The sequence below is a fragment of the Lacerta agilis genome, chromosome 8 (genome assembly GCF_009819535.1).
Source record: "Lacerta agilis isolate rLacAgi1 chromosome 8, rLacAgi1.pri, whole genome shotgun sequence".
Classification (NCBI taxonomy): Eukaryota; Metazoa; Chordata; class Lepidosauria; order Squamata; family Lacertidae; genus Lacerta; species Lacerta agilis.
Window position 1 is genome coordinate 51,589,638 of NC_046319.1, and position 132,630 is coordinate 51,722,267.

A 132,630-nucleotide genomic window follows, 5' to 3' on the forward strand; every position below is an offset into this window, starting at 1 on the left:
AAACTGCGAGAGGCAGTGAAGGATAGGCGTGCCTGGCGTGCTCTGGTCCATGGGGTCACGAAGAGTCGGACACGACTGAACAACTGAACAACAACAACAAGGATCAAGGTTGTGAGAATGGATTTGGACTCTCTCCAAGCAGCCAGTCTTTGCTTTGTCGTCTTGTTTGGCCTATATAAGGTCCCCTGCCAATGGATGAAGAACGACACACCCGACAATAAAGTTTTAACACTTTATTCAAAGGAACAAAGGGATGCCGACTTTCCTCACATGCATGCTGCTGTTCCTCCAATGTTCGTGCAGAGCATGACAGAGGACTTGCTTTAAAAAATAATAATAATCCTGGTGAAAGGGTTTATGAAAAAACGAGAGTGGAGATCCCACAGGGAGAAGAGGAAGTCTCTTCAGAAAGTGGGTCAATGGGCCTAATGCAGACACAATGCATGACTGCAGTGTGTCCTTGGGAAGAAAAGCCCTCCAGCTGCACAGAGGCGCTCTGTGAGTCGGCAGCCCTTGGGAGACCCATGGAGATGATGCCCCAGGGAAGTGGTGCCCAGGCAGCGGGCATGAGCAGGCTACTGCCACAGCATAAAGCTTGCTTCGTCCCTCCTAACCCCCAGGAGCAGGGAGATCTGGAAAACCTCCACCGCAGCCGCTGACAAGCACCCAGCAGAACCACACTGGTGTCTCCTGCACACATCAGCCGTTTGGCAGGCAAATCACCTGCCACAGTGACCTCCATTCACCTATTCACTATTGTGGTGAAAAAGAAAATCCATATAGGTCATAACTCTATGAGTTGCTGCCTTCTGAGGCTAGCCAGATCAGAGGCATGATTCGGACTGGGCTCTGCAGCAGTCTCAAGGTTTCATGTTGCTCATGCGTATGTCCCGCTCATGCTCAAACTGCCGGTGGTCAACCCTCTCCAGAAACGCTTTCCTCTCCAAGTACCTGCAGGGAAGGAGGCAGAGGGTTAGCTCCAGAGACACCAAAACACAAGCCAGTCTGGCCTCCAGTTTGACGCCAGGAAATAAACTACGGAAAGACCCTGTTGCTGCTGCCCTTGCAGGGGCTTCACTGCCTCAAGTGCCACCTCGCTTTTTCAGCCCCAGAGAGTCACTGTTGCACAAGGCTCCCCTGCTCCCCTGGCAGATGGTGGGCACTGGTGCTCCCATGTCGCCAGTAAGTTATTGCGGCCAGTCCCATGTGCAACATGTCTTGGGCAACAACTTTGCATATGGATTTAAGAGAGTGGGAAAGATTAAGAATCAGGCAGAGCTAAACTCCTTCACTTGACTTTCCTTCCCCAACAAAATAACCCAAATTGTCCAACTAATTGCAAGCTATAAATAATTTCCAATAATGACACTGGAGACAAGCACAAATGAAATCAAGTGCATTTTTGTGCAACCTTCAGTTGTCCCTCATCAACCCCTTGCCATAACTCAGTAGGGCAGCACAAGGCCACCTATCTCTCCTCCCGCAAACACCCCAGGGCTCTCACATGGCCTGTCCCACATACTGCCAGGCACAGAAATAAAAAAACCAAAGGGGCATTTCCTGTGGGGCCTGCCCTACATAACACCATAATGAGAAGCAGCTGAAGAACTCTCTCTCTCTCTCTCTCTCTCTCTCTCTCTCTCTCTCTCTCTGTGTGTGTGTGTGTGTGTGTGTGTAGGTCCTCCTCATCTCTTACAAAACCAGGCCAGCCCAGAACAAGAGAGTTCTGGTTTCACAAACTTGGAGCTCACTGCAGATACATTGGTGGTGAATGGGGGTGAGACGTGTGTGGAATACACCGGGGTGCCCAAAGTTTTTATTGGGATCTATTATTGGTACATTCCTGGGCGATCTGCATTAGCTCAGCAAGGGTTTCTAATTCCCAATTTAACTGCATATTGGTCTCTCTGTTCCAGTCCTATAAAATATAACTATTTGTTGATGCTGTCCTGGTCTTTGCGCTGTTCCACTGGCCAGTTTCCAGGCTCTGCCTGGTGGACCTTGGACTTCTAGCAAAAACACACAGTTGATACAAACTTTAAAAATGCCCACCCCTGATGTCACAGGGGCAGGCAGTGCCAGACCAAAGGGACAGCTGGGAATCTGCTCCTCAATGGAAGCGTTTATCTGAGGCCTCAAGATTCGTGGAAAGAACTACAAATGTCAAACCCCTGGAAAAGATATACTGATGCCGCTATGCCTGCTGGAGGATGCTGCCCTCTTACCCATCTTTCCCTCGGTTGTGGATGGCCAGCTCCTCCCCGATGCCCTCCTCTTCTTTGAAGGTCTCCCAGTCTAGCTTGGATTTCTCCAGGGTGCTGAGCTTCTGCTTTTTGGTGCCTATCTTCCCCAGGAGGCTGTTCATGCCACTCGGCCGCTTCACTCTGGCAGAGACAAGAAGGCAGGTTACAAGGGAGGTTCAAGGAAGTCCCAGCAAAACAAGGCAGATGAGCCCAGGTGGGGGATGCAGTGCTTCTCCAGAGTCCAGCAACCTGGCAGCTCTCCCCCTTGCAGGTGAAAATTCCTACAGGTGGGCCTAAGCCGTCATTGCCTGAAGCAGCTCAGCAGTTTTGGGAATGAGCTGTGGTTCAACTCTCTTCTCTGCCACCAATGCACACTCTACCAGTCTTCACAACCTGGTGTCCTCCAAATGTTTTGAACCACACCTCCCATCAGAGCTGTTGGCAGGGGGTGATGGGAGTCATAGCCTAAGACATGAGTGTCAATCAATATGGGGATATAATACCAGTCTACTTAAAGGGCTGTTGTTAAGGATTATGGGAGAATATATGCAAAACAATCTGAACATGCTAAAGTACACTGCTAAAGTCTTAAGTATTATGGTCACTACTTCTAAGTCCCATGGAGAAGAGGAAGATGGATGAAGGCATCGGCACAGCATCTCTTGAGAACCTAACACTTGATGAAGGCATTCAGACAATTATACACTGGACTTGTTCAGGTCATGGAGCCTGGAGTCCTCCTCTCAGTTACCCCAGTGTATGTCAGAGTACATGTCAGGTCACTGGTCTCTCTAGCCCAGTGCTACCTACAGCTCTGCCCAACCGCAGCTCCCCAGGGTCTTGTCTATTCAGGTTTCTAGCCCCCAAGTGTATGGGGATGTATGATAGGTGACAGCACCCTTTAATCCTTGAGCTTGGGAAGGCCTTCCCCTGGCCCTCCTAGGTTGCTGCTCTGGTGTCTTATATCGATTGTTTGTGGATTTCTTTAAAGCGTTTTACTGTACTCTACTGTATAGTCTGTTGTTTTCAATATGCTGCTTATAGCTTGGGGGGCCTTTGGGCCAAAAAACAGTACATAAATAAAATGTAGCCACAACAACCACCCCACAAACAAGGCTCCCATTTGCCTCCTTTTACAAATGGAGCACAGAGAGAAGAATAATCCATAGCACAAAGAGGCTTCACCATCCAAAAGTCCATCTAGCTCTTGAACCAAAGTGCCTCCCATGGTCCATTCTGATAAAACTATTGCCACATATATGCACTTATGATAACAATGTAACAATGTCAAAAGTCTGCCTGCAGCTAACAAACCTTTTTACTTTTTCCTCTCCAACTTTCCACAAGGAAGTGAGTCATGAGGTTGTTAAGTGCCCACAGGTGCACAGTTGGCTTGCCTTGGCAACACACAACTTTGGAGTGCCATGGGAAGGCTTTACAAAAAATGCAGAACATCTGAACACTGATTATTGGGCCTCCCTTTCCTTTGCTCTGAGCCCCACCAAAGCAGAATCCTCCACTGCTTCTCAAATGTCACTGGAGTTTCTGAAGCCAGTTCTTTGGACAGCAGAAGTCTCCTAATGAATGAGGCCCAGTCCTGAAAAAGAGTCTAAATCACAGCCATCTGCCCAGTGGGAAATTCTAGCCCTTAAGTAACGAAACAGCATGGCCCTCCAACTCCCAGGGTGTGCAGGAAACGCCACGCGGCCTTAATGGGGCCTCTGCAGATCCGTCACTGCAGACGTGGAAACAGCAATGCAAACTCCCATGAACCCCGTCAGCAGAGTCTCCAGCTTGCCGTTTATTTGCATTCCTGGGATAACTTCCTTTCTGCCAATCAGTGGCCATTCTGAAAATTCAGAGCGGAAACGACTTGCATTCTAAGGCTGAGGGGAAAGAACCATGGATGGGCAAGGAACAGCATTCAGGATATTTTACTGGAAAACAATGAGTCAGAGGAAAACATTTTCCAGCCCTTTTGTTTTCAAGATTCTGTCCAAGTTCAGGGCCTCAAGGTGTACAACAACACACTCTCCCTCTCTCTGCACTACTTGCCGCCAGCGAAGCTACTGCAAAATTTGAAACACAATCCAGGCCCATGTCTCTGTTCAGTTCAACAGCCAGGCTAAATGCTTGCTTGTAACATGGGTGGCTAACCTGTGGCCTTTCAGGTGTGGGCAGAGTCAGCCCTAGTCAGATGGCAGGGATGGTGATGGGAGAAGGAGTCCAGAAATATATGAAAGGCCATAGGTTAGCCACCCCTAGTTTGTAACGTTTTTAATTTCACCACTTCTCCCAGCTCCTCAGATCAGCACCCCTGGCTCTCCCCATTCTCTTTATTATCCTCCGCACAATCCTGTGTGATTAGGAAGTGCTGCGAAAAGGTATGAGAAGCCCAAGGACAGCCAGTCTCCCAGAAAGAGGTCTCTGGCACTTGCGAGATGGAAGACATGCCCTGCCTGGAAAACAAGCCCAATGAGTGACCTGCCCAAGGTAACACGAGAAGCCCTTTCTCATGAGCAGCACAGTGACTATCATCAGGATCTCACTCTCATCCTCTGCCAAACAGCTGCTGTTTAAGACCATGGCTAGTCATTGGACTTTCACAGCTGAGATAATAAGTTTAGAACTCAACATCTGAAGGGCCTGGTTGCTGAAAGAGGACACTTTTCTGGTCTAGCGTACAGCACAGGGCTCCAACTTTTACTGAGACTGGCTGGTTCCTGAATCCAAGTCCCTTGTCGCTCTCCCTGCAACCCCCCCCCCCCAAAAAAAGTTCTCAACCAAGCCAGCGTTGCTCTTTTCAAAGTGCACCGCTGTGCTTCAGGGCAAAACGCCTGCCGTTACAGGAGCCATATTTTGTTCCAAGGCACATTTTTCAGAGCCGCTCCAAGCTCCCCTTTTGGCTGGTGCCTGCAGAATTGGTGCTCTGCAGCTGTGCTCCCTCCCAGCCTCCACAAAGCACAGAGCAGCTAAATGAAGGACAGATGCTCCCTCCCTGGCCCCTCCCCCTCCAGGCCTGGCCCAATCAGCTCCCTCCTAACGGCTACGCCTTGCCCGGGTCTGGAGTGGAATCGACACGCAGCATCACAGCAGAAGGGTCTAAATCCCTGGGATTGCAGGGAGAGTGGGGGAGCGCTAATCCAGAGAAAGAGCACCGCTTCCACCAACAACAGCAGAAAGAAGCATCCGTGTCTCAAACCACAGGAAATGGCTTCCACAGCTGGCCATTGGCCTGTGCAGCCAAAATAAGATTTGCTCAGGAACAGGGGTGTGCTTCCAGCCATATCCCTCACAGAACTCTCCATTCCTTTCCAAAGAAGGCGAGGAAAGGGGACCAAGCAGCGCCACGCACACAGGAGCAAAGTGCTGGCCCAGAAGCCGAGCATTCAGGCTTTTTGGTGGAGATTCCAGGTCTCCACTCCATTTAATGGCATTTCTAGCTGCTAGCAGACAGTGTTTTGAAAGGGCTGCAGTCTTCTCAGCAAGAGGCCTCCTCTTGATGTGAGCTCTCAGGGTGATGCAGCCGGCTAATGAGAAATACAACATAGCACACAGAGAGCAAAGAAGAAGGTGATTTGTCTGGAAAGCAGCCTACTCAAACTGGCTGTGGGACTTTTGGAGCAGCTGGCCTCTGAAAAGCTGTTAGAGCTCTTGGAGGGACATGCACAGGAATGAGGCCCCTTCTAGCCTGACAAAGAGTTTTCCAATGGCTATTAAATCTGTAGACGAAATGACATCACCTGGACAGGAACTGATTTCATGGCTCGGAGGGGTTCTGCGCCCCCTGGTGGCTGTGATCCATTTAAAAAGTCTTGGGGAAGTCACCCCCAGGAATGATGGAAGCTGCAGCCCAGCAACATTGCTGGGCCACAGATTCTGCACCTCTTTTCTACTGCCACCAGGAAAGAAAGCAGCAGTTCAGCAGAATTAACACAGGCACTGAAAGTGGATGTTGACAGCAGGAAATGTGGCCATCTTTTCATGGAGCCAGACGCAGCCCAGCCCCTGAAGGATACAGTCCCAGCCCAGCCTGTTTCCTGGAGAGCTTTCTGCTCTGAGACAGACGGCAGCATCAGCATATATACAGGGGAAAACAAGAGGCTCTTCCAGCTACAGCAGAAGGGCTACGATTACCCCGTGACCTCTTTAGTTGCTTCAATATAACTCTTGGAGTGGTTCCTGTATTCTCGGCACAAAGCAGGGTGAAGACCAAAAGAGATACATAAATCAAAGCTTCGGGGAGCTGGCGGGTAGGGGTGCTCACGGAAGCAAAGATGCATTTCTGTCTTCACCTCTCAAAGGAATGCATCTTGTTACAGGCCACTGATCTGATGCACTGATTCAACTTAATTTAAGACTGTGACCCTTCAATCCAGTCCATGCTTAAGGAAAAGGGAGCTGCCCAACTTGCTATAAAGTTGAATTTCACCTGCTGCTAATTCACAGCAACCTGGGAGTTGACAAGGGGCCACAGAGGTCACAAACTCAGGGCTGTCATTTTGGAAAACACCAAGATGAGAGCGAGAGACCAAGGCTGCTATTAACAGCAAGCAACTCTATAATAAGCCCAAACAGAAAGGCCAGGCTCTAACAATATTGCTACCGGAGCTATTTTCTCATAGCCTCTGCTGTGATTAGCACACTGAATTTGGGTTACAAAAGCAGGGAAATCTAGACTGAAAATGGAACCTTTGTTCCCAAAGTGGAGTCACTGTGCGTTGGCTAATGCAGCTTGAATGGTGGAAACGATCAGACCTGCCCGGATTACAGCATGGCGGGGAGAGGGGGCAGGTGGAACTTTCCCAACCCACAACCAAACTCCTTCATCTTAAGCCCAACATCTGAGAACATTTAGCAAGGAATCCTTCACATTGTGTAGCAACAGGTCCACAGTGCAGGTGTGATTCAACTATTACGTAGTAAAAGCAAAGGAATAGGTGCAAGACCTCCACCCTGTGCCTCTGCTTCTGGGATAGCAATGGAACGGAGGAGCTATCAGCTCCATCAAGACCCCTGCCTGAGTTATGTGCAGGCTTTAGCCGGGCAAGAATTCGGCATCCAGATGCCTGCATCCATAAACCAAACATTACAGTGGTACCCCATGTTACACACGCGATCCGTTCCGGATCGTGCTACGTAACATGGGCATGCTTAACATGAATGCCCGGAAAAAAAGAAAAAACTCGGGTGTTTCCGTGTTTTTGCACTTCTGCGCATGCGCAAAGTGCGCAGAACGCTTCTGCGCACCCGCACGCTCCAGGGAGGACTTCTGGGTTGCAGAGGTTCGTAAGTCAAACGTACGCAACACGGAGCGTACGAAACTCGAGGTATGACTGTACATGGCTTTCAGTTGTTATATATGTATTGTTAATATTTGTGTTGCAAAAACCACCCTGAGATCTTAAGTGATGGAAGGGTGGTTTACAAATGGGGTAAATGCTCACTGATATGGGATTAAGATAGGATATAAGAAGTAGATAGAAATAAATTATGTTTATTTTTATTAGGATTAAGATTAAATTAAAATGATGATTATTGTTTATAAAGATTAGGATTAGATGAGAATGATGATTTTATATGTTATAAAATTACTAAAGAAGATTAGAAATGAACGCAGAAGAGAGGATGCGAGGAGGTCTCAAAACAATGTTAGGACTATTATAAGGATAGTTAAATAAGTGTTTGTTATTTTTTGTAGTTTTGTAGTACTTTGTAGTGTTTTGTATTTTGTATTTTGTGTGCTTTATTGTTAAAATTTAATAAATTCTTATTTTAAAAAAAAGATATGGGAGTCCAGTGGCATGCAATTCTCAAATCTGCTCTTTACAGGTTGTTCTGAGTTAAGTTGATTGTTTGAAGTCAACTGGCCTTATTACAGCACAAGCTTCAGCTTCTCTACTCAGAAGTAGAGTTGTGCTTGGAATAAAGCCGAAGGCCAGTGATCCCAGAGGGTCTGCTCAGAATAAAGCTTATAACCTTAGGTGTCAAACACTGTCTTCAGTCTTGGGGCCAATGCATAACTTTATAACACTTATTTTACAACTGTTTTATGGTTGAGAATGTTTATACTGATTGGCATATCATGTTATTAAATAAACTATTACATTTCTCCTTCAACCTGCAAACGACATTGCTTTAATGTCATGCCCACTTTTTTGTTTATCACCCATCCCTGCAGCTATCATAGTTGATATACAGAGGGCATGACCAACTAATCATACCAAAACAAAATACAGCAACACACACAAACCTAGAACAATGAGAGTATATTTCAAAATAATTAAACAATAGAGAACTTGAAGACATTTTGAGTGATTTGTGTTGGTCCTAATAAAATCGTCCTACTGTGGATTTTATACTCCCCCCACACCACAATGGAATAATATGGCTATTTATGCTTTTTGTATGTCTAGTTCTACCATCACAACTTCTTGCCAAGTACCGTATTTTCCGGCGTATAAGACTGGGCGTATAAGACAACCCCCAACTTTTCCAGTTAAAATATAGAGTTTGAGATATACACGGCGTATAAGTCGACCCCCGACTTTTGAGAAGATTTTCCTGGATTAAAAAGTAGTCTTATACGCCAGAATATACAGTACTCTCACACCATTTGCAAGGTTACTGTTCATTAAGACCAAGAAGCACTTTCTGCAATGGCCTCAAATTGTCAAGCTTGCAACTTCAGCTGGAAAGACAGAATACAAGAGAGAAGGGCAGAAACAATGTACTTCAGCTCAAGAGGGAAGTAGCTAGAATATTGTGTGCAGTCATAGAACCTCTTCAGGGGCCACTTGTCCTCTCAAGGAGAACGGCAGCAGACCTCAGGTTCCTTCATGAATGAGAGCTCACTGTGACTTGCGTGTGAAACCTCCTTCCTCCCTGGCAAGAATGCTCTAGTTCAAGGCTTCCCAAACTTGGGTCTCCAGCTGTTTCTAGACTCTCTTTACGCCTAGCTAGCAGGACCAGTAGTCAGGGATGATGAGAATTGTAGTCCCAAAACAGCTATAGACCCAACTTTGGGAAACTCTTCCGATTCATTCATTCACTTCCCCCGAGGGTGACGGGAGCAAGGGAAAGTCTCACACGTAGAATCCAAGCAACTCATTGATGAGGTCCCAAGATCCTGCCAACGCCAAAGATGCAAGCATTACAATCTCCCAGCAGAATTCTAATGTTCACAGAAGCTTTGAACCTGCAGGACCAGGCGGCTAGGGCTTACCCAGAAACAGTAGGCGAGGATGCTGGGACGACAGTCTTCTGCTCTTGCTGCTTCAGAAAGAACTGGGCTTCTTCAGATGTAGCATCAACTTCCTTTGTGACCCTGCCACAAGGAAAGGGAAGAATACCAAAGCCATCTGTTAAAGCTGGAACACGTGTGCAGAGCAGAAACTATAGAGGCAGCGGTTGGCCATAAAGTTGTGAGAGGCGGTGTGGTGTTGCAGACAATGACTACAGAGACCTGGGTTCAAGTTCTTGGTATGCCATGAAGTTCACTGGGTGACTCTTTTCAACAGCTCTGCTTTGAAGATGCATAGCCGTCTTAAAACATTTCTTCTCAGCTAAGCAACAGACAACCACCAAGCATCAAACTTCTAGAGGCATAGTGCAAAAAGACCCTAAGAATGAAAGAATTATCCTGCTGAATGAGACAAAAGGCCTAGCACTTCCTTTTCAATAGTGGCAAGTCAGATGCCTCGAGAAGCTCATCTTTCCCACAAGCAGGGCATGATTGTGGTACGCACCCAGTTCCTCCACAGCATCTGGTTACTGGCCAGTGAACATACCAACCTTAGCTGTCACAGCTAACAGACTAATGCATATACAGCTTTTTCATATTAATTCCAAAAGTCGCTCATAAATTTAATTCCTACCAATAAAATGTCCAGGGAAAAATACAAGCCAAATAATCCATCCTCAGATATGCTTTCTAACCCATTTTTATGCAGTAATTTTTTTTTCCTTCATCCATGACAGTGTAGCTTCTTCAGTTTAAAATCTATTGCTTTGGCATCCTTAACAGACACCACCTTCAAAAAGTTCGGAGGAGAATCTACAACATCCCTAGAACGATGGATTTTGTGGCGTTGCTGAAGTGATCTTCCACTTAGGAAGTTCTGTTCAACATTTAACCCAAATCTACCTTCCTGTTATTTAAGCCTGTTACTTCCTGGAGTATCCTCAGTGGATCTGGTGAACAATGATTCCCTTCCTTCATAAACATATTCCCTCCCTGTGGCCTCTTCATTAGGGTAAACATGAACAGTTCCTTCAAGTTTCTTCCAAATATAATGTGCTTTCAAGGTATCTAATCTTCTTTAGAATATTCCTCAGTCTGTCAATATCTTTCTTGAATTACAGGCTCAGGTAATCTATGCGTAATGCAAGTCTCATCAGTAACAGTACTACTTGCCAAGCCCTGGAACAATGTATCTTAAGAAAACCGAGATGCTATTTGCCTTTTAAACCATACCATCAGGCTACTGATTCATCCTGAACTGGCTATTTACTGACGCTTCCCCCAAGTACTCTCCATCTAGCCAACTCCTCCACAGGTAACCAATATGCAATGAGGATCCCAACAAAACACTACAAACAATACCAAGTCCTGACTGCTCATTTATAAGGTCACCGACAATTAAATGGCATCTGTTTCCAATTCTAATTTATTGCATTTACTGTGTCTAGGGGAGTAATTGTTACAGCAAATACAAATTAAGATCAGTCTGGGACTGACGATAGAGGTCTTGGAGAATGGCCAAGGTTTGGATAAAAATCCAATCAGCACTTGTCCGGTAAGAATTACAGGTTGCAGTTCGTTTTTGATTGTACATAACTGGAATATGTAGTAGCTATAGGGTATGTTTGCAGAGTTCTAGTTTGCAACAGGAGGAACACTGTTATTTATAAACTGCAACTTGGCAGCGTCCCTGATACTGTAGGAGTCCAAACCGGAAAGATTCTTTCCCATGGAATCAGGAAAGAACATACTGTATAAACTAGATAAAGACTAGTCAAAATGGACAATTACCAGTACATGCAGGTCCTGCTATTGGAACACATGTTATTCAAAATATCAGTTAACCAAACACAAAGAATTATACCCTAATGGCTGGTTCAGATATCCAGACAGCGGGAGTTTGCTCACTTCCATACTTGTTTGTGTTTTGCTGGGCATGGGCAGCCATTTTGGGCAGAAAACACCGAGGGAGGGAGAGATCAGACTAATCAGTTTTTCCTTTGTTTGGCTTTTGCAAATTGGCAGCAGCCACATCAGGCACAAACCATGGGGGGACGGGGACGGCAAGAGAGAACAGATAAATCACACATTACAAATGTTTCCATAGGAAGTAATGGAAATCATCAGCTTCTTATGCAAATGCTCACTTAAGGAACCATTTCCTACGAACCTATTGTGTTCATAAAGCGGGACCTGTGTGTACTCTGTCATGTCTGTATGGTGCAATGCCTCTGAATATCACATGCTGAGGAGAAACATCAGAGGAGACCTACTGCCTTTAAAACCTGCTTCTTCCCTTCCACAAGGCATTTGGCTGGCCACTGAAGGAAGCAGAATGCTGGACTGGGTGTGCCCTTGGTTTGATCCAGCAAGACTCTTCTGGTCACCTCCTTTCTCTAATGAGATAGGAAAGTCTCTGGCATTTTCCAGTCAGGCTTAAGCAAAGGGTGAGGCACTTTGGAACCTCCATAATTTCTCATGTCAGAGCAGACATCTATAATATTGGCTGTTGATGACTGTCCCATTGCTTTCAGTTTTTCTTTCTGGTCCTTAGTTACAGTCGAGGATCTGATAGATCAATTCCTAAGCAAAATAACTGGTTCAATTACTGCACACTCTTTCAATTTACATCAGTGCAGGGGCTCATAGCACATTTAGTGCTATCTGTGTCAGGATGAGAAATTATTGTTCACTTTTGCTGAGAAGAGAGTTCTCTCTACATCTTTCAGAGGTTAATGTAGGGAAAAGTCCAGACAAGCAATGGGAATTTTGAAGCTATACACAGCATGAAACAGAAGCAAGGTTCTGTTGTTGTGCAGCAGTTCCTGTTGACAAGGCAGAGTTAATTTTTATCCAGTTCCTGGCCCTGGGTCAATGTTATATCACTAGGTAATTGTTGTGGGCCTGAATATATGAAGATTTGTCTCCTCTTATATGAACCTGCCAACATACTCTAGTCATTAGATGGTTTAGAAATGCAACCCAGGGCCACTTTCTAACACACAGTATCTGCATACAGGGGTCAAGAGCTTTTTGCCAGTGGTGTTCCTACTGTGAAATTCTATGCCCCCTCAGCATTTCACAACCCACTGGAGACAGCACTATTCAGCCTTGTGTTTGGAGGACATATAGTGGTCCTGTCTTATCTACCCGTTATGTTGCTGTTTTGATGCCATTTAAAAATTTTTTTAAAGTTTTTCAGTTCTATTGAAACCTAAAACTTCTTCACATTAATGTTGCTAAGATGCTTTGGGGACCCTATAATAGGACAGAAGGTAAGGATATGCATATTTTAGTAAAATACTGTTAATATTTTTAGACACAGTTGAGGCAAAGAGTTAAATGCAATGGCTCAAAAAGGACCAGGGATATGGCTCATTGTGGCTAGAAAGGCAAGAGGCCAAACTCACCTCACCTCTTCACCCGCAAAGTCAAAGACTTTGGTGATGGCAACTTTGCTCTTCTCAGGTTCCTTCACCACCTCCTGAGGTTTGCATGAATTCTTCTCTTCGGCTGGCTAACCAAAACATTATGAGAAACCACATTTGTCAAATGTCAGAGTCAGCCCAAATTCTCTTTCAAGTTCATTAAATTTCAGGTGCAATGCCATGCTCAATACCAGCAGTAGCTTCTCCGCCATCAGTTTCCACTTCCTTTCAAACTTCACTCCCATCTAATCTGGATTTTCGAATGACAATTCACTTCTCTGGTAATTCAAGCATGAAAACAAGTGTGATCTGGAACCCCACGTTTTGCAACTCAACTGTCAGGTGTGGAGAGTCCTCCTCTCCCTTTGGTAGCTTCACAGATAAGAATTAACAAGCAGTTGATAGATTTATAGTCCTTTTATTATAGCATCATGTTGTAAGCACAAATACACAGCTCTCTGCAAGAAGGGCAGTTGGCTAGTCTAATCCTCCTTCTGACTTCTGCAGCATTTTAGGCACCAACGGAAAGTTCCTCCTTCCCTCTGATTCCTTTGCTCTCTGATACATGTGGACCTCCGAGTCTGTGGTGAGGGCCCCCCCCCACACTCTCAAGTGACGTCTCAACTAGCTTCCCCCTCCCTTCTGGTTCTGTTGTCATTATCTCGTAACCGGGTAACTCCTCCTTAAGCTGCTCAGCTGTCTCTCTCTCTTTCTGCTTATGAACATGTTGTGGACAAGGGGGGGCGACTCTTCCCCCTCCAGCTCTCCATCAGAGAGAAGCTGGTCTGCCATAGAATGCATTCCCCAGTCCTCATCTTCAGACCATTCCCTGACATCAACAAATCTCATGCCTAGATGTTATGGGTTCAACTACTACCTGCTTAAAGTCATGAAAAAGAACAACAGGCCTCTTCATCCCAAGATCTCAAACCTCAAATGAACTATCATTTGAAACTTTTAAAGACCTGATTAATATAACGCCATTTATGCAAGGGTAATCTGAAGACTTTTCCAAGTTGCAAATAATGGCATTCATCGCTCCATTTGTAAATTTCTTTCCAGGCAAAACTGGTGTTGATCAACCTTAACTACCTTCCTCCAGCTCTCTCTCCTCCCATTTCTCACTGTAATCTCTATACAGTGGTACCTTGGTTTAAGAACAGCTTAACATTTTATGAACTATTCAGTTTACAAACTCCGGAAAACCGGAAGTAGTGTCCCGGTTTCCAAACTTTACCTCGGTCTAAGAACGGAATCCGAATGATGGAAGGGCACCGGCGGTGGGAGGCCTCATTAGGGAAAGCGTGCCCCGGTTTAAGAACAGTTTCGGTTTAAGAATGGACACCCGGAACGGATTAAGTTCATAAACCGAGGTACCACTGTAACATCATCAATCTGATCTACTTTCTTGGAACAGCAAACCAGGATAATCAGAAAGAATCAACAACAAATACCCCTGAATGCACATTTGTGTGGAATCTTCCTTGCTCTGGATGTCTTTGATTAGTGATCAGTTGGAAACCCAAATATCTTGCAGACATTACTTATCAGACAATATACTACCCCTATTGTGCCCTCTCACCTTGTCTTTCTGTGTGCAACCAGACGCCTGAACTGCAGGAGGTGCTTTTGGTTTCTGGCCCACATCACTGAGGAAACTGGCCCACAAAGCATCCTCTTTTTGTCTTTTATCAGTTTCTTTCATGTGTGGATTGCTTTCTGCCGACTCGCTACCCTCACTGTCGCTTTCATCATCCTTTGATGCCTCTCCTCCACCTGGTTTGAAGAAGAGGCCACATCCTTTGTTCCTTTTCCTAAGAATGAATGTCACCAAACCATACTCACATTAGCAAATGATTTACATACACTGCCTACATTATACTTTTGCAGTAGTGATCTTTCAAAAGCCCAGTAGTTAAAACGTGGAATCACGAGTTAAGAATGAAAGCTTGATAAATGACAGTATGTCAGTATCCCATGCACCACTGTAACCCCTACAATGAAAGAAAACAAGAGTGGAGACACGAATGTCAAGAACTCAGTCAAGGCTAATAATAAAAAATAATAATTTTAATGGCTACTATCTCAGATAACGAAGGAAACCTAGGCAGATATGAAAGAGAAAATTGGGGGAATTCTCAGACAGCTCCTTGCTGAACCGGATGAGAACTGTTGCTGAGCTTGCTGTGTTACTGATAGTTTCCCTCTTCCACTGTCATCACTCTCTAAGGACCCACCTATTCTGAAGGCATGATCCTTGACCTGAGCTATTTATTCATAAGCAGAACCAAATATGTACATTCCTAGAGCCAGCCACAGGGTTCTTAATCTGCTCACTCACTTCCACTGACATCAAATGAAGCTGGTGCCTACCGACATGTGATCTCCTTGGAATTCTTCTTGCATTTTTCCCTGTGTGATGGCTTCTCCTCCTCCTCATCTTCCTTAACCAATTCATTTACATCATCTTCACTGTATTCTTCACCTGTTATCAACACAGCTTTCATTATCAAAACAGTAATCATTTCAACAGATTTTGTGCCTGCAGCAATAGTTAGGCTGGGATTGCATGTTATATGGGGAAAGGGGCCTATGCTATTGCAATTGGGCAGTATTCTGCACTACAGTGGTCTTTCTGGGCCACCCAACTCTTATCATTCAATATTCCACTCCTGCGCATGGTCTTGCATTCCTTTATGTCAACTTCAAAAAGAAACCATTCCTTATTATCTTAATGTAAAATCAACCCTGCCCTAAAAAAAATTTCTAAATTAAAATTGGAGATACACCTCACTCTTACACATCAAAAGGTTTATGTCTCACCCTTAGAAAAGCCAAAACAAAATAAAAAATAAAAAAATCCTTCCAGTAGCACCTTAGAGACCAACTAAGTTTGTTCTTGGTATGAGATTTCGTGTGCATGCACACTTCTTCAGATAAAGCCACTCCCTGCATTTGTGTTGATTGTGTTTGATTGGAATAAATCAAGTCCAGAGTAGGACTTCTAAGCCTTCAAATCAAACATGACCAAAATGATTGTGATAATATTATTATTTATATTTATTAGCTGTCTTTTCAGAAAAACTAAACTCAAAGCAACCTAACAAAAATGAACTTCAAAACATTTTTGTTATTAGCCTTGTAGTGCAATGTCACTTTAATACTGTTATTAAAATAACGGTAACATTTTTTTTAAAAATGGTGAAAACTCCCTGCAAGGAGAAAAACAGCACATCAGCAAGAAACACTTCTCTGGTCCTAGCTTTCTACTTACAAAGGGTTTTTCTCACTGGAAAACCAGTGTGGTGTAGTGGTTCGTGTTGGACTAGGACCTGATAGATCAGGATTCAAATCCCCACTTAACCATGAGGCTCATAAGTGGCGACCTTATGTCAGTCACTGCCTCTCAGGTTAAACTACTTCGCAGGGTTGTTGTGGGGATTAAACGAGGAGGGAGAAAATACCACTGTACACCACCCTGAGCTCCTTGGAGAAAAAGGTGGGATATAAGGGCAATAAAATAATAACAACAAATAAAAAATAAAAACGACAACAATAAGGGAGCACTGAAACGTTGATTTCTCTGCCCCATTTGTAGCCTGAAGTGGTTCAGCCCATTCCACCCCCTTCAAAATCCGTCCACCTCATTCAACAGCTCAACTTGCTGAGCCGGGGCTGCTGTCACGTGATGAACACAACGTGTAGCCCGGATGTAAGAGGCGTTCTGCGCGAAGGAACCCCAAACCGAAGCCCTTCCAGACATTCTCTTTTTGGGGGGGAGGGACCGATCACCCAGGCCCGGTCCTCTCCTGAGCGGGGGGACCGGGCCGCCCACCTGAGGGTAAGTAATCTTCATCCTCCTCCGACGAATATTCCTCCGAGTCCGACATGGCTCTTCGGCGAAGCTCAAGCCCTCCCTCAGTAAAGGGCAGGAAGTACTTCCGCTACCATAGAGCACATCCGGTTTCCTGAGCAAGAGTGCTTCACTATATTAACCCTAGAGATAAAGAAAGGTAGAGTGACACAACGCTTAGATTTTATTTTTTAATCGCGGCTTGTGAAAAAGATGAGGCTCCATAAAAGGCTGTGAGTGAAGTGCGATCGTACTGTTGCCAGTGGGTGACGATGACAGGGCCCTTCCCTCGGCCTTGTTGCGCTATTAAATCCCACGGGGAAGAAGAAAAGAACGCAGCGACTGGTCATGGCTCTATACTTATTTTTATAAACTCAGTAATGCACGACGGTAGTTGCAGTCTGAGGGTACAACAAGCTTCTCCCACGGAGGCAGCTTCTACTTCTGTTTCCTTTTTTCATTTATGACTTATATTCACCCCACTGCCCCTCCTTCTCTTCACCCTAACGAGGTAGGCTAGGCCCGGGACGAAGCGGCCTAGGCTGCCTGAATGTGGAGTCGAGCTCAGGCGCCGACAATTCAATAAATTTATTCATTTATTATTATTAAAACCTGGACCCTATATTCATTTTTAATTTATTAAAATAGTTGTATGCCGCTGTGTCATAAAAAAAAATACGTTCAAAGCGGTTTACAGTGCACAGCAATAAAAGGGCGGCTTCCGCTTTGTTCACCGGAAGTTCCTGCCTGGGGCTGCTTTGGAATTGCCTCTCTGTGGCGCTGGCGGAGCGGATGTTGATGTCGAAGGAGGCATGGAGGGAGGCGGCGGCGGCGACGGCGGCTGCGACGACTCGGTCTCTCCCGCCCCGGGGGGCCTCCTGCATCAGATCCTGAGCCTCCACCTGGTGCCTCGCTCGGGAAACGTCACCCGAGCCGCGTGCGCCGAATCCCTCTGCGAGTTCACAGGTAGGTTCTGGGGCTCAAGCCACGCCTGCCTTCCAAGGACCCATGAAGGGGTTGGGCGTCCTCTGAACATACGCGGGTCGCCAATTTCCCCCGTTCCACTTGTGAGGGGTAGGACAAGGTCACTGTGGGTGCCACTGAAGGAAAGGGGGGCGCCTGTCCCTGGTGTTTCCAGGTGTGGGTGGGCAAGACCTGGGAAGGCTGCTGCTGCTCTCACCACTCAAGTGTGTGGAGACCACCCTGGAAATTCCCCCATCAGCCCTAGCCAGGAATTCATAGCCCAAAGCCAAAGAGGGAGGCCATCTGTTTGGCGAAGGCTGACCAAGGGTAGGCAACAGGTAGACTGGCGTCCACAGATAGATTAATCAAGGGTTTCTGACTCCAGGGCTGCCCCCAAGATACTTTAATGCCTGAGACAAAGCAGCTAATCTATCTTTCTTACTTAAAAAGACTTATACCCTACTTTTTCATTCCTTAGAGTTGCTTAAAACAGCTCATAATTAAAAAGCAACAATGGTCCAACTGCTGAAGCTCAAACCGAAATAAAACTAAAGGCAGCCTCAAAAAAGAACAGCACATAATCATTACTTTGAGCTGTTGCATTGGGGTCCTGCTTCTGGGCTTCCCACACTGCACCTGATTGACTACTGTGAGAACAGGATGCTGGACCAGATGGGCCCTTTGGCCTGATCCAGGTGGCTGCTCTTCTGCTCTTACTACCCTCTTCTCTCCTGTCTCATGGCAGAGATGTGGTATGGCGTCTTCCTGTGGGCAATGGTGTCGTCTCTCTTTTTCCACATCCCCGCAGCACTCCTGGCCCTCTTCACTCTCCGGCGGCACAGATACGGCAGGTTCATGTCGGTGAGCATCCTGCTGATGGGCTTCGTGGGGCCATTAGCAGCTGGGATTTTATCAAGTAGGTTGGCTGTTTGAAACATTCCTTTGCCCCAGCTGCGTCCCAGCAGCCTAGCAATCTTATTTCTGTGTCCAATGACAGGATATATTGGGAACAAATCTGGGATTCCCAATCTCAGGTGTATCTCAGACTCATAAAATCTCGCTAGAAGCGGGCGAGTTTACATTATAGCACTCTCTCTCTTTGTCTTTCTCCCCCACCCCCACATAACATGATCAATTAAGCACGGGAGAGTTTGGAATAATCCTGGGTGTTTTCGCAGAAACACACCCAAGACCCCAACAGCCACATTTTGTGAGGTTTGTTAAGAATAAAAAAGAGAGGAGGAGGATAAATGGAAGAGGCAGAATGTTGCTACAGTCAAAGAAAAAAAGAGCCCCTTTATTCAAGCCTATCTATCCTATCAGATCTACTTACAAGCGGGTTTCTCGTGTCCTCACATGTAGCAGTGTAGGTGGTCAGATGAGCAATGTTAAGTGAGTTTGGACTGTTTAAAAGTGTTTCTGACCCAGGTGGGTCCTGACTAGTTGGACAATGCCACCTGTCAATCACAGCTGTCATGGAGACAGTTTGACACCTTTTGAAAGTTGAGAGGCCATTTGGGGATTGCCATTCTTCTCTTTGCTACTCATCTTTCCAGCCTGTGACAGCCTGTGGCCCCTAAAGTGAGGGTGTATGTATGTGACTCCAAGATGCTTGATGTTAACAGCAGCAGAAAGCTATCCCTATCCCTGCTTTCGGACGACCCTTTGGTATTCATACTAGTGGTGTTGTGGTTTCTACTAAGGCTAGGAAGCCTTAGGTATGAATCCCCCACTCAGGGCTGAAGCTCCATGGATGACATTATGAGGACAAAAGGGGAGGATGAGGAAATCGTATATGCTGTTCTGAGCTCCCTGGAGGAGCAGAGTTTAAAATGTGAAAATAACTGCTCACCCAGAAGGCTGATTTTGTATTTAGCAGCATTCCTAAAACCAGGTTCTGTCCAGATGCTGTTGCATTACAACTCCCATGAGTCCCAGATCATGCTGGCTGGGGTTGAAGAGAGTTGCAATACAACACATATGGAGAGCACCAGGTTGAGGAAGAAGGAAAGTGAATAACAGTTGTCCTTCATTTCTTTTGCGTTGTGTTATCAAGTGAGAAGAAAGGGATGATGGGACATAAGCAACCAACCTATGATGCTCCTTTCCCCCCTTCCTGAACAGGTGCTGCGATTGCCGGTGTTTACAAAGCTGCTGGAAAGGACATGATCCCCTTTGTGGCCATGACTTTTGGAGTGGGGCAGACCTTCGGCGTGGTGATGATTTCTTTCTTACGGATTTTAGCCACCCTTTAGCATGCCGCATCAGATGCCATTGCAAACAGAACAGCACCATGCAGGATTCCGGGGGTGAAGAGGTCAACGGGCATGTCCATGGGGAAGTTCTATGCAAGCCCCACTGAAATGGATGGGAGCCACAGAAGAGCTTTGCCATGCTCTGACACAGGACCCATTCATTTCACTGGGGAGAACTTCAGTGGATCCGTGCAATTTTTCTCCATTAATTATCCCTGGCAGCCTGGAGCAGCCCCATCTCATCCTTGGCCAGCTGGCTGAAGATCCTGGAGGAAACCATTGTTCTACAAACACATCTTATAGTCTCCAGATGACATTCTGACACAACCCTGGCTTCTTTCTAACTGAAAATGAGACATTGGTGCAGAATATTTTGATCAATTCTTTTCTTGTCAAACAATACAAAGAACGTGTGAGTGAGTGAGTGAGTGGGGGATGGATAGAAGGTCTAAAACTCTGTGGCCCTCCAGTTGTTGTTAGACTACATCTCCCATCAGCTCCAGCCAGTATGGCCAACAGTCAGGAACAGTGAGAGCTGTTTCCCCTCCAGATATTGTTGGAGTTCAGGTTCCCCACCCTCGGTCTGAATATTTCTGGAGCACTGCCATGTAGCCTGGAAATGTTTGCATCTGCCATTGAACAAGCTTTCAGTCAATTCTTTGTTTATATTTTGTAAACATTTTTGTAACCTTAAGTGCCAATCTTTTCTGTTTTGGGGTAATTTTTTTTTTTTATTCAGCAAACAAATGTGTGATGGTGAAGCTGTCTTACTGTAACCGAAAGTATCCATCCTAGGATAGTACCGCTGGAGAAACTTCACTACTAAATCTGATTCCTGACAGGGAGAATGCACTTTAATAGACTTAAACCTTTTCTTATGGAAGAATGTGAATAAGAAGCTGTAAGAGAGAGAGAGTGAGGGGCTTCTTCTGCAAAAAATCTTCTTGGATTCTGGTCATTGCGGTGTTTAGACTGCAGTGAAAGCTGCGACAAAAGTGGTGGTGGGGAGAATGCTTTGTTGCTACCTCAAATACGTGGCATGGATACGAAGTGCAGTTTTACCGAACCGTGCAGGTTCTCGCTGTGTCCCTTGTTTGTGAAACAAATGGTAGTTGGATGAAATCCAGTAAATGCTACGATAATCAGTTCCTGAACGCTGGGTTGTTCCCTTGTTAATAATGTCCTTGTTGATTAGGTTGTGCAGATTCCGTGTGAAACATTTCTTAACACTTGTATTACGTGAGGAGTATTGTGATAATCTGTTGTCTTAAATCTTGTTATATAGGCCTGGATTTTTAGAAGTATGTATATAGGAGCAGTAATTGTCCTGCAGACAGCTCCCTGCTGTGGGGACTTAGATCTTTCTTTTTGGAACCCTACAAGTGCCTGGGCAATTTGCCTCTCCTCCAGGGTCCAGTCTTACTACTGTTGCCAGCCCATTGTTACTCCTCAAGTGCCATCCTCTGCAGAGTCGTGACCTGTTATCTGCAAATTCAGAAATGCTTCCTCCAGTGATTTGGGGGTGGCGGAGATTCTAGATGTTTACTGGTCCGTCTTTGGAAGATAGATCTTTGCATTCTCACTTTTGAGGCCATTGCAGCATCAATTCATATTTGGGGTGGGGAGGAGATGTACAGCCCTCTCCTGAGACTGTACAGTGTCAAAATACAAGCAGGGAATTGCTTGTTTAAAAATGCCTCTCTTGTCAATATCTAGACAGCTCCTCTTTTACAGGGAGATGGTCGTGGGATGCTTTGAAACAAACTTCCCCTACAGCCTTTAGGAGATGATGTTTCCCTGAATGTTTAAATTGGCTCTGATCAGTTAGGCTTTTAAAAATATATAATCCAAGTTCTTGGTGAAATGCATCTTTTTGTCCATTACCTTTCCTGTTCCCCATGTCAACCTTCCATTGTAGAACTCGGGTCATGTGATTGGCTTTGCCAAGCAATGACAGACCTTCACTTTGTCAATTGCAGAGGCTGACCAGGGGAGGGGGGTTGTGGCAGGTAGATAGGAAACGGCTGTCTTTTTTTGTAGGTAACAAATCAGGATTAGCCAGTCAGATTCTCTGACCACATCGTAGTATTTCCAACCACTTGGTTGGAGCTTCCCCATGCCTTAAGGCTGGTTGAGCACTTTAGAGCTATAATTTGTCACTTTAACTTTCCCCTGATCTGAAAAACATTGGTATTGTATTCTGATCTTTTTTTCTTCTTAACTTTCTACTCTTCAGTTTAATTTGTTAACTTCCTGTTAAGTTTTTTGGGGGAGGGGAAGGGTCTACCAAACGCTTAGCAAATGTGAAACCTGTTGAATTCCATTGGAGCCTAAAAGAGGATCTCTTGTGAATGCATCATTGCTGTTTACTGTTCTCAATAACCCCACCATGTGTTGGGACTACAGCTGACGGAACCCCCTTTTCTTCAGCAAGCTCTTTCCATGGCCTGCAACCGTGAGCCCAACTTTGTGCGGGAGATGGAGAGGCCGTGACAAAGCTCTTTCTCCCTGAACTGTTCCACTAACTGCTGCGGCAAACGTGAACAAAGCTTTATAAGGCAGGGAGGACAGGACTGCGAATATCAGTTTTTATTTTTCTACCAACACTTCTGATTTTCACGTTTGGTATTTTAGCTAATAAAATCCCAATTGATCCTTGTGTCTTTTGTGCCTGGCAAACCTGTTTATGGTTGTTCTCAGCGGGCATCTTTGAAGCTGCTGACTCAGCAGAGGCTAATACTTCTTTTACAGGGTTCTGCATCTCTTGGCTAGTACTTCCAAAGATGAAGCACCCAGTTCCTATGAAGATTTGTGCTGTCTGTGCCTCAATATTCTGTAGTGGTTCCCATTGAAAGAAGACTCCCACTAGTTTCTGGGCATAGCAAGCAATTGCAGGTATTATAATTGCAAGGGACTAGAATCATAGGAACGTAAGAAACTATTTATAGTGTTCCTGGCCATTGCTCCATCTAGCTCAGTATCACACTCAGTGACAGTGGCTCTCCATGATTTCAGATGGGAGGGGCTGAACCTGGGACTTTTGAGCTATAGCCCACAGCCACCCCTTTTTCCTATCCCTACTCCCTTGCCTATTGTCACGGACTGGCTGGATGCAGAGGAGTCAGGGGAGGCACCAGGCAGGGATTCCCAAGGGGATGAAGGCTCAGAGCCCAGGGACTGGTGATGGGAGAATGCTGAGTGGGGTCAATGGGGGAAGGAGCAGACTGGGAGGAGGTGGTGGTGGGAGCATACGAGGCAACAGGGTTTAGTGAGCAGGAAGAGGCTGTGGCAGAGAGCAGTGCAGATTCCGAGACTGAGTGTAGGCAGGCTGTGGAAGAAGTCTTCCCCTCCTGCTGTGTCCAGCGCCCCTCCACCCTGGTCTCCCGGAACACACACAGAAATGAGAGACAAGAAGGCAAAGAAGCTACTGGGGAAGGAACGGGGAAGAGCCTTAGGGAGTGGGGTGAAGACGGGGACCATCAGTCCTCACAACTGCTTCCTTGGGGCAAGACCTGGAAAGAGTTGCTGAGACCACTAGGCCTGAGATGTGGTTTGTTTCCTTGAATAAAGAGTTCACTGGCCTCGGGTGATTTGCTGTTTTATTACCTGACTCCAGCCCTGACAGCTATTCAGTGTGTTTCAGTTTCTGTTGCTTCTCTGGTGCATTTTTATGGCTAGCAAGAAATGACGGAAGACCAGGACAGGTTATGAAATCCATGTGATTTATTTCTTGTAAGTGCTGTCATGGCAGCTAGATGCAACCACAATACTTGTAGCTGACCTGGGTTGGGACACACGGACACATCCACCAGGAGAGATCCCTCTTTGGCTGCTGGCTTCACCAGGGCACAATCCTCCCCTTCCAGTCCACCAGTCGGCTATTTTGCTCTTCGCAGAGGCTGGAAAGCACTTGGATGATCCCCTGCACACTCTCTTGCACCGTCAGTTCCGCCTGCGTTGTGCAAACATGTTTTTGCACTGAAAATCCAAACCAAAACCTGCCACGAGGACACCAGACTTGGGCTACTTGGGAATGGAAAGGTGGGGGCACCAGGTGTTTCCAGACACCTTGAGCTGCAGAAGCATCTATTTTATGGATGCTCTGCTGGCAGTTTCTTTGCCGCTTTGAGCATAGCTATGGGGAAACAGTTTATTAATAAAAGCAATTATCACAGGAAGACCTGGGTGGGGGCCATGGCTGCTAAAGGCTTCAGATTGCCAGGAACCAACCTTCCACAGGGCTGGATAAGTTTCGCTTCTGAGCAGGGCCAAGTGGAGGAAATGCCAGAAAGTCCCAAGAATGGAGACTATTCTGCAGGGGAAAGACCCCAGCCACCTCCTTCCTGGCAACCTGGATGAAAAAGGCCACATTCTGGGTATTGGTTCAAGGCCCAGGGCCCGTGGGCCGGATACGGCCCAATCGCCTTCTAAATCCGGCCTGCGGATGGTCCAGGAATCAGTGTTTTTACATGAGTAGAATGTGTCCTTTTATTTAAAATGCATCTCTGGGTTATTTGTGGGGCATAGGAATTTGTTCATCCCCCCCCCATATGGTCTGAGGGACAGTGGACTGGCCCACGGCTGAAAAACAAGAGGGCATCAGAGGAGAGAGGGAAGGAAAGAGGGACAGAGGCCAGTATTGCCCGTGGCATCCCTTACCATCATTCAAGGCACCCCAGGGTGCCACAGCACACTGGTTGAAAACCACTGCCTGGGGGGTGGGGGGTGGGTGTACGAATTATCAGACTCTGAAAAGCCGGTATGACTGAATCAAGTTCATCCATTTTGGGGAATTAATTAAACTAAATAGTTTTAATTGGATTTTGACTAAATGTGCAATTATTACTATGAGTTTTATTGTGTTACTATCTTTGGTTGGCCATGCAAACCACTATTTCGGCTTTTGGTAGGGTAAGGGCCCCTGGGGATGAGTTTATGGAACAAACGGGGTGGTGGCCCAAAATCGATGGGAAACCCTGCTCTAGTTAGTCAAGAGGTTTGCAAGCTGTGCTTCTTGCTCCTCCTCCGCTCCTTTACCACACCCTGGTCTAATGACCAGTTGCGATTTTGCCCCTACCTTGTCTGTTCCCAGTTCCGTCTTCACCCATCCTGGGTGAAGTGCAGCGCAAAGGATCCCGTCATCCTTGTACTCCAGCGCCTGGCACCGCGTGAGCATGTTCAGCGCTGTCTGAAGAAAGACAGAAGCAGCCGCACTGTGGAGGTTACAGGGTAAACTAGCGAGTCACACAGCTGGATCAGGCCGGCGGCCCATCTGGTCCAGCATCCTCTTTGCCACAGTGGCCAACCAGATGCTCCAACGGGGAGCCCACAAGCTGGGCCTACGGCCAACGGTTCTCTCCCTTGGGATTGTCAGCTGCCAAGAGAGGCATGTTGCCTTCATCGCTGGAGACAATACATAGCCATTGTGGCTAGCAGCCACAGGTAGCTCCGCCCTCCGCCCTCCTCCACCCATTCATCCAATCCTCTTTTGAAGCCTTCTTGGTTGGTGGCCATCACACTGCACCTTGTGGGAGCTGTTATAAAATATATATAATTTATATAATTTATATTATATATATTATATGTAGAAATAAAAAACCTTAAATTCTTACAACAGAGCCAATTCCTAACTATGTGCAACAAGGGCTGTGGTCAGTGCTGGATTATGCACTATAAATTCACCCCTCCCAGGAGGCCACAGTGATGTCAGCGGCAGCTGTCCCTGGCCACACTCCCTGTTGCTGAACCTGCCCGCTTTGCAGATTGGCCAAGATGCAGGCAGGCGAGAGAGGCTGTGCTGCCCATGTTACCTTGCTGCAGCGGTAAGCAATGACGGGGAACATGACCATAGGAGGGGGCGTCCCGATTGAGCTGCCGATGGTGGAGACGTTGATGATGGCAGCCCTGCTGCAGCTCAGCCCCTTCCTGCTGCTCCTCTTAGCAGCCGTCTTCAGCATGGGCAGAAATGCCTGCAAAGGAAGACAGACGTGGGCAGTCCCTTTGTCCCCCTTCCCAGGCCCTCCATCCTTGGTGCCCCACTTCTCCTTGGCTGGCCCCCTCTCTGTCTTGGTCAATATGTTATGAGTGTGACGGGTGCTTTGCAGGGTATTAGGAAGACAAGCCCCTGTCTCAGGGAAAACAAAATCGAAAATTCTTTCTAGTAGCACCTTAGAGACCAACTGAGTTTGTTCCTGGTATGAGCTTTCGTGTGCATGCACACTTCTTCATACCAGGAACAAACTCAGTTGGTCTCTAAGGTGCTACTAGAAAGAATTTTCGATTTTGTTTTGACTATGGCAGACCAACACGGCTACCCACCTGTAACTGTCTCAGGGAGTTCAGTGTAAGGAAATAAGCAGGGAAAGCTTTCCGTTAAAGTTGTGGGAGCCTTTTAACATCTCCTTTCACCTGCTGCTCCCTTCTTTGCCCAGAACAATGGATGCCACCTCTAGCAAAGTATGAGGATAAGCTCTACCTTTGTCACCAGCATTGGGCCAATGACATTGATACAGTAGACGCTCAGCATATCTTCTTTGGTCACCGACTCCAGGGTGCTTGGGGGCATGACGCCCGCATTGTTGATCAGCAGATTTAGTCCACTTCCAGCCAGGTGGACCTCAGCTTCCTTCGCAGCAGCCTTGATGCTAGCCTCATCCGTGGACTCTGTGGAAAGAGGGCACAGGATTTGTCATGGAAACACCTTCTTCCCCTTTATAGCTTTCCAGGGCTTCAGAGAGGAGACTTTCCCAGGACAACCTGGAAAAGCTGGGCCCGGGAAACTCAACTTGGGACCATCTGCATGGCAAAGAGCTACAGCTGTTCTCCATGGGTTTGGTCACATTTGTTATTTACCTCATCCTCCTCAGCCCTATCCCCATCAAGACTGAGAAAGGGTTCTCTCCTCAAGGCAAGAGCCTCTGCCCACCAACCACAGACAATCCTTTGTATACCTGGAGCATCTCCTCTCCTGTCGTTCAGCCTGGACACTGAGATCCAGCTCCAAGGCCCTTCTGGCAGTTCACTCCCTATGAGAAGTGAAGCTACAGGGAACCAGACAGAGGGCCTTCTCAGTAGTGGCACCCTCCCTGTGGAACACCCTCCCATCGGATGTCAAGAAGATAAGTAACTATATGACTTTTAGAAGGCATCTGAAGGCAGCCCTGTATTGGGAAGTTTTAAATGTTTGACGTTTTATTATGTTTTTATATGTGTTGGAAGCCGCCCAGAGTGGCTGGGGCAACCCATCTAGATGGGCAGGGTAATAATGATGATGATACAAAATAAAATAAAAAATTCCTTCCAGTAGCACCTTAGAGACCAACTAAGTTTGTTCTTGGTATGAGCTTTCGTGTGCATGCACACTTCTTCAGATACACTGAAACGGAAGTCACCAGACCCTTAAATATAGTGAGGGAGTGGGGAGGGGTATTACTCAGAAGGGTGGTGGGAATGGGTGATCAGCTGATAGGTGTGGAAAACCTGTTGCAGTTGGTCTTACAGGGAAAGGCAAGGGGTGAGATGGCTAAAGATAGCTTTGTCATGTATAATGAGATAAGAATCCAATTTCTTTGTTCAGACCAGGTTTCCCCATGGTTTTAAGTTTGGTGATTAGTTGCAATTCAGCCACTTCTCTTTCCAGTCTATTTCTGAAATTCCTTTGTATTAAGACAGCTACTTTGAGATCTTTTATAGAATGTCCTGGGAGATTGAAGTGTTCTCCTACTGGTTTCTCTGTCTTGTGATTCCTGATATCAGATTTAGGTCTGGGAATCACAGCCACAAACCTCAAAGTGATTTCATAGTTAAAAACATGAACAATAAAAGCAATGACAATACGTTTAAAAAACACCATTTCCATATGTAAGGAATTCCATATATATAAACAACTAAAAACAATTCCATGTGGAAAAGCAAAGATGGTAGCCATCTTTGCCTCCTGTTTATGAACTGCATGAATTCACATGCATCTGTTGTGTGCCCTGAATCTTTCAACGTTCAGCTAATGCAAACAAACCTAATACTACTCCCAGGAAGATGAATGGTGGGGATTCAGAGACCAACTATACTGTGCTTTAAAAAAAACAGCCACCACCCTGAGCATTGTAATGCAGGCCTGCCAGAACAGCTACAGCCTTTTGTACGGAAGCCACTCAGTTAATCTGGGAGTGATAGTTAACTGGCACAAACTTTATAATCCTCTTTAAGATACATGTGTGGGCCCGGCAAATAATCCTACTTTCATTTATTGAAAAACTTGCTAAATGCCCTATTTGCATGATACATTTAAAGCACTATGATACCACTGTGAACCATAATTTGTTACAGTGCTATAGTTCCCAGAGTCTTCAAGAAGTGGGATGGATTGTTAACCCACTCTGGGAACTGTAGCTCTGTGAGAAGAGGAGTCTTGCCTACCAACTCCCAATACCCTTAACAAACTACGGTTCCCAGGATTCCTTGGAGGAAGCCATGGCTAAAGTACTGTAGTGCTTTCAATGTACCGTGCAGATAGGAGTTGTAGTCCAAAACAAGTGGAGGATCACAGGTTGAGGGAGACTGATCTACCTTGAGTACCTGAGTGAGTAGAAATGACCTTGCCCCACCTCTGCAAGAGGCCACCCTGAATAAGTCAAAATGAACAGAGCAAAGAGATGTGAGGATTCTGCCTGGAGCACAACTAACGCATTGTGACAGGAGGCACTTAATAAATGAATGTTCAGCTATCCACCCTAAATGGAGCCACAGGGCATGTTGGTTTCTGCAGTTCTAAGATTAAAGAACTGAAACGGAATAGAAGAAAATAAATAAAGCGAAAGTCATACCCAGCTGCAGAATCACGAGGCCGGGATGTTTAGAAGCCAGCGATCTCAGTTCCTAAAAGGAGAAAAAGGGGGTCACGCGCGAAACAAACCCCCTCAAGGCTGCCTCATTGCTGCCCTAAAAATGTCAAATGGTGGACCCAGAAAAGTCTGAGGCCCGAACAAGTTTGCATAATTCCCCTTATTTTGCACAAATTGTTTTGGTTTCGTTTTGTAGCCTTATTGCAGGCCTTTCCGTTAACCTTGGGTTCTTTGTTGCACCCGGGGGGGTGAGGGAGGAAGGAGTCAAAAAAAGACACTGAGGATTTGAAATAGAGAAAGAGTTTTTATTCCTGTCATTTAGAATGGCAGGAAGGCACCCGCGTGATAATTCACAGCGAACTGCCCCGAGCATCAGTTGCATACAGTTTATATAATCTTCAAACCCCTCTTTCCCCCTCCCCAGGAATCTGCTTCTTGCACGTCACACCATTAGTACCATCCTTGAAAATTCCTGTTCTTACAATCTTATCTTTAGGCCAAAAGGTCACTTAGGTTGAGTTCGTTCCTGGTGCCTGCCTGTCTCCTTGAGTGGGCCCCTCTTGATCTATTCCTTTCCTGGCTTAATATGCCAGTAAGGAATGCACTACTAATCAAGGTTCATATCTATCAGAAAAGGTTTCATCTAAACAGGTTACAGAAAAGCTTTTACTTAAAGGGTTTCAGCCTTGAGTTCATTATTGGGTGAAAATTCCTGTCTCACACTCTTATCTCAAAGTGGGGGTTAAGCAGCCCCTGGCTGCCCCTGGTACCTCCCGCCTTTCCCTAAGAATTATCCTGTCTCTGGCTATCTGGCAACTCTCACATCCCTCGGCCAGGAATTCCTGTGCCATCCAGGGAAGGGGCGCTCCAGGGAAGGGGCGCTTTTCATTGATTAATGATATGCCAGAGAGGTATGCACTAAGAGCAAGTAGCACAAAGACAGAGCTTACAGTAAAAGCTAAATATTATGCCAATAACATAGAAATATTAAAAAGGCCATGCAAATAGTATCAAATAAAAGCCAGGCAAATAGTATCAAATAAAAGGGGCTACAGACAAAAGCCAAAGTTTTACAAACTCAGGTAAAGTCTAAATACTATTTATAGAGAGGCTAGGAATGCTACACATCAGTAGAAGCTACATGTCAAATAAAAGAACTTAAAAAGCATTAGAGAGAGAGACAAAGAATATCAGTTTAAAAGACTTAAAAGGGAGAAAAAGGAAGATCAGTTAAAAGGACTTAATTGCATAGAGAAGAAGGTAAAAGCATAGAGAAGAAGGTTAGTTGCATAGAGAAGAAGGTAAAACTTACATAGAAGAAAGAAGATCAAACTATCCAGGGGAGGCTTCCAGAACTCCAGTTATTCAGAGAAGGCTTTCCGTCTAAATATCAGTTAAAAGACTGACTTTCAGCTCAGAAAACTGAGAACTCCAGAGTAAGTTGAAAAACTCCTATTCAGAAAAAAGCTTGCGTCTGTATACTGACTTTCACAGAATAACTGAAAGCTCCAGTTATTCAGGGGGGCCTCCTCGTTCTACTCAGAGCCAGGTAAGAAATAGATAAGGGAGAGGAGAGAGAGGAGGAGGAGAAAGGGGGAGGAAGCCCCCTCCCTTAGCTGCCCGCTTCTGGATTAACAGTATGTCAGTAAAGAATGCATTAGCAGACAAGCTCTTAGCTAAAAACTTTTTTTTTTCAAGTTATACAGAGAGAGAGAGAAAGCTAACCAAGAAAGCTTGGTTACAAACAGACTTATAAACTTATAAACTAGAAAATTAAAACTCTCCCTCTTCATTCCCTCCTCTTCTTTTGGACAGCCTTACGGCTCGTCCTTGGGAAATGACCGATATTCTCTAGCAAGGGCAATAGGCTGTAGAATCTGTGACACAACTTTGTGAATCATTATATGCACGCATTGCATTAAGCAGGGAATACAGAAGCGTAAAAGCAATAAAACAGCAAGGGGACTTTCTAATATAATGAAAATACCCCTGAATCATCCTAGATTGGTTAACCTATCTGTAACTGGTCAACACAAATTAAGGCAATACAATCGTCCGGTCCTCCCATTCAGTGTTCTTTTCTTCCCTTTCTTCTATAGGCGTGCGCAGGGCCAATGGCTCCCGGTGCATTGGCAGCAGGCCTTTGTTGCCTCTGGAGACCGTGCTCTGACCCACTCCCGGTGGGGTCAGAGACAGGGTTTCTCTGGATCTTCAGCTTCTAGGGATATTCCGGCACACTGCGGCAGATTCACTTTCTGCATGAGCAGGGAGACACCTCATCCACTTAGATTTCAGAGCCGCTGCATAGGGATAAACTGGCTTATCAAAACTACACGGCGTGCATTAGAGGGTTTTCCTGTTAAAAGAATAGAAGACACGTGACAGAGATAATATCTGCACTTGGAGGGTACGATCGATAATGGCCACACCTCAGTCCTTCTACCTGTTTGAGGTAAGCTAGAATACCCTAAACAAATAAGGATGGCCTCCCATACACTCACAAGGTAAAGCTGACCATGTCAGATCACTATCTCCTCGAAATACAATGTTCTTCCGCAATGATTATCCCATAGCTCCACCCCTTGATCTTACATGGTCTACTCTTTGGCCCAGGGAAATAATTTGGTTCATTTTCCCAATCTATGCAAACACTCTAAACTTAGAATACACACAAATATAAACAAATACACAATACCACATATTTTTAGCCATTTCCCATCTATATTGATATTCAAGATAATATGTCTTCTATCTGTTAATACCTTCAGCACTTCCACTTGAATATCACATTCCAATCTTCATAGATGTGCAGTAGGGTAGATCTTGCCCTTAATGTCTATTGCTCCTGACTAATCATATTGATTAGATAATATTTTATTATAACCTTTATATCTTGAATCAACACACCAGCTTCCTGCAAAATTTATCATTTCAAGATGACCACCTAAAAATGCCAGTTAATCCAGAACTTTTAAACCCATAGCATTAATAACTCCCACTCCTGCAAATGAGATTGATATATAAACATATAAGTTATATATTCTTATCCATACGTTAACCCTTCAGTCATCCCACAGGGGATTGATTCCATTCCATAATACCATATTTTATAATAGTTGATACCTTCTTTAGACAAATATCCATACACTGAAAGGTAACATTCTATTATTATTATTATTATTATTATTATTATTATTATTATTATTATTATTCAGCCCAGTTTAGCATAAAACTCTGCTGATATCAAGGAACAGAAAGATACAATCTCTCCCAGATAAGATCCATTTCCCATCCCAATTATATTATGGTTCCAACAGCAATATCAGAGATTAACTTTCCCTCCTCTTCTGTTTGCCTGCATCCAAACAGACTGGAGAGTCCGTGTCAGCTAAGACACAATGCCTCCATCACCTGTGGATGACAGGTTTATACAATTACTCAGAAATCTGCTTTACACCTGAATCATGCCCAGCTGGATTTTGGTACAATCCGCCTGTATGAGCAATGAGAATCTGCAAATCCCGCCCAGGGACATTATTACCCACTCTTCAATAAAAAACAAAACATGGGGGAGAGAGACTGCACTTTGTGACATATGCATGTCTCCCGAAACCACCAGCCCATTGTTGACCCTCAGGAGAACTTAGGGTGGGATCTGCAAACAGGGCAGTAGGGAACAAGTCTGACAGACTTGGGTTGCCAGACAGAACTTGGCCTATTTATTTCGCTTCAGAGCCATCAATAGGTCACTCTCATCATCTCACGCTGCGTGGTAGCCAGCTTAGCAAGGTTGCCAACTCCACACACAAAAAAATGTTTCATTTGGACAATGGAATTAAAACCTCGATGTGCTCATTCAAAGGGTGACAATTTTCAGGGTTCTTTTAGGTTACAAGGAATTATGGACAGGGCAATAGGGAGAGCCCCTGTCTATTTAAAACAGTCTTTGAAGGATTTGCTACATCTTACCACCTCTGAAATATTAGAGCCATCTCCAGGCTCCTCTCATCGTCCCATGCTTCCACAGCGGCAGCTTGGTGGGCCGCCAACTCCTTGCCAGGCCACCAGCTCCTCTCCATGGTGCCTTGTTTGGGCGATGGAGTCACCCCTGAGATGTGCTCTGCAACCTGGGCACGGCGGGTGGTGAAGCACACTTCAAATCTGTAGGAGATAAATATTGCCTTCAATGTGTACACACATTCTCTTTGCCATCATCATTTTTTTTTTCCTATCATTCCAAATTTCTGCCCCCTTTTCTCCTGAGGTTCAAAATTTCCCAAATCCTCACAGTGTCAGGGCTCCTGTAGCAATTACTGCTTGCCACGAGCCCTTCCTATTCTGCTTTTAACATTCCTTTTTTTTCTTTATTCCACATACTATATCTTCAAAAACTTCCTAGATAAACTTAAGACCTGGGATATAAAATAAAACTTTTCCTCTAATCAACCTTTAGTGAAGATCATCAGCCTGCTTAGAAGACATATCACCTCCCCTCAAGCCGGTGGGAGAGCCAATTCCCTTCCATGGTTTGCTGCTGTGAAGAGGAAAAATTTTGCTCTTTAAAAATGAGGCTTTTACTTTTTTTTTTAAAAAAATGAGGCTTTTCTGTTTCCCCCCGCTCCCCTTCCTTTCCATTCCTGCTAGCAAGCTTTTATTAGAGATTGTGGCGATCTCCCTGCCACATTCCTTTAGCGAGCACGTTACTCCTTTATTACTTAACAAATGTCAATTAAGAAACAAACAAGGACTGTATTAGCTTCAAAAACAAACAAACAAACAAACAGCCCTCCTTTTAATGCAAAACACACTCACATTCACCTAAACCTTGCAGAAAAATAGACTTTTACAGCCCGTTCTATTGAATATACAAGCCTTGGCATACAAACAGTTTATAAAACACACTCACCCAACCCTAGGTTCAAACAGATTCCTCGAAAGGAAGCAGGAGGACATAAAAACAAAACATATACAAAGGGACTGTCACTGTGCAGACACACGTCAATTTCAAATCCACCTGAGAAAGCTGCCGTTGTGCAGCCGCATATCAAATTCCTACAAGAAAAGCCAAGGGACAAGACAAAGGTCAACTTACAAGGATAAAAAAAGGAAAAGATTGGGGAAAGCCAACCCCCCTTCATACACAGAGATAGAGCTTTGCAAGAGGGTTGACTTTAATGAAAATAAATCTTCTCTCCTCTATCCCAGCCCTTCACTGGGACCCAAAGTTCTGTCTTCGACACAAAACACAGTTGTGTTGAGGCAAAGAGAGAAAGGAAAAACAAACAAACAAACCCACACACAAACACACAGAGCCTGCAGCAACTTAGCCCCCTTTTGGCTAATTCCTGCTGGCACAAACACAGTATGAGTGATCACTAATTATTGGAGGGGTTGTGAGGCCCCCCTTCTTCTTCTTCCCTCTTGCTTAGATTGTTATGTAAGAGGGGCTTCATGACAAAATAAAAACTAGAAATGAGAAACACAACACAATAGGTAAACAGGTGCAACTTGCTTCCAAAGTCAAAGAAACACACAACCAGAAGGTGTAAGTTGTCGTGGAGGTTTCAAAGACCATGCTCCCACAACAACGTGCACACAGATAGCCTGGCAGCCCGTAGCTCTTCCCCCTTCCAAGGCAGGGTCTGGGAATTTGATGGGGATGCGGGAACAAGCAGGTATACTGCTTGCTTTGGGGACACACAGTTCTATTCACACACTCTCTAAGGAGGTGGCAGCCCTCCCTTTTCACTTACTTAATGCCACACGCTTGGGGCTGCCCTCTGCACCCCCTGTTCTGAATGAAATGCAAGCCTCAAACAGAAAAGAAACCTTCATAATTTTTGCAAAAAGCAATAAGGAGACATAATCATTCACAGAGATCTGGAAGAAATAGGAGGAAAGGCGGGTGCCACCTGCACCCCCACTCACTCACACACACATTGAGAGGGAAGGAGGAGGAGAGGTCAGGCAGTCCCTGTCTGCTAGACAACTGGAGTAAAAAATTTCCCTTCTCTCCAAGGATAACACTTGGAAAGAAAGCATGGAAATAATCTCTCCCGTCCCAGTTTTTCACTGGAACCTTCAAACAGAGGCAACAGAAATTCACCCAGATAGGCTATTCTCCTAGAAACCCGCACAGACCCACACATAAAAAAATTCATTTCACAAGGCATACTGGATTAGCAGTCAAAACAGCCTCTTGTGGCATCACTGCAGACACAGACAGACTCATACAAAATCACACAGCATGGCATCTTTGAGACACAGACAGGCACATACACACACAAGAGGAAATTCACAACATCATAACATTATTACAAATCATAAATTTTTACACAGCAACAAAAATTTCAATTGACCTGGGACACTCCCCCCACCTAACCAAATTTCTCTCACGCCAACATTCACATTAAAGACAAACATTTTGCCTTGCCAGTGACTCTGAGTCCTAGCGTCTCATTCACTCAAACCATTCATTGGAGTGTCCCCATACACCCATTCACTTGAACAAAGTAAACCTCCCCTCTATTCCCTTCTTCCCAAAAACCAGCGGCATTTGCTGCTCACTGCTGGCCCTGGCGGCACGCCATGTGCTCACTGCCAGGTTAAAGGCGGCACTCATTGCTCACTGCCTTTGCGGGGTTGATCAAGCCCTGTACCTCCCAACCTCTGGAGCTTACCTTTTCCCTCCAGATTTCCCCCCGTGCGGCCGCTCTCTTTCTCTCATCTCTTGCAGCGTCTCCACTCAAGAACGGAGTGGCTGGCTCCTCCTACAAACTGGTAGGTGCGCGCAGGAGCGCCAAGCCGAACTGAGCTGTTCGCCTTGCAGAGATGCCTCAGACCTAGTCCCTCAACCCCGGGGAACGCCAAATCCCGGAAAAGAGCCCCCAGGAAAATGTAGCCTTATTGCAGGCCTTTCCGTTAACCTTGGGTTCTTTGTTGCACCCGGGGGGGTGAGGGAGGAAGGAGTCAAAAAAAGACACTGAGGATTTGAAATAGAGAAAGAGTTTTTATTCCTGTCATTTAGAATGGCAGGAAGGCACCCGCGTGATAATTCACAGCGAACTGCCCCGAGCATCAGTTGCATACAGTTTATATAATCTTCAAACCCCTCTTTCCCCCTCCCCAGGAATCTGCTTCTTGCACGTCACACCATTAGTACCATCCTTGAAAATTCCTGTTCTTACAATCTTATCTTTAGGCCAAAAGGTCACTTAGGTTGAGTTCGTTCCTGGTGCCTGCCTGTCTCCTTGAGTGGGCCCCTCTTGATCTATTCCTTTCCTGGCTTAATATGCCAGTAAGGAATGCACTACTAATCAAGGTTCATATCTATCAGAAAAGGTTTCATCTAAACAGGTTACAGAAAAGCTTTTACTTAAAGGGTTTCAGCCTTGAGTTCATTATTGGGTGAAAATTCCTGTCTCACACTCTTATCTCAAAGTGGGGGTTAAGCAGCCCCTGGCTGCCCCTGGTACCTCCCGCCTTTCCCTAAGAATTATCCTGTCTCTGGCTATCTGGCAACTCTCACATCCCTCGGCCAGGAATTCCTGTGCCATCCAGGGAAGGGGCGCTCCAGGGAAGGGGCGCTTTTCATTGATTAATGATATGCCAGAGAGGTATGCACTAAGAGCAAGTAGCACAAAGACAGAGCTTACAGTAAAAGCTAAATATTATGCCAATAACATAGAAATATTAAAAAGGCCATGCAAATAGTATCAAATAAAAGCCAGGCAAATAGTATCAAATAAAAGGGGCTACAGACAAAAGCCAAAGTTTTACAAACTCAGGTAAAGTCTAAATACTATTTATAGAGAGGCTAGGAATGCTACACATCAGTAGAAGCTACATGTCAAATAAAAGAACTTAAAAAGCATTAGAGAGAGAGACAAAGAATATCAGTTTAAAAGACTTAAAAGGGAGAAAAAGGAAGATCAGTTAAAAGGACTTAATTGCATAGAGAAGAAGGTAAAAGCATAGAGAAGAAGGTTAGTTGCATAGAGAAGAAGGTAAAACTTACATAGAAGAAAGAAGATCAAACTATCCAGGGGAGGCTTCCAGAACTCCAGTTATTCAGAGAAGGCTTTCCGTCTAAATATCAGTTAAAAGACTGACTTTCAGCTCAGAAAACTGAGAACTCCAGAGTAAGTTGAAAAACTCCTATTCAGAAAAAAGCTTGCGTCTGTATACTGACTTTCACAGAATAACTGAAAGCTCCAGTTATTCAGGGGGGCCTCCTCGTTCTACTCAGAGCCAGGTAAGAAATAGATAAGGGAGAGGAGAGAGAGGAGGAGAAAGGGGGAGGAAGCCCCCTCCCTTAGCTGCCCGCTTCTGGATTAACAGTATGTCAGTAAAGAATGCATTAGCAGACAAGCTCTTAGCTAAAAACTTTTTTTTTTCAAGTTATACAGAGAGAGAGAGAAAGCTAACCAAGAAAGCTTGGTTACAAACAGACTTATAAACTTATAAACTAGAAAATTAAAACTCTCCCTCTTCAGTTTGAGTTATATGGGCCACTCCAGACTGCTCAGTGTTACTCAGCCTCTGCCTTCTGAGATTTTAGCAGGCATTGACTGGCTTCACAGTTTTTTTTCGCAGCCACAAGAGTCAGAAAGGTGAGAGTCTCAATAACCTTGTTTTTTTGTGCTGCTGCAGAATCACAGCAGACATACAACTCTGCAGATACTGAGTAAGTGCCAGGCCCCCAAGGACCTCACGGACTTCTGGTGTAACCTGTGAACGGACGTACATGGCTGTTATTATTAATTGCATTTATAGCCCACCTTTTTCCTTTAAGGAGCTTGAGGTGATGTGTACATTGTTCTCCCCCTCATTTAATTCCCACAACAACTGTGTGAGGTCAGGCGGAGAGAGGCAGTGGCTGGCTCAAGGGCACCCAGTGAGCTTCATGGCCAAATGGGGTTTGAACCCTGGTCTCCCTCTCCTTCTCCCCCCCCCCGGAAAGAATTGTACGCTAAATGAGAACTATGGAAACTCGCACTAAACAAAATGTTAAGAAGGCATTCCGTCCCCTGCCAACCCCCACAAGGCAAATACAGTGGTACTTCTGGTTAAGTACTTAATTCGTTCCAGAGGTCCGTTCTTAACCTGAAACTGTTTTTAACCCGAAGCACCACTTTAGCTAATGGGGCCTCCCACTGCCGCTGCACTACCAGAGCACGATTTCTGTTCTTATCCTGAAGCAAAGTTCTTAACCTGAAGCGTTATTTCTGGGTTAGCGGAGTATGTAACCTGAAGCGTATGTAACCCGAGGTACCACTGTATAGGAACAAAAGAAAGAGGAACAGGGTGACCAGTAACGGAAACCAGAAAATGTGGATTCTCTCTCAGATTGAGCATTTGGAACATAAAGGATAAAATAATGGAGAGCTTTCTCTTAAAAACAAAAAAAGCCAACCTAATCTAAATGAAAACAGAAAAGAAAGGAGAAAACAAAACAAGACAAACACACAAAAGGAAGGATGGGACAAAGAAGGGTGGAGACACAGAGGTGCATCTTAACCCTTGTTCCACACAAAAGGTGGTGGACCCTCCCAGCTCTCACCTGGGAGCTTACCTTCTCCCAGCCTGCCTCTCTGGAAGATCTTCCCTTCCCTGCCTCTCATGCAGGGTGTAAGGGAGAGCTTTCCCTTTGTTTCTAATGCTGGGCAGTTTTAGCCAGAAAAGATGGTAAACGCTTGCTAATTATAATCATCATCATTCATATTATTAACAACATTTCTTACCCACCTGTCTCCATAAGGTTCCAAGGCAGGTGGCAGCAATGGAAAAACACAATCTTATTTTAATAAAAACACAATCTGTCAAACAAGCCTTTTAAGCTGAGATCTTTCCCAGCCTGCACCTGTATTTGAATGGTTTTTAAGATGTTTTAAATGTGGGTTTTTTTTATTGTAATAAATATAGCTTGCTGCTTGTTGCCCTGGGCTTCTTTAGGAGGAAGGGCAGCTTATAAATCTTAAAGACAATAATAATAATTTTAAAATGAGGTAAAAACAATTTACAATAAAGAGAATAGGGTGGGTCCTAAAAACACACATCTCAGGGGTCAATGGCCAGGGTCAAGAGGTGCGTGCCTTCCGCACACGATGAGAGCTGAAGGTGATGGAGGCATTTCTGTGGAGAGGGGATGCCACAGCTCAGGGGCTGCTACAAAGAACGCCCCCTCTCTCTTAGCCACCGCCCCATGGAACTTCTGAATGGAGTGGGACTAACTTTCTTGCACATCTCTTCTCTCTCTCAGCCTGGAATCGGACATGAAAAACTGTCACTTCCTAAAAGGTCATCTCTGAAGTTGGGGATGAGTGAATCTGTCCATTTCAGTTGCTCATTTCCCCCAATCTTTAGGTCTCCATGGTGGACTCTACACACGTTAAAAATGTCATGAAAATGCGTTTTAAAAAATTGTTTTGAAAAATGCATTGCATTTGCTGTAGCTCACGGCCACCACAATTGTGTATTTCACTTTACCACACATTTACAAACGTTTTATTTGCAGCCGTATAGCTGAGCCCCATATTTCAACAGTTTGCTATTTTTCTGTTTTAAAAGTCCTCATGAGAATTCATCATAATTTCAGTGTGGATTTCTTCTAACATGCACAATTTATGCAAAGCAATTTCCCCATATATAATGTGTTTTGGTATGTTGCTTTCCCCTGCTCTACACAATTATATGCACGCTTTGCCATAGCACGTGGCTGGGGAAGCTCATTAAGTGGGAATTCCAAAAAGGTGGCTGCATCTCAGCTCACGGATAACTCTGGAAAGTGCAAAGCAGGTACGTTTGCATTTAACTGAAACTAACCTCTTCCCCACCCCTACGGTCTCACCTGGATTCTTCCTCCATGTGGATCCCTGCATGTGGCGAAGACCCATTTTGGTGGTTCTCGTAGTTCTAGGAGCTGCTTCACCAGTTCCAGCCCGATACCCCGATTGGCTCCTGTGACCAGGACGCTGTGGAAATGGCTCCCAGACATCACTGACTTGGATGCAGGCCCTCTCCTCTTGCTGTCTATTTTCTCTGCACTTAAACTTGAGCTGGTACTAGTTACAGGTAGTAAACTTGAGCTGGTACTGTTTGCCCTTGCTGGTCCCCGCCTATTTATACTTACTGCTACGGAGACCAGCTTTTGTTCGGGGATTTGTTAAGGGAGTTGATGCTACGTTTTGTAATTATGACTCATGGCAGAAATCTCTGGGTAAACAAACACGCACTGGAAGTTTTGGGCTGAAAGGAGAGACTGCAGGAAATCACAGCATACTGAATGTGTTAGGCATGGCAGTCTAAGCAGCCTAGTTCATAAATACGGCAGAAATCCTTATGGACTAAAGGGTTTCTGGAATGGAAAACAACCCCAAATTGTGGCAAACTCAGCCAAAAGAGAAAAATGTTGAGTGTCTGTCCTGGGGCCCAAGCACACATTTCCGTAAGATACTCGTGTAGCTTGAAGCAATGATCCTTGAAACAGAAAGCACAATAAAAGGTACTGTTTCTAAAAAGCAGGGCACAGGACCGGCCGGAGGTCTAAAACACATGTGGGGAAATGACGGGGGGATTAAAAAAAAAAAAGAGGACCAATGGATTAAAACCTGAAATTCCTGTATAAATCTACTTCAGCCAGCATTAGAGAGTTAAAGCTGAAAAATCGTGTTGCCACTTGCCACCCCAATCTCTGAGCGGTGAGAGAGATTCCAGGGTTTCCAGGCGCTTATCCAGAGTTTGGTCAACAGAGACTGGAGTACCTTTAGGAAATACGGTTTTATTTACACATACCAACAATCTGCGGATAAGATTGTAGGGCTCACTGCATTAACGCCCAACTGATTTTGCTTCTCCATTAGTCCCAGCTTTGGATCCAGCACAAAGCAAGCCTGTCATGGAATTTTAGAAGTATGTATACAGTATAGGGCAGTGTTTTTCAACCACTGTTCCGCGGCACACTAGTGTGCCGCGAGATGTTGCCTGGTGTGCCATGGGAAAATTACTTTATATATAGTCAATATAGGCACAGAGTTAATTTTTTTAACATTTTCTAATGGTGGTGTGCCTCGTGATTTTTTTCATGAAACAAGTGTGCCTTTGCCCAAAAAAGGTTGAAAAACACTGGTATAGGGATACTAATTGTCCTGCAGACAGCTCCTTGCTGGGGGGGCTTGGATCTTTTTTTTTGCTTTGCTTTTTGAAATAATTTTTTATTTGATTTTACAAGTGTAGAATTATAACAATACAAAATACACATCTATATTTAGAGATTTATCTGGATCTCCAAACTTCCCACCCTTTCCTACATGGGTCCTTTTGTCAACCTTTTCAACTGCATATTATTTCATAATCCATCTTTTTATATCTCTCCATATTGTCCATAATAATTGCTACAAGTGTTATTAAAATCCTGCTAATGCTTTCATCTGCTTATAGAGGTCTCCTAAATTAATTATATATATTTTTTCTTATTTGAAGTCTTTGTCTTCTTGGTTCCTGAGCTTTCCGGTCATAGAATCATAGAGTTGGAAGAGACCACAAGGGCCATCCAGTCCAACCCCCTGCCAAGCAGGAAACAGTTTTGCCATTTCGGTGTACTCCCAAGAGTTTGGTTTGCCATTCCTCTCTGGTAGGGACTTTGTCTTCTTTCCATCTCGGATCTTTCTTTTTGGAACCCTACAAGTGCCTGGACAATTTGCACCTCATCCAGGGTCCAGTCCTACTACTCTTGCCAGCCCATTGTTACTCCTCAAGTGCCATCTTGCGCAGAGTCTTGACCTGTTATCTGCAGATTCAGAAATGCTTCCTCCAGAGATTTGGGAGTTGCGGAGATTGCAGGTGTTTACTGGTCCATCTTTGGAAAATAGATCTTTGCATTCTCACTCTTGAGGCCATTGCAGCATCAATTTGTTTGGGGTGTGCGCGCGGAAGAGATGTGACTTGGATGAGCCACTGGTCAGACTCAAGTAATGCCTAGCATAAGGATATTAAATACAGGTCATGTTGAGTTGGGGGATATAGAACCTGGGAAGGGCAGAGCTCAAATGACCATTTTTTCCATAAATGGCATGGTTTTATTTCTCATACAAATACTGAGGCACTCTGTGTCATCTGTCTATGCAAATATCTGGCCTGTAGAGAAGCTTTATTCTAAATAATGTTACAACTCACCGGAGGAGAACACTGTTATAACACAGCAGCACACCCTCAACCTGTGATTCTGGTACCTGGCATGCAGAGGCATTAGCTATCGTAACTAGTAGCCATCAATAGCCGTGTCCTTCATGTCTAATCCTTTTGGTGTTCATTTTTGCCTCCTATGGGAGCAAGTTCCAGTTTATTCACTGCGTGAAAAAGCACTTTCTGTTGTGTGCCCTGAATCTTTCAACTAAATCCGTTCAGCTAATGCAAGCAAACCTAATACAACTCTCAGGAAAATGAGTGGTGGAGATTCAGTGGCCAACTATACTGTGCTTTAAAAAACAGCCACCACCCTGAGCATTGTAATGTAGGCCTGCCAGAACAGCTACAACCTTTTGTATGGAAGACACTCAGTTAATCTGGGAGTGATCGTTAACTGGCACAAACTTTAACTGGCACAAGATATATGCTTGGTCCTGGCAAATAATCCCACCTTCATTTATTTAAAAACCTGCCAAAGGCCCCCTTTGCACCACTTTAAACAAGCATGGCTTCCCCCAAAGAATCCTGGGAACAGTAGTTTGTTACAGTGCTACAGTTCCCAGAGTCCTCTAGAAGAAGGATGGATTGTTAAACCACTCTGGGAACTGTAGCTCTGTGAGGAGACGAGGGGTCATGCCAAACAACTCCCAATACCCTTAACAAACTACGGTTCCCAGGATTCCTTGGGGGAAATCCATGGCTAAAGTAGTGCTTTAAATGTACAGTGCAGATGGGAGGCGTAGTCCAAAACAAGAGGAGGACCTTGTACATTGAGTACAGGTGGCCTTGCCCCATTTCTCTAGGTGGACTCCCTGAGTAAGTCTTTCCCCTGGGGTGCAACGAACACATTGTGACAGGAGGCACTTAATAAATGAATGTTCAGCTACCCACCCTAAATGGACCCAGAGGGCATGTTGGTTTCTGCAGATCTAAGATGAAAGAACTGAAATGGAATAAAAGATAATAAACAAAACGAAAGCCATACCCAGTTGCAGGAGGGGCGGACCTTGGTAATACAGCACCCTGTGCGTGCGAGACCAGAATTTGATGCACACCCAGGCTTTAGGAAGGAGGCACAAGACTCTGGCAGGGCCTTAGAGCCCTCCTTCCCAAAGCTGGGCAAGCCCTAACTAGACTTTGGGAGAGAAAACAGGAAGGGTAGCTACAGACTACTTATTTGGTGAATGATGGGAAGAAAAAGTAGCGAACACCCCAAATACCTGGGGATTCCTTTTCCCTTTTCAACATGTGGCTCTTAAAACCAGATTGTTTTAATCTCATCAGCTATTTGGAAGTGATGCCAACAGAATGAAATATTTAAAGAATTTAAGAGGTAAGGGGCGAGGGAGTAGGAACAAGCAAGCATTTCATGATTAAAGACCAACACTGTTTTCCTGCTACTTAGCTGGTTAATTGGCTGCTATTAAAACTTTCTGTTTGGAAACAGAACATTAATACATAAGTTTATTTATTAATAATGCATTCTATGCAGAAAAGAAGAGTTATGTTTTCTATAAATACACAAAGTAACTAGGTTCCACACCAAGGGACCAGCTAAATTAATAAAGACACCAATTTGGATTGGATAGAGAACCAAGTTCTAAAAATATGCTGCAGTTAAATCAAAATAACATCATCAAGGACCAGGCCTACCTTGAAATCCCTACATTACCTTAGAACAGGTGTTGGGAGATCAGGCTGGATCCTGGACCACAGTGGGCCAATTTTGACTAGTAGGTGGTGCCACTCACTTACCAGTCATCTGGTGTCACCATGATGTCAGGCAACCTTTTCCCCCTTTGGGGTCAAACTGTGCTGCCGAGGAAGTTTCCAGTGAACTGAAGCAAGGGTTGAAGTCTGACTGGTCAGCTGGCTGGCCCTGGCTTCAAGTCCTCATTTCAGCAGGTTGTCTGCATTACAGAATTCTGCAACAGGAACTCTGCAGTGCAGTCAATCTCCACACTGAGCAGTGCCGACTTCAAGACCAGCTTTCCACTGGGGTTGCCTGCACTACAGTTTTCCATAGGAACCTAGAGAGTCATGTCCCAATTCCAGGACCCAGCTTTACCAATCTCTTTGCAGGCCACCCCCCTGAACAAGCAAGTGTTCATTAGAGTGGGTTTTTTTTTTTAATTTATTCAGTTACAAAATTTACTCAACCTCTTTTTAAACTTGTTTTAAGAATCATTACACAATTAATAAGGAAGAAAAGCTGAAGAAATGCACCCTATTTTATTTTAACAACACTTAAAATTTTATTGGATATGAAACCATCTACAGAGGTATAATCCTGAACCACAACACCTTGCCCCACTGGGGCGTACATTTACGAAGTCAAAGCTTCGTTGTAAATCATTGCCAAGGCACCCAGGAAAGTGACGTATTCCTGGAAGTTCACCACTTGGTCCCCATTGCAGTCCAGATCTTTCATTAATGCCTGTATCTCTTCGTCCTGCAGTTTCGGCCCAATGATCAGCTCGTTCTGGATCAACTCTTATCACCATCCTTGCAAGCACATTTGTGGAAGGTGACAACCAGCAAACCAATAGCTTGGGTCGAGAGGTGCTGCCATGGTGAGAGATCTGAAGCAAGATGGTCTAGTGCCAAGTGGCAGGAAGTGGAAAATGCACCCAATTTTAACCTCTATTATATGACACCAGTTTGTGCACTAAAGTTTCAAAGCATAGGAACTGAAACCTGCAGGAATGAGTTAGCAAGGGTCACCAACATTTTTGGCACAATTGCAAACCAGAAAAATTGTTGTGGGCACTGCACACAGTCCAGAATGCAGGCCACACAGCCACCTATTCCACTGGCTACCATAGAATACCTCTCAAGTTCCAATTCCAGTAGGAGAGCTAGTGAGGGTCTCTGTGGATACATAAGCACTCACAGGTGCTGCGGTAGCAACCTCTGCAGGAAGGAATGATCTGCTGCTCTAAAGCCTTTCCCAATACCAGTGACCGAAGTTGATACAGTATGGGTTTGAAAATTCAGCATCTCAGCAGGTGAAACAGCAGGTAGTGCCCAGCTCTTTGAAAACATAAGGCATTTAAAGTTATTGCTACTTCTACAAGTTAAATACCTTTACTTCATCTGGCTCCTAAAAATGAATAGGTCTCCAAGGGGACCAGTTTTCCACATTCATTTGTTCTTGGGGAAGAAGGTTCAAGAGGCTTTGGACACTGTTGAGCACCCAATAGCAAAGTGAGATGATGGTTGAAAAGTAAACAAAATGCGAAGGCTGGCTGATTCTTACTTACACTGACACAAAGGGCCTATACCACTTGTGAACTGTTTGCCAATTGTCTCCTAGGTTCACCGGCAATGCTAAGCCAGACCATGACTTAGTGCTAGGGAGCATAGCAGCACTGGGGAGGAGTGCATCAACCAGTCTTCTCTCTGAAAATAAGGTTTGGTTCAGTGTTGAGTGTCAATCGGGCCATCATATGGGTCTGTATGTCTCAAACAAAACATTTCTTGGTTTAGTCAAAGCTTATTTCTCTTCCAAGAAGCATCCCCTGTTACCTTCAAAAGCACTAAACCCATCTTTGTTCAGCCTGCCTTTCAACTTACATGACATAGCACCTTAATCATCAGAGGAACGGTAGAGTATTGCTGGGAATTCTCAATTTGCTGCCTGCACAGACATTATTAGAGGATATCAGTGTCTCCTATGAAAGTCCAGCAGAACACCCCAAAACAAATAGTTCTCCATCAAGCATGCTGTGAACCAGCCCATATAGTTAACTCTCCTCCTGCTTTCCCCTTCGAAAAGAAGGAAACATTATGAAGAGGGGAAGGAAAGCAGGAATGCTTCCTAAAAGCCTCCGTTCAATAAGACTGTCACCAGCTCAAAGTAAAACCCTGCCCCTGCTCAGGTAGCATCTCCCTCTCCTTAACTGAGTCCTCCAACACCCACAATAGAGAAGTTTTATTGACAGTGATATACCAGAAGAACTAAGAAATGAGATAGCTAGTTTCACAGGTTTAATTTCAGAACCTCATACATTTCAGTTGCACAAAAACCTGGAACACATAACTGTGCAACTGGGATTTTCACAATCAATCCCTCTCCTCTCATCCCCAAAATGTAATCTGTGGTGCTGCGTTTGGCCACAAAAAAATACATAAAAGGATTCTTGGTGAGACAAGCCAACACTTGAAGCTGCTTCAGAATTCCATTTTGTCTATAGAGCATGTTAGGATGGCCAGTGCCTCGATGTTAAATCATACTCATTTTTTTAAAATCCCGATGTCCACTAATCTATGTTCATGAACAGGACACCAAGGAACAAGTAATAGGTCAGCTAGTCAGAGACGGGCCTGGAATGCAGGTCCTTCCCTTTAGCTTCAGCAGCCCATCTGCTTGTCTTCCTTGACCCCAATAAAGTCCCTTCCCCTTTATTAGAGACCTTCCCAGAGCGACAGTTATGGCAGCAAAACAATGCACAGCCTCAAAAGGCAAAGAACAGCTGTGCGCATGCCCCACAAGGAGGCTTGATTCTGTCCCTCTCTTAGGCATCATGGAGGTTATTCTCATTCAGGAGGATCTTCTCGCCAGGTTTGAAGGCCGGCAAGCCACGGTAAGGGCAGCTGGAACAGCGGAATGCATCCCCCAGGTAACACTGCAGAGAGAAGAGAGGCCAAGTCAGTGCCCTGCCAAAGTTGAGTGTTTCACAGTTTCTGTTCATTTTCCAAGTGGGAAGGGGCTTGCATTAAATAGGACTTCAAAGTTTGTCTCAAGGGGTGAGGGAAGAATTGGCCTTAATGAGACAAAGTCAGCCAGTATTGAGGCTCTATGCACCACATTAGGGAACTGTCCACACAGCTTGGGGAACAGGCAAGATAGGAGTTACATTTTTACACTCAACTTGCACAACACTTCTTCATGTGACAAATTATTCTATGGCTTTCTCTTGTGTGTTAGAAACTGTATATACCCTGCATATACCTAGGGTGAACACACTGTTAACTAATTTGCCATGTATACAAGCTATCTGAAACCACTGTGCTTTGCTCTGCATTTGCAAATGGCGGAAAGCACATGTGGGTGCTCCCGAGTGTAGCTGATCTCTGCTGAATGCGGGTCTCGAATACAGTAGCAATCAGCTGACTTGCAGTGGCTTCAAGCCCCGCTAGGAACAGCTAAAGTCTGGAGTTGGCAGTCAGGGAATGCAGCCGATCCAAGCTGACCATGCTGACTGTCAAGTGTCTGGGAGGAGGGCAGCCTGCCAGGATGAAAAGGGGCTGCCATGATGGGGGACCAAAGGATCCAGCACAGCAGAGTGAAAAGGTTCCCCACCTCCGACCTAGATATAAATCCAGTGTTTTGATTAGCAAGTAAATGTACATCCTTACATTGCCACATGCGGATTTGGGCTGTGTGTTGTTCTTCTCCTGCTCTAGCTCTTCAGCAAGACCACAGGTACTGCAGAAGGGAGAGGCTTTATAAATCTACATATAAATCTATTTAACAAACAAATCATTATATAACAGTTTGCAAGCAGGCAGTGGGTGGCTTATTCTTCCTTAGAGAGTCTGTATAGCTCTCAAGACATGCTGGTTCTTACTTCTCTCCTAAATAAATTTTATTTTATTATACAAATGCAATACAGAAAGAAACCCGAGAAAGAAAATATGAAAACAAGAATATAGAAACAAAAGTCTTACAACCTCTGATACATATTTCTTATTACTTATTTCAAACCTTTTGTATCGCATTTTAATATTTCTTAACACTTCTTCAATTATAACTTATGCTCCCCCACCCCTCTCCTCCCCTCCCCCCATACTTCCCTCATGTGCAATCTTATTAAACTTATACTATTCTATTCTATTCTGTTGTGTTATTTATTTTTGTTCTTGTTATACACATTACTTCTCTCCGATCTGATCACAGCGGTGCTGTGCAGCAGAGAGTATCTCAACTGCTACAAATAGGACAGAACACCGAGAAATGCAAATTCCAAGACCTTCCCTATTATTTAGGGATGGGCATAGGGCTGCATATACATTCAATAAAATAAATTTAGTTGAAGAATTCCAGCTCCTGGCCTAGGTTTCAAACTTAGGAGAAACTACATTTCCAACGAACTGACCTTATGTACCGTTATTTAGAAGTCCTGGTTTCCATGTGGACTCATTTCCAAGTTTATGTACATAAGCTTGCAGTTCACACCCCCCCAAGCTTATTTCAGATGCACAAGTTGCATAACTGATCTCAAGCAATAAAGTTTAGATAGTTTGTAAACCAAATTAAAAAAACAAACATCCCTACTAGTTAATACAAAGAAAATCTTATAAAAACAAAACAAAAAGAAGAAAGAACAACATGTAAACCTGAAAAAACCCACATGCAGTTCGAGTAGCATATTTGCTCATGTCACAAAAAAGTCACTTCTCTTGAGAGTAACAAGGTGCTGGGCCTATGACCATGGAATAAAATTCATCTTAGGGCCAGAATGTCCATGTACAGTGGTACCTCAGTTTTCGAACGTCTCAGAAGTCAGATGTTTCAGTTTTCGAATGCCAAAAACTCAGAAGTAAATGCTTTGGTTTTCGAACAAGCCTCGGAAGTCGAACATGCTATGTGGTTTCCGCTGCGTGAAAGATCCGGAGGCACAGCTGTCGGCTATTGAGGTTTTGGTTTTCAAACGTTTCGGAACTCGAACCATCTTCCAGAACAGATTACGTTCGAAAACCAAGGTACCACTGTATTTCTGTACTCACCAGTTCTTACACGCTTTCTTTTTTCCAGAGTCCTTACAGGAAGGGGCCTTAAGGGAAGCTGGATCTGGCTTTTTCAAATCCTCAGGGTCTAAAAGCTCGTCTGAATCCAGAAGATCCTGGAAAGAAAAGAAGAAGAAGACCATGATCCATATGAAACTAAGATGTTTCCCTCTCCATTAAGACAGTCCCCATTTTGGGAGGTTTGTTCCAGGTGTGCTTCTGCACAGTCCTAGAGATATCTCAGAACAAAACAGCAGAAATAATGTGGCACTGACATAGCCGTCAGAACACAGAGAAATGTATAAAATAAGGGCATTCCTCTGCTTGCATTAGGTGATTTTCATACTCACTGCATCCTCATCGTCCATATCATTGGCAGAAAGAGTCCAGAGCTTTGCAGCCATGGGATCCACAGCTGGCTTTTCTAAGGAGAATAGAATAAGGAATTATAGAGAACAGAACAACAGTGGAGTCATAGCACATCTTTTGTCTAATCCATTCTTGGGACCTTTTAGCTCAAACTTTGTTAGAGAGCACCTCAGCATACTTTCAGATCTAACTATGGAAAATCTATTACAATGCATCCAACATAAGGTCTGCTCCCAATATAATATAAAATCTTTACGTGGCCCTCTAACATGGTGGCATGACAATGAAAACACATTATACTGTGCTCTGAAGCACATCACTCTGTGAAGTTCCGTGAGATGCTGTCATGATAAAATAGGGCTGCCACAGCTGAGATACTGTACTTTCTGCTTTGATTTTCTTGCAGATCCTCTTACAGAGAAAGGGGGTGCTCAACATAAAGGCCCATTTTCCCCTTAATAGCTCCCCACTCAACAAATGATGGGCACGAGACCTAGAAGGCTAGCTGAAATTAAGCCCACAAACCACTCTGGCCAATGTAATGGTAGATTCCACACCCCGATATAAAACAATGTGAACATGTTCATCATTAGTTTAGCAATTTGCTTTTGAGGCTGAAACAAAGGCTACCAACAGACACTACGCTTATAAGCTAGAGGGTAAAGAGCACTGCTTTCAAAGACCATGTGTCAGTAACCACCTTGGTTATTATATTGACTTCTAAAGAACAGAGTGAATTCACATTCTATGGACAAGTGAATGTATTTCCTAATATTATGCTGTGAAGAGGAGAGATCCCTGTTCACCTCTCTCTTTCTTGACAAAAGAAATTTTGAGTTGACTTGAAGATCCCACTTCAAAGTTGGGTTTCTTGCCTTCCATCTGAACAGAATAAATTTCATTGCACTGGAAACCCAGACGTTTCTGAAGAGATTGGATTTGTTCAGAGGTTAAGGGCTCTTTCTGTAACTAAAAAACAAGACAAAGCAAAGTATTAGCCTGGTGTCAAATCCATCCCAGAGTACCCAGAAGAAACGGCACATTACCACCATGATACCCTCACAATATTTTTTCCCTCTGTAGAAACCTCATCCAAAGAAACCCAATGGTAGTATTCAACTAAGTCTTTCTCACGTGTAGACCCACTGAAATTAATGACCCTCAGTTAGTCAGGTCCACTGGCTTTACTATGTATACTCTGAGTAGGACTAGCAGTGAATGCCACCCAAAGCAAGCATTTTCAAGGCTACTTTTTGTGCATTGTTAAGTTTTCTGGAATAAATGATCTCTAGAAGTCTCAATATCCATATACTTACCTCCTTTACTTCCACCAGCCCTGAGAGTGTCAAAGCTGCAGGTAGCTTGGGGATTGTCTTGAGTCCATTGTTGTTACCTGGGAGGTGCAGGACAAGGAGGAAACAGCATCCATAATCAACTAGGTGCAGCGCTGAAAGTATGACTGTCCCACAGAAGAGAGTCACACAGGCCTCATTCTTTGCATTTCCTGAATCACTTCAGGAACTGCCAGACATCAATTCAATTAATTAGGAAATATAGTGGGCTCCGGCCCTCACTAATATAAATGGGTTATTTCTAGCAAGCTCCCAGTAACTGAATCCCTAAAGCCCTCTAGCTGATCTTAATTATTAGAAGGAAGTGATTATTAGGTCAATCACTGAATCAACTTGTTTAAATATCTTGTTCTCTTGCACCATAAGCAGGAATATTTGCCCTGCCTTGAATGTGGTATAACTGAACTCAAGAACACACAACTTCCAGCAGTGCTTCCACTGATACCCAGTTATGTTCAGTTATAGATGCTGTATCTGGTTAAATCAACTCTGTCATGACCATTTGACATGATGAGTGTAGACAAGCTCTAAGCTATGGCAGCTTAAATTCAATGAAGCCCTGGGCAAAACTAACTGGGAGACTCAGGAATCAAGAGGATAAGGACTTTTAAAAAGAATGGGGAAAATTAATAATTTACCTGAGAACAGTGTAAGCAAATTAAAACTTTAGCTGGTCTTTCAGAATCACTTGTAAAGCAATGAGGTTTATGCATAACTTATAGTAATGAAAAATATGTAGAATATATTATGTAGATTGGTAAAAAAATTGTTATTAGGACCCATGTAAGGGATGGGGGGAAGTCACGTGATTCAGAGAATCTCATGGATTGATTATATAAAGAATTTTGTTATTAGTACGTATTCACAAAAACCAATAAAAAGCATTTTAAAAAAAAGTTAAAAGAAAAAAACACGAATAAAAATAAACTCAACGGAGCCCATCAGTCAAATTAATGTTTGACACCCACGGTCCAGAGCAAAGAGAAAAGTTACCCCCTTACCTGTTTCTGTCGTCACTACTTCCTTCAGAAGGACACGGCCCCCTGGCTTGACTATCCGAGCTATTTCAGCCAATACTTCTGCACTATGCACAGTCAAGCTGCCAGGTAACAGGCCTGACAGAACTACATCAAAACTGGATTCCTTATGGGATGCTGAAGAGTTAAAAGAAGAGTACACATTATCCTTCTACATACATATGCATGCCGTCATAACTGATGGGGTTTTACACCGTGACGTCAGCAGTATTTTTTCAAAGCCATTTTAAGTGGTAATCTTGGAAAACTCTTACTGAGTCAGTCACTGAACAGAATTTCTAGATTTCTTGAGATTGCTACACACAAGGCTGCAATGCATTATTTTGGCTGTCTCCTCGCCTCTGCATGCTGCAGTCAGAATCAGGCCATTTAGGCAATTCACGTATTGTATGGTAAAAACCCAGGTACACTAAGAAAAGGATAAAATCCTTTTCATGGCCACAAGTTCTTCCCATGTTGTACAGAATGTCATTGCTGTGTGTCACAAGCAGCCTGACAGACAGGCAAAGAGACAGCAGTCACTGCCCCATCCCTGTTTGTCAACTTTGCCATGGCACCAGAGCAACAAGGGCATTTCTCAGGCTGTTAGTGACTTAACAAGGAGCTCAATGCTGTTTCCCCCTCTACACACAACACTCTATGATGTCCAACATGTCTTGGTTCAGTGCTACGATGAGACCTTAAAACCAAACACAGCAATGAATACTTTTTTGACACTTACATTGGAGCAGCTGGTTGATATTTTCTACAGATACATGACCCTCAACTCCAACAGCAGCCTGGATGTTCTGCACAAAACTTTGCAGAGCTTCAGCAGGAGAATGCATATCCCAAATCACTGCCACTTGCTGGCCCATGGAGATCCCATGAGCCGCCATGTCAGAAACAATGCAGAACCTGAAAGAAAGAAATAAGCCAACTGTTGACAAAGTGCAATATATTAAGCGTCAAAGAACAGAGACTTAAATCAACAGGAATTTCTGGAGATTTCCTGGTTGTCAATATTAGCAGTATTGCTCTAAAGAGAATGTGTCAGCCAGTTTCCCCAAATGGTATGAATCCTTACAAAAGATGGTTTCAGTTTAAGGGACTTTGCTTCCATTTTCAGTTTCAGCACTGTTACCAAGATCTAGAGAACACAGGGGTAGTACATTTATTTATTCTTATCTCATCTGCACACATTTGAACCATGGATCTGTAGAAGGCACTACTGTCCCCCAAATGGTACAGATAAGAGTTTCAAAACATTCAACACTACAGATAAGCAGATCTTAAGCAACCAATGAAAATGGAGCAATAAGAAGTCTAGAATCAGTGGGTAGCAAGTAGTGAGACCATGTCTGCACATCAACTGATCAGGGTCTTCCATTTCCACCAAGGTTCTCCCCTTTTGCTGAAAGTAATTGGGCCTGGTAAAGAGTTCAATCATACACATCTCTTTAAAGATCAGTCTCAAGACCTTTTGCTCACTTTCTGCACCTTCAGCTGTGGCCAGCTTCAAATGAAGCATCCTTACCACACAGAAACTGAGCTACTCAACTTGAAAAACAAGAGTCTTTTATGCAAACTGGGAGGATGATGCCTTTTTTCAAAAAGACCTGCAGGGCCTCTCCATGAGGTTCCTCCCTCAGCTATCACCTACCCTCAGCAGTTCTATCAAGGGAGGGCTGCAAAGGCAGGGGGGCTTCTCCACTGCTGCTGCAGAAAGACCACCTTTGTGAGGTTTCTCTTATTGCCTCTGCTTGAAAGACCAGCAACTTTGGGTTCCTCTTCTTCAAATGACTGCATTCCAGCTGGCCATCGCAAGACCTTTGTAACCTGGCACCTGAACTTGAGTATGCTTTGGGCTAAGCAACAATTACCGATATTATGGTGAGGAAGGCTGCAATTAAATTCAATGACTAGGTAGGAGGAAAAAAAGATATAATCCCAAGAAGAAACTGAAGGACGCTCTCTGATGAACCAAAGAGGATGGGGATATATTAAGTTACTTAGTGAGGAGGTGGCAGCAACCGAAGAGCAGCACAGCTGATAAAAGTGTTGGAGTAGTCCGCCAACCTGGCCCTTCCGGGCATGTGGGACTATAACACACATCAGCCTCAGCAGGAGTCCAAAACACCTGGAGGGGGCCAGCTTGGCAAAGGCTGGACTAGAAGCTGAACGACCCAAGTTCATATCCTGACCCTGCCACAGGCTCACGGGGTGACCTTGGCACGGCCTGAGTCTCTCAGCCTGGCCTACTTCACAAGGTTGTTGTGGGGATTTAAATGGGGAGAGGGGGAGAGAGAACCATGTACAAACATGCCACCTCGAGCTCCTTCAAGGCTTCTCTTTCCTCCTGCACCAAACAGGGAAGGGCCGAAGTGACGTCACGAGCCGCCCAGGTGCCGGGGAGATGGGCGGCCTCGGGGCAATTCGCGCGTGCGTCTCTGTGGGCCGGGGGTGGGGTGGGGCACGACGACCCCCCGCCTTCCGTTAGGCAAAGGTCTAAAGGCGACCCAAGGGCAGCGAGGAAGACCCTCGCCCATTTCAAGCGCAGGAGGGGAAGAGAACGTGCCCAGGCTGCCCCTCCCCGCCCGCGCCTCGTCACGTACCGCCTTTCCCGCTTTCCTTCCCGGAGCCGCGAGCTCAGCAGCAGCGGCCGCCTCTTCTTTTCAGCCCCTCGGGACGGAGCTTTCCCGACTCGTCACGAGCTCTCGATCGGCCCTCAGTTAGGACCGCCCCCTGCCCTTCCCAAAGATGGCGATGAGCAATTAAAAAGTGGCTCCTGACGCCCCATTGCCCGTTCTAAAGATGGCAGCCAATGGATGGCCATTTGTGAAGCATAGAGATAGAAGAGGGGTAGGGGTGGGGAATGGAAGAGGAACTTTTCTGAATTTTCCAAAAGCCGCCATTGTCCATGATTCTCTGAATCATGAGTGTGGGGTGTTTTATTGCCCCGGCCATTGAGTCGACTGTGCTGGGTGATCTGGGAGCTGGAATCTGGAGGGTAACATGTACCCCCTTGCGTTCTAAGGGAGCGTTGTGGTGCCACACTATTTCTAGCCATATTTATTTACTTCATAAATTTATACGCCGCTTGATTGTAAAAATAGAAAGCCTCTCAAAGCGATTATCTGTCTGTGATGCAACGCCGCTATAGCTTGCAATGTGAGTTGCAGCAGAAAGCCAGTAAAGCCCAGAAGTGTGGATTATACAGATAACTCTATTCTATAGCTCCAGCTTCTCTCTCTTCGAAGCCTGCCAGCAGGGGCGGTTCCTCCCACTGCCTGTTTGCCCTCTTCAAAGATGGCGGCTGCCCCTTCGAGCTTTCCACTCCGAGGCGCTTCTTATTGCTCCCTGGCCCATTGTAAAGATGGCGGCGGCCGCGGCGAGTCTGAGGCGCGCGGGTTGGGGGCTGCTACGCTGCCAGGCTGGTGAGGAGCAGCTCGGGCGGCGGGTGAGGGCGGGAAAGGGAGGGGGCCGCCTGCCGACCCCCCCCTTCCCTCCGCGCCCGGGAAACGGAGCCTGCGGTCGGGGCCTGGGCGGGGTTTGTGGGGCGGGGCGGGGAAAGGTGAGGCGAAGGGCAAGTGGCACCCAAGGGCGGCCCTGAACTCTCCTTGAGGGGCCGGGGAGGCGATTAATTGCGGCTCATTTGCGGAATTCATGCAATCATTATGCGCTGTTGTGTTTAATGAGGCCCAGGAAAGGGAATCATGTACAATCAAAATGATAAATCATTTATTTATTTGCTTTCAGCCTCTTTACACCTGGTTTGAACGCTAAGCCATAGCTAAACTTGGGCCATATAAAATATTATTATTATTACCATTATTATTTGTTTCATTTATTCATATTTATTTGTTGCAATTACATCCCACCTTCCCCTCCCCCCAAAGGAGCTTAAGATGGCATGCATGGTTTTCTTCCCCTCCTCATTCAAATCCCCACAACAACCCTGGTAGCTTAGGCTGAGAGGCAGTGACTGGCCCCCAAGATCACCCAGTGGGCTTCATAGCTGAGTGGGGATTTGAACACAGCTCTAACACACCACTTCATCAAGGTGTGCAAAATGCAATTCCCCAAGTTCACTGCAGCCATTCCTCACATGCCTCTTTAATTTGGTGGAAGGGTAAGGTTTTGACTTCCTGGGCAAGTTTAGTTCTGAGTTTCTAAAGGGTCTATGATGCAAATACCAGCTTTAATTTGATTACTTGGAGTATGGCTTCAGATGAATATCTGTGTCTACATATACACATTATCCAAATGTCTACTGACCTGTTCACCAACTTACACTGATGGACATGCCAACAAAGCTAACCAACCAACCAAGTTTCTTGCATACTCACAATCAAATGATTATTTGTTTAACCCAGACTTTTGTAGTGGCATAAAGCAGCTCAGCACATGCACTTGTTCAGTTTCACTGAACAGAAATATGTCCTTCTGCAACAATCAAAGAAAAAGCATATTTGCCTGGACTGACAAACATATAGATAATTGCCAGTGTAATCTGGGTATGGGGCAATTCTTGGCTAACATTCCACTTGCATTGGCTAACTTCTTTTGGCATGTTAGGAAAGAAGCTTTCAAAGGTAATACTTGTTTGAAGTACCGGTATCAAGTGATGGATTGTATGAGCAGAACCCAGCCCTTTTTGAGAAGACTAGAGCATATACAGGCTTAGTCTAGGTCCAAATCTCTGCTCATACTTGCAAATTTAGAAGGTAGCCTTGAATAAGCAATTTTCTCTTGGTACCAGGCATTCCTGTCTCATTGGCTAGTTTCATTGGGTTGCTTTGATTCTAAATTTTTATAACTGTACTTCAAAAATGAAGTTGATGTGGTTAATAAAGACGATAGTTTTTTCTTACTGAACTGGTTTCTGTTTCAGTCTTCAGACGCCAGCTATACCCAGTGCAACGTACCATTCAGGCTGCAGCTGTGCTGCGGAGAGCGTCAGATGAGCAGAAACATCAGCCCCCCCAGTCTTCCACCCAGCAGCATTTGGAGTCAGAGCCAGTGGGGGAGCAGCATGATCAAGAGCATCCACACGTACACCCCAGGTAAGCTGCATGCTGCCACCACCACTTAAAGCTCTGAGAGATCTCATTTCCCACAAACTCACAACCAGTTCTGGCGTAATGCTTTGTATTGCAAGCAGGATGTGATATTTCTGCATCCCTGGGGAGGCATGTTCCTGCGAGTTCTTTTGAAGCTGGCATCTCCTTCCCATGCCTGTAATCCCAGGATGACGTGAGCAGCATTGCAGTGTGTCTTCTCTTACTGCCCCCATAAAATCCATACTGATCTTGTGATGAGCAGATCCCTTGATTTATCACAGGAGGCGTTGATGCCCTTGTAAATGTTAACAGACTAACATTGTGTACACTGAGCAAGCAAAAGTTTGAGCACAGGAAACTGTTGGCAGCTTTTAAATTGGCAGGAATTATGAAGGCAATGGAAAAGTGATATGGGAGACCAAAATGGCAGACTCCTTGGTATTTGAGGGTGTGACTTTGTATTTTTATTCTCCTAGTTACACGGATCAGGGAGGTGAAGAATCAGAGGGCTATGAAAGTGAGGAACAGCTGCAGCATCAAATCCTGACAGCAGCTCTGGAGTTTGTCCCCACTCATGGCTGGACAGCAGATGCTATTGCAGAGGGGGCCAAGGTAGCTATCAAGAGGACTGATGTGCTAAGAGGTGCAAGAAGCATATGCATGAGGTGCTAAACACAGCAATGCTAACCATGTCTACTCAGAAGTAAATTCTGTTGAATTCAGTGGGACTTACTCTCAAGTAAGAGGAGTTAGAGTTGCAGCTTTAGTTAGTTTTTAACTGTTGTGGTGGTCCCGGAACAATTCTTATTTATGTGGGTGCTGAGAGGCTTGTGACAAAGAACGTAAAACTTTGCAGAGCTATAACTTCCAGAGTTGCCTGGTGGGAAGCCATTGCAATTAACCCATTTTAAAGTTTGTTGGCCACAATGGGTCTTTACCCACAAAGCACACACAAGACGTGATGTAAGTCTTGTCTTGAGGGCTCCTACATTGTATGTAGAATCTATGTTTCTCCTTTCTGCAGATGGAAAACAGTAATTTGGAGGATGTTTTGGATGATATCATTGCAATGCAGAGGGATTAGCTGTACGATCCTTAAAAACCTACAGTGTAGAGCAGAGCTGCCTGAGTTTTAACAGCAGCATGAAAGCTACTCTGCACATGAGAAAGGACCATAATGTAGAACTACAGTGTTCGCCACAGCATTGTTGCTTTGCTAGGAATGCTTGTACCAAGCAGCATTGCCTGCTTTCTGGCTCCTGGGTGATTTACCTGTTCAACTTGTTTCCCTTCTTCCTTTTAGTCATTGGGTCTCTCTGTTGCTGCAGCAGGGCTCTTTCACAATGATGGCAGCGAACTGATCCTGCACTTTGTAGCCCAGTGTAACTCTAAGCTGACTGAACTTTTAGAGGAGCAACACAAACTGGTGCAGCTCGGTCAAGCAGAGTGAGTACTGGTCACCGCAGCTGTGCCGCCATTTCAGGCAGAAACACAACAGGTGACAATTGTATGTTGACACAGAAAACGTAACCGTGGAATCTGGTCACAAGGAGGGCACTTGTGAGGTAGTTTCCCTAATGCATCTTGCTACCGATTTTTGATTAAAGAATAAAATCACAATAAATGATCTTTTCCTTTTAAAGGAAGAAGAAGACAGACCAGTTTCTAAAGGATGCTTTGGAGGCCAGGCTGAGAATGTTGATTCCATATATTGAAAAATGGCCCCAGGTACAAACCTAACATTATTTTTAAAAACATGGGATATCCCTTAGGGTGTTATCTATGTTCATTGCTTTGTATAGCAGAATTGGTATATTTCTTATAATTCCCTGGGAAGCCAGGCGGTTGAAGTTAAACTAGGGATTTCCACATATTAGGGAGGTATTGGAAGAGTGGAGGGGAAAGAATGTGTCTTCCCCCTTTCTCTCTTCCTGAACAGCTGTCCCTCTCCCCCTTGAGGCATGAGTAGCACTACTAGGCTGCTATTCTAGGATGGATGGAACCTTGAGCAGAAGCACTTGTTTTGGAGGGCAGGGATATGCTACAACATTGAGTTGCAGATAACCCTTGCTGTTGTTGTTGTCACCCCAAATTCCTTAAAGGAAGAGTGATTGATTATTTAATTTATGTACCACTTAATATACCGTATTTAAAATATTTCTAAGTGGTGTACAGAAAACTGAAGCGACAATTTAAACAAAATATTTCAAAAAAATACACAGTTACATATAAAAATGATACATTAATACAAAGGTTCTAATATAAAAATCAGTATCAATTCATTTCCCTTCTGACACACTCTCTCCTCTCAGCCTCCAAGCTCTCACCCAGGGACCAAACAAACTCAGCTCACCCACAAAAGTCTCACTATGAGAAGAGTTCCTGGAAACAGCAGACATCACCAGGGGTGCCCAAACTTTTTTCAAAGAGCGCCAGATTTGATGAAATGAATATGTGTGAGGGCCATCCAAAGTCGACCGGAGGGCCAGATTTATGGGTGGGTCCAAGGTGGATAATACTTCCTCAGGCTGCCCATGGCTGTGTCCCATTTAGCTCCACTCTCCACACCCAGTTCCAGGTTCAGCAGGTTTATTGAGCTTTCCAGGGGGTCTAAAGGATGGGAAGAGGGTCGCCTCCACTCAGCGGCTCTTTCTTCACCCTCTGTCCTCATCTCCAGCTGCTTATACCTCTCTCTGTTCATCCAGTCAACAGTGCTGTCATGTTGATTAGGGTGAGAGATGGAGTGTGGGGTGGGGAAGCAATTCCTTTCACTTTTCAGATCCCAAGGGCCTTTAGTAGCAGTCATCTTCTTGGAATCACAAAATATCAACATATCCATAATTTATTTTTCCTAATCAAGTATGATAGGAAATTCAAGCTTGAGTTAGATTGTCCCTGGTATCAAAGTTTGAATTGGATTTCTCTGTGAATTGTTTTAGGGCTCTGGTGGCTGCCAATGCTAGGTTCTTAGGGTAATAAAAAAGCATTACCAATGTTTTCTGTCCCATAAGATGGGCACAGGCAGTGGAGTTGAAGCTATGATGTGTGCAGAAACGGCAAGGAATCAATACTGGGAAGACTTGTATAGCAGGGATAGCCAACATGGTGCCCACCAGATGTTGGCTGAACTACAGCTCCCCTCACCCCTGACCATTGGCTATGCTATCTGGGGTTGATTAGACATCTAAAAACATGATGTTGGATTACTCCTGCTGCAGATGAAAACAAGGTGTATAGAAAAGAGGGGAGGAAAGTCTGTGGGTGAAGAGTGCTTCTCCTTGCCTCATTAATTTATCTGGCTTTTCCTCCTTCCTAGGCTATTAGTGTGCTGTTGCTGCCACACAATATCCCAGCCAGCCTAAACCTCCTGACAAGCATGGTGGATGACATGTGGCACTATGCAGGAGACCAGTCCACCGATGTAAGTCTGAGCATGACACAGATGTTGATAGGACTTTGGGGAGCAACAGGAAAGCTTGAAATGTTCTGCCTTGCATGATAAATACATTCTGGGCTGTGCTTGGGGAAATTACGCAGTCCAAACACTTGCGGTGCTAAAAAGCTTTCAGGATTTGGTTTCCAAAGAGCTTGGGGGTATGATAGTTCTTCTTTATTTCATTAGCAACAGTCACTCGCTGAAAAAGGAGGACACAAGGAGGATACAACTCTTAAGTGCCAAGGGTCCAAAAAGCCCTGTAGGTAGGATCAGAACCGTTGTAACACCGCCCCCCCCCCCATACTCATCCCATGGAGCTGATCTAGGATGATACCATGGTAAGTGGTATCAAAAGCTGCAGCAAGATTGAGAAGGAGCAAAGTTGCACTCCATTTGTTCTGTTCTCGATAAAGATCATCCATCAGGGTGACTAAGGCCAGTTCAGTCCCATGACCAGACCTGAACCCAGATTGAAACAGGGCTAGATAATCCATATAAGCCAAGAGTGCCTGCAGCTGCCCTGCCACGACTCTTCACTACCTTCCTTAAAAGCGGGTATTTGTTACTGGTTGGTAGTTAGCTCAGACTAAACCAGCAGGTCGCGAGCTGGCTTCTTTAGAAGTGGCTGCACTGCTGCCTGTTTCATAGTGGTGGGGACTACCCCCTCACACAGCGACTCATTAATCACACACCCAGCTAATCAGATCCCCTCTGCTAGTTTTAATAAAGCAACAAGGGTAGGGCTCAAGAGGCCATGCAGTTGGGCATAGAGTTGCAAGCACCTTGTACATGTCGTCAGTCTGCATAAGCTAAAATAAATATGCAGCTTATCCAAGTGTGTCTGGGCAGGTAAGGATAATGGGTGACTGGGCTCTCACTGGCCCTCTGCTTAGTGGTGTGCCTAGTCATGCTGTCAGCAAATTAAAACAAAAACCAGATTTAAGTTACAGTGTTTATATATCACTTTTCTTGAAGACACCTAAGGTGAGAAAATAAAGCCTTATAAAAACTATTAAAAGAAACACAATAATGCAAACTAAAATGACCAAATCAAAGCAGACAGCACTTTTAGAACTGGTTATATTTGAAACTGACAGAATATTAGCTGACTGTACTGTGTGAGGTTTTTAAATTATAAAATTGTTTTCCTTTTATAGAAAGAAACAGAGTGGAATGTATTTATTTAAGTGACACACAGAGAGTTGAACTGGCCATTTGCCACAGTTCTTCTGCTCAGTATCCCACCTCCAGCCGGGACCACAAAGTGATGGATGTTCTTTGAAAACTCGTAAGCAGCTCCCTAAAAATATCCAGGGCTTATGAGAGCCATCAACTTTCTGGCAGGAAATAATAGCAAAGTAAATTATATCTTAATTAAAGCAATTAATGATTACTTGACCTATTGTGTTTACATAAGTAAGGGGTAGGAAAAGCTTAGTGGGTCTTGTTAATGAATGACTTTAATAAACTTGTGTGAGGATAAAATAGCAGCCACTGCAGTGACAAATAAGTAGCACACAGACAAATTAAGGAATAAACCAGAAAGCCAAATAAAGACAGTGCTCACACCAGGAAACTAAGGTTCTTTTTGGAGTATGCAGATTGTGGATGAACTTGTTAAAATATTCAGCCTTACAAATAGTGCTTAATTTTCTTCCCTCTCCCCCCTCCCCCTGAGCTTTCTTGGAAACTGGAAAAGTGTCTTTGCGTTGCTGCAGGACTTCATTGCAACTATTGTGGATGGCACCAGATATGTTCATTAGGTAGTTGCAAAAGAATCCAATTTTCCACTTTGGTTAACAACAGTTTCGAGAAGTGATAAAAAGAAATAGGAGAATGTCATTTGTTATAATGGATTTGAGTGACATGTTTTTTGAAGTTTCGACAGGCTGAATGAGATAGTAATTGGTTCTCAGCTGTGGTGTGCCTAACATAGTTTTTATGTAACCTGTGAACTGATAAATGCCCCAAACAGATGCTGGTTCAATAATAATCTCTACTTTGCTGATCTGGAGGATCCCGACTGTCCTTTTTGTGTTTTTTTTGTGTTAATCCCTGGTTTACATGCTTGATAGACAGATACCAGGGTGATTTCTTGGGCAAAAATTTCTATTCTACTAGAAGGTAGGTGCTGAATTATTTTCAGAGGCTTGTTTAATTGTTCAAGTGAAATCCTGAACATATGTATACAGAAGTACCACCAAGTTCAGTGCAATGTGCTTCCATATAAATGGATATAGGATTGTAGTCCTTGTATGTTGCAATAAAAAGACAGAATATTGTGACACCTTCAAACATTTATTGTCCATGAGGTTTCATGTGGCTGGTTTACCAGCTAGTTTGACTGAACTTCTTGCTTTGGGGCTAGTTGCTAGACTAACATAGAGCAAGGCCAGTTTGTTTTTCAGCTCAGCAGTGGTGGTAGGTGGTGTTTTTAAAAGCTGTATGGCCTACGATGGTGAATAGAGAGATTTTGCACTGAGCTGTGATCCAGTATTCTGCAGAAATAAATGGGCTGTGCAATAGAGACCCATGAAAATCTGCTGGGTCCCATTTACATACTAGAATCTTTCATCCATCAGTCCTAGGAAGGAGTGATGCTTCAGTGCAAAACACAGCTCTACATTTGCTGAGTTTTTAATAATAATAATAATAATAATAATAATAATATAATAATATAATAATATATGCTGCCCATCTGACAGCTTTGCCCCAGCCACTCTGGGCAGCTCCCAACAGAACTCATTGCAGATCCAGCAGTTTTTGCTGAATATTTGGGTTCACTTGTCACAGAAATCTAGGTTTAAAAATAATAATGCAGGTTTTAAGTGCTATGTCTACTGGTCATGGATTGGTTAGTTTCATATTGGTATAGCCTGTGAAGTCTTATATTCTTACAGGTACTCATGTAACTTTGTCTCTTACCCTTACAGATAAACTGGTACACTCGTCGAGTGGTGCTTGCTGGCATTTACAACACTACAGAGCTAGTAATGATTCAGGACTCCTCTCCTGACTTTGAGGAGACTTGGTCCTTCCTACAAAACAGAATAGCTGATGCCATGAACATGGGACACACAGCTAAGCAGGTGATGCCTTCATAATCCATTTATAAACAGCACAGTCTTCTGTGGCACATGTGAACTGTAGCTTTGGTCATATTTTTCATGTGTAGTGTGTGTTTAAACCCCAGAAGTAACTTCAGCCAGCCTTCCCCAACCTGCTGTCCTACATATATTTTGGACTACAATGTTCATCAGCTCCAGCCAGCTTGGTCATATAATGCTGGAGCTGATGGGAGTTGTAATCCATAACTTCTGTAGGGCACCAGGTTGGGAAAAGGCCAGTTTAAGCCATAGGTGGGAAACCTTTATGGGGTTAAGGACTCATTCGCTTGGAGGAAAGTGGGGAGGACAAGAGTCAGAAGTGGGCTAACGGAAGGCACCCTTTTTTTTTGGCCTCTGCCCCATTCTAAACATCCGTTCATGCAGTCTCCCCCATTTGCACAATACAACTATTCACGCATCCATCCATTCACATACCTCAACATTTATGACGCACATATTTTGCAAATAATTAGGATTTGGGTTCAGAATATCTTTTTAATTGGTTGTTACATCTTATGAATGCTAAATTGTATTCTTAGTCTAATTTAGGAGATTTAATGCTTAGCTGCTGTCACACAGTGTTCTGTGTAGAGCTACTGGAGATTCTAGAAGCAAGTTTTCATTGATTCAGATTTGGGGAGATGAGTGTGGGGAAGAGAACTGTGCCTGTTATAGCCCCAAACCAACAACTTTGTTGGCTATTGGGTCACTCCTCTCTGCCCAGTGCACCAATGTAGCCTCCAAAATCCTCAATCTTGCCTGGGTGTTCCACAAGAACATGCGCACAGTCCTGAGGTCCTATGACAGGTTTTATCCAATGCTAGTTATACTTTGGGTAGACCCATTGAAACTAATGGAAGTGACTAACTAGAGTCCATTAATTTCAGCTCTAAGTAAAACATAGGTGGATACAACCATTCATGTATATAAACTCATAGTGGCAGCTAAAGTGGATGGGTCGAAGCCTACCTGAAGTTTCTCATTCTCCTCTCCACAATCCATCAGAAAGATGAAGTGCTGGAGGCAGGCAGGCAGACACTTCTCCTCAGATGGCACTGCTATCAATCTCCACATACTGTTATCTTATGAGAATTCCCTGTGCAACTATCTGCCTGCCTCCAGCTCTCTCTGCCTTCTCTTTCCATCTCCCTCATTTTTTTCTCATGGCTGCAGTTTGATCATGGTGAGAGCAAGAGAGATGGAGGAGACAGTGGTAGGCATGCATGTGAGGTCAGAGGCATGGCAACAGAGTGCTGTAGCTAGAGTGCCTTTTGGAAAGATGTTCCAGTCTAGTTATTGTGCTCCGGTGTCTCATTTTGTTGGTGTGCCTGCCTGCCTGCAGTGCTCTTGTCCTGTCTATCTGGTTCACCTTGTGGCTGTGACTAGATTGCAGCAAGGGGAATGTGAGAGACTTAAAGTGAGAAGAGAGACGCTGGAGTCTGGGATGCACAGATGAAGCAGCTCTGGCAGACCAAGTCCAGTCCACCAGTTCCCCATCCCTTAGTCCAGGTTAGGGAACCATTATCCTGTTTGCTGAGGGTGCATTTCCTCAGGGCTAGTTTGTCAGGGGCCAGAGCCAAAGTGGGTGGAATTTGCAGCATCACAGGATTTAATAGGTCTCCCCCTCTCTCCTCCATCTCTCTCTGTTTCAGCTTTCTTCTGTTTCCCACCCCCTCCATTAACACAGGTTGGAACTAATTATTTGTCACGGTCTTCTTCTCCCTCACCCTTTTCATTCCTCTTTCTATTTTGGCTCTGTCCCATTTATGGTATTTCCCCAGGCACACACTGTCTCTTGTCTCTGTCTCTCTGCTCTCTCTCTCTCTCTCTCTCACACACACCTGACATATATGGGGAAGTGATACCCAGAGGGATGGCACAGAGAACAAGACCTGCAGTGTTTGGAGGGTCACATGTAATAAGCAGCCGCCAGGTCGTAGGTCCCCCTTTGGCTGAGCTGAAACCTGCTTTGTCTTGCCAATTAGGAGTGCATTTTAAGACTCCTTAATGTGCATTGGCAGCCAGGTCTCCACCTACCTGCACCTGACATTGCATAGGATATCAGATGTGAGGGGGCATGTGGGTGTTTTGGGGGGAAATGGCCAAAGATTCTACACCCCTGCATTAAAAACATGCAGCATTTTGCTGACAAAGTTGGGACCTTTTCTCAGACAGGTACACAGATTGCCGGGCAAAGTCTAGCACTACCCCCATCTGTGCAACATATGAAAAGGGCTCTGGTGGCACATACTAGGTCCTGCCTACATGCTGTGGTGATAGCATTGGAAAGAACCATTATATTATCACCCACATAGTTGCAGTCAATCCATCTGTGCAGCTTCTCATAACTTTGCAATGCTTCGCTCTTATACAGGCCCTGGTGGAGAATGTAAGTTAATTCACATTAAGGAGAAGAAGTGGCACTCAATGCAATACACTTTATTGGTCTCTGAATTAAATCGGACTAATTTGCTTAGAAAATCTTCCTGGAGATTTCTAAGCAAGTCTTTTGTTAGTGTTGGAGCTGCTGCTGTGATGTTAATCGATTGCGTTTGTTCCAATTGTGCCTGGTGTTTGCTGTATACGTGCAGGTTTTTGGATCCCACTGAGATCCTAAGATTGCATGTCACTGTAGCCCGTTTCAGGTTTCTACAGATACTTCCGGCCAAATCGCATGTACTTGCTGTCAGCTCTATCACTGTAGAATAATTCTCTTTCTCTGCCCTGTCAGAAACGGAACATGGCTCACTCTACATGCAGAGCAGATGCTCTGCCACTGAGCTACAGCCTTTCCATATTGGGCTGGTCCACCAATGCAAAACCAGCACAAAGCAGAAGATTTCAGTGCCTGTGTTTTGTTTCCTAGGTGCAGGCAACAGGAGAAGCCCTTGTCCAGGGACTGATGGGTGCTGCCGTCACTGTAAGTAATGCCAGACGCAGGATTTCCTCAGGTTGTTGCATACCAAACAGCTCCCCCCTCCCCGGAAATTATGGATGCAATAATGGATATGGAGGAATGCAAAGGGAAATGGTTGCTTTTATGAATTTTTTTTTTTTAAGAGAGGATCTGCGAGGTAGTCTTACTTGCAGAATTTCCCAGATTAATCTGTATGGATGTTTGCACACAGTGTTTTTCATTACTCAAGAATCCTTCAAACAGCAGAGGTATATAAAGCTAGCTTGGGATCAAATTACTTGCATGATCACCTTACTCATATATGCCTACTCAGCTGCTTCAATCTGCAGAACTGGAGCTGTTACAGAAGCCACATAATACTTGAGCTGCATTTGTAAGAAATTGTTTTTTTTTAGTGTGGCAGCACCTAAACTTTGGCACTCCCTGCCTATTTATATTAGGCAGGCACATTCCCTATACCCTTCAGTGCCTGCGTAAAACATGTTTGTTTAGGTAAGCCTGTTCAGCCATGTAGAACATCGATGTATTTTTTATTTTTTTGCTACAGTTGATTTTAATTATATTTTAAATAACTGTTTTTATGGATAATTTCAGTGTTTTATTTTATATATTGTTAAACCGCTTAGAGGTCTTTTACAAATCCTGCAGCATATACATTTTGTTAAATGAATCCAGAATAAAATGTTAAATTGCTTAGTTAGTGAGCAACCACAAGACGTGTAGGAATTGTCTCTATAATCTGTTGCTACCCAGTGCTCTTCCTTAAAGCTGTTGGCTTCACATTTTTATCTTCCCAGTCCACTTTCCTGCCAAGCAACTTGTGTGTATTATGCAGGGTTCTGGTGTATGTTTTGGGGCAACATGTTCATGACCTCCAGAGTACTGACCAGGCCTATTTGGGCCTCACTTTCCATCCTAAGTGAATGAGAACATGCCATGGTGCATGTTTCAGAGAAATGTTGTTCAGGGGTGAGGGCAAGCTTTTTTCTTTTTTAGAAATGGTTGCTCACCTTGTTGATCTTATTCTCATTGAGGGACTCCTTCCCTGTAACACCATTTGAAAACCACAGCTTTCTAGTCATAAGGAGCAGTGGCGTATTCCTATGCTGCTCTTTGCAGCAAGTAATTTTCTCATTGGCCTTATATTTAATGACATATTATTTGTGCACCAAACAGATAAGGAATCTCACAGGACTGAACCAACGCCGATAAGATGGAAGAGTTGGGGGAGGGAGTTTCAAGACCCAACAAGAAGAGGAATCCCCTCGCAAGAAGTTTAAACTGTTTCCACAGTTTTTCTAGTACTATTAAAACACATGTTAAAGGTTGTCGGCCTAGTGTGAGAACCTTTCTTCCTGGGCTGTGTAAATGTCACAACCTGGTTTTCTGGTGATGATGCCGCTCCTGATGCTTGACCCAGTTAGCGAAAACTAACAATTAGGGTCCATTTTTAGAAGATTATGTGAATGAAAGTTGGTAACCAAAAGTGTCTTGCTTTCATTCTCGCCCTCATTTGCTATCTACGTGTCTGACTCAGAGGTTGCTGAATCATTGGGAGACATGGCCAGCACTGTGCCAAATTGTGTGGTTCTGCTCCAACTCTCAATACACTTCTGCTCAGGAAGGATTCATCACTTGTAGGCTTCTGTTGATGTTTTGTCACTGCTTTCAGTTCTCTTCCAGAACTATTTGCATGAAAGCTGATGGCAACTGTAGCTTGAAAGCTCAGCTATCAAATAGCCATCAGAGCTCTATTGCAAATGTATAATTTTCTCTGTTCCTGGACACTGACATGTCTGTAAATTAATAATAATTAAAATTCAAACTGCCTTCTGTGTGACAGTTTGCAGCTTCTTCATTCTGAGATTCATTCAGTCTTTTGGCATAAATAGTATCATCTGAGATTTCAGAAGATCCACAGTGATGGTACAACAAATGCAAGTTTTGCTATTTTGGGAAGGGCTGATACATGCACACACATTTTCATGCCCTACGTGAGTGAACGAGTTGTCATAGAATGTTGCCTAAAGTCACTCTGAACATCAAGGGAGGCAATTCAGCTGCCGGTTATGTTAATCTAGTTGTGTTGGACTCAAGGCTTAATATTGCTTGAGTCAGTTCTTTTTCTACTCTCATGAAGCTCATTGGGTGGCCTTCGGCCAGTCACTGTTTCTTGGCCTAGCCTACCTCACAGGGTTGTTGTGGGGGATTTTATGGGGATGTGGGGGAACAATGCCGCTTTGAGCTCCTTGGAGGAAGTATGGGATATACATCTAATCAATAAAATAAAATCCCAAGAGTCCTAGAGAGCTCACAGGCCTCTTCAAGCCTGGTTAAAAACCTTCTATCTCCCTGCATTCTGATTCAAACCGAAGCTGCTTCTGGTTCTGTGTCCCTTCCCAGCTCTGATGGGTGTCACATTTTTAAGGCTGGAAATTCTAGACAATTAACAATACAACTCTTGTTGCTTACGGATCCCATCAAGAAAAGCCATCACAGTGATTTCATAGCCAACTCATAACAAAGACACGTGTCAATCCGTCTTGGCCAGGCATTTAAGAGGGGCTGAGGTGTAGTGTCTCAGCATCCCTTTGTCCTTGAGAAACAGAAGCAACTGTATGGTTTCAAAGGGTCAACACCCTCTCATTCACACACCCACACCCCACTGTATCATTCTCTCTAAACTGTTATCTACTGTATAATACAATGCGCTATCAAATCTAATGCACACCCTAATTTTCACAATATAATCTGGCCAAAAAAGGTGTGCATTACATTCAAGTAAATACGATACGGTATAATTGTATGATGATAATAATAATAATCTGAGACTGGAATAGGGAGTAATGTTTGTTTATTGACCAAGCAGTTCCATTTTAAAAAAACAAAACAACCAAAACATTTTTGGCAACCCCCACTTCCGCACCCCCCTCCCCGCAGTCTGTGCATCAGATAATCCTGAGCCAACCTCTTCTCCATTCACAGCCTGTCCAAGCATTTGCATGTCCCATTCTTCACGCCACAACCTCCTCCATAGGATACTAACTAATTTAGGGGATAACTGCACCCCTTCCCTACTGACAGTCCATTAACAGAGCTGCCTGGCTCTGCCACTCTTCCCCTTGGCTCCCTGCTACTCCAGACTCCCCATGCTGGAAAGGCCAGACTGTTCTGGAAGCCCCTCCCAAGGTTTTTCCGAGAGGAAAAGGGCCAGCAGAGTTGGGTCTTCAGATTTACATGCCCAAATTCTATGGGAGAGGAGTTGCTCAGTAGAGGGCCAATGTGGCCTTTGGCAGGAGGATAGGGCTGTTTCCTAAATAACTGCAAGGTGCCTCTGTGATACGAACAGCTTAGCAATGAAACAGGCCTGCCTTTGCCAAGCTGCTGCCCCCTGTATGCTTTAGACTGCAACTCCCATCAGCCAGTGTGGTCATAAAGCTGGAGCTGATGGGAGTTGTAGTCTAAAAAGTCTGGAGAGTTCCGGGTTTGGGAAAGGCTAGTTTAAGCCATGGGTGGGGAACATTTTTGGGGTTAAGGGCTCATTTCTGTGGGGAAAGTTATTGGGAGACACACACACTGGTAGTGGGCAGGACAAGAGGCAAGCGTGGGCTGATTGGGGGCAAACATTTTCTCTTTCCCCCCATTCATAAACATGCATCCATGTATCTCCTCAACTTGCAAGACATGTGATGTGCATATTTTGCTAATAATTAGGATTTGGGTTCTGTATAGCTCCATGATCATCACACTCTCTACTTGGCCTTCTGGACTCTTCCCCAGCCCACTTCCCTCACTGACTCTGCATCTCACCCTGAGTGTTTCTGCCTAGCTGGAATGTCCCCTTGAACACTGATGGTGTCTTTTGTTTACCAGAATGGAAGACAGACTGTGTAGAAACTAGTGTTCTGTATTAAGGTAAACTTTTTCATTTGTTGTTATTTTGCCTCTGGTCCTGCCCAATGCTGGCATGCGGCCCTCGGGACGGTTGCCGAGAACAGAATGTAGCCTTGGGGTTTAAAAAAAAAAAAAAGGTTCCCCACCTCTGAACTCAGTAGTTCCTCTGCACACATGGAACACATTCTCTATGCTGGCAATGCTTATTTGCAAAGCACTTTCCCAGCATGAAGAGAGGGATGCCATTTTGGAAGCAGGTTTGGAAGAAGTGAGCAGACATAAAAGAGAGCAGGAGACAGATAAAAGCAGGGAGGTGAGTGAGAGGCTCTGGATGGGTTCAAAATATCTAAATGGCTGTCCCATGGAAGATAGAACGAGCTTGTTTTCTGCTGCTCCAGAGGGGAGGACCCAAACCACTGGAATCAAATGAAAACACATTCTCATCAGAGAAAGGGCCCCAAACTGTGCTGAGGTTAGGAATCTAGCAAATCTCAAGAACTATGCTTAGAAAAAAGCTACAGCCTGGGAGCCTCCTGCTGTTATTCCGTCTCCCATCAGCCTCAGCCAGCTTGACCAAGGAGTTTTAGTCCAGAAGTACCTGATAGGCTTGGAATGTCTCCCACCTGAAAGCTTAGAGTGCTGCTGCCATCCAGTGTTGACAATACTGAGCTAGATGGATCACTAAAAGGCAGTTTCCTATGTAATGGGCCAGTCACTGGGAATAGCTTTTACCAACAAAACTGCTCTGGGTTAGAAGGCTTCCAGGACATATAGATACTACGGGCGAATTATCTCCACTGATCCTATGTTTTGTGGGTCTCTCATCCAACTTCCCCGCCCTACTGGTACTTTGGCCTTAAAATATATTTGAATTGGGAGTGCTGTTGAAGCAAGGCTGCTTGGACATTTGCTGGTCCAATTCACAGGTGTCCCGGGAGGTCTCTCCCGTTCTCAGGTACAGACAAGATCCAAAATACAGTTATTTACACACGCAGAGCACAAGATTGTAAGATGTTAACTCCAGTGCTATTTAAACAGGGTGGTGGGTGGGGGGGGGACAACAACACAAAACAACACAATACCAAGGTTTGTACTACAATAAAAAGAAGATAGCCCTTCTCAAAGTTATTCAATAAATAGTAAAACTAGAAAATCAATTGCTTCTTTAAAAAATTTCAGCATAGGAATAAAACCAGCCACTCTGTGAAAGTGTTTCACTAATTCCGCTTAAAATTTCTAACTGGGCCAGGGCAGGTGGGTGGTTGTTTGAGGGGTTGGGGGTAGTTGGGAAATACTAGGGACAAAAGAGGTGGGGAGTGAAAGAATAAGCTCTGTTCCAGAGGTTGGCATTGGGCCTTTTGAACAGCAGGATTGGAGGATGGGAAATGGTTGCCAACTGACCTGGTGTGCTCCTGTCAGCAGCCTGCTCTAGAGATGTCAGCAGGTGAAGCACTTGAAAGGCCTTGACAGAAGCACCATCACAAGCTAAGGCCTGCAGATCAAGTAGCTATCCAGGGCAGAACAGCAAGGGCTAGTCAAAAGTTGGCAACCCCATGGCTGCCCACCTTCAATGCTACTGCTGCTGTTTCCAGGACAGAGAAAGGAGCTGCTTCCCCCAGTGGGTGGGTGAGGGGAGCCTTGGGAAAGCAAAGGCCTTGACGACCATTTGATTGTCTGCAGCCAGTCAAGTGAAGATTTGAACTGATTCTATTTTGTAGAGAACACTTGGTGGGGGACAGGTTGTGTGGAGGGTGTGGCCCTTTAGGATGTAAAACCTACCAGAAAGGTTAACTTTGCTTTGTGGGCAGGCCAGCCTTCACTACAACTTCCATCCGGCCCAGTTAGCACAGCCTGATGGAAGTTGCAGTCCAAATCCTGAGGGCACCGGGTTGGTGAAGACTGGGGCAGATCAGGGGGTGGATCTAAGGGCAAGAGAAGCTTTCCTAGTGGAATGTAGCAAAGACAAGCCAATGGTAAACATGGCAGCCCCAAATTATTTCAGCCCCCCACCCGCAAACATCCACTGGGAACTGCCCTTGTCTGGGGGAGGCTTGTGCGTATATTTCTATAATCTAGCACCCACATTGGAAAAGGGATGGTGAGCCCACCCCTTGCAGGCAATGAGCTGTCAATAAATATCCACAAGGAACAGCCGACGTGTGTACAGACTGAGTGAAACACCATCACTGCCTGCCCAGTGCAGACCTCCCTGGCCTTGCCTGCTCCAGCAGGCAGCCCACACTGAGACTAGAGAAGAGAGAGAGCACACCTGTGCCTCCCTCGGAAGGACGCTTGTTCAGAAGTCCCACCTGGAAAGGAAAGTGGCAGCTCCTTCTCATTAGGAGACATTGCCACAAAGGTTCAACTGTGTGTGGTTGGCCTTTCAAAGAAGTGAAACCTAAGCTCTGCTTTCTTAGATCTGCAGATCTTCTCAAAGATCATAGTGGGGTTGGACTAGATAACCCTTGGGGGTGGTCCCTTCAAATGCCACAATTCTATGAAATTATTTTTTTTTCAGGGACAAACACTTCTGTGCGCCGTGCTGTGGCACGGAAGGGTTGTTTTCTGGCCTCCCGAAGTCCCGCGAGAGAAGATTTTGCCAGGCTGTTCTGCAGAAAGTCCTGGGTTAGCAGCAACAAGCCCCACCTACCGCAAGGAGACCATGTGGCTTTTTTCTCTGCCTGCACAACCTGGTGCTTTGGCTACCATCTGGGAAGACTTTTTTTTCTGTCCGCCTGAAAGTTCTTCCCTTTTGGACTCGTAGCCGCTGGTCCCAATGGAAGAGAGGGAAAGGGCAACCCGTCTCACCATCCGTTAAAACACCTCGCCAGGATGGCTAAGAAATGTGCATTCCTGTGGGGGGTGGGGGAATCTCTTGATATATAGAATATGCACAAGCAATATTATATATTTAAAATAGTTTTAACAATATATAGCTAGTCCTCCCCCTCACATCCAGGCTCTTCCTTCCATCCCAGGCCTGGTAGGAGTTTGGACTGAAGTTTCCTTCCAGGCTGAACAGGGCTCAGATCCTTGGCTATGAACATCCTCCTTGAGGGCAGCCTCTGTGCAAACGATAGACTCTCCCCGCCGTAGCTGAAAAGCTGTCTCCAAACCCTTTCCGGAAAGGCGGGAGCAGGCACTGGACCACAAAATCTTCGGTGCTGAGCAACAGCACTTGTGGGCTGAGCTGGCCTCTGCCCGGGCTCTCTCCCTCCACCCAGGGCTGCATCACTGTGAAGCCGAGCTGGAGTCTTTGCTGTCGTTCTTCCCGCTTTTGGGAGCATTGGCTTCAACAAGATGAAACGGTTCAAGAGGTCAGTCTCTGAGCTGGCCTGGGCCGCCGAGTACGAGTCACCTGTGGGCAGAGAGCAGACCTCGTCTCTGTTTGGAGAAATGCATTGGCGTTAAGAAGAAGGACATAGGAGAGCCTGCTGGATCAGGCCCACGGCCCATCTAGTCCAGCATCCTGTCCTCACAGCGGTGCTGTCAGATGCCTGTGTGAAGCCAGCAAGCAGGATTCAAAGACATGAAGCACTTTCCTCTCCTGCGGTTTCCAGCAAATGGGATGCAGAAGCATCGCTGCCTCTGACTGTGGGGGCAGAGCATAGCTATCACAACTAGTACCAGCAATAGCCTCCTCCTCCATGAATGTGCCCAATGCTCACTGCCTCCAACTTAGGTAACCTATGAGCTATGTGAAGAAGTTGTTTCTTCTGTATTTCCTGATTATTATTTTTTGCAACATTCAGTTTCCCTTTGTCCACTTTTTCACACACTTCTGTCATGCTCCCTTCGCTACTCATCTTTTGTCTTTACTTTAAAAAGCCCCAAACATTGTAAACTTTTCCTCACAGGTGAGCTGCTCCATTCCCTTCATAATGTTAGTTGCCCTTCTCCGTCTGTTCAGTTTCTAAAACCTCTGCAATATCCTCTTTCAGATGAGGCTACCAGAACAGCACAAAGCATTCCAAGTGCAAGTTGTACCCTAGATTTGTACAGCAAATGAGGATGGAAGTGAATCTGATCAACAAACCCATGTGTGTTTCTGACACGGGGAGTTTCAATTTGACTGACAGGTCAGGCTATTTGACATAGCGCATGCTGTGACCCAGAAGCCCCTGGCTTGAATCTCAGCTCTGCCATGAATATTGGCTTATCTTACAGGCTCATTGCAAAAGTATCTGAGATGCAGATAATGTTAGTCCTATTCAGAGGAGACCCAGTCAAATTATCAGGGGTGACTAACTTAAGTTCATTCATTTCAGTGGATCTGATGCATTCAGAATGCTTCTTCATGCGCTACATAACTTTCAGTTTTTATGATTACGCATTATATTGTCATTTAACCAGCCTTAGTCAACCTGGTGCTCTCCGACTGTTTCAGCCATGCTAGCTGGCGCTGATGGGAGTTGCAGTCCAAAGCAGCTGGAGGCAGCCAGGTTGGCAAAGACTGGTTTTAAACACAGGCCATCTTTGATTCCTTTTTGTTGGTGTATTCTAATATTCTAAAGAATTATGGGTGTACACTTGTAAACTGTCCGGGAAATTATGGGCTAGAGTAGCACTATATCATAGATGAATCGACCTACAAGATAGAGCACTGTTTTGGCTGAAGGACGGCACAGAAACATCCCAAATAAAGACACAAATCCACTGGGCACAATCTTGCCAAAGTTTAAGCACTTTTTTTCAGTCCCATTGATTTCAAGAGAGATTTAGAGATGAGTTCAAGGCCCCCTGTGCAAATCAATAGGGCTTAAAAGTGCTTAACTTTCTTTGGATTGTGGCCATGGTGTTTTAAGATGCCAATACAATATCTAACATAATTGACTGCAGAGCAGCATCAAAACATGACATTAAATGAGGGTTGCCCTGTCAGCTTTCTGATATGTAGAGGCATCCTAAATCCAGAAAAATCTCATTTGGCCATGAAGGTCACTGGGTGACCTTGAGCAGCCACCGTCTTCCCTCAGCCTGACCTACCTCACAGGGTTGTTGTTGGGAGATTAAATGAGGAGGCAGAGGAACCACGTATGCCAACCTTGAGCAACTCGGAGAAGGTGAGTGAGCTACAAATGAAATGAATCAATGAATGGATACTATGCTGTATCTATGCTCTTCAATTATCTTTTTTTCTTAAATTGTTGAAATTGTGTCTGTTGCATACTTATACTTGGAACCGCTTTCATATCAATCGATACAAGCAGCTATAAATAACTTAAAAGAGAAAAATAGCTTAGTGTGCAATCCTACATGTCTCCATTGAGGTGAGCCACTCACAGTCTGGCAGGACTTATTCCCAGGTACCACCTGTGTGGCTGGGGTAGCCAGCCTGTGTCCCTTTGGGGGTTGCTGGACTCCCATCAGCCCTCCAAGTCACCATGGCCAATAGTTAGGGATGAGGTGTGTTGTATGCTGGGAACATCTGGAAGGCCGCAGGTCAACCAAGATTGCAGCCTTATTTTACCTCTCTGCTTTCTTAGCTTCATTTCCTGCCCTTCCACCACAATGGAGCCCATTAAAATGTTATTCAAAGCAAATTTAAAAAATGGCACCAGTTAACACCTTTAAAGTTTTAAAAGGTGCAGGTTGATTATAGCAAAGCTGCCTTTCAGTGAAAACCTATTTACAAAAAGGTCTAAGCTCAGAGTTACAGATTTCAGGATCTACTCCAGATAACCACCAGAAGCAAAATTATTGTGCTGTTTGTATGATGAAGATCCTGGAGGAAAGAAGTTAAGTTCCTTGAAAGCAAGGGAACCAGGCTCCAATTCAACATGGCACACGCAGAGCCCTTTTCAAAAAAAGTGAAACTCCAACCACCAGCGATTTTGTAAGATCTCGAGAAAGCGAGATCTTAACTTTTTTTAAAAGGGGCAGCTTTAATTCAGGGATCACCAGTTGGCAGCCGAAAGGCTGGATCTAGCCTGCAAATCCATTTTAATCTACACACACACACCCAGCAGCAACTGTAACAAACCAGCTGCAGCTCTGTTAGCACACCCTGAGGATCTTTAGGGTCACAGAACAGAGACGTAATGCAACGAGGTGCTTGTTGGAGCCAATGCAGGATTTGGATTTTGGGAGATTTTCTTTTGGGGATGGGGTGGGGGAGAGTTAAGGAGAAACGGTTCCGTGCACCCCCACCCCAAAGCCTACGCAGCTCCAGAAACACACAAGTGCCTACAGATTTTAGGGGTGTGGGTGGGAGACAACAGGACAATTGAATTCTGGGAGAAGCCCAGATCCCTCCCCCCCCCCCCGCCCCTTGCAGAGCAGAAACTCACCACTGTAGTTTGAGGATTCGGCAATGTTCTGCGAGCCGGTGATGTGGTGCCAGTAGGCGCTGCGTGGCAACATGGTGGTCGGTGTGCAGGGGTAGGAGTAATGCTCTGTGCCCTTGTTCAACAGCTGGAAAAGAGGAGGAGAGGGAAGATTTTGGGAACCAGAGCTGTGCACAGTGAGAGATAAAATGGCAAGTAGGAAATGCTGCAGTCTGGGGAGAGTTGAGATAATAATAGGGCCAACACAGGCAGGGGGTTGGAAGCTGGAACAAATTATTGGGGTCTGGAAGGTGGTCCAGAGCCCAATTATCTTGCATGTGTTTTATACAGGGACAGCCATCTTGTTTCACTGCCTGAGGCAAAACAGAAAGGTGCTTCCCCTGCCAAAGCCTCGCGAGACTCCAGTGGGGGGGGGGGGGGGCAAGTCTCACTGTGCTGTTTTGGACTACAATTCGCAACTACTCCCAGGATTTGTAGTTCAGTACATCTGGAGGGCACCAGGTTGGCAAAGTCATCGTACATTTAAGGCACTGCGGGACAGCTTTAAACTGCCATGGCTCCCCCCACAATATTCTGAGAGCTGTAGTTTGTAAAAAGGGAAGAGAGTTGCTAGGATCCCCTTGATCCCCTCCCACAGCTATAATTCTCAGAGTGGTTTAACAATCTATCCCTGTTCAAAGGAACTGTCTGGGAATTGTAGCTCCGAGAGGGGAATAAGGGTCTCCTAACAATTCTCAGCACCCTCAACAAACTGCAGCTGTTTAGAGAGGCAGGATACTGCTTTAATGCATGGGGTGAATGTGGACTAACTGAACTTTAGTGTTTGGGCTGATGTTTTAAAGGTGTCACAAGAATCAAGGAATCTCTCCACGCATCCTCTCAGCTGCCGCCTGGGGGCAACCATTCCTGCAGTGGAGAGCTGGGAAGCAGAGCTCACTCTGTCAGCTCTGCTGTGACAAGCTAGCCGCTAGCCCCACCATGCCTCCTCTCCCTTCGACGGTCACCAGGGGGCAGCCATTCCACCAAGCTGCCTCAGTGGGGAGAGATGGGAAGAAGGTTTCATCAGCTTTCATTCCAGCTCCTGAACTGTTTAGAAACTGGTGCCTGAGTTTTGTTCCTCTTCCTCGTCCTTTCCCTTCATTTTTTCTAGCTTGTTAAGCACACGGGTAGGGATTGTATGGAAAATGCTCTGGGAGTCTTTGTGGACGAGGGACAAGCACAAATGCTCCAAAATAAAATAACCAACCAACCCACCTCCCTTTCACACTTGCCTCTGCGCTGCAGCAAGCATGCTGAATGTGTACAGGTCTGTTCTTGCAGAGCACCAGCTGTTTGGAGACACCCGCTTCCATACCCCCAGTGCCAAGGGATGGCTAGAGGCAATGAAAGCCCCCTACACCTCACATCCACCTCCCCTCCAGCCATGAGCTCACCCTCACATTCTTCTCCATCTCCAGAAGGACGCGCTTGTGCTGCTCAGCAATGGCTAAGGTGGCGCTGTGCACCCTCTGGTAGATCTGCTCACCCTCCTGGGTCTGAAAGGTGTACAGGCCTTCGCCGGCGTCACACATCCTGCTAAGCAAAAGGGCATCGACAGAGAGCAAGAGGTCAAAAGCAGGACCCCAGTGAAGCGGTGCACAAACCTCATACTGGCTGCTTCCACCCCATTGGTGCTGTTCACATTGTAGTTGTCCGGCCTCACACTTGCACCGTTCACACCTCACTCCTGCATGGACTTCACAAACATGTATGCTTACATCCCTTTCTCACTGCCCCACTTGAAAATCCAATACAAGAGCTTCACAAATACATTTTGCTAATTATTATTTTTTTGTTTGCTTACAGTTTTTTAATCCCACTCTTCAGATGGAAAAGGATTGCGGAGCTGCTTACAAATGCCAGTGATAAAGAGAGGCTCTGTCTTCAGGCTCGCAATCAAAAGACATGGCACAAAAGGAAGAGGGATTGGGAGAGAGGAGGAAAACACCTAGGAGCTACTTCTTAGTTACAGAGTTCTTGTAATGACCAGGTGGAATGGAAAGATTTCAAGATGGAAGGAGTCAAGGGATGCACTTTAAGGGCTTGTGAGACTGTGGTAGTTTGCCAGAGCTCTCCTGTGCTCTGCTGAAGTTCGGTGCCTGCAACCAAAAGGTCCTTCCTACAAAGTGCCTTCTGAGCCCAAGCAACTGGTCCATGCCTGCCTGCTTCCATCAGCTCATCAACTCTGACAGGGCTATATTCCATTTCTTACCCATACGACAAGTGTGTGGAGCATGGAGTTGTGACCCTGTGTACACACACGGGATTGCAATGAAGGTGCCCACTAATGCACCCCCAGAAAAGAGGCCACAGGAATGGCACATACTAACTTTTACGTGCAAAGGTAGAATTAAGCAGAAATACATTTCATCTCATCCTACTGTGGAAGACAGTGACCTGGTGATCTGCTTAGTCTGCAGACCAGGGGCTTACTGGCCTCTCTGGTTCTCTCATCATAAAACTGGAACTGGACCAGGTAGTCATGCAAGTAGAGGATGTCTCCAAATACAGGACTGTCCTCTAAATTAGGACACAAGGCTACCCTACATCCACTGTAATCCAAACACAATCCCATAGCAAACCCTGCTCAGTGCTTTCTGAAACTGTAACTAAAACAATTCATTTGTTGTTACTTCTTAGAAGTCGGACTTAGAAGCCAGACCACATATTGCACAATGGGCAGGCTCTCAGATAGGAAATTTCACCTACTCAGCTCCTCTTTGGTCATTCTGCTGCCAAGCTAAACTAAGCCAAACCATGGTTTTGCTTAGCATATTGTCTGAATCTGGGCTCAGGTCCAGTTCTCCCTGACAAGTGAGCTGTAAAACCACACGACAAACTTTGGTTACAGCTCATAGTTTGGCCAGAGAGAGCTAAACCACAAGTGTGTGTTCAAAAAACACAAGCTTGAACTCAGACAGACTAATCCAACAGTGGTTTGCTGCAATGCAGCAGCAGCAAAAATGGCCAGGGAGGAACCAAGTGGCTGCAATCTCCTTTGTAGAAGTCCACACCTTTGCTCATCCATACTAAACCATGGCTTGGCTGAGTGTTTAATGCAAAATGGGCACAGGCTATTTGAAGAGCCGAGGACAGCTGAAATTATTTTATGAAGTTGATTTGGGGTTGTTTATATAGACTGGTGATAGCAGAATCCGTCCTCTTTTTGAGCCTGGTGCAGTTTCCACCAAGGCTGGGTGACTGGGAGTATCTTGCAGGCTTGCTCAGTTGCTCCCTTGACCCTGTCCCCTCTTGTGAAAGCATTGCTCCTCTTCTGGTTCGGAGCTAACTACAGTTAGCACTACATCTGCCCCAGCATCTTCCCTAACCATAATCAGCATCAAACAAACCGTTTGCAAATATATCAGAAGCAGATTTGCAAATTGTGTGGCTTGGGCTAAGCATTAGCATTGACATCGGCACAGAGTATAGCTTGCTCTGAGGCAAACAGTTCCACTGAGCTGTATGTGCAGAATTGCAGCCTAGCATTTGCCCAAAGGTGCCCAGGGAGTCTGAAGGCCTCTCCAGACAACCTCTTTATTGAGCACTCATCCCAATTTGCTTGCACAAAGCTTATTTAGAGATTAGATTATATCAAACCTTTTTTGAGCTTTCCTTCCGATTTGTTTGTGGCGAGGTTATATGAAAATGAATATTCATTCTGATTTGCTTGTGGGGTTTTTAACACGCTTTTCCAGTAGTCATCCATTCTCCCCACGCTATTCAATGCACTTCCCCATCACTTTCCAAACAGCACAAAGACTGTTTTTGACCAGACAGAAGTTTATAAAATTATGCATGGCGTGGAGAAAGCGGGTAGAGGAAAGTTTTCCCTTCCTCTCTCATAACACTAGAATTTGTGGACATCCAGATTCACAGCAGATAAAACGAACTACGTCTTCATGCAGCACAGTATTAAACTATGGAACTCACTCCTGCGGGAGGCAGTAATGGCCACCAATTTGGGTGGCTTTAAAAGAGGATTGGACAAATTCATGGAGGAAAAGGCTATCCATGGCTACTAGCCACAATGGTGGACCTCCTCCACTGTTAATGGTTGCATGTTTGATACCAGCTGCTGGAAACTTAGGAGGGGAGAGGGCTCTTGTGCTCAAATCCTGCTTGTGGGTTTCCCATAGGCATCTGGGGTTGGCCACTGCAGGAACAGGATGCTGGACTAGATGGGCCACTGGCCTGATCCAGCAGGCTGCTCTGATTTTCCTAGGTCTCCCCATCCTGTTTTTTTAGTGGGTTTGTTGTGCTAGGGTGATGGAACACTTTAATCCATTTTAAACATGCAAACCTAAAGTTCTGGTATGTGCTTGATTCCTTCTTGCAAAGCAGTTGTGGAGCATGTGCCCGTGCTGCCCTGGGCACAAGGTACGCCACGGCCGAGGAGCCTATTCTCCTGCTCTCCTCCCTACCGAGCTGCGGCCAGGCATAAGTGCCGCAGCTAAGGCACAGCTCCTTCTTGCTCCAAGCCAGGCTTCAATGAAGGAGCCTGCTGTGGGGGAGCCTGTTTGCGCCCCCTCACAAAACTGCGCCTGGGGCCGCGGCCCCCACCCACACCATGCCTCTGCTGCAAAGTCCCAACAGCCTGGAGGCACTCTGATGCAATAGTATTGCACCTGGATAAATCGTTTGAATGAGTTGTGAATTATCCCTCTATGGCAAAGATCTGAGATCCTCCCACAGTGGGAAAGAAAGAGGTGAATGGGACCTCTGCCTGGCTTGGGAGTTTTTCATCCTTATAGTATTAGTGGGTGGGTTATTCCCCTTCTCCCCCACTACCCTGCCAAAGAAACAAACAGCTTTATTGTCAGAACAGGCTGTTCCACAGCCTCAGAGCAGGGTGGGACGGGGCTTGTTGGAAGAGTTCCTCTAATCTCTCTATAAAAGCCAGGCATAATGAGTCAGTGAAGGTCTGGGATAAAAGGGAAAGATCAGATTTCTTTCCTTTGTAGATGGTAATTAGCTGGAGTCACTAAGAGGTGCAGACTGGGATGGTCTAAATCAATTTGCAAAGTTCACAAGGTAGGGGAAAGTCCGACAGTTTCAGGGAAAAGGCTTTTTGGGGTTTAAAATCCTGCCATGGAGTGAGATGAGCAAACAACTGGGCTTCATTGCATGGCTGAAGTGGGGACTGCAGGGCTGTTCCCCCCGCCCCACCCACCCACAATCACTGCATGGGAAAATCCATCTATATGGATTCCTGTCTGGTTGCACAGAGCACTTCTGGGAAGCAAAGTCCATACGGGGCCTCGGGGACACAGGAATCTGCTTTACACAGAGTCAGACCATTGGGCCCATCTAGGTCAGTACTGCTGGCACTGACTGGCAACAGCTCCCTTGTGTTTCAGATCTTTCCCATCCCAACTAGAGATGCCAGGGCTTAAACCTGGATCTTCTGCCACATCATCCAGGGGCGTTCCTAGCCCCTTGGCTGCCCAGGGCAGGAAGCCAAGAGGCACCCCTGGGGGGCGGGCATCGCGGCGCGTGCGTGCGTCATGACGTCATGACGCACGCACGCGCGGTGACAGCCCGGCATCCCCGGGGGCGGGGCATCGCTGCGTGTGTGTCATGACGCACGCACGCGGGGCAATGCCCCGCCCCCGGGGTATGCCGGGCGGGGGCTTGGGGGCCTCGGCGGGCTGCAAAGAGCCCCGAAGCCGCTGCCGTAGCGCAAAGGGGTGCCAGACTGCGGCTTCGGGGCTCTTTGCAGCCCACCTAGGCTCCCGAAGCGGCGGCCCCGCCATCCCCGGGGGCGGGGCATCGCTGTGTGTGCGTCATGACGCACGCGCGGCGACGCCCCGCCCACGGGGTATGCCGGGCCGCCGCTTCGGGAGCCTCGTCCGTGCAGCGCTGCTGCTCCCGGGGTGACGGAGGGAGCTGCGGCGCGTGGGAGTGGTGGGAGGGACCGCCGCTTGTCACCCCACGCGCCGCCGCTCCCTCCGTCACCCCGGGAGCAGCAGCACCGCACACACCCGCCTAGGGGCGGCACAAGGGGCGGCCCGCCCCCACCGCCCCCACCCTACGACGCCCCTGACATCATCCAGTCAATTGGCATGGGTAGGGGACGTCCAGGGCAGCCCCACGAGCCGCCGCTCCCCTGGTCGCGGCAACCGAGCAAGCCGAGTGAGCAGCGGCCCGCAGGGACGGGGCAGCCCCATGCCCCGCCACCCGCTCAGGGGGGTCACCCGGTCGCTGCGGTGCTGGGCCACATGGAATGCGCATGCGCGGCATTTCCGCACATGTGCAGCCCGCTGCGATGCCCCACCCCAGGCGGCGCGGAGGCTGCCTCCTGCCTCCGCCACTGCGTCCATCTGTCCATCCTTTAGGGGACCTCTATTCCCCTTACAGAGCTACAGTTCTTGGAATGGATTAATGGTCAACCCCTCTTCCTAAGGAACTCTGGAAATTGTAGCTGTGTGTAGGTAAGGAGGCAGGCAGGTGGGGGCTGGCTGAAGGGAGATGGAGGTTGCTGGGGCAATGCCCCATTCATCCAAATGGACCAGCCTCCACTGTGCACTTGGGGGGGGGGGGGGTGGAATCCACACAGACTTGACTTCTTCCCTTTTTTCCTGCTTTCCTTTTAGTACAGTAAGTCCTGCCAGCCTCTCCCGAGGCTTTATGGAGACCTTGATTATGTGCCCGTAAAATATCCATGTGGAAAACATCAGCTTGGAAAATGGCTTTGGAATAGATTCAGTGTTTTGAGGATTTCCCTCTCAGAAAATCCTTGGGGAAAGCTGAAATCATGGGAAGACCTGACCCACTCCGAATGCTGCCCAACCAGCCCCTCAGTGCCCTCCAGCCTTCCCTGTGGCCAGTTCCCTTCCCTTTCCAGCGGCAGTGGCCTAGTGGGTGGAGGCAAGTTGAAGGGAGAGGGGACTGCTCTTTGGGTTTTTCTTAGGCCCCAAAGCAGCCTTCCCCAATCCAGATGTTTTGGATTGTATCTCTCATCTGTCTCATCAGTCCCACCCAGTTGCAAAGACCAGCAACAACACTAACTGAAATAAGTATGCCCTTAGCGGCTCCAGAGAACTACATGTGGTAACAATCCACCGTCTGCCCCATTTTTATGACAGCTACCACCTTATATCCATTTCTAACCGGTTTCAGTCTCAGCGGGTCATTATAAGAACTTTGTAAGGAGTGGTGCCTGGATTTTCTTTTCCCCTTCTCCCTCCCCAGCCCTCTTTCCTCCTGCATCCTGCCTTTCAGATTGCAAAAGCCTTGCATTTTGTTGATCTGCAAGCAATTCTGGGAGCCTCTTTTTGCTAAAGCATGGGGGGGGGGGTACAAACCTTGAAAAGAAACAAATAAATAAGAAATCCCACCTCTTTCACAAAAATCTCGAGATCTTTCCTTACAGGTAGGTTAAGCTGAAATACTGTGGATGGCCCAAGGTCATCTAATGTGATGTGCTTCACAGCACCAATTCTCAGTGGTTATGGCCACTGTGCAGAGCTGGACGGATACTTTAAATTATTCCCAATTTTCAGAACACAAACTCCCACAACCAGCACAGCGCTGCAAGCCCTCTGGGTCACATGTCCCTGCATGCATACCGGCCAGCCTCAAAGGTGAACCGCGTGGCGTCTCGCCCGTAGCGACGCAGCGAGCACAGGGGCCAGGAGACGAGCTTGACGCGGGGATTGTGCATGTCCCAGAGGTATATGTTCTCATGTGTGATCTGCAACTTGCACTCGCCGTAGATGTCCAGGTTGGGGCAGGGCAGGAGGAAGACGTTGAAGCGATCTGCAGGGGAGAAAGGGGCGCTGCTGAGCCGGGCTTGCTGGCACCTTCTTTGCTTCACACCACCCCTTTGCCATCCTCCAATCTGTCTCCTTCCCAAGATTTTGCTGGAGCAACATCAAAACTCACCAGTCTGCCACCTCTTGGGCTTGATGTTTGTGGCTCCAATAAGCTGCCTCCTAAGCCTAACTGTAGCCTCGCCATATACTCCCTGGCCATAATCTGCAGCTTAAACCCCAACACTGCCTCTGTCCCACACTTTGACAGAGCTGCTGTTCGCTGCATCCCCATGCCCTGGCTCAGTGTCCAGGGCTTCCTCCAGGTATCGCTGCTCTTGCCCTGGGCAGCAGTGCCTGCAATGTCCATCTCAAGGAGCTGCCCTCTGCACTGCCATGCCTGGCTCCCTGCTTGTGGAATGGTCTCGCTAGAGAGGCCCACCTGGTGGCACCATTGCATATCTTTAGGCACCAGGCAAATACATTTCTTTTCCCCCCAGGCTTTTGGATATCTTGGGCCTCCTATGGCAGGTGAGATTTTTCAGTCCTGCCTTTAAAAAATGTGGATGAGTTTTAGATCTTCCTCTGTTTCATTTTAGGCTGGTTTCAAAGTATGGGTTATGTCTTTATTGCTTCAAGTTACTTTTGGTAAAAAAAAGAAGAGACAGGAAAAAAAGAACAGCTAAGAAGATCAATAAATAATAAAAGGCCATTTGTTCCTCCAGACAGTCCTTCCACCACCACCCCACCACCATAGCAAATTCAGGACAGCCTGCCCCCTTACCTGTCTGCTCACACTGCACTCCAGGTGCCAGCAGATCTGGCTCTCCCAGGCTGATGTCGTTGAGCCGTGCCCCCAGGCACTCGATGGACAGAGTTTTGTACCACTCCTCAGCCTCCAGCTCTGCAAGATGGGAATCGCCCTCAGTTAGTGTCCAGCATTCAGCCCCGTTGCCATTTAGTTCAACACAACACACATACACTTGCCAGTGGCTTTCAGCCTTGTAGAATGCACCCGCCCGCTGCTGCTCACAAGCACCCCCATAAATCCCACAGCGGGGCTCCTACCAGATTCACAGGTGAACGTCCGAGCCGAGTCGTCAGTGAAGATGATGGCCACGGCCTGCCGCTTAGTCTCCTTTGGTAGCCTCGTGATGCATTTCACATTGCTGATCTCAGTGACCTGCAGGAGAGCCACATGCCTTAAGGGGAGCAGCTCCCTACAGCCCACCTTCGTCTGCAGAGAAGAGGAAAGGGATCCCTGGCTCTCTACCCAAGAACACCTGGGCAGCTCCATGCTGAGCAGGAGGGGGAAAACTTGGGCCCAGGTCTCAATGCGGCCATCCAGGACTCTTTAGAAGGCCTTCAGGAGTCTCCCTAGCCCCCCGCCCTTCTTCACACCCTCCTAGAGTGATTTTGCCTGGCTGGAAATTTGTTCTTGAACTGTGATAATGCCTCTTGCTTAACTAGCTGCAGTGTGTGTGTGTGCAAGCACATATAGACCTCTGACTTACGCAATGCTGGAATGCGTGGTGCACTTTTCAATGCATTTCCCCAGCACTTTCCAAACTGCAAGTTTTGCTCCATCCTCTTTTTTTTATCTCTGGCCCCACCACTGACTTGGGGACCCCGAAAGCTTGCCTTTGGCCTGAAAAATGTTGCCCACCCCTGATGTTCAAAATAATACTTCCCAACTCCTGTACAGGGAGTTGTGCAGCAGCTTAGATGGGAGAGCAAAAGCGGTTTTATAGGGAGAAGCCAACGGGGTGGGTGGCTTCATCCACCAGCAATTCCAGAAGCTACTCATTTATGCTGGTGGTTGGGAAAGAGACTCTCTGGGCAGAGGACTCTGAGACAGCAATCCCCCTTAAAGAGGTGGGATATGCCAACTCAGAAGTGTCTCAAGCAGCCTCGACCTCCTTGGGTACCCTGCGTAAAGAGAGAAGGATGTAATTGTTGAGGGGAGGGGCATTTGTTGGTCCGGAGGGCTGGGCAGGTGCCCTGGCTGTTCACCTCCATTTGACAGGAGTCTGAGAGCATTGAGGTGGGCAGCGGGGCATATGAGTGGTGGAAATGGGTCTTGCACTGGGTGACTAAGGTGGTGAGGAGAGGAAGGCCCAGGAGGTTGGGTGAAAGAGTGGGAAGGATGGCCAGCAAGAGAGCTCAAGCAAGGAGGGCTGTGCTCTGCTTCTAGAACATAAACAGGTTTATTTTTGCCACAATGACTCCCTTGGGCAGGGATGTTTTTTTTTTTCCAGCACGCAATGTCACACGGACCACAACAGTGCCCTGGGGAAGCATTTAAGGATAATGAGAATGTCGCCGAACTAGGAAATGGTGGCCAGTCACCATCACTAGTGCAGGAAAACTGCAAGCTGGCTCTGCATAGGAGGCTGCCCACCCCTCAGCCTCCCCAAAGGGGCCCCCGTGCTGTGAAGGAGGAAAGTACGAGATGCTGACCGAGAATCAGAGAATTGTAGAGTTGGAAGGGAGCCCAAAGGTCATCCAGTCCAACTCCCTGCAATGCAGAAAGCACAGCTCAAGAATCCCTGTCAGGTGGCCACCTAAACCCTACTTGCAAACTTCCAATGAAAGAGAGCCCACCACCTTCCAAAGCAGTCAATCCCTCTGTCAAACAGCTCTTACTGTCAAAATGTTCCTCCTAAACTATAGCCAGAATCTCATTTTCTTGTCATTTGAATCCATTGGCTTGGGTTCTACCCCCTGGAGCAGCAGAAAGCAAGATTGCTCCATCTTCCATGTGTCAGACCTTTAGCTATTTGGTGACGGGCAGCATCCTATCACCTCTCAGCCTCCACTTCTGCAGGCCAAACATCCCCACCTCCCTCAACCGCTCCTCCAAAGGCTTGATTTCCAGACCCTTGAGCCTCCCGGTCGCCTTCTTCTGCACATGTTCTAGTTTGCCAATATCCTTCTTAAATTGTGGTGCCCAAAACTGGACACAGAACTTCAAGTGGGGTCCAACCAAGACAGAATAGAGCAATACTCTTACTAGACTTGAGTATTACTATAATAGCTTTTTTTGCTGCTGCATCATACTGCTGACTGATGTTAAGCTTGTGCTCTACTAAGACCCCCTAGCTCCTTTTCACATGTACTACTGGCAAGCAGGTGTCCATCTTGTATTTGTGCATCTGATTATTTCTGCCTAAGCGTAGAACCTCACATTTGCCCTATTGAAATCCAGAGTGTTAGTTTGGGCCAATTCTTCAATCCGTCTTCCTGAATCCTGATCCTATCTTCTGCGGTATTAGCTTTCCCTCCCCCCCCCATAAGGCTCTATCCAGCCCCTGTCCCCCCCAGCGCCATCACATCAGGAACTGGGGCTAACCTTTGGACATCCTCGCAAACACACCGACTTCTCATCCGGATATTTCTCCAGCCGCTGAGGGCCTTTGCTGGAAGATTTCCGGAAGACGAGCCAACAACGCCGGTAAATCTGGGAGGGAGAAGGAAGGAAGGAAGGAAAGTAAACATCAAGGGGAGGGGGCCTGCTCATCCAAAGGACAAAACGCCCACCTACATGAACACAAGTGAATCAGCCCAACCCTCACTGTGCTGTCAACTTGGTCAAGAAGCTCACTGGGTAACCTCAGGCCAATCTCAGCCCTAAACCAACCTACCTCACAGGGTTGCGGTGAGGATAAAATAGGGAGGGAGAGGCATACACACCAGCCTCCCCTCCATTTTACCTCCAAAGGATCGTTAAGAGTTTTGTTGTGGTTGTGTTCAGCAACATATTATCAACACAATAATAGGGCATGCGGTGCATTTATTCTCCTCTGTAGATGTTCTGCAATACTTTCGCAGTGCCACTGCATTATTGCCACCCTGAGGGGCTACAGCAGAACAAAAGCAGGACAACCCCCACCCCCAAAGGTCATCCAGTCCAACTCCCTACAATGCAGAAAGCACAGCTCAAGAATCCCTGTCAGGTGGCCACCTAAACCCTACTTGCAAACTTCCAATGAAAGAGAGCCCACCACCTTCCAAAGCAGTCAATCCCTCTGTCAAACAGCTCTTACTGTCAAAATGTTCCTCCTAAACTATAGCCTCTCTGGTCCAAACAATTATGGGATTCCAGCAGGAAAATACAGCATATGCTCCGATTGGAAATGAAGCAGTATCATTGCCCCAAAACATTTGCTGGAGCAAAGAGTATTGAAAGTGGGGGTCACGTGTGACTGCCCTGATAGCATCATGAGCACAAATCATCACAAATGTGCAATAAAAAGGTGCCTTTAGGGGTCCCATGCTATCCATTGATACCCAATAAAGTGAATATTGTTGCAATTGCATCTAGTACTAGTTTACACCATAATGAGGAACTAGTCACAGACAGCAGAAGATACAGACGATACATTATGACTGACCACCTCTCTTCTGCAGATTGTTCCTGTAAAGAACAGAGCTGGTTTATTGTTGAAGGCCTTGCGATGGCCTGGAGGCACCCAAAATCAGTGCTGGCATTTGTTAGATTAAAACTGATCAGTCAAATATTTCCAAACGCTGTCAAATATATGAAGTGAATTATACCAAATCTTCCACACACCCTGCAACCCCCCCCCAAAAAAAACACAGTGCACTGCACCATCCTCTAGTAGACTCTGGAATTTAATCTCTCCTGAAAATAATGTTCAGAGTGGTTTAACAGTTTTCCTAGGAAACTTTGGGAATTGTAACTTTGGGAGGGAAACAAAGGTTTCCCAGCAATTTTCAGCACCCTTAACAAATGACAGCTCCCAGAATCATTAGGAGACCCCTATTCCTTTCCACAGAGCTACAGTACTCAGAATGGCGTAATAATCAGAACGTCTTCTTCCCAGGGAACTCTAGGAATTGTTGCTCTAGAAGAGGAATAAGGATCTCCTAAGAACTCTCAGCCGCTTAACAAACTACACTTCCCAGAATTCTTGGGGGGGGGGGAGAGCCATGATGGTTTAAAGTGGTATCATAGTGCTTTACCTAATTGGTGCATATGCGGCCTAAGCCTCTGATGCCTGCATTGCAAGCATTATTGTCCATCTGGACAAAGGGGAAGGAGAGATGTTTCAGAGGCAAGGTGGGTGAGGGAGGAAGAGGTGATGCTCAGGCTATGGAGATAAGGACGAAGGACAGCCAGCGTGGAAGAAGAGGGAAGACAACAAAGGCTCTGGAGGAAGTCGTGAGCCCAGGAGAAGCCTCATTCCCAACAGGAAGGGGCTCTGAAGGTTTGTCCTGAGGGACAGCAGACCCTGAGGCAGAGCTCACAACAAAGGACAATCCCGGTGAACGATGGCTGGATACAGATCACAAGTGGTTCAGGTCTCCAAGTCAGCAGATGGCAGATGCAGGCTAATTAGACTGGGGCCTAGGAGCCGGAGGAAGGAATAAAGGGAACAGTCATCCCACACAACAAGGAGCTGGACTCAGCAGAGAGAAGACCGAGAGGCACAGCTCTGGAGAGCTGTCTCACCAAAACTATGTGCGTCTGCAAAGATTCCTCTCAGAGATACACTGAGGTGGCTGCTGCGGACTTTGTGAATTTAGTCATAGCATTTGTACTTCTTTTAAATACGGAGTCAGGGCCACCTCTGAAACACGCAATCAATGAATATTCAGTAAAACTGTAAAATTAAACGTTACTTAAATTATGAAAACAAAGCAGAAACAGTGCCCAGCAGAGGCTGAAATCAGATAATATTTGCTTGCTGTCAAAATGCAAAAAGCCACAACAGAGTCAGGCAAGCAGCCCTATGAAAGCTGTTCAAATTAGGAACACCACCACCGTCAAAGACCGACCCAAGTCACATCTGATGGGGACTTAGAAAGGGGCCCCGCCCCAGAAGTGGACTTTGCATGGAGCGAGACATACAATAAAGGCCAAGCCTATAGGATGTAAGCAACCTGGTGTGTTTCAGGGTGTTTTTTGTTTTAAATGGGAAAGCATTTTCAAAACAAGAACACATTGGTTATTAATTTTCCCCCCAGGATCAATTTAATGTAGCTGGCCAGGACTAAGACTGGAATCATAATGTGATTTGATCAACTTGATATAGCCAGCACCTCTGGCAGCCACACTTTGCTCCCAAATATGTTTCCACTTTCTTCAAAGGCAGCCCCCATGTAAAGTGCATGGCTTGGGACACCAGCATTCACTAAAAATGCCCCTCTAAGATCAGACTCCTGGTTAAGTGTGGATGTAGACATCACCAGATGTTCAGACTTCCCCGTGCTGTATTTCCTCCCTCAATGTATTCCTTGGACCATCTAATTCAGCCTCCCCCATCCTGGTGGCCTCCAGATGTTTTGGACCACAACTCTCATCAGTCCCAGCCACCACAGTCATGCTGGCTGTGGCTGATGGGACCTGTATTAGAACAACATCTGGAAGCATCGAGGTTGGGGAAAGCATGCCATGACATCACTGCTCCCTACAATGCTCTGCCTCACTGACTAAATAGTAGTAGTAATATTTATTTATTTATTTATTTATTCCAAAATAGCTTCCAATGGTGGGAGGTGGCTCGAAATTATTGGATAGTGGAATTCAGTGGCCAACATCCCATTCTGCATTTATTGTGTGCAATTTTGCCAAGCTAAGGTAAACCTACAGCCCTGGACAGAGACTCTGGGGCAGCTCAAGAATCACTTTTTGGCCTCTACTCGTACATGACTTTTTCTGGAACCGACACCACGAAGTCAAGTAAGTTAACCTGCATGGCCACAGCCACTCTGAACAGCAAACGATGCCATCTTTCAGTAAATGGCTGCCCTCCAGGGGAAGGATGTCAGCCTGTACTAGCAACTCTGTCCTGGACAGGGCCCTTGCCCGCTCGCCAGTCCACACCATGGAGGGAGCAGTATGATCAGTGGTCAATTTCTGACAAGGGATGCCGGGGGCCAATCTACCCAGCGAACCAACAACCAGAGCCCTGGGGCTGTGGGGTTGGTTGCAGTCGCACAAGGTTAAGAGAAAGGCTCTCAAAGGTGTGTTGCCTGCTTTTTAAATTACTGTTCTGACTCTTTGAATATTCCTGGGCAGAGCATTTGTGGGCTCTGCTGCACTTTACACCTCAGATATCATTCCACGGAGCAGTGATGTGGCCCAGAGCATGCAGCCAGGGAAGGAGAGTGGCCAGCCAACAATCCAGCATGTTTGAAAGGCCTTACAAGCAGGTGAAGTCCCCAAAATTGGCCTCCTGCACCATCATGCCCAACAGCTCATGGGAGCCAGGAATGCAACCAGAGCAAGAAGCCCTTTCCATATCTGCAGCGGTGTATCCGAACGCTGGGGAAATCGCTGCTGTGCCGACGACGAATCCCATTTTCTCTCTGCACCAGCACAGCAATGCTGCTGCTCTTCTGGGAGAGAGAGAGAGGAAGGGGCTGCCTCCAAATGAGCAAGTCTTTCCCAGCAGCTGGGGGGGGGGGAAGCAGAGAAGGAAAAACAGTTCCTGCCTAACAGCTCCCTTCCTGCCCTCCTGCCTCCCTTGGGACTCCCCTACCTGTCACAACGCCAGTGTTAATTACAGCACCGCCACTTAATTACCAGCAGAAGGAGCAGTGATGGGCTGCAGCAGTGGTGTGGGCACTTCAGAGGGCCTCACCCACCCCCTTTCCCATTTCCATCTAGCGGGTCACCTGCCCTGGGTGGTTCCAGGGCCCTTTGCTGCACACCTGATCCTGCCCAGACTCAGTTCAACACACGATTTGCAGGGTGGGAAAGGCAGTCTGGCCTTGCCCACCTCCTTGCTCAGTGCTGGCCTCCTTTCTCCCGCCTCCCATCTTTCTTCTCTTGTGTTATTAGCATGAATTTATACAGTGCACAGCCCCAGCTCTCCTGCAGTTTAAGAGGCAGGCTAATGGGGATCTGTCTCCTCCAGCAACTGCAGCGCCAGGCAAAAGGGGGTGGAGGGGGAGGAACAGGAATGAAGATCGTACCTTGCTTTATACCAAGCAAATGCATTAGGCTCGGTGATATCTAGACGAAGAACATAAGAAGAGGAGCCTGCTGGATCAGACCAATGGCCCACAAAGTCCAGCATCCTGCTCTCATGGTGGCCATCCGGATGCCTGTGGGAAACCTACAAGCAGGACCTGAGCACAAGAGCCCTCTCCCTGCCTGCAGCTTCCAGCAACCGGCATTCAGAAGCACTGCCGTCTCTGACTGTGGAGGTAGAGCATAGCCATTGTGGCTAGTAGCCATTGATAGCCCTCTCCTCCATGAATTCTTCTGATCCCCGAAGCCATCTAGGTTGGTGGCCATCACTGCCTCCTGCGGGAGGCAATTCCATAGTTTAACGACGCGCCTCGTGAAGAAACATTTTCTCCCAGAAAAGTAACATTACTACCTTTCTGTGGTACAGATGAGGGAGCCTCACAATGCTTGGACCGGCCCTCAGCCAGAGGCTACTACTTGAGGCAATTAATTCCAAACATTAATGATGCACCGCCTCACATTGGCCTGCCTGGGTTCTTGATGAGGATCCCCAGCTACTCTCCGCTGTGGAGCTCTAGACATTTTGGCTGACCAGCCAGCCTAGCCCACGAGGGTTGTTGTTCCTCCTGCAAAACATTCCAGAGCACGGGGACCATGGCGGATGTGAGCCAACGCCGTCTTCCGCGAGGAGGGAGCCCTGTGCAAAATGGCTGCGTTTGTTGGGCTGCCTGGAAGACGGAAGAGCAATGCTCCTCTGCTGTTCTGGCAGGCACCAAACGAGCCCCCTGGGAGCCCAGTGCCTGCTCGGCACGTAGCGTGGCTTCCCGAACGCACGTTCCACGCGGCCCACCCCCGGCACTTTCAAAGGAGGGCCTGCTCTTCAAAGGAAGCGTCTCCACCATGGAGCGGCCTAAGGGAGGCAGGCCCAGACAGGGGCTTCAAAGCCTATAGCACCTGTTGCCTGTGAGGCTTCAAGGGGCTACGGGCAAAGTCCCCACGCACACAAACGCACACGCAGAGGTCATCCCCACAAAGGAGCATGATGTGGACAGGGGCATGCAGGAAGCCGAGCAGCTCTGGCTATTTCCTGGTCTTTCTCGCCTCAGAATGCAAGACTCTCACACTCCTGGGCAGTTTCACAGTTTAATATTTATCCATTTAGTATTTATTTACCGCATTCCCGACCCACCTTTTTCTGCAAGGAACTCAAGGTGGCATACATAGTTCTCCCTGCTCCTCACTTAATCCCCACCACAATGTTGCAAGTAGGGCTTTTTTTCCCAGCCGGGCTTTTTTTCCATTACCTCTCAGGTGGGCGCCATTTGCCATTCTAAGAGAAGCGTTCACAGTGCTACCGGTTCCTTTTCACCTGTTATCTAAATAAAGCTAATGTGGCATGTGGTCCTTATGCCTCCCAAAATCAGACTCCACTCCCTCTCTTTCCCTACCATTATAGAACCATCCTTATCCTGTGAACTGCTCTATATAAATTCAAATAAATAATAAATATAATAAATAATAATAATAATAATATGGCACCCACTCTTTCTGGAGCATTTGTTCCGATTTGTTTGCAGGGACATCAGATGTCCTCCCATGTCCATAATTATCTCCCCCTGCAGCTTTTAAAAAAGTGTTTTCCCCTGCCCATTTTTTCTTCCTCCTTAAGTGGATTTGTTCCATCAGGAAGCTTTAATCCCCTTTAATTGTGCAAACCTAAATTCCCATTGTGCAGCTGAATCCCTCCTGTAAAACAGCACATGCTTAGCTCTCTGCCTTGTTGAAACCAATGAGATTAAATTTTTTAAAAAAATACTTGATTGGACTGCTATTCATAAATAAATAAATACAGTTTTTGAAGGTTGCAGCAAGAGATAAAGTTTGGAAGACCAAGGGCTATTTTCTTGTCTGCTAGGTGGGCAGAAGAAGATGACGTGGGGCTGGAGCCCCATGTTAGGGTTTCCTCCCCCTGAAAAAAAGAGCTGGATGCAAATAGCTATCTCTGCCAAATGATGCCTTGCAAAAAGAAAACACTGATGCATTCATTTGTGAAAGATCAGGGCCAGCCCTATCATTGGTAAGAATAAGATGTGGTAACTTCAGACAGCCAGTGCTAGGGGGTCAGGGGTAAAGAGCGACCCTTTACTGGCCATTTCTCCTGAGCCCCCTTGTCGGTCTCCTCTGCTGGAGGGCGCAGCTGTGTGCGCAACGTAGCCTGCCCTACTGTATTCTCCTAAGCTATATCTGCTTCCCCCTGTACAGTGGAGGAGTCCGTCCCTTTGAGGGTGGCCATGTGTCCTCCTATACCAGGCATAGGCAACCTTCGGCTCTCCAGATGTTTTGGCCTACAACTCCCATGATCCCTAGCTAACAGGACCAGTGGTCAGGGATGATGGGAATTGTAGTCCGAAACATCTGGAGAGCCGAAGGTTGCCTATGCCTGTCCTATACAATCGTTCCCTGGACATCAGGCACATTGGTCACAGTCTTCCACAATAATGTGAGATGTAGTGTATTACTATTTAAATTATAGACATTATTCTTAAATGTGTGTCTATGTCACCTGACCTCTGGGTGGCTGTGTTGCAGCTGCTTGAGAGGAGGTAGGGGAAGGGTGGTCCTTGCCTCCCCCTTCTACCTCCCAGGAAGCAGCAGCGACACAACCACCCAGAGGTCAAGCGAGGTCAAGCTGCCCCTCCACGCCATCCGCTATTAATCTGTGCATGCAAGTCAACATATGCAAATGTCATGTAAATCTGATTCCCAATAGGCCCTCTTTTGCAGAGAATTATTTCCTCTTTTTTGGCCAATGCGCAAGTGAGGCATACAGGTGAAATTATGTTTGTAAGTATGACCACCCGAGACCCTTCACTAGTGCTGAAATTTTAAAGTGCACAAGTCATTCTATCTGCCATCAATAATAATTGTATCATCAAGTTTAGGTTAGCCCCTCATCAAAAAAAAAGAAAAAAAAAGTGCCAATTGGGAGGTTGGAACAACATGACAGTTTAAGATTTAGTTTATCTACAGGCCAAAATTGTGCTTCAGCACACACACACACACACACAGCCCACCAGAGATGTGAATCACCAGGAGGGCCTACCGTAAGTAAGAAGGATGATTTTGGTCCGACTTTTAATCTCTCTTTCTCAGGTAAGGAGGAATACGGTCAAGAATCTCCTCCTCTTTATGAACGAATGTGGCTAATACATTTAGAGATGGAATGTAAGCTGAATGCTGTGATAAATTTCCCTTGGCACGATACAGAGTATCTGATCTGGTTGTTATTATTTATTATTACCGTTTGTTTGTTTTTTGGTTGATAATATGCTGCAACTAAACTTTTCGAAAACTAATAAAAAATTAATTGAAATATACAAGATTTAACAGCCTGTCCAGTGGCCTTCTGTATGTGGAAAGTGGGGCAGAGAGGCATCATGCCCTTTGTCTCAGGCAGAAAAATGCCCGGGGCCAGCTATGGCCTACACAGATATGGATTGCAATAACCAGAACGAAGAGCAGGCATGGAGAGGGCCTCCGTTCCTATCTTGCTATGTCCATGCATGCCTGTTCCGTTCCCCACCCCACCCTATCCATGTGCACATGCACACATTTTCTTTTAATGAATCCCAGCCTTCTTTCCACAGCCATATTCGCTGACGAAAAGTTGCACGGAGGAATTGGGGGGGGGGGAGGCGGAACGCCAGATTTCAAACCCCCAACAAAAGACATTATGTAGATATTTGCACAACTGTCTCCATACATACCCTCAAAGGCTGTACAGTAATGCAGATTTTTTGGGGGGTGGAGGGTTGAATTTCCCTGTGCAAATTTGAGAAATTTGTATATGACTATCTGCATAGGAAAATTTTCAACCTACGCTGGAAAACTTTCTGAAGCCCTTGAGAGCAATCTAATTTAGCTTGCTTTGCTTTGCTTGTATTTAGTAAACACAGCTAAAAGCTTTGAGACTGCAAAGTTCGCCTGTTACCGTATTTCCAGCTGGTACCCATTCATTGTTACCAGTGAACTTACAAACTATGCTCAGGGATTCCCAGAATGCCCCCACCCCAAAAACCACTGCAGTTTTGAAATTAGTGGATAAAATTGGGCTTTTAGAATGGGTGGTATGTTTTTAATATATTTCCCACCTACTTGTTTTTAATGTATGTATGTGGGGGTTGGGGCTGGGGGTGGTAAGTTCCTCTGAGTTGCCATGGCAAGAAAAAAGTGACAACAGCAGCAGCAACAAAAATAAATTCTCCTTGGGCAAGTTAGGCCAACTCACAGGTCTGCAAAAAAGAAGAAGGAAAGCCCTGAACTAATATGGCTGTGAGTTTCAGGCCTTGACATTTTCATGCATCATTTCTGAAGAACCTTTCAGTGATCAGCAAAGTGGAAGACTTCCAGACAATCTTTTTATCATGCAGTAAATGCACTATTCTTATTTGGTTCTGGCAGCCAATATAAATGTTTTTCCGAAGAAAGTCTTTCCCCCCTCTTTACTGTTACTGAGAAATGCAATGTTGGAAGTCATGCCTCCTAGTCAGCGCTTGTAACATCACAGGTGAATATTTAAGGAATTTATTAAATACTTATTTTAATTTTAATATATATTTTTCTGTGTGTTTCAGAGGCTCCACTCTCAGACGACGATGACAACAACAACAACAACAGATACTGTGGGATGTGTGTGAAGCTCCAGCAAGGCTATCCATTACACTAGAGTCTCCTCATCATGGTGATGGACTGAAAGCAAAGATTTAAACCTCTCCACACAGCTAAGCACCACTTCACAGCCCTGAAAGGAGAGGTGGTGCGTGCCTGCGTGTGGGGTGTGTTGTTTATGAGTGAGTGTGTGCTGTGTGCCTGTGCACATGGCTTGCATGTGTAAGCCGGTGTGCATGTTGTATAGAATAACTTTCTGACGGAATAAACTGACAGTGGAACAGGCTCTCTCGGAAGGTGGTGGACTCTCCTTTACTGGAGTTTTCTTTTCTTTTTTTTCTTTTAAAGAAGAGGTTGGAAGGCTACCTGTCAGGGAATCTTTAGTCGTGACTCCTGCACTGCAGAGGACTGGACTAGATGACTCCTTGGGATCCTTCCAACTCCACGATTCAATGATTCTGTGTGTGCCAAGTGTGTCGGGAAGGCTGCCACCAGTAAGGTGCGTGGCTACCATGCAATGCGTGCAAACTAACTGCTGTGAGATTATGTGGATTATTTATGAACAGTGATTTCAATAACATTTTATTTCTTTGTTGGACATTATTCTCTCTCCTATTTAATTTTAAGCTTATAAATTAGGTTAGCTTTTTTGTACTGCTTTATACAATGTTGTTAGGTTGGTTGGCATCCGTCTTGTCTTGGGAGATGATAGAGGAGTACGCCTTTGGGGGTGAGGTCAAGCGGTTAGAAGGCTGTGCATGGCCTGCTGTGGCTTGTAGAGACCGATGCGGGGGAGACATGTTTTGCTGCATCTGTTGTATGGACTGATTATATATATGATTTATAGCTCTTTATTAATTCGAAAAGACCCTGATGTTCGGAAAGATGGAGGGCCCAAGGAGAAGGGGATGACAGAGGATGAGATGGTTGGACAGTGTTCTCGAAGCTACTAACATGAGTTGGGCCAAACTGCGAGAGGCAGTGAAGGATAGGCGTGCCTGGCGTGCACGAAGAGTCAGACACGACTGAACGACTGAGCAACAACAAATTAATTCGTTGGAAAGCGGCATACAAATGATGATGGTGGGGTGAGATTGAGACGGACAGAGAGCCTGTTTGATGTGTGCCTGCATACATGTGTGTTGTCTGCAGGTGTGGAAAGTGGGTGCTGTACATATGAGAGGAGAGAGAGAGAGAGACTGGCAGCATGCAGCTCTAAGAGGGTTGAACAGAGAGGGCAACAACAACAACAACAACAACAAAACAACAACAACAACAACTTATTTATACCCCACCCATCTGGCAGGGTTTCCCCAGCCACTTTGGGTGGCTCGCAACAGAAATAATAATAATAATAATAATAATAATAATAATAATAGTAAAGCAACAAAACATCAGACATTAAAAGCTTCCCTAAGCAGAGCTGCCTTCAGATGTCTTCTAAAAGTCAGATAGTTGTTTATTTCCTTGACATCTGATGGGAGGGTGTTCTGCAGGGAGGGCACCACTACCAATAAGGCCCTCTGCCTGGTTCCTTGTAACCTCACTTCTCACAGTGAGGGAACCGTCAGAAGGCCCTTGGTGCTGGACCTCAGTGTCTGGGCTGAATGATGGGGGTGGAGACGCTCCTTCAGGTACACTAGGCTGAAGTTGTTTAGGGCTTTCAAGGTCAGCACCAATACTTTGAACTGTGCTCAGAAATGTACTGGGAGCCAAAGTAGGTCTTTCAGAACCGGTGTTATGTGCTCTCGGCGGCCACTCCCAGTCACCTTCAAGACAAAGATAGCTACTCTAGACCTACAACAATACCTGATCATTATCCGAAATTCCCCCACTGACCCACTCATTAGTTCTAGGCTGTGAACTCTCCTACAGCCCCCACCTCCCTATTTAATAAGGAAAAAGAAGCCGCTACAGTAGAGGCAGAGAAACCTCCTCCCCTCTCTGTGCAGTCAACAAACTTCCACGTCCTCCGCCTGAAGCCAGAGCTCCAATTTAAATGTCCTCAATTTGGAGCAGAGCCCTCGGGGGCACGGAGGCTGCTGGAGCAGAGCGGGGCTTTCGGAGAAGTCATGCAAGAGTCAGGGAGGAGGGAGGGTGCTGCTTTGGCAACAGGGCCCTGGGCCGTGCCACCGCTCTCAACGGGCTCCCCGGAGAGGAGCTGCACAAACCGGAGCCGGGCTGTGATGGAAAACGCTGCGCTCTGATGCCAAGTGAGCCTAACGTAGGCAAACAAGAGTCCTGGCCAACTTGGCATCCTTCAAGCAAGGGTGGGGAGAGGGGAGATGTCCAAAGCACAAGTACACTGGTCCACAGATGTTCTTCCAGAGCAGGTGCTCTCCAGAAAGCCTCGCCAAAGCAGGAAAACAGATGGAGGCAAGAGGAGCCGTGTGGAACCAGACCAAAAGGTCCATCTAATTCCAATGGTGGGACTGGTAGGGCAGAAGGCAGGGAGGCCAAAAGTAGGTGGTGCCGGAGGCAACCGATTCTAGTTTTGTCACCCTCTTCCTTCCTGCTGAGTTCTACAAGGTTTAACACCGAGACGGAGGAGGAAGTTGGCAGGCACTGCCACCCCTCAAACTGGTTGTAAATAAGACAGCAAGCAGGTGGGAGCTGGCTGCGGTTGGTGGGGTGTTCTAATGGGCCAGTCTCCCCTAGAGTGGCCAACCAGACACCTCCAGGAAGCCCCCACACAAGGTCTGAAGGCAACATCCTTCTCCTTTTGCTGGTTCATGGCAGCTGGTACTAAGAGGCTTCAGAACCTGGAGGTTGGATACAACGATCAGCAGATCTGCCTCCCTCCACTAAGCTGGCTGTTTTACTGTAGTTCTTTCTTAAAACATTTCTGTCCTGGTCTTCTCATTTGAGTCGCAGTTTCATTAAAACATACAAACACACCACCATCACTGATATGAAACGAAGCAGCCGAGGAGGCAGTAACAGGACCTGAACATAAAAACCTGATGTGCCACACGCTACAAAAAATCTACCAGAATAAAACTGTCCTTTGTGGCCAACAAAAAAACTCGGGAGGGAGAGGAGGAGAAATAGACTTCACGAGGCAAGGTGCTCCATAATCTAGGAGCAGCCACTGAGAAGGCCCTTATAGGGCAGTGATGGCGAACCTTTTAGAGACCGAGTGCCCAAACTGCAACCCAAAACCCACTTATTTATTGCAAAGAGCCAACACAGCAATTTAACCTGAATACTGAGGTTTTAGTTTAGGAAAAAAACAACAACTCATACATTAACATCTTTAACAGAGCTTTCAATGATACAATGAAGCAATCCCAAGCGTTTTCACTGATTTAAAATTATTTTGCAGAGAATTCCACACTTTAAGGATTTCATTCTGATTTTCACAAGATCTCCGCGTTGACGGGAATTCCCTGCTTTTACGCTCCAGCCCGAGCAAGCAAGTGTTCTCGGCGTGGCCAACTGAGCATGTGCAGAGAGGCGCCCCCTTCCCATTGCGCCGGCGTTCCCTGAAAAGGCCCCTAGGGGCTGCCCCATGTGCTAGCACAGGGTGTCTGGCGTGACCCCGGGCGCACCCTCACCAGCTGCACTTGGCTGTGGTTGAGCTCGGCGAAGAAATACTTCAGTAAGTGGGAGGCTGGTGGGGTCCGGAGCCCCGGAGCCGGGTGAGAGGCAACGAGGACGGGGCAGAGGCGGTTCTGCCTGGCTACCTGTCGCTGGAACCAGAGATGCCATCCTCCCCTGCTGGCTCCCGCGTGACGTGGTCTGCCTGGCACCTCCCATTGGCCCCAGCTGGAGGGTGTGTAAAGCCTCAACCTCACACCCCGCTCCGGCCACACAGTTTCCTGTGCCGACCCGCCATGCACATGGCTCTCCAGCTGCCCAAGTTGAGCTGAGAACTCGATGCACCGCCCTCGCCTTCTGCCGGCTCTGTGCTGGGGCAACGGCGCACGTGCCCACAGAGAGGGCTCTGAGTGCCCCCTCTGGCATGCGTGCCATAGTTTCGCCACCACTGTTATAGGGTCATCTGAGAACACAAGAGGCTTATCTGGTCCAGCATAATCACAGTGGCCAACCAAATGATTATGGGAAGCTCACAAGCAGACCCTGAGGACCCACTTGCTATTCCCAGCATCCTGCCTCTGACAGTAGAGCTAGAACACAGCCACCATGGCCAGTAGTCACACATTTTTCTAAGCCCCTTTTAAAGCCAGTAAGGACACAGGAGGCAGCAATATAGAATAGCTCAGTCGGTAGAGCTTGAGACTCTTAAAACAGGGTCATGGGTTTGAGCCCCAAGGAGGTTGCACTATGGGAGGTTGGGCTAGATGACACTCATGGTCCCTTCCAACTCCACAATTCTATGAATATATCTTAAATCTGGTAAGGGGTTGAGTGTGGAATCACACATGGTACTTGCTGGGCTTAAGCTGAGATGGGTATGTACATGAAGGCATTGTTGGCCTCCTTGAGTCTGGTGCCCAGTTTCCACGACACCTTCCCCGCTCTCCTTGCACCTACTACATGGCAATAAATAATTTCTAAACACGGCTCTCCTGCAATGCATGAAAATGTTCCAAGTGTGGAGAGGGGCAGGGACACATGCACAGCCCTCGCACCCTCAGCCCCCCCATCAGTCACAGACTTTTCCACGTGTTGCACAAGGTCTGCAGAGGACTTTTTGCTCACTGTGGCTGAATGCAAGCGGACTCCACCATGGGACTGGCAGCCCAGCTTCATCATGGATCTCCCATCTGACAGAGGGTTCTACTGTACTTGCATTCAAGCAAACTCAAGGAAAGCCCCAAACAGACCTTCCCCACTCAATACAGGGGAGGTTAGCGTTCATAGATATCCAATGAATCTGAATGCTGGAAGATTCAGGGCACATAAAAGAAAGTCCTTCGCACAGCACAGAGCTAAACCATGGACTTCACCCCCATGAGAGGCAGTGGTGGCCACAAACTTAGATGGCTTTAAAAGAGGATTGGGCAGATACATGTAGGAGAAGGCTATCGATGGCTATGAGCCACAATGGCTATGTTCAACCTCCGCTGTTGGGAGGCACTGTGCCTGTGAATACCACTTGCTGGGAATCACAGGAGTGCAGAGTGCCGTTGTACTCATGTCCGGCCTGCAGGCTTCCCACAGGCACCTGGTTGGCCACTGTGAGAAGAGGATGCTGGAAGAGATGGGCCTGATCCAGCAGGCTTGTCTTGTGTCCTTATGAGGCAAGTGCTGACCTTATTCAAGGCAAGGCTCTCCAAGGGTGCTACAAAAGAACAGGGCTCTCATGTTGCTTCTGCAATGATTAGCCTTAGGCAGAGTATTCTATATGGAGCAGGAGCTCAGACTCAAATCTATTCTTTCTGCCTTTACTGAAAGGTGCCTCTTTATTTTAAGATTTCCAAGAATCAGTTCCTCCAATGGAACAGGGCAGACTCTAGAAACAAAGATTTGGGATATAAGACTCAGGATACACACCCATCCTAGTTCTTTTACCACAACAGCATGCAGAATAAAGGCAAATGAAGAAGAGGAGGGTATCAATGAGATGACAACAGCAAGGATGGAGAAGCAGGTCTGAGGGACTCCCAATTCCCACCAGCCATGTTCTATTTATTTTTACATTTCTATCCTAACGTTCCTTCTAAGGAGCTCAAGGTGGCATACACAGTTCTCCACCACCACTCACAACGGTACTGTGAGGTAGGTTAGGCTAAGAGATCATGACCGGCCCATGATCACAGCTGGTGAGCTTCATGGCTGAGTGAGAATTTGAACCCCGGTCTCCTAGGTCATAGTCCAGCACCACTACGCCACACTGGCTCTCATGGTGAGCATGGACAATGGTCAGCGATGATGCAAGTTCTACAACATCTGAAGGTACATGCCTACCCCCACTTGTTTTAAAAGCTTCGTGGAAGCAAAACATGTACATAAAAATGTACATGCATGCATAACTGCACATCAAAGTTTCACAGGTTCAGCCCCAAGATGCTCCCTGGGAGAGGATGGGAGAGATTCTGATGCAATAGCTGGGACCGGCCAGGACACCCAGTGGACAGCAATCCTGTCATTAAACAGAAACACACCCATAAGTGGACCATTATCCTCCAAGGCTCACAGCAGGGAACGACTACTATTAACCCTCACAATAACCTTCAGTTGTAGGCTGCCGAAATGAGAGATGGAAAACTTGAAACAGAGAGGCTTGCCCAAGGGCACCAAACCCAGGTGCCTCCTGTCCAACAACTTCTGTCCTTTGGAAATCCACTCCCAGGCTTTCTGCATCCTTGCAGTCTTCTCCCCAGCCTTGGTCTCTACAGATGTTGTTGGGTACCAACTCCCATCATGCCAGTGGTCAGGGACGAGAGGACGCGCACAACATCTGGGGACCCAAGGCTGGAGATAGGTGCTTCAAAAGAATCCTTCTCGTAACCATATTTCAAAATCCAAGTAAAGAAATCTCTTCATATTGTATACAGAAGATCAGTTCAATGCCCCCCAGAAAATATTTATTCCAAGGAGGAAATGTGGATTTATTTTATGTGCAACCCAGAAATCTCTAGCGTAGAGTTTAGTCACCCTGCCGATAGAAGACGGCTGGAAAAGAGAAAGGGGCGATCAATGCTTGTTCTGTGTTCAAGATGCCCCTGTTGCAAGCAGGGATATCTCAGAGGCCCAGGAAAGACACACCCTAGAAGCCAAGACCCATAGATGCAACTGTGCTTGGAGCAAGTCTAGGTCTGCAGCAAGAACCCTTGAGAGAAGGGGAGAGAAATCTTGCTGGGGGTGGCTGTGCTCAAAGGAAGAGCCAGACCCAGTGTCCGAGTTGGTCCTCCTCATATGGCCCAGAGGTGCTCACGGAGAAAGTATCCACAACATGACTCTGCAGCTAAGCAGTCCAGATGGAACGAGGAAAACCTCAGTGCCTCTTTCCAACCATTTTCCTCTCCCCACCCCCACCCCACCCCTGCTGAATCCTAGCCCTCCTCTTTCCAAAGGCAGGAGCAAAATGGTTAAAAATGTGTGTGAAATTGTCATCTAAAATCACACAGCTTTTTTTTAAAAACAAAAACAATCAAAGCAAAAAAATAAATAATGAAGCCCTGCTGCTGATTGTGCTGATTTTGCCCAGCGACCAAAACCCAGCTGAGAGAAAAAAGAATTCTAACTGCACTTGCATAAGCTGCTCAGCCACAGGCTCAGAGGAGTCTCTGGGGAAGGGAGTGCCACAGAAGCATCTGAAACAGGAGAACACAACCTGTCCACTGTAGCCAGGCAGAGTCAATTCGTACTATAGTCACACGCACACAAAGGCAAAGAGTTGCTGTGGGTTTTTTTTATCAGCTTCAAGATCTGCAACCAGCTGTCAAGCTGGAAAAGGAAATCCCCATGGCACAAAATGCAGACCACCACCCTCCCAAGCCCTAGCAAAACCCACCAAATCAATCAACTCCGGGGACGCCACGTCCACCAAGGCAACGCCAGAAATGACCAGCAACTGGCACCTCTGTTGCCAGGACTCAGGCAGAGCCTGTAGGGAGGAAGGTCCATGCAGAAGGGATGCCTAGAGGAGAGGCAGAGAGAGGGAGAGAGAGCTATGCTGCTGTAGCCAGAATTCTTCCACACAAAAGCACCAGGGGTTTTTTCCTGCGCAATTTGCACCTGCCCACATGCCTACAAAGGACGCCAGCCAGCCGGAGCCTACTCGGAAACAACAAGGCGGCATGTGCCGGCACTTACCCCCAATTTCCTGCTCTTCATTTTCACGTATCCCTGTTTGACAATGTCGTTGAAATTCGTAGCCATGGCTCAGCTGCTGCCCAGCCAGGATCCACCTCCGCGCAGCCGAGAGGAGGAGGAGGAGGCTCTTCCCGGTGGGGCTGGCTCGCCTCCCCCGCAGCGGTGACAAATCTCTTCCTCCCCCTCCACTCTTTCTCTGCTGCTGCTGCTACTGCCACTGCTGTTCACCTGTTTTCAGACTTTGGCTGCCACGCCGGCCCTCTCCCCTCCCTTCCTCTCCAGCATTGTTCTAGTCGGGAGCTCCTCTCCGGCTGCTGAAAAATAAAAATGACAGATAGATTAGAGATTGTGACATCTTTCTCTTGCTCCGCTTCCCCCCTCCCTCTTTCCTGTCCTCTCCCCTCCCCCCCCCCTTGGCTAAACCATTCAGGAGAATCCAAGGTGGCTTGTGCAGTCAATTGAGGAAAAAAAATTGGAACGGTCCAGCTTTTAACCCACGAGATACTTTGATCCTAAATTCACAAAGGAGATGCTTGCACTGAGCCTGGGGAGCAGGCAAGAATGCATTTTCTTAAAGAGAGAGAGAAAGAGAGAGAGAGAGAAGTCTGTAATTTCAAAAGGTGCAATTAAAAGGGATTCTTCTAATTGTTTTGAGTTCTTAATTCTGCCTGACCAGACGGGTCTTTGAATGTGAATTGGAAAGCCGGGTTCCAGCAGAATGCTGCTGTCTTCTGTAGCCACATTCACACAAGACAGCTGCTTCCTAGGGGCAAACCTATTTTGCTTGCTCCACTGCCACTTTCTACTCTCCTGGGACCCAGGTCTCCCATGGCCAGGTTGCCAACAGCAATCTGAAGCATAGACGCTGCTCAGCTCTCACCCGCCTGAGCTGTCATTTGGGGTGAAGTCCCCTGCCCCAAATTATACCATTAAAAAAATAATAATCCAGAATTCCAGATGCTGTTGGACTACAACTCCCATCCTTCCTTAACCATTGGTCTTGCTGGTCCAGACTAATGGGTGGGTGTTAAGAGTCTAGCAACACCTGGGGGGGCACAGGTTCCCCATCCCTGGTATGGGCTAGATCCAATTTGAAGCAGGTTATAAGCAGGGCATTAGAAGGCTTTACAATTGAAAGTTGAAACTCCCACTACTTTTACCAGGCCCATCAACTAAATCCCAGGATGCTTGTGTGCTCGGATCCTACTTGCAGGTTTCCCCTAACGGGCATCTGATCAGGCACTGTGAGAAAGAATACTGGACTAAATGGGCCTTTTGTCTGATCCTGCAGGGATTTTTTACGTCTCCAATTCCGCCGCACACCTTCTCCTCTGACCAGCAAACTCCAGCAAAAGCTTTGCACTTGGTTGCTGCTCTTTTGTTTCCGAACCACTACAGCTGAGTCGGCAGCTAAGCCTTAGGCAGGAAATGCACCGGACTCGCCGGCTTGCTGAGTCAGCCTTCCCATTTCATGGACAGGCACATCGCACAGACACGTTAGGATTCCCGTCTGATAAGCAACGGAAACATCGCTGCCCACTCAGAAAGGTGGGGCTCTGAGGTCACACACCAACACACAGAGAGACCACAATGACCACCCTGAATTGCTAAGCCCCAGGATGTCACGCTGGGTGCTGGAATTTTATTGCTGGCTCCAGTACAGACACAGTCCTGGACGCCAAGGATGTGTGGGCAGATCTGGGCGGATTGTGCTTGATGTTGGATTCCTTTCCTGGCCTGAGCCCACCCACCCCCAGCTCAGAGCAAGCAGCACTGCTGTTTCTTGTTTGTCCTAACAGTGAACCTACAAGGCAGCAGTGGCTAACCTGGAGCCTTCTAGATGCTGTTGGACTCTGAACTCTCATCAGCCCTGGACAGCAGGGCCAGTGACTAAGGACGGTGGAACTGTAATTCAGCGACATGCAGGGTGGCTCCGCGTGCTCTGGTCCATGGGGTCATGAAGAGTCGTCGGACACGACTGAACAACAAAGGGTGGCTCCCTGGCTGATTTGGGGTTTTTTTTTTTTTTAAGAATGCAAATTTACACCAGGAGGCAGCAAGGACCTTAGGGCTCCACCAGAAGGAGCTGAGATGCTTCCGCTTCCTTTCTCTCTAGGCCTGGTGACCTTTTCAAGGATCTGCAAGGGCCTTCTTGCCAATCTCATCTCAGCCATGAAGCAGTCACTGAGTGGCCTTAGGCAAACCACTCTTGAAATATTGCCATTTGCGAACAGAAGACAGCATAAATGCGAAACAACAAGGTTTATTCTACAGATAACAACTATTTCCGCAGTGGCTGCACAGAATCCCCACCCAGTTTGCACAACCGCTTCATTCCACCCTCTGGGAACCCTTGAAATCACACCTCCTTATTGCAAACGGAAGGGAAAAGCAGGCCACCTTATCCTACTATTTATTTAAAGAACTTTTATCCCACTCTTTAGCCACTCCTACAGTGGCTTACAATAAAACAAGAAGGTTCCTGTCCTCAGACTTATATTCCAAAAAGACACATCACAAAAGGAAAATGGACTAAGAGGGAGGAGGAAATGTGCAAGCTTAGGCACCAGTTCTGAGTTATAAGTTCATTTAACAGGATGGAAACAGTTCAAGGAGAAGAGGAAACAAAAAACCTACAGGTGTCTCAATTTTGTTGATGGAGTAGTAGCCCTGCACCCCTCCTCTGCAACAGCCTGGTAAAAATGTACCAAGATGGAAGGGGAAAGAAACAGAGAGGATGTTTGCAAAATCACCTGGCAATTCCTCTAGCATCACTTCAAGCAAATGGCAGGAATTCTCAGCCTTTAGTATGACAAGGGCATGTAACAGAATATACAATGGGTTCCCCATCCTTTCTGGGGTGAACATTTGGCAAAAGCAGAAACTGCCCTGGGCACCAGTACAAAATGGTGGCCGTGGGGGCCTCCCAAGTCACAAAGACAAAAGCTTGCTTGTGGAATTGAGTAAAACTCTCCACAAACTATCCACAAAAGGCAAAACAGTCTCTCTCCCAAGCAAACACAGTTTAGACTACCCTCCCTCCCCAAAAAACAGGCAACATGCCACCCCCTGAGAAACCAATACCCCCCTCCCCTGCAAAAAAAAACAAGAAAACAGACAAAATTCACCAGTTCAGGCACACTGTTAAAATACATTTAATTGTCTTAATGATAAAACATACAAATGAGAGCAATGCGATACTTAGCAATGAGGAAAACAAACATACTGGGAGGTGGGCCTTGTTTTTACATTTCTGGAATAACAATGTAAATGCATGCACGCGAAAGCTCATACCAAGAACAAACTTAGTTGGTCTCTAAAGTGCTATTGGAAGGAGTTTTTTAAATTTTTATTGTGTTTCAACTACGGCAGACCAACATGGCTACCTACCTGTAACTAATATTTTCTCTTTAATTTATTCACTGTACTATAGAGGGTTTTGGTTGTTGTTTTTCTCCTTATTTTGTTTTGCTATTACAGGGAGGTAGCCGTGTTGGTCTGCCATAGTCAAAACAAAACAAAAAATATCTGAAGAGGTTTGCATGCACACGAAAGCTCATACCAAGAACAAAGGTTCTACTGGGAGGATTTTTATTTGTTTTTTATTTTATTTTGTTTTGCTATGTTGTTCCATATATCATTTTCTTTCCTTATATTTACTCTCTATTTTGGAAATATATTTTTATAATTAACAAAACCAACCAAATAATACTAACAACAAGGCAGCGCCACTCCTTCCATATGGGAAGAATTTACTGCCTAACCCTAACCCCTCACCCTCACTCCCTCCCCCCTGCAGCTTACCAGACAAGGTCTGTTTCAAAGGGTTTAGGCTTAGAGGGAGGATGGAATGAAAGGGACAAGGACACCACTCTGCTCCTCCAGCTCTGCTGGGCAGTCATAACCATAAAGTGCGCTTCTTGTGGGAAGGGAACTCTTAATGCATGGAAGTGTTTTGCAACGTCCAGACAACATTGTTGGCATCGAAATGCCAGCCTGTATCCCCCACCCGCTTAATCCAGACAAACCCTTGGGGGGGGGGGACACAAACAAACACCTGTTGCAAAATTGCCCACTTGCAACCTCTCAGTCTCCTTTGCAAATCCAAGCCCAATCTGGAAGCACCCAAATATTCTTAGCCATCTCAGGCCATTAAGAGTAGTATCAGGCCCTCCTGCCAGCCACATGGGGGTTCCTGTTGCGAGGGCAGGGATGGTGGTTTCCATGCCAGCGCCACCCTAGTCCCTCTCCACCTTTGTTGACAGCATTCCTTTCCATCTCAGAGGACACAGGTCCCTAATGTGGAATAGATGAGGGCAACCTCATCAACAAGTAAAATTGTTGTTGTTGTTCAGTCGTTCAGTCGTGTCCGACTCTTCGTGACCCCATGGACCAGAGCACGCCAGGCACCCCTATCCTCCACTGCCTCTCGCAGTTTGGCCAAACTCATGTTAGTAGCTTCGAGAACAATGTCCAACCATCTCATCCTCTGTCGTCCCCTTCTCCTTGTGCCCTCCATCTTTCCCAACATCAGGGTCTTTACCAGGGAGTCTTCTCTTCTCATGAGGTGGCCAAAGTACTGGAGCCTCAACTTCAGGATCTGTCCTTCTAGTGAGCACTCAGGGCTGACTTCTTTAAGAATGGATAGGTTTGATCTTCTTGCAGTCCATGGGACTCTCAAGAGTCTCCTCCAGCACCATAATTCAAAAGCATCAATTCTTTGGCGATCAGCCTTCTTTATGGTCCAGCTCTCACTTCCGTACATTACTACTGGGAAAACCATAGCTTTAACTATACGGACCTTTGTTGGCAAGGTGATGTCTTGAATAAATATTCCAGTCCTGCTCCCTGGCAGCCTCGTCCCCCTGCCCCTACACACCCTTCCACTGTCTGCTTAAAAGCTGAAGAGGAGTAAAAAAAATATATGCACAATCCCTCTTGAGGAGCAAATTTAAACCTTAGGAAGGACTTTCTGATGGGAAGAGCTGTCAACAGTGGAACAGCTGACCTTGGAAAGTGGCAGACCCTCCTTCTTTGGAGGTTTTTAAACAGAGGTTGGGTGGCCATCTGTCAAGTGATTCCTGCATTACAGGGGGTTGGACTGGATTACCTCTGGGGGTCCCTTCCAACTCGATGATTCCATGAATTGGCTTATCCACTCCTCACTCCATACAGGATGGGAAGAAAATTGTTCGGTGGGGAAACCTGCCTGACTCCCTTTCTTAGCTTAAAAAAATGAACACAGCAATATGCTCTCTTTCACATACCAGAGAGGAAGCACATACAACAAACACCCTCCTCCTATTTAAAAAGGCCTCCCTGCATCCTGGTGGGAGCTGTAGTCCAAAACGTAGGGAAAGGAACTAGGCTGCAGAAGGCCAGTTTACAAAGAGGGGGTCCAGCTAGCACAGTCGTCTTGTGATAAAAGTTGATCGCTACACATAGCCACAGAGATAGGAAATGCCCAGAGACCTACACAGCCTGAAATCCCTGCTAAAAAATGGAGAGTGATTAGTGGTCAAGCTTCTCCATGAAAGGAGTCATTCAAATCTCTCCTGGAGAAAGCCTAGTCTGCACTGGAAGTTAAGAGTGGAAACCCAAACCAGCCTAGAGCAGAAATGCCAGTGTGGATGGCGGTGGCCTTATTTATCGCATTTATATGCCAGTGCCACACCTCCTCCAAGGCTGGCATACACAGTTCTCCCCTGCCCCCATCTACCCCATTTTATCCCCCAGGACAACCTTACAAGGTACGTTAGACTAGGCTGGTCCACCCAGGATATTTTGATGCCTGAGGCAAAAGATAAAATGGTATCCAGATGCATTTCGAAGACAGAACCTTAAAACTTACTTCAAACTTGTGGTGACAGGACATGATCCTCTACTGCACCCGAGAGTAGCCAGCTAGTGATGTGAGGTAGGCATAGCTTTGACCTCCAACTGAGGGCATAGCCGTGGTCCATATGTATGGGGAAAGTCGCTGCTGCTTTGCCCCCCACCATTTATTTATTTATTATTATTTATTTGTTGCATTTGTATCCCCTCCAAGGAGCTGAAAGGGATTTGAACCCGGGTCTCCCATGTCTGTCGGACACTCTAATCCTAGAGTGTCCCCGTTTCCCAGGGAGAGTCCCCAGATTTACAAATCAGTCCCTATAGAAAATCCATTGAAGTTGAAAGGTGTCCCCGGATTCATTTAAAAAAAAATGTGGTAACCTTACTCTAATCACGGCACCATATAGGCCCCTGAGGTGTCTGTCTCACTCTGCCTAATGACTGGTACAGCCTTGAGGGTAACAGGCTCAAGGTCTGTTTCATCACAGAGTGGGGAACTGAACCCAGGTCTTCCCTGTCTTAGACCACAACCACACCAGACATTTAAAGTGCTACAATGCCACTTTCAACAGTCACAGCTTCCCCCATAGAATTTTGGGAGAGGTGATTTATTAAGGATGCTGAGAGTTGTGAGGAGACTCCCATTCCCCTCCCAGGGCTAAAATCCCCAAAGTTCTTTTTAAGAGGATTGGTTGTTAAACCACTTTAAAAAGGAAAGGAAAGGGAATTAAAGCATTTCCACACCTCCCTGAAGGTGATTCTCACTAGCCACTGGCAACCAAATGAGGGGCTACTTATAAACGGGCAATAACTCTTTATAGAAAGAAAACAAACAGGACAGATTAATTTAACAAAAGAAGAGGAGGAGAAGCGTTTTAGAGGGAGAGTTTTGTCTGGTGTCAAGAGTGATGTTGCAGGCACCGCAGGTGTCCCTGACAGTCACACAGCAAGATTGCACACCTATTGCAAAACTGGGCACCACAGTTCAAGAAGGATACTGACAAGCTGGAACGTGTCCAGAGGAGGGCAACCAAAATGGTCAAAGGCCTGGAAACGATACCTTATGAGGAACGGCTTAGGGAGCTGGGTATGTTTAGCCTGGAGAAGAGAAGGTTAAGGGGTGATATGATAGCCATGTTCAAATATATAAAAAGATGTCATATAGAGGAGGGAGAAAGGTTGTTTTCTGCTGCTCCAGAGAAGCGGACACGGAGCAATGGATTCAAACTACAAGAAAGAAGATTGCACCTAAACAATAGGAAGAACTTCCTGACAGTGAGAGCTGTTCGACAGTGGAATTTGCTGCCAAGGAGTGTGGTGGAGTCTCCTTCTTTGGAGGTCTTTAAGCGGAGGCTTGACAGCCATCTGTCAGGAATGCTTTGATGGTGTTTCCTGCTTGGCAGGGGGTTGGACTGGATGGCCCTTGTGGTCTCTTCCAACTCTATGATTCTATGATTTGACAAGAGCACCAAGAACATTAGCAGAGGGGAGGATGGGAGTTGGCTCCTGGCTCTGATTTGTTAGCAAAATTCTCTGCCAATGGAGGTGGGTGGAGAAATGGAAGGGTTGATGTAGGCTCCGAGCTCCTTATTTGCTGCCCCTTGTTAAAAACTCAAAAGGTGCAAATACAGCCTGGCTTATAATGAGAATCAGTGTGGTATAGTGGTTAGAGCGACAGATTAGGATCTGGGAGACCAGGGTTTAAATCCCCACTTGGCCATGGAGCTCCCTGGGTGACCTTGGGCCAGTCGCTGCCTCTCAGCCTCACCTACCTCACAAGGTTGTTGTGGGGATTGAATAGGAGGGGGGAACCATGTACGCCACCTTGAGCTCCTTGGAGAGAAAGGTGGGCTATAAATGCAATCAATCAATCAATCAATCAATCGTTTGCCAGCCCAAAATAGTGTTTGGACCCAAATCCTATGACCACTTCCATCATCTCCTGTTTACTGTATCTTCCTGCAATAACACTGCAAACCCTAATTGTGCAGGTGTGGCTCTCTGGTGCAGAGCAACATCCTGCTCCTTACTTCCAAACATGTACCAGTACGTAGGAGCAGGAACCCAGCAGGTACTACACAGAAGCAGCTGGGTGCCTACACCAAAGGTGCAGTAGCAGCACAAGAAATGTGGAGTGATCGTGGAGGTACAGGCGAAAAGGGAAGAGATGGCAGAGAGGTCCCAATGCCCACTTCTCTGAAAGCATCCTGAGCCCTGCATGCCAGCAAACCACAGCCTTAGCCATAACCAAAAGCTCTGAGAAATCAGATGAAAACCACAGCGGACTTTTAGGACTCTGTGCCAGAACTTCTTCAGATCTTATGCTGGAACCTAACAGCAAAAGGTATTTCCTCAGCTGTGTCCATGCTGAACTCTAAAGAAATCTAACGCCAAGATGACTCCTATGCTGGTTGTTGCTGGCGCCTAGAACTTAACTCTTCCCGGCATCCAGGTTGTTCTCTTTTAAAAGTGGCAATCAAGTTGGGTAGCTATGGGGTGGGACCCAGGGAGATAGATAAAATGTGGGGGGCTCTTGTCAGGCGGAAAGGGGTGCTCTTCCATCACTCTCATCCAGTTTCCCAAACCAGTGCCATTCCAGATTTTTCAGACTACAACTCCCATCAGCCCTACCAGTGCAAAGGCTACTGCAGCTCTCTTTCCAGTCAATCCCCACTGACTGTAATCCCTCAGGCTCCAGTGGAATGGTTCGTATTTGTGCAATGACTTTTCCTGCATGGTTTCTGCAAGTATGCACACAGCAAGGTTAATGTCATAATGTGTTTTCTCCTTCCAGCATTTGTCTGGGTGGTCTCATGAGCTGGATCCTAGACTCATTAAATCACGCTTAGCAGAACCATATGCAGAGAAAGTGGAGTGCAAGCACTTGTCAGAATCAGCCCTTCACTAATTCACTGATCCACCAGAATGGTCACCAGGTTACCTGAAAGACTGCCTGTCACTGTACAGCGCACCTGTAAGATCACTTTGATCATGTGGGGAAACTTTACTCATTAGAGAGCCAGTGTGGTGTAGTGGTTCAAGTGTAAGACTAGGACCTGGGAGAGACATGGGTTCAAATCCCCACTTGGCGACTAAGTGGGTGTGATCTTGGGAGCCAGTTACTGTCCCTCAGCCTAACCTACCTCACAGGGTTGTTGTGGGGATTAAATGAGGAGGGGACGAAACCATGTACGCCACCTTAAGCTCTTTGGGATATAAATGCAATCAATCGATAAAATAAAACAAAATATTCATAGCATGACATCCTACAAATGATCACAGGGCAATGCCTCAAAAATGGTCATTTTCTGACCCTGGCCTCCCGCAAACCAACTTGCACTGATCCAAAAGTGAGTAGGAAAGCAATGAGGTCAGAGCTCCAGCTTTCATTGTTCGGCTCCAGAGAGGAGGAATGCTGGAAAGGCATCTCTTGCAAGAGCCACCGGCAGCCGTCCAAAACAGCAGTGTTTAGTAGTGAGCAGCCAGGGCCCCACACAGCGTTCGGGAAACTAAGGACGCTTGTGGTTGGAAACTCGCCCTCTAAAGAAAAAAAAGGGGGGGGGATTTGCCTTGCCAGATGGGATGCCTGCAGAGAGCCAAATCACCAGGCCCAGAAACGAAAGTCGTCCAGGCGTTGGAGGGGCTGTGGGGGGTGGCGTGAGGAGCCTTATTCAGTCAGAACATCCCTAGTTGGAAGATTCAGGACAGAGAAAAGGAAGGCCCTTGTCACACGCACACACACACAAACACACACACACACACACACACACACACTCAAACAAACACACAGAGGAATCTGCTACAGCCAACTTTGGCAGCTGTAAAGAGGGATTAGACAATTTCAGAGAGGATAAGACTATCAGTGACTGGACATTGTTGTGATGGATGTGTGCTACTTCCCCTGTCGGAGGCAGTATGTCTGGTTACTGGGAATCGCAAGCCGAAGAGCACTGTTGCGCTCAGGTCCTGCTCATGGGCTTCCCAGTGGGAGTTGTTGTTGATATTGTTATTATTTATTCATTTATTACCCTCCACCCCTTCAATCTAAGATCCCAGGGCAGGTTACAGCATTAAAAACCAATCTAAACAATTTACTAATCTAAACTACCAAAAAAACAAGGTGGGTCCTAAAAACATACACCTCAAGTGTCAAAAGGTGCATCTGTAAAGAGGTGCATCTTCAGCATTCTCTGGAAGCTGTACAATGAAGGCACCAGATGCACCTCTGTGGGGAGTTCCTCAGCTTTAGGGACCACCACAGAGAAGGCCCTCTCCCCCTGGACCACTGCCACTTCACCCCCAAGCTTCTCAGGGTGGAGGAACTACCAAGAGAGCCCCATCTGCCGATCTCAGCCCCTGAGAGGGTCTGTAGGGAAGGAGGTGGTCTTTCAGTTATTTGTCCTTTAGGACTTTAAACATTAACCATGTTTGGCCACTGTGAGAACAAGATGGTGGACCGGCTGGGACTTCAGCCTGAGCCAACAGCCAGGATATTCTTCTTTTCAGTTTATATCTCATATTTGTCCTGAAATCACTCCTATGGGGCCACAGACAAGATACCCCCGCTCTGTCAGCAGGATACTAATAAGACTAAACTGTCTTCCAGGGTTGTTGGGATTCACAGACACAGGATACAGGAAGCCCTTTGAACTCTCCAAGCAAACAGAAACTGAGCAGAAAAAGCATATCCTCCCTTGCACATCGTGTATTTCGGAGGGGATGTTTGCTGCGATCTTTCACAGGCACCACTGCAGGAGGCACCAGAGGAGGGGGCCCCATGGACTCCTGCTTTGGGGGCATTGTGGGGAATTAAAAAGGCAGCGGCTCACAAAGTGATGTGCCTGCTTTGGGGAACCCCAAGGCATCTGCCCACGCTGGTGGGCCCTCTTGTGGTTCTGGAGCAATGGCAGCCACCCAAGGGTGCTGCATGAAAATGAAAGGCCCGAGACAAAGGCTTGAACATGAATATCAAGTGCAGCAACTAGAAACAGGTAGAGAGGCAGGCTCCCAGTAGTTCGACCAAGCACAGCCAATCCAGAGGGCTGAAACTGCCTGCCAATCACAGGGGACGATGCTGCATGCTCCTCTCGGTCCTTTTAATAGCAAACTTCAGGGATGAGTGCAGACAGAACTGTAGCCAAAGTAGGGCTACTGAGAACCAAGAGGGAGGTATCAACATGCTCTGGGGATGCCCCAAGATTTGCATACATTAAATAAAATTTAAAATAACCCTTCAGGAAACAAAGCTAAAGAGGCCATAAAACAGGCCAGTGAGGATGCTGTATGCTCAGAGGAAACAGATCGCTGAGTGCCGGCTAGGGGTGGGGAACTGAAAGCTGGGTGGATGGGGGGATAATGTAATGGAGCGTCTTGGAAAAGGGCACAGCTGGTTGGCTGGAAGAAGACTGAAAACACTGAAGAAGGTTGGACTAGATGGCTCTTGAGATCCCTCCCAACTCCACAATTCTATGAATCTATAAGCACTCAAGTCTCTCCCGAGTAGATAACTAGATCAAATTCCAGCCTCAGAAGCAGGAAGCTTCCCCTCGCAAATCCCAGAGACTCCAGCCAAGGGCTCCCTTGGAGAAACCCGCTGCCTCTCAGTTCCAGCAGATGACCTTGAATTGATGCATTTTGAGAACAAACTCAGGCTCCCTCCACCCCGCTGCTGCTCTGATCTTCTCTGAACCAAAGTCTCTTTAGGAGTCAGAGAGCAATTCCACACACCCTGCCTGAAAACAATCACCTCTCCGCCCCCTTGTGTGATTTTCTATGCCGCCTCCATCAACACACCAAAGGCGTCAGCCCAGCTGGAGCCTCTTTTCGTACAATGAGTTGCAGAGTCTCCAAGTTAAATAATTCATGCGGCAATAATCGTACAAAAACTAACAGATTCACTCCAAAGCTAAACACTCCTCTCTTTGCCTGCAGACTCCAGGACAAAATACACAGGCACAACACACGCACACACAAATATCAGGCCTCCTCTGAGCCTGTATCCAGAGATGTCTGTCCTAGGTTGACCTCAGGGTCATGGCTGGGATTCTCGGGTCTCCCTTAAAACTACATCCCCCGCAAGGGGTTGGTCTGGTGCAAAAATCCAGTTTTGGAACACATTTTGTGTACAGTTCTGTAATCTGATGCTGTGTCGGTAACAGTGCAAAATTAATCAGGAAGGTCTCTTGAAATGAACAGGAGTTATACAAAGTGTCAGGTGTACCTTCTAAGGGTCACCTTCTCCTCGGGCTAGACCAAGATTTATTTATATTATCTATATCTATATATTATAAGCTCTGCTTCTCCAGCCGAAGGAACCATTGTGCTCCTACTTCCATGTCTTATCATATGCTGAACAGGCATAACAATGGTTTATTAAATAAATAATCTGGAATACCGTTTTCTTCTTTATTTCAGGACTTTACATTAACTTCACACTATCGTGCTCCATGTTACCTAAACCTACCTGCTCCCCGATTCTTAGGCTGCTTTGTTTATATATAAATTAGAAATTCAGGTCACATAAAAACGCATATAAGACATAAGCCCTGTCGGATCAGACACATGGTGGGCAGGCATGTAATAGTAAACCAAGCTATGGTTTACAAGGGCAGCCCGAGACATTTGTCACTAGAGGCAACCACCTCACCACACCTCATGGGTTGTTGTTGTTCAGTCGTTCAGTCGTGTCCGACTCTTCGTGAGCCTATGGACCAGAGCACGCCAGGCACCCCTATCCTCCACTGCCTCCCGCAGTTTGGTCAGACTCATGTTGGTAGCTTTGAGAACACTGTCCAACCATCTCATCCTCTGTCGTCCCCTTCTCCTTGTGCCCTGTATCTTTCCCAACATCAGGGTCTTTTCCAGGGAGTCTTCTCTTCTCATGAGGTGGCCAAAGTCTCATGGGTAGACTAGCCCTATTGGTTTAGCATGAATGTGCTGTGCATGAAAGTTCTTGAGGAGGAGACTGCGGCTGCTTTGCTCCTGCCCCTTAGTGCTTCCACTCCGCTGTACTGTTGTTTTTGTTGTTGTTCAGTCGTTCAGTCGTGTCCGACTGTTCGTGACCCCATGGAGCAGAGCACGCCAGGCACGCCTATCCTTCACTGCCTCTCGCAGTTTGGCCAAACTCATGTTAGTAGCTTCGAGAACACTGTCCAACCATCTCATCCTCTGTCGTCCCCTTCTCCTTGTGCCCTCCATCTGTACTAAGGTGAGCTAAACCCATGGTTTGGCTTAGAATGCCCTCTGAACTCGGCTCGTGGTTTGTCTGCCTACAGTCAAAACTGTTGAGCTGTAACCAAGGTTTGTTCTTGAGTTCACACCTCATGGTGTTTGTCTGGAGGAAACAAACCACGAGCCTGGGTTCAAGTGACACACTAAGGCAAACCATAGCTTAGCTCTCAGCAGCAGTGCTGGGGGAGGAGCACAGTGGTTGCAATCTCTTTTCCGTGGACCCTCATTTTCGTGCATTTGGAAACAACCTCCAAAATGCCTTCCTGGTCTAGCATCCTGCTACTAGCGTCCAACCAGTTCTCCTGCTGTTTACCTGCACACCACACTAACACACCCTGCACAGCAGTCTTTGATCATTGAGGTCATCATCACTAGTAGCTACTGATAGCCCCATCCTCCATAAATATGTCCATTCAGGTGGGCCACCAGCTAAAGCTGATGGAAGGCACTCAGCACCACCAAGACCACTTGAGCCTCAAGTGACAGCAAAGGATCCAGGAGTTTCCCCAAGCTATGTATTCGCTCCTTCAGAGGAAGTGTAGTACCATCTAAAGCAGGCAAGCTCCCAGCCATCCAGTCTAGGGAACCGCCCACTAACAGTGTCTCAGTCTTATCTGGATTGAGATTCAGTTTATTGGCTCTTATCCAGTCCATTACTGAGACAAGAAAACAAACTCCAAAACTCTGGGTGACCCCACTCAGTGGTTTCCTGTAGATGTTAAACAGCATGGGGGATAAACCCTGAGGAACCACCTCCCTGGCTCAGCCAGTTGTCCCCTCCCTGCTAGTTTTTACCAGCCAAGAGGGGCAGCAGTCCAGAGTGCAAGCATTAATCTCAACAACAATTACTTAAGTTTGTGGCCATAACCCATGTGATAAAAAAAGGTATCCAGAAGTTGAAGTGGCATCTCTCTTGCACCAAGAAAGGTGCCTAGATGAGGCCGGAGCACCAGGAAATTTGATGCTCTGGGACAGACCCCAGTACAGTGGTGCCTCGCTAGACGAAAATAATTCGTTCTGCGAGTGTTTTCGTCTAGCGATTTTTTCATCTAGCGAAGCACCAAGGCAGAAAGCGGTTTTCGCGACTAAATTTTTTTTTCTTTCCGTCTTGCAAGGCAGCCCCATTGACATTTTCGTCTTGCGGGGCAGCCTTCCGCTAGCGAATGCCTTTCGTCTAGCGAGTTTTTCGTCTAGCGGGGCACCACTGTACAGTATACCTCTACAAATGGACACGTTTATAAACAACAAACTCAAAAAAACAATTTCATGGCCATGTATAATAAAATCATGACAGCATCATAAAATTATAAAACCACAATAGACAGAATAAAAGGACCAATAGTGAATCAAATTAATTCTCTGAAAATAATAATAATAATAATAATAATAATTTATTTGTACCCCACCCATCTGGCTGGGTTTGCCCAGCTATTCTGGGACCATGGTGCCGCTAGGCTAACAACGTTAGTTTGTGTAAATTAAATATACCGGTATGTTTTGCCCGCAAACTGTTCCATCAGCTCTTAACATAAGAACACAGCCTGATAGCTGGTGATTTGGGGTGGAAGATATTGGGGGGGGAATTGCTTAAGCCCATTAAAATTATTATTAATTACTTGCCCTCCACTCTAAGCTCCCCTGGGCAGGTTACAACAATTAAAACACAATGTTATTCATATTACTTTGATTTTAAAGTATGAACCAAAAAGGTTAGAAATCGCAAGATTTATCACTCTGCCCTTTGATGCAGATGAGCGGGGGGGGGGGGGGGAGAGACCAGCCCCAAATATTCTGCTAGGAGCAGGAGGTTGTGATGCCTTTGACTTCACCTGAGCTTCCTCTTCACCTGTAGCTAAAAGCAGCCACAGGTCTCTGTTTTTGTGTGTACACACACATTCTTACATTGTTTTCAGAACAAGCACTCTCGCAGAGACGCCCTGCGGGGTTAACAAATAACTCTGAGACAAAGCAAAGGAGGAGGAGGTTATCTTATCTGCTCTCCACCAGCAGCCCTGCTATCTCTGCCGGAGGGCAGCAGCACATTCCTCTTCCTTACTCCCCTGCGATGTTATCTTTGGGACAGTAAAAGCCAGCCGATCTCCTGTTCCCTTTGCCAGAGCAGCTTTGTCAATCTTATCTGAGCTACCACCGCACACTCACTTCTTGTCTCCCAGATGCAAAGTCCCAGCCTGCCATGCCAGTGGGATCTTATCGGTGTTTTGGGGGTGAAAAATAGACAGCTGTAGGACTCCGGAAGCCCCCCACCCCACCCCCAGACTCCATCTCTCCAGAATGATCCTTAGATAGAATGAACAACTCCCAAAGTGGAAAGGAATTTAATCTATGTCCTTCTAGGGCTTGCTTTGAAACAAGTATCTCTCTCTCTCTCTCTCTCTCTCTCTCACACACACACACACACACACTACAGTATATGAAAAGAATCAAGGCTGAGGGAAACACAGAAGCCTGCCATTTTTAGGACAATCGCATTTCCCCCATCTTCTAAACACATGGATTCTGCCACTCAGGAGATCTCAAAGGATTTCCCAGCAGAATTATAAAAAGTAAGAGAAAAATTGGCAAATATACTCAATTTCTATAAGTCGTGCAAGTAAAAGAATTCAGCTTTTTGTAACACAGATTCTGGGGTGCCCTGGGGCAATATGTGTGCCCATTGGCTTATTTTTTTGGCTGATATGGGATGCTTCACATATGGGATGTTTGTTCTAAAAACCAACATACTGACCTTCCATTATTCGTCTTCAATGTGCCTTAAAATGTATTTATTTAGTTACATTTATATCCGGCCGTTCTTCCATCAGGGAACCCAAGGCGTTCCCAGGCACTGACCAGACCCAGACCTGCTTAACTTCAGCAAGGCCGTCGACTCCTGTTGGTACACCATGGTACCAACAAGAAGGCAAAAAAGATATAACACACCATTAAAGCCACTAAAATCAAACAAACACAAAACAGAGAACAGTAAAACATTGGCCTGATCCAGAGCAAAATGCAAGGCAGCAGGAGCCACTGATTTCCTGGCTTGCTTTGCAGAGGACGCAACAATTAATGACAATTAACGTGTCTATAGCACAAGTCTAATCAGTTTCATCTGCCAAGAATTTCCCCAAGGAACCTTCCCCAGGAAAGGAAGTTCAGTGAAGCAGCTGGGGATCCCCAAACAGAACTTTCAGCATTTTCTCAAACCTACAACTTTTGCCAATCTTGGGGAAGCAAGTAACTGGTGGTGGTAAAACGTAACACTGAATAGCGGTTCTTCTTAAAACTGTTTTCAGAAGTCGGCAGGCCAGCCTTCTCCAACCTGGTGCCCTCCTGATGTTTTGAACTGCAACACCCAACAAGCCCAGCCAACAGGGCCAACAGAGTCAGGAAGGAACCCAAGAAGAGCCTGCTGGATCAGGCCAATGGCCCATCAAGTCCTGCTCTCACAGATACCAACCAGATGGCCCGACTAGAAGCTCACAAGCAGGATTTGAGCACAAGAGCCCTCCCCACCCCCCGGCACTGTGGTTTCCAGCATTGCTGCTTCTGATCGTGAAGGCAGAACATATCCATCATGGCTAGTAGCCATCAATAGCCCTCTTCTCCATGAATCTCCATGAACCTTTCCAATCTTCGTTTAAAGCCATCCAAATTAGTGGCCATCACTGCCTCCTGCTGGAGTGAGTTCCATAGTTTAACTATGCATTGCATGAAGAAAGACTGCCTTTTATTGGTCCTGAATCTTCTTCCAACATAGGAGTTGCCCTCCAAAGCATGTGAAGAGCCCCGGGGTGTGTGTGTGTGTAAATGTTGTCAGGGATTCTTTAGTTGCGATTCCTGCTTTGAAGAGTTGGACTAGATGTGTCCCTTCCAACTCTACAATTCTATGATTCAGCGATTCTAAGTTTTACTCAGAGTAGACAGCCCAACATGAATAGACCTATGTTAGTCATCTCCATTAATTGCAGTGGGTCTTTCCTGAGGTATGACTAACTCTGGATACAACCCAATAAATAAAACTGATTTAAGCAAAAGCAGAACTTCCAGTTCTCACTACTCAGATGGCCTACTACTGTACTATTGTTTTCAGACTATAGTTTAATTTTCTGGAAGCATTTCAAAAAAATTCCCAGGGACCAGCGCTTTTGCATCCACTATATGCTATAATGTAAGCTGCATGCACCACCCTAGCAAAAATATTTAGAGATCTTTTCAGGGGGGGTTGCTACCCTCAGTGATAGTGGTAAGATTAAATATCTGTTGTCCGCTTCTGACAGGTAATGTCTAATACAGCTAAATTTGCAGTGAAAGCTGCTCAGACAAAGGTCATGTGTCCTCCTTTGAGATACGATATAAGACCTCTAAAAAAAAAAGTATGTTTTATTTATTGTATAGGTCAAGTTTTTATCTTTATGTATGATTCTTATGTATCATTTATGTTCCTGTGTTTCTGTTTGGCTACAGCCTGTATTTGCTTACCTTACTAATAAATCTGAATTTGACCGCAACTATACTGAAAAAATAATGGACACCTATAGAAGTGTTCATTGAGCAATCGGTGCTCCTCATGCAAGCAAGATTTTTGCATGATGTCATTGGCATTAAAATGTCAGTCCATATTTCTTTCTCCTTTTCATTCAGATTTACCATTTCCAGGGGGGGGGGGACAGCACCTTTTTTTAAGGCTGCCAATGTCCTGTTTTCCAAATTAAGCCCCCATCTAGAAACACTCAAAGCAAAGCAAAATCCTACCACTCCTGTTTTCTCCTTCACCGCCAACAAATAAGCCAAATGTGCTCTGCTGTGTTAGGCCGCAGTGACACGACCAATGAGCCTGCCTGTGTCATGAGATATTCTGCTGAAGCTCTTCTCCAACCGCCTTTCTTATTAGAAGTGTCCTTTGCTTTTCCAACCTGCCTGCCGCCTACATTTTTTTAAAGTACCAAGTTAGTACCGTCTTCTCAGACATTTTAATTTGTTGTAATGGCATTGTCTGTTGTATATTTTAACTGTAGCCTCAAATTATCTTGCTCATGCTATGGTTTTATTGCATATTTTAGTGTGTTGCTCACCGCCCTGGAATCTATTGGACAAAGGGCAATATAAAAATATTTTAAATAAATAACGAGAAGTTAGAGCAGTGCTGATCTGCCTTGTCTACTGCCCATACTAACCCTCTGGGCAAATGGATACTTGGCTGTTCATCTGCCCATCTTGAAAACATATACTCATTTATTCCATATTGAAAAGAAAACACTACGTGGTCTAGCATTCTTTTCTAACTCCTGTTCATTTATTGTTACTTGATCTTTAGGGGATCTACGTAGCGTCCCTAGTTCAGCAAAGTGGCCTATTTCACCCCTCTGCAACAAGGAAAGACAGTATGTCCCTCTGTAGACCTGTAAAATCACTTACGATCATCTGGGGAAAGTTCACTCATAGAACCACATCCTACAGATTATCACACCAATGACTCAAAAACAGACTTTCATGCCATTGCCCCTTCCCACTTCCATACATTACTGTTGGTGTTGTTGTTATTGTTATTGTTATTACCCGCCCTTCACCCTAAGGTCCCAGGGCAGGTTACAACACTTAAAACACAATTTCAAAAACAAGTTTAAAACAACAATCACAAAAATAAAGTGGGTCCTAACAATACACATTTCAAAGTGTCAAAACTCTACACCTCAAATGGCTTCAGACAGCTTGTAAAAATAAAATTTTGGCCAGCCTTCTCCGAACCCATAAACTATTCCTGAATTTCTTTCCCCCAGCTGTTTTTTCCCCATACTGTATTGTGTTTTTTTTTTTAAAAAGGAGCTGTAAATTGTTTTTATGTTGCATTCTGTACAACACCACTTACAAGATTTCAAAAAAATATCAAGCAGTTTAGAAACGCTTTCAAATAAACGAAATAACAAACAAACAAACAATGCTACTAAAGTTGCCATGGTGTCCATTTCACAAATGATAGGACTCGGAAACTGACATTGTCTACGGGGGTGGGAACGATGCTGGGTATTCATGGCACTACCTGGCCTACTCACAGGGCTGTTTTGAAGCTGGACTGTCGCTCTAATCTCCTTGGAGGAAACGAGGGTGGAAGAACATAGAAAAGCAGGGCATGGAAAGGTGGGGTGCATGTTATGTTTTGCGGGTGGGGTGACCAGTTTTTTATAGTCCTGTCGAAACACACATCGAGAGCGCACGGCACGGAGGATTTTTGAGAATTACGCGCATGCATGCGCGCGGTTCCCAGGAAGAGGGGCTCTCTCCTGCCAACCCTTCGGGGATCACCGATCCCTCCGATCGCTTGCAGCTGAGCCAGAAAGTCCCGGATCGGGGCTGCGAGGGCGGGATGCACCCCCGAGAAAACAGCATCCCACCCTTCCGTGAAGACTCCGGGGAGCATCCTTTGGAGATGGGGCAAGACGGCGACGGGGAGGAGACCCCGGGCGGCCCCCTCCTCACCTTTCTTTGTAGGGAAAAAGGCTGGCCAGCTGCAGCTCCGCGCTTACCTGCGCCCTGCTCCCGGAGTCCGTCCCCCCAGTGGTGCGCTCTGGCGTCGGAGCGCGCAGCTGGGGCGCCTCTCCTCCTCCCGCGCTGCGTGGCAAGCCCGGCCTGGCTTGGGGGCGCGGGCAGCAGCCAAGCCCGGCGCCAGCGCGTGCGCTTGCTGCTGCTTCTGGGGCTCCGCAGCCTGCAGCCGCCGCCGCCGCCGCTGCCTCGCCCGGCTCCGCAGCTCGCCTCTAATCTGTCCCAGACACGTCGAGACTCAGCCCCGGAGAAGGGAGGGCCCCTCGCCTGGCCTCGCCGCGCCTCCTGGACTCTCCAAAGCCTGCGCCAAAGGAGAGGGAAGGAGGAAGGGGGGCGCTTGCCCTGGGCAGCCACAGCGGGGAAGGGGGTGTCCAGCCGAGCTCGGGCAGGATCCTCTGAACAGGGAGCAGGGAGGCGGCTGGCAGAGGCATAGCGGGAAGGGCCTCTTGCACCGTCCCACGAGGCTTTGCAACGCTGCACGGGCTACGCAGCTTACAGAAATTGGCCCAGGGTCCGGTGTTTTTAGGCCATGAATCTCCTGGCCTTATTAATCACACACACACACATGCCGGCTTTTAGACGACCACGTGGAGGACTTCAGTGGCAAAGCCCCCGCTAAACGTTTCTCTGCTTCGTCTTCCCACCCACTTTGCAACTGTTGTGCCGTGTGCTGCAACCGCCTCTCGCCTTCCTGGTATGTTAGGGCAAAATAATAATAATTTTAAAAATCGGTTTGGCAATCAAGATATGGAAGGGGTAAGCTCTGGCCATGTGCAGCTTCACATTCTAAACTCAGTGAAATCATCACAGTTGGGAGAGTCGGCGTTGAATTTGCTTCTCCTACCTCCATGTAAGCACATGCATTTGGGGATTGGCACCGTTTTGCTTCATGCATGCATTTGTTTATCCTTTGAAGCATCTGAAAACGATTTCACAATAAAAAAATAAGGACGATAAAAGCACCCACAAGGCAACATACCATATTTTGAAGAGCAAAATAGAGGACACTATGATGGCTATTCAAAGCAAATAAATGCAATTTGTCTCAAACGTTACCCCTGAAAAAGAGGGTGTGACCTGGAAAAAGAAGACACCGCAACCCTACTTGCTCATCAGTAAGGGCATACAGTACCTGCTTGTCCTGGCCTCAAACTCTTGACTAGAAAACTTATCTTGGAAAGAAGGTGGAGGAGGATGCTGTGTCAGCACCAGCCCATGTAGACCTCCAGCTTGCATATGCTGGTCCAGGGTTGGTTAAATACCTGGATATTTTATCTACTTTAAGATACCGGTATTTTGCTTAATCAGGTATTTGAGCTGTGGAGTTCTGAATTTGTTTGTTAATCCCCTCCCCGCACACCTTGATTCACCAGGGTTTACCACCTGAGACACATCAAAATCTAGCAGGCTGTGGCCCTGACTTGCCACAATCTGTCCAGACACTCTGCGCCCTCTAGTCAAAACCTCTCCTAAACCAGCTACTTTATTTATTAAGTATAAGTAAGCTAAGGGCAGCATACATGGTTTTGTCTCCACCCATTTTATCCTCACAACAACCCTGCGGGGTAGGTTAGACTGAGAGATTGTAAGTGGCCTGAGGTCACCCAGTGAGCTTCATGTCCATGACCAGTTTTGAATCAGTTTTCTAACCCAACTATAAAGGAACTTCTGTTCCAGAAGACATACGAAGCTATCCAGGCTTCTCTATCCAGTCCTTGGGACTGTTCCCAGACTAGACATCCTTTCAAAATGCTTTTGCATGGCTGGGCTGTGTCCTTGAACTGTGATAATGCATCTTGATGGACGATAAAATGATGCTGAATGAGTGTGTATAAAACTTTGGCTTTTGCGTGTCCAATGTGTACCCAACTGTACACAGGTAAAAGTCGTACAGAACAATGCAACAAATACAGGTAAATACCGGTAAATATCGCCCCACCCACTTTTGACTCAAGCCCCACCTACCACTGACTTGCAGCTTCCAGAAATTTGCCCACGAAGGAATATGTGCTCTCAACCACTACGCCATGCTGGTGAAATCACAAGTTGGCAAGAAGAACTTGCATTCCCCACCCCCTTTAATTGGGGCTGTCAGACCCAGGGCCTGAGGCTACTCCTGTACCTTTAATAGAGGTTTGGGGGTTTGTTTGTTTGTTTATTTGTGTGGTGTTTAGTATAAGGTTACCAGATGTCCCTTCTTCCTGGGGACAGTTCCCAGGTTTACAAATCGGTCCTCATACAAAATCTACTGAAGTTGAAAAGTGTCCCCGGATTCATTGAAAAAAATCTGGCAACCTTAGTTTAGTAGCCAAACAGAGAATCCATTTTAAAAATGGAGTCTGGTTTACTTCTTTTGTAGTATATGGAATCGTTTCTGGAATAGTTTTGGGACGGCTGACTGAAATTTGACTCCTCTACCATTTCACGCCGACCAGACGTTCTCTCCTTCAATCCCTCTTTTTAATTGTTACTCTTTACTCTGCTTTCTCTTTGATATCGCAGCATCCTGTGGTTTCTTGTACAGCTTTAATTACGTCGTTTCTGGAACATGGAAAAGTGGATGGGTGCGAATACATAAGAAAGGGAGGATCTGCCGAGATTATCATTTGCTGGTATCTTGATGCTGAGCATTTCAAACCCACTAGATAGTACACTATGTCTTGAACACTAAAAAATTAAAAAACAAGTTTAATTTTATAATATTGCCAGTTTCTTGTGGTATCTTCTGTGGCCACTGATAAGGAAGCCTTAACTTTGTAAAACTCTTGTCTTCTATGCAGGCCTTAACAGCAGAGGATCTCTCTCAGGGACAGAAACTTGGGAAGCCTGTTTTGTTTTGTTTTTGTTTTGTTTTTTTGGTGACCCCTCCCGTTCCCCAGGCTCCCTACTAAGCATGGAGATGCTTCCTGAAACATTTATTTCTGGCAACATCCTGTAAGGAACCAAAAGGAAAAGCACTAACAGCTTGTGACATCCTGGAGAACCTTTTCAATAGGAAGCAGAGGAATGAGTACCTGACACACAGCCTCGTCTTGAAGGCTTTCACAAGGTTTTTTTGGTGGCGTTTATTATTATTATTATTATTATTATTATTATTATTATTATTATTATTATTAATGATAAGTTCTGTGTCCTGGCCAGCAACCATTCCCTTAGGCAGCATGAGGCAAATCCACCATTTTGGAAATTGTGCAACTGTTTACTCTGGGCTTCTCCGAAATACCTGTTTATTGAGGATTTATGCAGATTGGCTTATGGGCTGGCTGTACAACTGGTCTAAATCACTGATCCTCTTGGGCTTGCCTATCAGAAGGTTGGCGGTTCGAATCCCCGTGACAGGGTAAGCTCCTGTTGCTCTGTCCCAGCTCCTGTAAACCTAGCAGTTCGAAAGCACGCCAGTGCAAGTACCGCTTGGATGTGCTAAGAATAGGTACCGCTGTGACAGGAAGGTAAATGTGGTTTAGTCATGCTGGCCATATGACCCGGAAAGCTGTCTGTGGACAAACGCCGGCTCCCTGAGCCTGAAAAGCAAGATGACCGCTGCAGCCCCAGAGTCGCTTTGGACTAGACTTAACCGTCCAGGGGTCCTTAACCTTTTTTATTTTTACCTTTACAACATGTAGCATTAATTTGCTTTCAGGATGGTTTTTATGGCTTCCCTTTAAACATGACATAATCATTATTACATTGTCATGCTGGCTGGGCCTGATGGGAGTTGTATTCATTTATTTGTTGCACTTCTCCTTTCCTCCAAGGAGCTCAAGGTGGCGTGCATGGTTCTACCCAATTTATCCTCACCACTGCCCTGCGAGACAGCTTAGTTGAGAAACTATGACTGGCCCAAGTGCCACCCAGAGAGTTCCATGCCTGAGCAGGGATTTGAACCCTCGTCTCCCGGGTCTTAGTCAGACCCTCTACCACTACACCACATGGGCTCTACACAATACCATGCTGGCTATGTAGGCCAAAACCTTTGGAGGGGTCACCATGTTAGGGAATGCTGCTGCGGAGGAAGCAGAGCAAAAGGAGGCATAGGATCAAGGGCAAGGCCTTCATCAGAAACCTCAAGCCAGGCTCCATCGGAGGGTTGACTACTTCCCCCAGCTCATTGGGGAGGGGGTGTGTCAGACCCCCAGGGTTGAAAGAGCCTGTCACTTTAATGCAGACAGATGGGGGTGCAGGGAGAAAAGAAACAGGCCTGGCCAGAATGAGTGACAGGCAGACTGGGCTAAGCATTTCTCTCCTTAACCCCTCACATGCTGTCCAGCATCTGGAATTAGGGGCAGCCCATTGGCAGCTCTGGAATGGACTGCTTCAGAGTAAACTTGCAAGTAGGGTGGCTGTTACACTTAATGTCTAAAAAGGGGGGGGAGGCAACTCAAGCTCATCTATTGAGATGCATCCCTGGGGGAGGGCCATAGCTTCGTGGCATCTCCAAGTACCTGGGCAGTAGGTTAGGTTGAGAGTCAATGGCTGGCTCCCCAAAGTCACCCAGTGAGCTTCATGGCCAAATGGGGATTCAAACCCTCGTCCCCAGGTCCCAGTTTAACACTCTAACCCAGGCTTCCTCAACCTCAGCCCTCCAGATGTTTTGAGACTGCAATTCCCATTATCCCTGACCACTGGTCCTGCTAGCTAGGGATCATGGGAGTTGTAAGCCAAAAACATCTTGAGGGCCAATTTTGAGAAAGCCTGCTCTAACTGCTACACCAGATTGGCTCTTATCTTACTCGGGGCTTTAACTGAAGCGTAGGCAGCCAGGAAGGCTACAGAGCCCACAGCGCTGGTGGGATGAATTTCAGAATGAAAGAAAGGAATGTTCACAAACACTCCTCTTTGGCAGCACAAAAGCCAGGTGAGTACCAACAAAAACTCAACACCCCCCATCAGAATTTCACCAAAATGTTTACTCTTTGTTAATAACATTAGATTGCCATTTATTTTCTTATTATCTGTTGGCAAATGGCCAAACGACAAAAGCCACTGTAAGATAATTTTTCAGCGCAGCACAGAGAATAGATTCCCCACCCAGAATTATGTGCCCGGGGAATGGGGAAAGGCCGCTATCAAATGGTAGCCTTTGGACACAGTTCATAGGTGTGGCATCCTCTCTGCATGTTCTCGGAAACAGGCCTCTCACAAAATTCTGTATGTGAGATACAGGAGGAGAGGAGGAAACCCCACTTGGCATTGAGATGTTGAAAGACTCCGGGTGGTCTCAGCTAAGTCATAAGGGAGGAGGTCCACTGTAGTCAATGGGCTTAAGTTCCTGTTGCTCATTTAGACTGAGTGTGACTGACATTAGATATTGCCCTTAAAGGGAGACAATTGAGTCAATCATCATATTGGAAGACAGTAATATATGCAGAGTGACAAGCACTAAAAAGCCACCAGCAAATGCAGTTGTTCAGTTACAACCCCCCCCCCAAATTACTGATGGTAGATTCTACCATCTCTTTTTTCAGATAGAAAAGTGCCCCCCCCCCCGGCCCTCCTTTATCTGCCCCATGCCTGGCATCATATGCAACGCTAGGTGTATGGCGGGTGGCCGTGGCTTGACCAAGACAGCCTCGCCAGCCCAATGGGGAGGCCCACTGGGCCCAATTGGCCCCATGGACCTTGTTTGAAAGCGTGGTCACATGTGCAGCAGAAAATTGCACTCAAATTTCAGCTGCCTCCCATTTGCACCCACAATGTAAAGCACCCCAAGAAATCAGCCCCAGAAAGTATGGCCAATGGATAGGAATGATGGCAGCTGTAGTTCAGCAACATCTGGAGGGCCAAGGGTTGTCCACAGCTGATTTAAAGTGACCATCAGGCTAGCCCCACCCACTAACTTGTTGGCGGGGTGGGGTGGGGTGCACACACACTGCACATCTATCTGCTGTTGCCACAGGTGTCTGCTGAGACCTCACTCACAGTTGCCATGTTTACACTGGCTACCATGTGCAAACAAACATAGCTGTGCCCATGGAAACCTGGAGGTGTAGTCGTGTTTATGGGCATTGCCTGTATCTTTTATACTGTGTGTGCGCGCGCACACACAGGCATAGAGTCATAAGGAACCATACCTGTAATTTTTGCTGTTGCAAGCCATGCAAAATACTGCAAGGCACAAATGGTTGGCATCCGTTTCGGGAGACAATGGAGGAGTGCACCTTTTGGGGGTGAAGTCAAACTGTTAGAGCGTTGTAGCGCCTGTACAGCTGATGCTGTAGAGACCGATATGGGAGAGACATGTTTTATTACAGGTGGGGCAGGTAAAGACGTCCGGTTATGCTGTTGCAGATGCACCATGGCATTTCTTCTTTCTGTGCTCCTCCCAGCACTCAGTTCTGCTCTGGTCACTGCTGCAACTACACCCCCTGTCTCCAGGTGCTGTCATCATCTGCAAGGGATTCCCACGTGGCAGGGTGGATGTTGCCAGCGTTCATGTCACGGTTGCAGACATCTTTGTAACACAGAGTTGGTCTGCCAGTGGGCCTGGTGCCTGAAGCCAGAACATAACCCTGAGGCACAAACTTTACTGAACTCTCTGCTACTCCTGCAATGGAGGTCAAAATGGCGGCTAAGCTCATTGCTTCACTGGTGATTGGACCTCGGATCTCCTCTGTGAAGAAGACCTCCTCTGCTGCTGAGCTATGGCCCTTCCTTATCTGTGGAATTGCTTCCACAGCAAACGGACAAGGAATCTGAGCCCCATCCTTCCCAAGACCAGCTTACCTCATGAAAACTCTCCTCCCAACCTGGCTCTGTGCAGCTGTCTGAGCTGGTGCTTATGATTTGTGGGGACACCTCATCCACTCTGGGCTTGATTTACTCAGCTATAAAATTTATTAATGTTTGCCACAATTTTTTATTATTATAAAAAAGAACAACAAGCAAGGGCGCTTCCTTTTAGGCAATCAATTAAAAGCCAGAGCTAGCAGAATTATCTCATTGAAATATCAATTTTTAATACTGTTGCCTTCCCTGCTTCCTCTCGGCCCTTGGTTAGAGAAGGGCTCTGTGGCTCTCTCTCCCTCTCCGTCACTTTTGCATGGCATAAACATGAAGAAGACCACCTCCTTCCAGGCAAAATGGGTTTGAACTGAGCCTGCCAAGGAAGGATTGCTTTGCTCTCCCTCTGTGGACCCATAAAACCTCCTGCTTTCATCTTGACTATCCTTTTGGCAGGAAGGAACCAGTGGAGGCTGGTCTCGGAGGGCGTATGGAGCACTGCCCTGCCAACCTCAGTGTGCCCTCGGCCAGCACCCATCTGCCTGTGTTTTTACATACAACTGGTTCAGGAAGCAACTCTGTCTGTCAGTTTCCTCCCCTTTAGTCTCAATATTGCTCTTGTAGGACATGCAGGGAGGAGGCGGGCAACACATCTAGAATTAGCTGGTTGCACCTGTTGTTGCCTGCCTGTCATTGGCTGTGGCGCCACCTACTGTTGGTCTCCCTGCCTTCTGCCCTATCAGGCCTGATGGGCACCAGCCACCACTGGAAGGAGCAAGGCTTTTTACCTCGCCTCCAAACACTCAACACTTAAGGGTTCAGAAAAGAGGAGGAGGAGGAGTTTGGATTTGATATCCCGCTTTTCACTACCCAAAGGAGTCTCAAAGCGGCTAACATTCTCCTTTCCCTTCCTCCCCCACAACAAACACTCTGTGAGTTGAGTGGGGCCGAGAGACTTCAAGGAAGTGTGACCCAGCAGCTGCATGTGGAGGAGCGGAGACGCGAACCCGGTTCACCAGATTACGAGTCTGCCGCTCTTAACCACTACACCACACTGGGCAACCAAAATGATCAGGGGGATGAAGTGACTACCTGATGAGTAAAGGTTTCAGCTTTTGGGACATCTTAGCTTAGAGAAAATGTGAGGAAACACTTATTTATCTCTCTCTCTTTTTCTCCCAAAGCCTTTGAACAGAAAGGAACTTAACAGCTTATTAATTTTAGCATTATAGCATTAAGCTCTTGAGTCCCACCCTCACCTTGATTCTGCAAACAGGTCTCTTTTATTTTAGGGGAGCCATGTTGCTTGATTGTGGGATTTAATGAGCATTCATCCCTGATGTGTCTGGATAGAGTCAGGGGGCATATTTGTCCCTAGGCCTCATCACCGCTATTTAAAGCTTACTTGGGACTGTCACCGCTGCACTGTGTGCAATGCCTCCCTGTGGCCCACCCAGTTTGTGTGACTGCAGTTGTTCTGAGATGCATCTGCAATGGCAGCCTGATCTGCCCACCTGCCTGTCACAGGTGTGGTTCTACATTATCACTGGTTACAGGTGAGGGTGATCAGAAACAGGTGAGCAAAGGTTTTATATATGACAGTTCAAACATGGCAGGAACAGGAGCTCCCACTAGCTGTAACTCACTGGCAGAACATGTGCTTTTCATTCAGAAGGTCCCAGGTTCAATCCTGGAGTCTCCCGGGAGGACTGGAAGAGACCCCTACCTGAAACCCTGGTTTGACTTTGTATAAGGCAGCTTCCTGTGTTCCAAATGAGAACCAGTGTGGTGTAGTGGATAGAGTGATGGATTAGGACCTGGAAGATGAAGGTTCAAATCCCCCTACTGGGTGAAGCCCACTGGGTGACCTTGGGCCAGTTATTGCCTCTCAACCTAACCTACATCACAGGATTGTTGTGATAGAATGAGGAGGGGAAGAATCACACACACCACCTTGAGTTCCTTAGAGAAAAAAGGTCAGCTATAAATGCAAA

At 46.3% G+C, this 132,630-nt stretch overlaps 7 protein-coding genes across 10 annotated transcripts; 2 read left to right on the plus strand and 5 right to left on the minus strand.

The window, feature by feature from the left end:
* Nucleotides 1-218: 218 nt before the first annotated feature.
* Nucleotides 219-16,873, minus strand: CFDP1 (craniofacial development protein 1). The gene is made up of 7 exons (XM_033157434.1): nt 16,750-16,873; nt 15,288-15,399; nt 14,497-14,728; nt 12,897-13,003; nt 9,469-9,570; nt 2,226-2,384; nt 219-951 (listed from the first exon to the last, which is right to left on the minus strand). Exons 1-7 carry the CDS (start codon nt 16,802-16,804, stop codon nt 861-863), a joined length of 858 nt encoding a protein of 285 aa, XP_033013325.1. The 5' UTR covers nt 16,805-16,873; the 3' UTR covers nt 219-860.
* Nucleotides 16,874-17,561: 688 nt separating this feature from the next.
* Nucleotides 17,562-22,644, plus strand: TMEM170A (transmembrane protein 170A). 2 transcript variants are annotated; one of them, XM_033157435.1, is made up of 3 exons: nt 17,562-17,733; nt 18,476-18,646; nt 19,855-22,644. In XM_033157435.1, the coding sequence occupies exons 1-3, from the start codon at nt 17,580-17,582 to the stop codon at nt 19,983-19,985; spliced, it is 456 nt and encodes a 151-aa protein (XP_033013326.1). In that variant the 5' UTR covers nt 17,562-17,579; the 3' UTR covers nt 19,986-22,644. The 2 variants fall into 2 exon arrangements, with proteins under 2 accessions (XP_033013326.1, XP_033013327.1); XM_033157436.1 differs by having other exon boundaries at nt 18,539-18,646.
* Nucleotides 22,645-23,690: 1,046 nt separating this feature from the next.
* On the minus strand, nt 23,691-40,063 carry LOC117051236 (C-factor-like). The gene is made up of 7 exons (XM_033157437.1): nt 39,907-40,063; nt 39,675-39,876; nt 28,808-28,859; nt 26,461-26,648; nt 25,796-25,954; nt 25,063-25,173; nt 23,691-23,937 (listed from the first exon to the last, which is right to left on the minus strand). The coding sequence occupies exons 2-7, from the start codon at nt 39,819-39,821 to the stop codon at nt 23,824-23,826; spliced, it is 771 nt and encodes a 256-aa protein (XP_033013328.1). The 5' UTR covers nt 39,822-39,876; nt 39,907-40,063; the 3' UTR covers nt 23,691-23,823.
* A 4,229-nt stretch (nt 40,064-44,292) lies between these two features.
* LOC117051238 (protein S100-A6-like) lies at nt 44,293-45,258 on the minus strand. The gene is given in 3 exon segments (XM_033157439.1): nt 44,293-44,506; nt 44,509-44,563; nt 44,565-45,258. Coding segments are annotated over 3 exon segments (243 nt in total). The 5' UTR covers nt 44,583-45,258; the 3' UTR covers nt 44,293-44,336.
* Nucleotides 45,259-45,985: 727 nt separating this feature from the next.
* On the minus strand, nt 45,986-54,218 carry CIAPIN1 (cytokine induced apoptosis inhibitor 1). The gene is made up of 9 exons (XM_033157438.1): nt 54,095-54,218; nt 52,222-52,397; nt 51,465-51,617; nt 50,428-50,504; nt 49,918-50,080; nt 49,093-49,166; nt 48,743-48,858; nt 47,372-47,441; nt 45,986-46,638 (listed from the first exon to the last, which is right to left on the minus strand). The coding sequence occupies exons 2-9, from the start codon at nt 52,376-52,378 to the stop codon at nt 46,528-46,530; spliced, it is 921 nt and encodes a 306-aa protein (XP_033013329.1). The 5' UTR covers nt 52,379-52,397; nt 54,095-54,218; the 3' UTR covers nt 45,986-46,527.
* A 571-nt stretch (nt 54,219-54,789) lies between these two features.
* On the plus strand, nt 54,790-67,837 carry COQ9 (coenzyme Q9). Its single transcript, XM_033157440.1, has 9 exons — nt 54,790-54,916; nt 56,374-56,545; nt 57,019-57,154; nt 57,846-57,988; nt 58,186-58,270; nt 59,859-59,963; nt 62,912-63,067; nt 65,952-66,005; nt 67,179-67,837. Exons 1-9 carry the CDS (start codon nt 54,856-54,858, stop codon nt 67,212-67,214), a joined length of 948 nt encoding a protein of 315 aa, XP_033013331.1. The 5' UTR covers nt 54,790-54,855; the 3' UTR covers nt 67,215-67,837.
* A 4,965-nt stretch (nt 67,838-72,802) lies between these two features.
* Nucleotides 72,803-124,029, minus strand: DOK4 (docking protein 4). 3 transcript variants are annotated; one of them, XM_033157441.1, is made up of 9 exons: nt 123,901-124,029; nt 104,312-104,625; nt 87,329-87,436; nt 85,045-85,159; nt 84,761-84,880; nt 83,794-83,983; nt 77,617-77,758; nt 76,187-76,310; nt 72,803-73,254 (listed from the first exon to the last, which is right to left on the minus strand). In XM_033157441.1, exons 2-9 carry the CDS (start codon nt 104,375-104,377, stop codon nt 72,833-72,835), a joined length of 1,287 nt encoding a protein of 428 aa, XP_033013332.1. In that variant the 5' UTR covers nt 104,378-104,625; nt 123,901-124,029; the 3' UTR covers nt 72,803-72,832. The 3 variants fall into 3 exon arrangements, with proteins under 3 accessions (XP_033013332.1, XP_033013334.1, XP_033013333.1); XM_033157443.1 differs by lacking the exon at nt 123,901-124,029 and having other exon boundaries at nt 77,623-77,758; nt 104,312-104,696; XM_033157442.1 differs by lacking the exon at nt 123,901-124,029 and having other exon boundaries at nt 77,617-77,755; nt 104,312-104,694.
* Between the last annotated feature and the right edge of the window lie 8,601 nt (nt 124,030-132,630).

What these genes read in the sequence shown, in the direction of transcription:
- CFDP1 (XM_033157434.1), bottom strand. Translation starts at nt 16,804, where the DNA reads ATGTCGGACTCGGAGGAATATTCGTCGGAGGAGGATGAAGATTACTTA. An exon ending in TGAAGATTACTTACCCTCAG is followed by an intron (nt 15,400 to 16,749) that starts GTGGGCGGCCCG and finishes TGTTGATAACAG; the next exon opens with GTGAAGAATACAGTGAAGAT. An exon ending in TCCAAGGAGATCACATGTCG is followed by an intron (nt 14,729 to 15,287) that starts GTAGGCACCAGC and finishes ATTCATTCTTAG; the next exon opens with GAAAAGGAACAAAGGATGTG.
- CIAPIN1 (XM_033157438.1), bottom strand. Translation starts at nt 52,378, where the DNA reads ATGGCGGCTCATGGGATCTCCATGGGCCAGCAAGTGGCAGTGATTTGG. An exon ending in TTTTGTCAAGAAAGAGAGAG is followed by an intron (nt 49,167 to 49,917) that starts GTGAACAGGGAT and finishes TATTCTCCTTAG; the next exon opens with AAAAGCCAGCTGTGGATCCC. An exon ending in ATATGGACGATGAGGATGCA is followed by an intron (nt 48,859 to 49,092) that starts GTGAGTATGAAA and finishes TTTTCTTTCCAG; the next exon opens with GATCTTCTGGATTCAGACGA.
- DOK4 (XM_033157441.1), bottom strand. Translation starts at nt 104,377, where the DNA reads ATGGCTACGAATTTCAACGACATTGTCAAACAGGGATACGTGAAAATG. An exon ending in AGTGCAGTGTGAGCAGACAG is followed by an intron (nt 83,984 to 84,760) that starts GTAAGGGGGCAG and finishes TCTCCCCTGCAG; the next exon opens with ATCGCTTCAACGTCTTCCTC. An exon ending in CGAATCCTCAAACTACAGTG is followed by an intron (nt 73,255 to 76,186) that starts GTGAGTTTCTGC and finishes CTCTGCCCACAG; the next exon opens with GTGACTCGTACTCGGCGGCC.
- TMEM170A (XM_033157435.1), top strand. Translation starts at nt 17,580, where the DNA reads ATGGAGGGAGGCGGCGGCGGCGACGGCGGCTGCGACGACTCGGTCTCT. An exon ending in ATCCCTCTGCGAGTTCACAG is followed by an intron (nt 17,734 to 18,475) that starts GTAGGTTCTGGG and finishes GTCTCATGGCAG; the next exon opens with AGATGTGGTATGGCGTCTTC. An exon ending in AGCAGCTGGGATTTTATCAA is followed by an intron (nt 18,647 to 19,854) that starts GTAGGTTGGCTG and finishes CTTCCTGAACAG; the next exon opens with GTGCTGCGATTGCCGGTGTT.
- LOC117051236 (XM_033157437.1), bottom strand. Translation starts at nt 39,821, where the DNA reads ATGTCTGGGAGCCATTTCCACAGCGTCCTGGTCACAGGAGCCAATCGG. An exon ending in TTGCTTACCGCTGCAGCAAG is followed by an intron (nt 25,174 to 25,795) that starts GTAACATGGGCA and finishes GTCTTTCTTCAG; the next exon opens with ACAGCGCTGAACATGCTCAC. An exon ending in CGGAACTGGGAACAGACAAG is followed by an intron (nt 23,938 to 25,062) that starts GTAGGGGCAAAA and finishes TGCACAACGCAG; the next exon opens with GCGGAACTGACGGTGCAAGA.
- COQ9 (XM_033157440.1), top strand. Translation starts at nt 54,856, where the DNA reads ATGGCGGCGGCCGCGGCGAGTCTGAGGCGCGCGGGTTGGGGGCTGCTA. An exon ending in CTATTGCAGAGGGGGCCAAG is followed by an intron (nt 57,155 to 57,845) that starts GTAGCTATCAAG and finishes TCTTCCTTTTAG; the next exon opens with TCATTGGGTCTCTCTGTTGC. An exon ending in ATATTGAAAAATGGCCCCAG is followed by an intron (nt 58,271 to 59,858) that starts GTACAAACCTAA and finishes CCTCCTTCCTAG; the next exon opens with GCTATTAGTGTGCTGTTGCT.